Below are 144,179 nucleotides of genomic sequence, written 5' to 3'. Positions count from 1 at the left end.
ACATTCTTAGCCAACGAGACTGTTTTTTCCCCAATTAAAAACATATATACTTTATTTATTTAAAACATTCTAATGCTGCCTTTCCACCTGATTAGGGTCTCCAAGGTGATGAACATGAAAAGATTTTAACATTAAAAGCAGCGTTTATAATTATAAAATAATCCAGTAAAAGTGCATAAACATACAATACCAACACCAGGGAGAAGGGCAAACAGCAGTTTGCGGGGGTATGCCAAATGAAACAATGCAGAAAAATTCTAGAGTCACTTGCACAGGCACAAACTGAGGAGCTCAAATCTCTCAATCCTGTGTGGCAATAAAGCATACTTAAAACCATTGATTTCTGCCCATTTAACTGACTTTAACTTTGGGTTAAACTTCATTGCTTGTATCCTATGAGGTCTGTCAGTAGAGAAGAGCTCACAAAGCAGGACTGTTCTGCCTCCTGCTGCTGCTGAAGCCCCACTAAACCCCCTGACAGTTTGTTCCTGGGAGTGAAGGGCTCCTCATGAACAGTATAAGGGGTGAAATGGGGGTGAGTCTAAAAATGGTGGAAATTCCCTCCATCTTCCCTTGTCAGAAACAGACCAAAGGTTACAAGTCCGTATAAAGTAGAAGAGAAGTCTGGTAGTGTAAGTCAATATCAAACATCTAAATAATGGTGGTGAGGCACAATGGTGTCTAACCTTCTCCCATCTGATGACTCTTCCATGCACTCCTTCAAGTTGCCTTTCCCATGTGGAGTGCCCAGATACAAGGTGGGGCTGGGAAATACAATGGATTCAGTGAGGAGATTGTGGAGGTGGGGGGAAAGTACCAGTTGGGAGAAAAGGACCCTGCCTACCACTAGTGCCCTCCAAGTCTCATTCCATCACTTTTCATATTTTGGCATACCTCTTAGGGTATATTTTGGCATACCTCTTGTGGCTGCTGACACCATTTTAGAAGCAGTTGTAGTTTTAAAAATATTGTTGCAAGGCCCTGATCTGGATTGGGCACATGGCACAGCAGGACCCAGGAGCTTTTGTTCCCCCCTGCACTTTTTGAAGTGCAGAAACAGCCATTTGGGGGGGGGGGCTGCAACTGAAAGAATGCAGGGAGGGGAACTAGAACTCCTGGGGCTGCCACGCCACATGCCCAATCCAGACTGGGGCCTTGAGGCAATTTTTAAAGAACTATAACTGCTTCTACAATGGTTTCAGCAGCCATGGGATGGACCCATGAATGCTGCCACTTGTAGTTTGGCTCCGAGTTTCCAGAACCAGTCTTCGTTGGCTGTCTAATTTGATTTTCTGTGTCGGATTGTAGCTGAAGTGTTAATCTGACTTTGACTATTTCTATATTAATTATGTACCCGATCCCAGAGTGCGGATCAAAAAAGCCTGCACACTCAAGCCTAGGACATACAAGGGAGATATTTCTTAGGGTTTTTTTTGTTTTTTTTTAAGGATGGGTTAAAAGTTTTAAAATGCAAAAATCTCATGGGATAACCTCATATGATCTCAGCAGCCATTTTGAGTGGCTAGGTAATGCTAAATGGTTGGTGTCTTTTCACTGTAAAACTGCAGGTGTGTGTTGGTGGAGGAGTGGGTAAGCAAGAAGGACAAGAAAGATGGAGGAATGTAGCTAGAGGGAGGAAAGAAGAGAGGGGGAATGTGGGCTGGAGGGTGGTAAGGAAGTAGGTAAAGGGGAAAATCTGCAACAGGAAGGGAAGGAAGGAGTTGGGAGAACTGAGAAGGATATTTGGGAGAAGGACCCAAATATAGGGGATAGGTTGTTTGGGCTTCCAGAAGAAGGAAAGGGGGAAACCTGAAGCCGGGGGGGGGGGTCAGAGGGGGGAGAGGAGATATTGCCCCTGATTGTTGTGGTTGAATTGTTATATTTCTAAATAAAACTGTCTTTTTATATGTTAATATTTACAATATATTATTCTTAGGGTTTGATTTGGATATAGGAACAAAAATTAAAAGAGATTATGAACTTTTGTGGAAACACATTACAACACTGATAGGAACATGCAGTATTGGAGATTCTTTTCCTCTACGTACAACTCCTAAACATTTTCTTGAAAAGAAGGGTTTAACTAGCAAAGGTAACATCTTTCATAGCTACTTTGCCACATCATTATATCAATTGACTGGATGCTGGGTAGCTTGGGTATTTGATACTACTATGCTGCCATATGCTACTATGCTGACTCTGGAGTTACTTTGAAGCTACTGCATTTTTAATTAATTTAAAAGAATCTCTATGTATATATTATTATGATTGCTCCATTTCAGCACAGTTATTTTGGTTGCATGTTTGTGATGGTTCACCAGTCCCTATAGCATTCACCTAGTCTTTTTTTCTTTAGAGAAAAGAGTGAATTGTAATAAATAACATCAAGTTGCTGTTGCCAGCATAAACGTAACACTGGATGCTAGTCTTACTTTCTATTTATATTTTAACTATAGTTTATATTTTAACTAGCTACATGTGTCATATTTGTACAAGCAATTTTTGCCAATACATTTTTTTTAATTGTTCAATATGTTCAAAAACAATATTTCATTTTTCTTGGTAAAGGCAAGGAATCCAAAAAGACATTTCCCAATCCAGGACTTATACCAGTTAAAAATACCTTAGTGGATAAATTTACTGGAGACATTTTAACTGACCTGCCGTTTTTGAAAAGGTATCTCTTACTTTGATTTTTATTAATATATATAGAATAAGATCATTATGTACAACAGCTTTATTACATCAGAAACATGGACTGCTTGCATCAAGAATGAAAAAGTATGCAAGGTATAAAACATGTAGAAACAGTATCTAAAATATTTAAAATTTGACCTGTAGATCAGATCAAAATAATGTACAATTATGATAATACACATATTTACAGAAAAAGAAGAGTTGGTTTCTATATACAAACTTTCTCTACCACTTAAGGGAGAATCAAGGGACAAGTTGCATCGCCCTCAGTGAGTCCTAATGTTACGTTGAGATAACTCCTCTCTGTAGAGAGCACCAATCACCAGGAATGGCTGGGTATCTGTCAACATAACAGTCCACCATTTCTCAAAATAGTGGCACCTGGGGTTTGGAAGAATACTTCATGGGTTCTGAAAGCCCTTTGTATAGAAACATAATGAGACCTTGCACACACCCATTAAGATAATGTGAAAACAAAGTTCTCTCCATTTTCAAGGAATGGGGGCAAGGTGCCAACCTGGACAGCATAAGTGGCATGGCCAGCAGTGGCCATGCCACTTACACCGGCACCGTCTTTTCCTAGCGTCCAAAGAACTTTCGCCCTTTCAGGTCAGGAATGGGCTGTAAGTAATTTAAATATCATAATATATTAACTATATATTCTTTTTGTTTCATAGTGATGATCCAGTGGTTGTTTCATTAAAAAAACAGAAAGATTTTGATGAACGTCTGCACTGGCATTCAAGAAGACCTCTCAGTGATGATTATGAAAGGACCAAGGGACAGTTAGATGGTAAAAATAAAAATTCTTCCTTCAGTGTAGATCTTGCTTGCATCAGTGTACCTACAGAACTTTTGCATGTGAGGGCTGGACCATTTTTTTCTAGGAAAGCGATCACAATGGGTAGCCGTGTTACTCTGTCAACAGCAGTAGAAAAGAACACGTTTCCAGTAGCACCTTATAGACTAACACAATTTCTGGCAGGGTATGAGTTCTCGTGAGACACAGATAAATTGTGAGTACATCTGTCCTAAGGATTGGCTTCCCCCAGGGCCGGATTTAGGTTTGATGAGGCCTTAAACTATTGAAGGTAATGGGGCCCTTTATATGTCCAGCTGTCCTTTGTCAACAACAAATTGTTGCTGTTTTTTGTGTTGAATATATGGTAATTTATGGACATAATAGGTATCTAAAGCCATTTGCACATAACGAAATACGTATTTTATCAAAGTAATTATTGAACTGAAATACAATTAAGAAGAATTATATTAATAGTGAAATAATTATTAAGTTCTATCTTAAAATGATTTTTTATTCATAACAAACTTAATAATGCAAACACATTGGCATTTGGCAAAAACAAAAGTTCCTTTAGAAACACAATTTACAAAGACTCATAATCTAGTCTCTCGAAACTTGCTATAACATGGAATAATAATAGGTGTACATATATGATGCAAACTACTAATAATTATAAATAGCTTTATTAATATGAAATTAAGTAGTCCACACTGTTCATTAGGATAGCAGACCTTTGTACCCTGTTACACTTAGTGAGTGTAAAATATGGTATTGATGATCTAAATTACAATACTTCTTACCTTAGCCAAAGCAAAGTCACTGATGATAACATCAAATGATAAACTGCGTAGCTTGTCACTTTTTTGCACATGAGGCTGAGGTGACATAATTTATCTTGAGACAGTGTTCTAAATTCATTTTTTATCCTCTTCAGCTGAGAAAAAGATCGTTCTCCATGGCAATTTGCAATCATCATACAAAGGAACATTATCAGAATTGCTTCTACATTAGGAATGCTGATTGGACATGGTCATTAAATATTACTTGGTACAGATCCTGATGTGTCAGATTATCATGTTCATGGCTTTGACTATGTCTAACATATTGATGAAAATGCTTGAGTTCTCCAACAAGGTTCATGTCCACATCTTCAGGATATGTTTGGCTTAAAGCATTAACTTCTCGAATCTCCTCTTCTGTAGCATCTAATTTTGTTAAGAATGAAATTTTTTTTGCAGCGCCATTGTATACTGATGCCCTTTGTGCCAGATTTGATTCTAATGCATCCATCACAGGTATAAATGCTTTGATTCTGAACTTGTCTCTTGGCTCAAGGTTCTCTAAAGCTTCATCTTCATCTTCAGCTATATGCCTCCTTCTGCTTTTCTTGTAATCAACATCAGGCAATTTGTCCTTTGACTGTTCTTCAAAATGATCAAAAAGATCTCTGGAACCTTTAACAAAATTAGAAAGTGAAGCATACAATTTACTACATACATCTAGGCTAATTTTGGAGTCTTGCAGTGACTGACTAGACTTGTGAAATTCATCCAGCAAATAACTCCACAAATATAACATTACCATAAATTCAAGTTCCTCCATTTTATTCAAAATGTTTCTGGCTTGATTTCTTGTTTCACCCTTCTCTGTGGTATCAATATGCAGCTGATGCAATGCAGAAATTATTCCATCATAACTGTCAAGTATTGCACTTGTCAAGTATTGCACAAGGAGCCCCGTGGCGCAGAGTGTTAAGCTGCAGTACTGCAGTCAAAAGCTCTGCTCACGACCTGAGTTCGATCCCGATGGAAGTCGGTTTCAGGTAGCCGGCTCAAGGTTGACTCAGCCTTCCAGCCTTCCGAGGTTGGTGAAATGAGTACACAGCTTGCTGGGGGTAAAGGGAAGATGACTGGGGAAGGCACTGGCAAACCACCCCGTAAACAAAGTCTGCCTTGGAAACGTTGGGATGTGACGTCACCCCATGGGTCAGGAATGACCCGGTGCTTGCACAGGGGACCTTTACCTTTTTATTGCACTTGTGGCCCTTGAATGAGCTTCCCATCTAGTCTTTGACAAAGACTTTGGAACTTTTGAATCTTCTTTGAAGAATGACAACAGCACTGCCCATCTATGTCTAGATGATGAAAAGAAATCATATATTTCTTGAACAATTCCAAAAAAGTTTACTGCATCGAAGCAACAGTTAACTGCTGCTCTACCAACAAGATTCAAGGAATGACCTGCACATGGAATATACATAGCATACTTATTAATCTTCAATATTATTTCTTGCATACCCTTGTATTTGCCAGACATATTGGCAGCATTATCATATGACTGGCCTCAACACTTACTAAAATCTATTTTGCATTCATTTGTAAGGTAGTCATGCACCATCTTAGCCATACTTTCCCCTGTGTGGCTACCCATCTCTAGGAAGGTTAGAAAACGTTCAATAGGGAGCCCATCATCTGGTGAGACATACCTTACAATAACAGTGAGCTGATCAACATGGGACAGGTCTGGAGTGGAATCTACAGATAAACTGAAGTACCCTGCAGTTTTTAAATAATCCAAAATTGATTCTCTTACTTTAAATGCCATCATTTGGATGAATTCATCACATATTTTTTTAGAAAGATAGGATGTGACACCTGATCCTCAATTGTTGAGCCATAGTTTCTTCTTGTAAGATATGCTACTGAAGCTGTTCTATGGTCTGAAGAGTTTTCATGACTTTGAACTAAATAGGTGTTGCGCCAATCAGAAAATCCATCTGATGATAATCGTGTGGAAGAATTTGAAAAGAGTTTGTACACAAAACAGTATACACGACCAGTTTCTGGTGAATATACTAACCATTCTCTGCAGTATTTTTCACCATTAGCCTGTTTGGGATAGAACAAGCTCTTTGAACAATATCTGTCTTGGTTTGTAAAAGACCTCTTTGACTTTTCAAATGAACCATCTGAGTGATGACACTCTGACGGACCTTTTTCTACCCAGTATACAATGTCATCTTTGCTTAAATCACCCCATAGCCCAACATCATTCTGTTTGTATTTTGATGTTGAATCTTCTGTGCTTGTACTACTCTCTGGTTGGTCAATCTGAATATTTCTTGCTTCAGTCATTGAAGCAGATTCTATAGAACTAGATGTACCAGGTTCTGTATCAGGAATGGGACGAATATCACATCACTGACTCACTGTGGTATAGGCTTTGGATTTATCAGGCCCTTATCTGTCTTTGTAAAGAAGCTATCTAATTTTGGTAATTTGCTATGCTCTTCTTCAGCTTTCTGCTTCTCCTTCCTCTTTTGAGCTCCACTTTTGTAACTTCTGGTTGACATTTTGGAAAATGTAAGAAAAATTATATATATTATAATATAATATTTATATATAGCAAGTGGGGGTAATAGGGAACTGAGCTAGTAAATAATAATATAGGCCTACTACTACATAATAAAGATTAATATTTTTCTAAAGTAATTTTATAATGGGATCAAAATAAATGATGTATTACATGAAATCAGTCAGTAGGCATAAGACTCATACCCTTAGTCTATGCTGCCTGATCATCAGTCTACAAGCACTCTTTAATATTAGATAACAGGTACAACAGCTTGACCTACATTCAATTGTGCTGCACTGTAGTCTGTAGCTGCATGCTACATGTTGCCATGCAACCAGTCCTTGCAGAATGTAGGCACCCTATATATAGAAATGAGCAAACTAGTGATATTTTAAGGAGCAGGCTAGCAGGCTGGACCCATTACTTACAGCATAGGAGCCTAAACAACACAAAACACTGTTGTTGTATGTAGGTTTTATGTTATTTGTTTTTTATCTTATATTTTGGAAATGTACATCCAGTTTTTTTTCCTTTAAATTTTTTTGGGGGCCCCAAGAGAGTGGGCCCCTAAGCTATAGGTTGTTTAGCTTATACGTAAATCCGGCACTGGCTTCCCCACATGCCAGTCACTGTCAGCTATATTCCAGGGATTCATTACCACCACCACCTTCTATTAATCCCAGCAGTCTTTATGGTCATTATGAGAATAATGTTCCACAGTAACAGCAAATGCTAAACATGGTGCTCATGCATTCTCCCCAATGAACCTGCTTGGGGACATAAAGTAACTGAGCCAATACTTAAACATGAGTACTAGGAACTTTCATGGAAAATTCTAAATAATATCACCTTGTAAATAATACCCTATTAAGCTTCTGCTAAAGGGGCAGGGCATTTTTTCTCCAGACTGTTGGCAACCTTAACAGCAGTGTTAGAAATATGCTGCACCAACATTTGTTCTCTCTTGGGTGTTTGGGTAAAATGGCCCCTTTGTGTTAAGTGTGCATTCCTTTGGGGTTCAAACCCCAAAATCCTCTCCTACCACCAAAGTCCTCTAAGCTGGCATGAGAATTACACTGACCTGGTGGTGGCATATCTTCAGATAGTCCAGTATAGTTTTGAGGTACACTGCTTAGTATTATCTTGGGGATACACAGTTGTAGAGTTTGGGTGGCATCCTAAACCATTCAGAGAGAGGACCTAAGATTATGCAGTAAAATGTTTAATAGTATCATATCTCACAGTCTACCCATCTGTTTCCAGGCACAATTAAAAGTGCTCATTATTACCTTTAATGGCTTGAGACCAGTATACCTGAATGACTGTGTCCTGACTATTTGTCCATCATGCCTCTCAAGCCCTATTATTTGTGCCCATGCCTTCTGAGGTGAGGTGATTAGGGTGGCAACCAGAGAAAAGGCATTTTTTTTGTGGTGGCACCTTGCCTTTGGAATTCCTTTTTCTTTGAGACTTGCCCACTACCTACTTTACTGTCTTTTAGATGTGAACCCAAAACATACCTTTTCACTCAGGCTTTTAATTAGGGGACTAATCTTTCCAGCTGTTTTATGGTCTACTTGAGGTCCGAGATCTATTGTATGGACAGTTTTATTCTGTTTTTATGTCACTGGGCTTGTTGTTTTCATATTGGTAATTTATTGGTTTAGTTGTAAGTAGGGGTGTTCACCAATTTTTTTTCTGGTATTTTGCAAGATCAGGTTTAATAGACCAGGAATTAAAAAAAAAAAAACTGAAAAAAGCTGAATACTTAATTCGGTTTTTTCCAGTTATTTGAAAAATTCAGGTTAATAAATCCAAACCTGATAAATACGGTGCAGTTCTGCATCCTTCTGCAGCCGATCTCCAGGCAAAATTCAGCAGTGAAGAACTGAAGGAGAATAGTAGGAGATTGGGGAATATGAATTGGAGCCACAAAACAGAGGCATTGGATCTCACAGAAGTCTAGCTGAGAACGCAATCTAGAGATGTAATGTTACAAGGATTGGGGCTACATGTGTATGACTCCCATCAATGTTTCTTGTTTGAGCAGCCAAAGACCCAAGGGCTCTGCGAAACAAACAAAAATTCCAAACATATCAGCGTTTTTATGGGCAATCACTGGAAGGTATCAATTCAAAAACAATTGTTACTCAGCCATATAGCCCAAAGAAGGCTTATGTTGATCCCAGGAAGAGCAAGCAAACACATGTAAGTCTCTCTATGTATGTATTCATTATCAATGGTTTTATGTTGACTTTTCAACTTTTAGCTGTCCTGTTTATTTCCTTAATATATGCGTACTGATAATAACTTAAGTGGATTTTAACTTAAGTACTATATTCCAGCATGAGCTTGTTGAGGCAGTGCTCATGTTTACTAAAAACTAAAATGCATAGAGCTGAAATTTAAGTAAGCTCTGACTCACAAAAGCTCATTTTGAAATAATTTTTTTGTTATTCTTTAAGGCCTATCCCACCTCCTGGGGAATTTTGCTAAAACAGTCTGCCACCCCTCTGATTTTAACTTCTGTCTGTAACTTGACACTCTTTGTGCTCTTTCTCTTTGTAAGCAGATACTGTACCACAGAGCCATGGCCTCTCCCCAGGTACCTGTATATTTAGTAAATAGTAATATTTTGGTTACTATTAGTTCAGGTATTTCTGAGTGCTATAGGTAGTTGTTGTAAGTGAGCTCTGGCCTTTTGGATGTATTGAGCTCTATATACCAATGTCAGTTTGTCTACCAATCTTCTGGCCTTGGTCTACAACCAAGGTTAGATTAGGCTTATAAGGTCCCTCTTTGCCACCGGCAGGAGGTTTTTGGGGTGGAGCCTGAAGAGGGCAGGGTTTGGGGAGGGGAGGGATTTCAATGCCATAGAGTTCAATTGCCAAAGTGGCCATTTTTCTCCAGGTGATCTGATCTCTATCGGCTGGAGATCAGTTGAATTAGCAGGAGATCTCCTTCTACTACCTGGCAGTTGGCAACCCTCGGTTAGATACTTGCTCTGTCATTTTTTAAAAAACAACCCTACCAAAACAGCCTTTTCCTTACAGAGCTAAAATACAGCAAAAGCAGTTGGACTGATGTTATGTTATTCTCTTTGGTCACAGAAGACAAAAGCAGAAATGATAGTTGAGGAAAATCAGAAAAGAAGGCAAGCTGAAGAAAGCAAAAAAGAAGAGCGTCGTTGGGCTACACTTTCAGTGACAGTTGAAGAAAAAATTAAAGAAAATGTGACCTCTGGCATGAAGTATCTACAGGAATTTCTGAAAAACTGTCGAAGTGCATCTGTGAAATGTACCGCTGAGATGGCAGCACTGAATGTTTGTTTTGGCATGTGGATGGAATGCTGTGATAAAGGTATGAGAATGTATAACATGCTGTTGTTTTGAAGAAGACCTTATACACGTAAACAAGTATATTTTGATGGGATCCAGGTGAGACTCTGGCTGGTCTGTGAGTACATATCATGTAGGGTTGCCAACCTTCAGGTAGTAGCTGGAGCTCTCCTGCTGTTACAACCGATCTCCAGCCGATAGAGATTGGTTCACCTGGAGAAAATGGCCACTTTGGCAATTGGACTCTGTGGCATTGAAGTCCCTCCCCTTCCCAAACCCTGGTCTCCTTAGGCTCTGCCCCCAAATCCTCCCACCGGTAGCGAAGAGGGACCTGGCAACCCTAATATCATGGTATGGTCTGTTTATGTCATTTTAGTAGTATAATAGGCATCTTTTTTTGAGCCTCATATAATTGTTCATATATGTATATGGGAGTGTGTGTATAACAAGGTATTGGGCCTGGAGAAATTATGCTTGAGCTTTTGTAGGAAGCTTTGACATTAAAATATTTTTAAAAAATAATTATATAATTGTAATATACAACAATTGTGGACACATTTGGATCATGTGTTACCCGTACTTGAAAAATACATAGATGAAGATACTGATGGAATGAGGGAATAGTGTGGAGATTTGAGTACAGAGCTTAGTTTAACTAAGACTCACCAGAATGCAGTTTTTGGATATGATGCAAATCAAAGAATATGAATAGATCTGGCTTTTTTACCACTGAGTAATTATAGCCAGGGCTTTTCTGCACTTTTGATTTACTCCTGATTTTCTTGGGAGTCAATCCACAAGCATTGGAATCAGTTTTTTCCATTGGTGGCATCACAGCACTCTCCCCCTTTTAAAAATGTCATTAAAATATCAGTATATCACTGGAGCATTGTAACAATAGGCTTAGCAGGTTCTCTAAATTGCCAGTATTCATTAAAAAAAGTAAGTCTCTGATCTTAGAATTTGTAGATCATAAACTGATTTTACGTGAATATCATAATGCAGTAATAATCAAGCCAGATCAAGTAAGAGTAATGAAAGTAAGTCTTTCTGGTATTCTCTTTTAACTGGAGACTAAATAATAATCTCATTTATGCTATTTAAGTAAAAAACAAGATATGAGAGGAGTTGCAAAAATTTTTTTGAGATCAATACAACAGTGAGTATGTTTGATTTAGTAATCTGGAAAACTAGTACGGCTTTTATAAGAAGGCTGTTTCTTAATATGGCTTATTAGAAAAAGAAATGGGAAAAGGAAAGAGCTGCCTGTTCAGAGAGTATTTGGTTACTGGAAAAGAGAAATAACATAGATCTTTGATAACATTATAAGAGTTAAATGCATAAAGAAGGAAATTAAATATGGGGAGAATCCAGAAAAATATGTCATTTGTGCTTCCCCCCCCCCTCTAGGTAAAATCTCCACAAATTTAGACGAAGCAGTTGAAGTTATGAGAATTATCCACTCAATGCTTATAAAGTATGATGATTTATTAAAGGAGACTGATTTCCAACAGATTGGCAAATACCTTAGGGCCCTTGGATTTGACAACTTGGCAGCTACTTTAAAGTACCTCAAGGTAAAATGTATAATTATGGTACTGTTTGCATGTAAATGTATTTCAGTTAGATTTTCTGAAGCAAGCTGCTCCGGTTGAAAAAAACTTTAGCTGTAATATGGCAAATCTGTGATGGTCTCCTTACAAGTTAGCTGCCTGTTTGCATTTCTTAACAATTATGACACAATACGGAAGTACTAAAATGATGATGTGTAGTTTGTGGTCCACTTCTATTAGCATAAAGGTTACTGGAAGGTTTTTTTTGTTTTGTTTTTTAAATTGCAGTTGACTGCTGGGCAGAGAAAACTGCATTGTGTCCAAAGTGCTGTTTCTGCTTGTACACTGCATGGTGCTAGCACTGCACTATTGGTGTAAACTTTTCAATTAAATAAGGTTTATAGAATGGTAGTTCAAAGTGGGAGACAGTAGCAAACATGATTACACATGGATCATGCCATATTGGGTGCTATGCGTTATGGACAGTGGTCCTTGCAACAGTAGTCACAGGAAATGAACTCTGCTAACATTTCTTTGGATAAATGCTGGCATTTATTGTATTATGGGAAAGAAAAATATTAATTTTTAAAGATGCAGCTAGATTGAATTCTCTGCTTCCAGGATTCTGAAGATGAGAGAAAGAAGCTGAAAAAGAAGCTTTCAAAATACGCTGTTGGCATCGGGTCTTCTCGGTTTCAGTTACAGTATATGGGTCACTATCTCATACGGGAAGAGAGAAATGATCCTGATCCCAGAGTGCAACATTTTATTCCAGATACATGGCAGGTAGAAAACACATACCAAACGGAATTATCCTATTTTTATGAAAAAGTTACTTCAAAGAGTTTATATTAAAAACATGGACACAGGTTAGGGTTGACAGTGTAGTTCTAGACCTCTTTTGTTAGTTGGATTTTTCTTTTGTTTGTCCTTGGCATAAAACTCTGAGTTATATGTCATTGCATTGTTTTTAGAAGCTTGGGCTGATGCTTCAGTTTAAGGGGAAAGCTGGTGAGAAGGGGAAAGTCCCATTCCCCTCATCTCCTTTTCACATAGAAAATTTTCCCCTCAAGCTCTTTTACTTCTGATGGGAAGAAGATACAGATATCTACACAAGGGTGAAAGCAGTTTGGTGGGGGCGAATTTGGTAAGAAATTGCCTGATAAGAATGGTTACCCATGACATTGATAACTACTGCTTTTTGTAAGACCTACAAGAATAATGCTTTACATTTATATCCCAGCGTTTCACCAATGATATCAAGGGGACATCCATGTATGGAGTCATCCCATTTTTCTTCACAATAATCCTGTGAGGTAGGAGAGAAAGAAATACTGGCCCGGGTTCACCCATTAAGTATTCACATTAAGTATTCACAGCCAGAGTCTCAATTTGGGCTTCATAGAGGCATCTGGTTGGCCATTTTGAGAACAGACTGCTGGACGTGATGGGCCTTGGTCTGATCCAGCATGGCTTTTCTTATGTTCTTAGTTCTTAAGCCAGGTCTCAGGGACAAACTGTACAATATGGTTTCAAATGAGTTGGGTCTGGAATTTTCAAGAGGCAAATAACTCCCTCACAATGCCATTTCAGTTTAGGAAAATGGTATGGGGGGGGGGGGAGGCAGGAGCCCTTCCTCTCCCCGTGCCAAATTAGGCCCCTGAAGACTTTTAAAATATTGTTCCCTTCAGCTGCTGGGAGGCTTCAGGGTATCATGTAGGTTGGCCCTCAGTGATTATTTCTGATTATCTTATTTGTGAGAAAACGTAATGAATATCCCCATCATAAATATCTATACACTTGTATTTGGTGTGCATAGCAACTAATACTTCCTATTATGGATATTTATGAAAAATTTGTCTGTGTACATTTGTATATAAAAGTGATGATGATAAATTTACAGTAAACTGTGATCGTGTAAATAAGAGTTTCTTCACATGTTATCATACTATTCTTTATCTGTAGAGAGAGCTACTTGACGTTGTGGATAATAATGAATCTGCAATAATTGTTGCTCCTACATCATCAGGAAAAACATATGCCTCTTACTATTGCATGGAGAAAATCCTGAGAGACAGTGATGATGGTGTGGTTGTGTATGTTGCTCCTACAAAGGTGGGAAACAGCTAATGAATTTATGTCATTTGAAATTCCTCTCAAATTGTATAATTTACATTTGAAATGTGTGGGGAAAGGCATCATTGTATTACTTCTGAACTTCTGAAATCCTGAACTTCTTACTGAAGTTCACAGAAATAACTGATAGTCCTAAACCCCATGCAGAATAATTTGCTTTCTTTTATTATAAAATATTCATTCTGACTAACCTGAATCTGACCAAACCATGTTGGGCTTGTGGGTTTATTATAATTAAAGTAGAGAAATCATATGGTTTTTTTAATATTTTGAATTTAAATAAAGCTAAATGGCATGTTTTAAAATATATATACATATGTGTATTTTCTGGCAGTTTAGTATTCATGTCTTATGTTATTATTATGCTGCTTTCCCTAAATTCAGGCTCTTGTCAATCAAGTATGGGCAACCATATCCAATCGATTTAACAAAGTGCTGCCAGCCGGTATGACAGTGAGTGGTGTTTTCACTCGAGATTATCGCCATGATGCCTTGAATAGTCAGGTAAGTCCTATTGATTTGTTTATCCAATTAACAAATTTAATTAGTGTAGGCCTGGGAAGTACATTTTACAACTGGGCAGTGAAAGCAAGAATATATTTGTGTGCGATGTATTGTCAAAGCCTTTCCTCAAGTATGAAACTCTACCATTAAACTGATAAGTCCAAATTTTATTTTGATGTTAAGCTGTTATTAATAAGATATAATATTTATAAAACGTTGCATTTTGTTTCAGATACTGGTAACAGTTCCTCAGTGTTTAGAAATTTTACTTCTGTCACCTCATCGCCAAGAGTGGGCCAAACGGATAAAATATGTTATATTTGATGAGGTATATATATGCATTCTATTTAATGGAATCATAAGTTATCATTATTGCTGCTATCTGTATCTCTAGTATAACTAATCTCAAGATGGGTTTTGTAGATCTGGAAGTCAAACTGTGTAGATTGGACTTGATTTTCAGCAGTTCACATTGAGTTGTCATAAATTTGCAGTTTTTAGTCAAGAAATGAGTGAGAGGACCATGTGATTTTTAGTTCACTTCACCATGCATGTAATGTTTATTATGGTATAATAAATTATATATGAGAAGAAGGACACATGCACTCAAATCATCTTGCTCACCTACTCATGCTGAAGTTGACCTGATATCTGCATGAGTTCCTAGAAAAAGGTAGTCTGTTCCCAGTAGTCTGTTCCCTTGCACTCTTTGAAGAAAATTGACCTTGGAGAATGCGAGAGTGTTGCCTTGTAGTCTCTGCAGAAAGTTGGTCTGAAGAAAGTATTGTAATTTAAAAAAAAAAAGAATTCGAAGAAAATATTGTGATGTTCAAGATTATTCCATATAAGGCAGAGAGAAAGTCCAAGAAAAATAGACATTGAGTATCTTGCTGGAGCAGGAGACACAGGAGGTAATTGGTGAATCATCTGTGTCAGGTAAATGGGATGCAATCCTTCAAATTACACCATATTCCATGAGCCTTAAGGTTTGTTTGAAGGGAGAACTCCCCCTTTTCAACTGGATTCAACCTGCTCACCATCTCATGTTGGTCCCTGATTTGTTTTAGCTGTGCTCCTGCTTTTAACCTTCAGGTCTGCTCCGTCTTCATAACTTGATAAACATTTCTGCTTTTATTCACTTGGCCTTATCATCTGTCTTATTAATTGGCACATTCTTTCTCTTATCTCTTATTTGCACTATTTGCTCCTCTTGCTGTTTATTCTCACCCCACTCATGATCTTCTAGGGATTTTAGTCTATTTATTGTCACATCATTTGTAATCTCCCAGGAACTTCAGCCTTTTGACCTTTTCTCACTTTTATACTTCACACATACTGCCTGCTGTTCCAACACGTCTTTTAGTTATGTTCCAGTACACTTTTAGTGATGTTCCAGTATATTTTAGTCTGCATATCAAGTGGTAATAACAATTAATGGTAATTAATAAGTGGTTACTAGTTACAGAGTCATCCAAGACAAAGTACGTGGGTTGAAATCTGGGATGCAGTTGAAAAGGGATTAACCCTGCTGCTTGCATGTAGCTAGATCACCAGGAAAAGGGATCTGCACCCCAGTGGTGTCCCCAAGTGCAACCCATAATAGTCTCCCATATAAGTAAGTGGTTGCTATTCACTCTGATGGAGGAAAGTAACGGGCATCTGTTGTGGACACTGGTATGGTGAAGGCAAAATATGCCCCATAGAGCTGATATTCCTCTCCCCAAACAGCAGGTCTCTCACAGGTTGTATAGATAGCAAGTATGAAATGTGTGTCATACCATAATGTAGCATGTATGAAATCTGTGTCATACCATAATATATCAAGACAAGTACCAATGTAGCTATCATACAATATCCACATCTATGGCATTTTATTTTCTTCAGGTCCACTGTCTTGGAGGTGAAATTGGTGCAGAGGTTTGGGAGCATCTCTTGGTTATGATTCGATGTTCATTTTTGGCTCTTTCTGCAACTGTTAGCAACCCAGAACATCTCAAAGAGTAAGAACTGTGCAAAAATTGTGAGGTGAACTCATTTTTAAATTATGCTTTTGGAATTTTATATTGCATAGGTTCGGTCCTTTGTTCTTAACTGCAGCTTGATCTTCAGACATCAGTGAATGAGGACACTCACTTCTGTGAGTGATAAGCATCTTCTGCTGATTCCTGTAGATCAAGTAACAGGCTGTTCATTGGTGTGGCTTCTGTGCAGTCCCACATGGGTACTGCGCATGCGCAGGCCAGCCAAGGAGAACTTATGCTGGAAAGCTCTAGAATGTTCGGGCCACTCGTGCCCCCTCCCCGTCCGAGGCTCTTTGCGCCCAAGCGGTCATGTGATAGGGGAGGGGCGAGCGGCCGTCCCTCCAGTTCTTTCTTCGCCGCCGTGTGAGTAAGAACGATTTTTTGGTAAGCTCTTGATTTTGCGTCATATGGATGATATGATGGCTCTATTTAAAAAGTTTTCTTCGTGTGGCTACAAGATGTTGCAGTTAGATGAGCACGAGGAATGCATTTATTGTTTGGGGGAAGCTCATATCGCGGCGCCTGCAGGCATTGCAGGGTGCTCACTCATCGTTCCCGCCAGGACAGAGACCTTAAGCTCAAGGCTTATTTATATGAGCAATCCCTCGCTCCAGTCCCCGGAGCCCCTTCAAAAAAGTCCCCTTCTTCGTCTAAAAAGAAGGCGAAAAAATTGGATCTTCCAAACAAGCGACGTCCTCTTCGAAGAGTAAGGGGGTGCCTGATACACCTCCTCGTCAAGACGGGGATGCGCCTCACTCTTCACCCTCGACATTGAAGAAGAAGAAGTCAGCGTCGAAGGATGGTTCGACACTGAAGAAGGACTCGGTGCCGAAGAGTGCATCATTGCCTAAGGAGGGGTCGGCAACTAAGGAAGGATTGGTGTCAAAGAATCCCTCGACATCCTTTTCCCAACCGTCCTCGCTAAGGGGCGACTTACAGCTATCTCCCCTCCTGCCGGTGGAACGGAGCCCAGGCGACCGGCACCGCCGCTCTTCTAAGTCGGGTGAGACTTTTCTCCCTTCGCCCGCTTCGTCCAAGGGACGCCGCAGTCGCGCCCCTTCTAGAAGCAAGGATCCCAGGGATCGGGGACTCTCTATCTCCCCTAAGAGAAAACGGTCCCCTCGAGAGGACCTGATGTACTTCTCTCCTTCGGACCACGATGTTATAGTGATTCCAGATCTCCAGTCCGACTCCGAGTTATGCTCCCGACATTCGGCAGAGTCTCACCGTAGTGATTGCTACCGAGCCCGTCGGTACTGGGACCGGAGAGGCAACTGCTCATGCTGCCATTCCCCCCCTCCGCATCAGAGGGATAACCGGCGTCGAGACTCGCTGCAACACCGTGACTCACCCAAAGAGTCATCACGGCGCCGAGAAGCATCGCCACGTCGGAGTACCAAGCGGCACTGGTATTCATATTCCTCCAAAAGGAGCTGTGAGGATCGTCGATGACGAATGAGTCCGTCTCATTCGCGACACCGCGCTTCGACGTCGAGAGGCCGTTCCAGATCTCCAAGAGACAGGGGACCGAAAGCTTCAACGTCGAGTGCCTTGGTACCGAGAGAGACGGGGCGTCAGTCGAGGCAGGTCTTTCCCCCCGATCCTTCGGACTCTGAGGAGGACTCTAAGTTGTCCCATAGGGGTTCTGAGACCTCTTTCTGGCCTTTCCCTGATGATGTCGTCGGAGACCCTTTCCCGGTTTCTCCTTCAGAGGACATTAGGGGTTACAATGAGCAATTGGCCAGAATGGCCAAGGCCCTGGAACTTAAAGTTGATCCAACGCAGTCTAGAGAAGAGGACCCTATAATGGACGTCCTCTACTCCCCTGAGACAGAGCCTGTCGCCATTCCCATGGTGACGGGTATACGAGGTGTTGCCCTTACCAACTGGGCCAAGCCAGCTTCTTACCCCCCCATCCCTCAGAAGGTGGATAATTTCTATAAAGTTCAAGAAGGGGAATTCCCGTGTCTGTATCAACATCCCCCCAGTAGCTCTCTAGTAGCTGACACTCTTCCAGCCAGAGGGAAAGCGGGGTCCCATTCCTCTCCCTCCAATAAGGAGGGCAGGAAACTAGATCTGATGGGTCGGAGACTTTATTCGGCAGGCTCCTTAGGCCTAAGGGTAGCCAACCATAGTGCCTTGATGGGTCGCTACCAAATGTTGCTATGGAAGCATATTACTAATCTCTTCTCTGAAGTTACAGAGGAAAAGATTAAGGTAGCTAAGGCTATGCAGTCAGAAGGCTATAGGCTGGGCTGCCATCAACTTTATGCGGCAAGACAGGCTGCCGATGTTGCCAGCAAAACTTTAGCATTTAGTGTGGCACTCAGACGCTTCTCTTGGCTTCTCTAACTTACCACAAGAAGCCAAGAATAGGTTAGAGGACATGCCATTTGATGAATGGGCTCTTTTTAATCAGGCCTCGGATGAGTACCTGCATAAATACAAAAAGGACCGGGCCGTCGCGAAGTCTTTGGGTATCACAGCACCCACATCTTCAGCCCCAGCATTTCGGCCCAGATACAAGCCCAGACAAAATCCCTCTTTCTATAACAGGGGATACCGATTTACGCCCTACCAGTTTTCGAGCCAAAACCGCCAATCCTTTAATGCATTGGATCAAAGGCGGTTCCCTTCCAAGAAGAGGGGGAAACGGGGTGATAGATCCCCACAGGGCAAACCAAACCCCAAAAAGGGGGCACAATGACTAACCGCCCCACTTTTGGAGTTACCTTCCTTACGGTTCCTGAATAGACTGTTTGCATACTATTCAGAATGGTGCCTTATTTCGGCTGATCAATGGGTGTTGTCCATAATAAAGAAAGGTTATTTCTTGGAATGGCTTCATTGTCCTCCTTCTTTGCTCCCTCTGCCAAGGGATGCACAGGCTCCTCAGGTGTTGAAAGATGAGTTGCTCCAAAAGGGGGCAATCAGCCAAGTGCCAGTGGACCAGTGTGACAGAGGGTTTTACTCCCACTAATTTCTAATAGACAAGAAAGGGGATGGTAAGAGGCCCATTTTGGATCTCAAATGATTGAACAAGTTTATTCGTGTCAGACCCTTCCGAATGGTGTCAGTCCACGAGATTGGGACCCTGTTGAGCCCTGGGGCACTCTTTGCGGTGATGGACCTCAAGGATGCCTATTTTCACATCACCATTCATGAATCATGCAGGAAATTTATCCGCTTTTCCTGTGAAGGTGCCCAGTTTCAATACAATGTTTTGCCCTTCGGGTTGGCTACCGCCCCCGAGTGTTCACTAAATGTGTAGGGGAGGTAATCTGTTACCTGGCTCAGCAAGGAGTTGTTATATTCCCCTATCTGGACGACTGGTTGGTGGTTGGCTCTTCCCCCAGTGAGGTCAGACAGAGTGTCGATATCATCTTACGTCTCGTGGACAAATTGGGGCTAATTGTTAATGTGACTTAAGTCTAGGCTGGAACCCACGCAGACTGTTGAATTCATTGGGGTAGTGCTGGATTCCCAACAGGCCAAATTATTTCCACCCCTTCAGAGAGTAAGGGCAATTCAATCTATGGTAGAAGCCTTTCAAAGGAATCGCTTTCAGCGAGCTATTGGCGTCCAGAAGCTTTTGGGACTTATGGCTTCCACCACGGCAGTGGTACCACTGGCCAGGCTTAAGATGAGGCCTCTGCATTGTGGTTTTTGCAGCATTTCCAGCCAAATATGGATAAACAGGGCAAGATGCTCTCTATCCCTAGGGTGGTAATACGGTCCCTGAATTGGTGGGGTGGGGACTGCAGCCTGCTTACAGGGGTGCAATTCGAAGTGCCATCCCACGATGTTCAGCTGTTCACAGACGCTTCCCTGATGGGTTGGGGGGCGCATTGTGGCCACCTACAAATCAAGGGGAGGTGGTCCATGGAGGATGCCCAGCTGCATATTAACCTTTTGGAGCTCAGGGCTATAAGGTACGCTCTGGTTTCTTTCACAGGGACGCTGCAAGGAAAACGGATCCTGATCACGACAGACATCGTCGCAGAGTACTACATAAACAAACAGGGTGGTACAGGATCAAGACGGCTCTGCGAAGAGGCCATTTTCATTTGGGAGTGGGCGGTTCAACACCACACCTCTCTTACGGCCATTCATATTGCAGGACAGGCTACACGAGTGGTTATTAAACAATCACATTCTGGATCAGGTAGTGGCTCGTTGGGGTGCCCCCTCCGTGGACTTATTTGCAACTGAGGCAAACACAAAGTGCTCCATCTTCTGTTCAAGGGCTTCATGGGATCCACGATCGATAGGGGGTGCGTTTCAGATCCCGTGGACGGGGCAGTTGATGTACCCCTTTCCCTTAATCCCTCTCGTCCACAGAGTGGTAGGCAAACTGGCAACAGAAAAGGCCCGGGTGATCCTGATAGCCCCGTTCTGGTCAAAGAGGCCATGGTTTCCTCTGCTGTGGAAGCTGTTCCAGGGGCGGTTTTGGGAACTCCTGGTAGCCCCAGACATGATATTGATTGGCAACATGTGACATCACGACCCTGCTTTGCTCCACCTCACGGCGTGGCTCATCTAGTAGTGGGGGACATCCCCAGTGCAGTCACTGAGGTACTGGTAGCTGCTAGAAAACTTTCCACCAGACGTTCCTATAGTAGCAAGTGGAAGGGATTTGAGAGGTAGGCAGTGGACAAAGGTCTTAATCCAAGTTCCTGCCCTCTAGCTAGGGTGCTCGAGTATCTTTTATCCCTGAAGGTAAAGGGGCTGGCGAATTCATCAGTGAAAGTTTATTTAGCGGCTATTTTGTCGCTACATGAGGGAGTGGGGGGTTGGTCTCTGTTCTCCCACCCCTTGTGTAAACGGTTCCTAAAAGGTCTTAATAACATTTTCCCTCCGGTTAGGGCACCTCTACTACAGTGGAACCTTACCAGGGTACTGTCTCAACTAATGACCAAGCCGTTTGAGCCGCTATCCTCCTGTGCGTTGTACTACCTCAGCTACAAGGTAGCATTTCTGGTGGCCATTACGTCGGTCAGGAGGGTCAGTGACGTCTGCCCTGCGTCATGACCCGCCCTTTCTTAAGGTGTATACTGATAGGGTGGTCCTCTGTACTAGTGTGGATTTCCTTCCCAAGGTAGTTTCCACGCTCCATACTTCCCAGGACATAGTGCTGCCTACTTTCTTTCTGAACCCTCAAATGAATGAGGAAAGACGCTTGCACACGCTGGATGTAAGGAGGGCACTTTTATTTTATTTACACAGATCCAAGCAGTATCAGAAAGAGGATAATCTGTGTGTTTTTTTGGGCCAAAGAAGGGCCGTAAGGCCTTGTCCCAGACCATCTCCCGGTGGGTGACCAAGGCCATCTCCATAGCATATCAGGTGGTGGGCAAGGACTGCCCTCTGCATCTGAAAGCGCACTCCACCAGGGCAGTGGCGGCCTCGGCAGCATTCTTGGGTTCTGCTAGCCTGGTGGATATATGTCGGGCTGCGACTTGGTCCAGTCCAGCTACCTTTGTTCGCCATTATTCCATGGATGTGGGGGTTCGCTGCGACTCCTCCGTGGCAGTGTTGAATACAGTTCTGTAGGGAGTTAATAAACAAATTGTTAGTTGCAACCTTACTCCCGCCTCCTGTGTTTCATTAGCGTGCTATTCTCCCATGTGGGACTGCACAGAAGCCACGCCGATGAAAAACTGTTGCTTACCTGTAACTGTTGTTAATCTAGTGGTCTTCTGTGCAGGCACACATCCCTCCCACCATCCCCGCTGTGGGTTGCTCCTTTCTTCTAGGTCAATTCAGCGGTGGCGAAGTGGAGAACTGGAGGGACGGCCGCTCGCCCCTCCCCTATCACATGACCGCTTGGGCGCAAAGAGCCTTGGACGGGGAGGGGGCGCGAGCGGCCCGAACATTCTAGAGCTTTCCAGCATAAGTTCTCCTTGGCTGGCCTGCGCATGCGCAGTACCCATGTGTGCCTGCACAGAAGACCACTAGATGAACAACAGTTACAGGTAAGCAACACTGTTTTTCTTTTTGGTATGTTGGTAACTCTGTGTTGGCATCCATAATCTCTGAAGGGCCATTTTTTGTCTTCGTTCAGTGGGAAGGAAGCCCATGCATGCTACATTCAGACAGTGCATTTTACAAGTGGCGCATATAGCCCAGTCTGTCTCTTTCTCTCCTTCCCTCTCTTCTTGAATCTGCCTGTTTTATGTGAAATAGGTTAGAGTGGCTGGAGCCCAAGGTCATCCAGCAAGCTTCATGGCAGAGTGGGTAGTCTGAACCTCTGTCTCCATGGTCTAACACTCTAAATATTAATGGTTATCCTTCCTCTTTCTTCTCCTCTCTTCTTTTAAAGCTGGCTGCAGTCAGTAAAGAGGTACTGGCAACACACTGAAGCTAAACTAGCACAGAACTCCACAGCTGTTACGAAAGTGGCAAAAGGAAAGAAAGGTGTTGGAATGCAAAAGACATCATACAAGGTTAAATTAGGTATGTTCCCCAAACGGTATATATAACAACAAAGAGTCTGTAGTTGTACAATCCCATGAGGGTTTCAAAAGTATGTTAATATGCTAAATTTGTGTCAGGATGCATTTGACATTTTCAATAGACTTAATAATCTAAATATTATCAGATCGCTTATTTCTGATTATTCCGTTTTCAGTGACGTATGGAGAGAGATACAATGATTTAGAAAAATATGTATGTTCCCTGAAGGGTGATGACTTTGCTATTGATCACTATCATCCCTGCGCTGCGCTGACTGTAGACCATGTAAGTTGATAGCACTTAGACAAAAAAGTGACCTATAGCTTTATTAGAAAGTTAAGGTGTAGAAACAGAGTGAACTGAAGAAAAAAATGAATGTTCCTTTGCTTAAAAGGAAATCATGTCCTGTTTGAATTAACGACAGGGCAATGTTCAAGAATTCTTTTTTTTAGTATTAAATTAACAACAAAAGCCTTACTACTTTTCCAGATTGAGAAATATGGCTTCCCCTTGGACCTTTCACTGTCTCCTAGAGAATCTATTCTGTTGTACGACACCATGGTAAAAGTTAGAGCAAATTGGCCAGGGAAACACGTAAGTAAACATTACTTAGATATTGTTGCCTGTATGCAGACCAATTGTTATCTCACCAAAGGGGGAAGAGAGAGACAGAGAGGCTGTTTTGTTTATTTGAGGACATTTCAAATACACAATTGTAGTCAAATCTCTTTTTTTCTTTTCAGGAGCTGGATCCTGAGGAGTTTTTTAAAGACAAGATTATAATCACTAAGACAGAGGCAAGGCAGTATGAGAAACAATTGAAAAAAGAACTAGAGATGTGGATTAAACGTGGCCTCCAAAATAAGGTATTTCTTATTTAATCTACGTGGCTTCTATGCAGTCCCACATTAGGACTGTGCAAGCGCGCCATGGATAAGATTTGTCAGCTTCAGCAAAATCGAAATTGAGAGCGCTCCTCTCCCCCCAGGGCCATGTAGCCTTCCCGCCCAGTCACGTGACCAGGGGGAGGAGCGCTCTCCCCTCCAGTTCTCTTTCTGCCGCCATGGAGAGAGAACGTGTCTTAGCTTCGGCTTTGATAATGGAATAAAAAAAGGCTCCACTTTTCAAAACTTGCCACACTTGCTGTACTAAAATGGCGACTTTAGATGTTCACAAGGATTGCCTTCTCTGCCTGGGGGAAGGGCATATCCCTTCCACCTGCAAGAGCTGCTCTTAGCTCACACAAAGGGCACTAAGGCTCCGGACCGATCGCCTCACATCCCACCTCTACGCAGAGTCCCTTTACCTGAGCGCCGGCAAGGGGACCTCCAAAAGACCGGCTGGTCTTGAGACACGATCGTCCACTTCAGTGGAACCCGCGGAGAAAATTCCTCGTCGGGGAGCACAGAAAGAGAGTGGAGGTACGTCAAAAAAAACAGGATAAGTCCTCCACTGAATCTTCTAAGGCGACTAAGAGCTTCATTAAGCTGGCCAAATTCCTTGCCCCCGTCATGGAATACAGTCCCCAAAAATCTCCATCGGGATCTCCTCGACACAGATCACCATCCTGTGGTTCATCTCGGCGCCAATCGCATCCGGAATCGTCTCGGTACCGGTCCCTTCAACACCGAGCATCATTCAGATCTTCCCGGTACTGGTCGCGGTCGAAGCCTCCAGTGCGCATGCAGTCCTCCGTCATAGACGCCTCCTCACATCAGCCAGCATCAACGATTGTTTTGGAGGATATACCTCCGCATCAGTCCCTGGCTACCCCCTCTGCTTCTATTCAGAGCGGGCCCCAGGATGTTGAACAGCTCCCGACTCAGTTCCTTATGGGGTTGTATAAGGATGTGGTCCCCCCATCTCCAGACAAGCCATCGCCGTATACTGAAGTCAGCAAGGAGCCCAAGGCTGGAGCTCTGTCAGCAACCCTCCTGCCCTGACTGGCGGAGAAATTGGCACTGCTGCTTTTGCCCAAGTCGCGCTTGGGTCCAGCTCATCAGGGATCGGGCTCGCATAGCCATTCTGGGTCCCAATGAGTTGTTCGGAGTTGCTCCAAATCCCGGAACCGTTCCCCCTCTAGGCACCATTCGCCCTCTCATAAGTCGGGATCCTCTCGGCGCCGTTCATGGTCTCACCGTCGACACCGGTCAAGATCCCACCACCTGTCCTTCCACTGACGTCGGTCTAAATCCTACCGCTCCACATCTTGGAGCCGGTCCAACTCACGGTGCCGTCGTTACCGGCACCAACACTCTCGCCATCGGTCCAGCTTGAGTGCATCATCGAAATCCTATTCTGGATCTCGTCTCCATGGACAGAACCGCTACAACTGCTCATCCTCACATTCCCGGGGCCACAGGAGTCATTCGCCCTGTTATAGGCACAGACGCCGAGATGATTCCCTGTACCGACCATCAGCATCGAGAAGCCTCTCGAGACAGCATGCTGCCAGGGCAAGAGCCCCCTCTGGAGATTCCTTGAAGGTCTCCATCGGTTTTAAAGTTACTGGTCCACTTCGAGTCCGAAGCCATGGCAACGCAGGACTCTGATTTGGAATCCCGTACCTCGCAACCATCGCCTGAGGAATTTGTGGGGGATACTAAGGCAGCTTCCTTTCAGGGGGATGTGCATTTGTATGTGGAGCAGTAAATTCGCATGGCTAAGGCCCTGCACATAGATTTCTGCCCAGATGACTCTGAACCCATTGATTCCATTATGGACATCTTTCATTCCCCTGAGGCAGGTCCTGTTGCCCTCCCTATGGTGAAAAGTATCTTAGAGTTGGCCAATTCTAATTGGACCAAACCGGCTTTGGTTCCTTCCTCCTCTAAGAAAGTTGAGAACCTATATAAAATCCGCCGTGAAGGCAGTGAATTTTTATATCACCATCCTCCCCCGAATTCCATGGTAGTGGAAGCCCTCCCGGGCAAATACAGATCGGGGTCTCACTCCTCGCCCCAAGACAGGGAGGATCAGAAGCTAGACGCCTTGGCCAGGAAGGTCTACACTTCCAGTGCCCTCGCCCTGCGCATCTCTAATTTTACAGCCATTATGGCTAGGTACCAGTATGCCCTCTGGGAACGTAACACACACCAGATTAGTGCCCTGCCAGAGGATCAACGTCCATCGGCCAAAGCTGTCCAAAGTGAAGGCATGACCCTGGCTAGGCAACAACTGGCTGCATCACGGCATGTAGCCAACTCATCCAGCAAAGCCATGGCATCCTCTATAGTGTTGCTCAGGCATGCATGGCTCAGACAGTCTGTCCTTCCTTATGATATGCGGGCACGTATCGAGGACCTTCCCTTTGAGGGCACGTTGCTCTTTAGTGACCAGATGGATCCTTTCCTTGACCGCCTTAAAAAGAATAAAAATAATTCTAAATCTTTGGGCATAGCCCTGGCAGCAATGGCTTATAAGCCTTGATATTTTGGCAGACAAGCCAACCAGCCATCTCGCCCCTATGGATACTCTGGGGCCTTCCAACAGCAGTCACAGTTCGGTTCCTCCTTCCAAAATCCTCAACAGGATAGGAAGTTCTCGGGCTGACCCAGGTTCAGGAAGGGTCCCAGGCAGTTGCCTAATCGCTCTACCAAACCTAAGCAAGCGTGACTACATGTTTCCGTGTCCTTTACGGACCGTCTGTCTGGTTATTACCACAGTTGGTCTTCAATTACTAATGATGGTTGGGTTCTTAAAATAATAAAACATGGTTATTTTATTGAGTTTGAAACACTGCCTCCCTACCTCCTTCCGGCTTCCTCTACATCGCTGGCTCCCGCCCAACTCCTACAGGAGGTCTGGGAGCTCCTAGAAAAAGTAGCCATCCAGGAGGTACCCCCTGAGGATTGGGGACAAGGATATTACTCTCGTTTCTTCCTGGTCGACAAAAAAAAAGGGGGGAATGCCCTATTCTGAACCTGAGGGGAGTTAATGATTTCGTTAAATAAAGAAATTTCGTATGCTATCATTACCTGAGGTTCTGACACTGCTAGATGAGCACATGTGGTTTGTTGTTTTGGACTTAATGGGACACATACTTTCACATTACAATCCACAATGATTGCAGGTGTTACCTGCGGTTTCTCTGTAATGGGAAACACTATGAATATACGGTTTTACCCTTTGGTCTCTCTACAGCTCCCCGCACCTTTACCAAGTGCTTAGCTGTGGTAGTGGCACACCTGGCTCTGCGAGGCTGAGCAATTTTCCCGTATTTAGATGACTGGCTGATAGTCGGTAATTCAGATTATGCTCTTGCCAGTCATGTCGAGCTAGTACTTTCCGTATTAACTGACCTGGGGCTCATGGTCAACTATGAAATGTCTCAGTTGATGCCTTCTAAGGCCATAGACTTAATGGTGCCCGCCTGGATTGGTCTCTGCCAGAGCTTATCTCCCAGTTCAGAGAATACGCTCCATCCACAAGCTGGTTACCCGGTTTTCTAAGAAAAGGTTCCAGACAGCCCACACAATACAGAAGCTTTCGAGCCTTATGGCCTCCACGACTGCTGTAGTGGCCTTTGCTCACTTGCGGATGCGTCCCTTGCAAACCTGGTTCCTCTGAGCCTTTCACCTGAACGTTGACCCTCAACATAAGAGACTGTCTATCCCTAGATCAGTCATTGCCTCCCTAAAATGGTGGTCCTCACAGGCTAACCTTTTGGCTGGGGTTCCCTTTCAGACTCCCACTCCTCAGGTCCACGTATTCACGGATGCCTTCCTGTCAGGATGGGGTGCTCACTGTATGGATCTTAGGGCCCATGGTGTATGATCTCCCTATGAGTCTACCTTGCACATTAATCTCTTAGAGCCCGTGCTATCAGGCTTGCTCTCTGTTCCTTTGCAGGAGTCCTCAAGAGCCGACGCATTCAGGTCACTACAGACAGCTCCACCGCCCAACACTACATCAACAAACAGGGCGGCACAGGGTCCGTTTCGCTCTACAAAGAGGCCGTCATGGTCTGGGAATGGGCCATAGCTCATGGCACCGATATCACTGCGATTCATATTGCAGGGACGAGCAACACGCTCGCAGACATGCTGAGCCGTCGTCCAGACAACATCCACGAGCTCGCACTAGGCCCACAGTGTCTACGTTACCTCTTCCTCAAATAGGGCACTCCCCTAATAGACCTGTTCATGACCCAGCACAACTCAGTGTGCCCTCAGTTTTGCTCCTGAGTGGGAGCATGCCCAGGTTCCATGGGGGACGCATTCCAAATGACCTGGTCGAATGCTCTCTTCTAAATATTCCCTCCCTTCCCCTTACTGGGCAGGGTTCTAGCCAAGGTCAAGATGGACAGGACAAATTGCATCCTGGTGGCGCCATTTTGGCCCAGGAGGCCCTAGTTCGCCACACTCATGTCCCTGGCTCGGGGGGAGTACTTGTTCCTCCAAGAAGTGTCCCCCCACATTCCCCCAGAGTCAAGCTGGCTGCATGGAGGATCCAGTTGTGAGTCACTGGTCAGAAAGGGTGGCTCAGGTGCTCTTGCACTCCCTCAAGCCGTCCACTAGGCACTCCTATGATGCTGAATGGAGACGTTTTCCCCTGTGGGCTGCTGACAAGGGTTTGTCCCCAGTTAAATGCCCCGTCGTCGGTCTTCGACTACCTCATTTGTTTAAAAGATGTTGGACTATCTAATTCCTCCATTAAAGTACACTTGGCCGCTATCTCGGCCTTTCATGTTGAGTTGGACTCTTTTTCTGTGTTCTCACATCCACACTCGAAGAAGTTTTTACAGGGCCTTATCAATCTATACCCTCCGGTGTCCCCACCTGTTCCGCAGTGGAGCTTATCCTTGGTGTTGTCCCAGTTGATGAAACACCCTTTTGAACCCTTGGCTACTTGTGACATTTCCCTTTTGTCCTATAAGGCAGCCTTTTTGGTCGCCATTACCTTGGCCAGGAGAGTAAGTGATCTGGCGGCCCTTTCCCATTCTCCACCTTTTACCAAGTTTCACACTGACAGGGTAGTGTTGAAACCCAAGCTTTCATTTTTGCCCAAGGTGGTGTCCTTGTTCCACCTCTCACAGGACATTGTTTTGCCCATATTCTTTCCAAACCCTTCCTCTGAGGCGGAAAGGGCACTACACTGTTTGGATGTGCGGAGGGCCCTCCTTTTTTATTTTCAAAGAACTGCAGGCTTCAGAGTGGATAACCTGTATTTGCTTTAGCGGCCTCCACAAGGGTCACCGGGCTTCCCCGCAGACCTTATCTGGGTGGATTACCTCAGCCATTAGGTTGTCATATGAACGAGCACATGTGGAATGCCCGGACATGATCAAGGCGCACTCCATCAGAGCTTATGCTGCCTCCATTGCCTTCTTGTCTAAGCTCGATCTCTGGGACATCTGTCGTGCGGCGACGTGGTCAACCCCTTCTACATTCATGAAACACTATGCGGTTGATGTAGACTCGTCTCGAGAGGCAGCAGTGGGACAAGCCGTCTTGCAGTCTTTATTTCGGTGATGGTCCCACACCCACCATCCTGGTAAGCGAGCTTGCTATTCTCCCAATGTGGGACTGCATAGAAGCCACGCAGATGAAAAACAGAGTTTCACTTACCTGTAACTGTTGTTCATCTGGTGGTCTTCTATGCAGGCACACATCCCTCCCTCCTTCCTCGCTGCAGGACCTTCCTCTAAACATGTGAGTGGGTTCCGTGGCGGCGGTTGGAGAACTGGAGGGGAGAGCGCTCCTCCCCCTGGTCATGTGACTGGGCGGGAAGGCTACATGACCCTGGGGGGAGGGGAGCGCTCTCACTTTCTGTGGTTGGCCTGCACCTGCGCAGTCCCAATGTGTGCCTACATAGAAGACCACCAGATGAACAACAGTTACAGGTAAGTGAAACTGTTTTTCTCACCTACTGATTGGTATATTTAGTTAATTGCTAAACCGTTGCTGTTTTTGGCTAGGTGAGAGAAGTGTTGGGGCTGCTCAAACCTCAGCCTGCTTGCTCTGCTGAAGAAGAGATGAGAACCAATTTTCCTTGTTTTGTGGAAAAACTTCACCAAATGAATAAATTGCCTGCGCTGTTTTTCCTGTAAGGAATTCAAATGGGGAAGAGATGGTCTAATTTGCACAGCTGTGTTATGCATAATCAGTGAGATAGCAATTTGTATCTGAAAGCTAAAATGTATCTGTATGTATCTGTCATGCTGTTCAAAATGTTGATTCCTTCTACAAAAATCTATACTATATATAAATCATGTATACTGTGCTATAGGGATCAAGTCTGAGCAGGTCTACTCTGAATAGGGTTGCCAACCTTCAGGTACTAGCTGGAGATTTCCTGCTATTGCAACTGATCTCCAGCTGTGTCAGGACTGGTATCAGACCCTGATAGAGATCAGCTGATAGAGATCAGTTCACCTGGAGAAAATGGCTGCTTTGGTAATTGGACTCTATGGCATTGAAGTCCCTCCCCAAACCCTGCCCTCTTCAGGCTCCGCCCCAAAAACCTCCCACCGGTGGCGAAGAGGGACCTGATAACCCTAACTCTGAAGCAAGTGTTAGCAGAGTGAATTTTTGTTCACCCTGTCAGGTGTAGCCTATTGTACAGAACTATGTTATTTATTTGAAGAAGTTACACTACTAGATAAACAGAGTGGTTTCTTAGCTGCATGGCTAGCAGGAAAAGATGTGATGAAGTAGGACACAAGTCTGAAAGTTGCATTCTGGGGACAATGAAGAAACAACATTCAGCAGAAGGAAGAAGAGTAGTGTCCATTTCCCTATCTGACTAGTTTTTGCATTTTCTGCCCCCTACAGGAGCTGTTGCTTTGTGTACCCTTGACAGTGTATATTCCAACAGTCAGTCCCATTTTATTCAGTGAGGTTTACCCCCAGGTAGAGATGTAAAAATTTCTGGAACTTTTGGGGAAAAGTAGAGTTACTTCTGCATGGAGGCAATTCTTTGTGTAGTTCATTATTTCTACTGCTAAAAAAGTAAGTCTCCAGCTCATTTAGCTGATCAGTTAAAAGGGGAACTATGCAGCCTGTTCCTTTCCTCTTATAACTCCATAACAAAAGGCCTAGAGACTTACTTTCTTCTAAATAAATGAATATTGGGAACAAGTAGACAGTCGCAAAGGATCATTATATTGATATGATCTGGTACATGTGTATGTCGGGGGAATGGCAACCATTGGGGCTGAGGCAAGGAAAATGGCATCAGCGAGAGCAGGACCTATACAAATGTCCCCCTTCCCATCCACATGGTGTCCAAAGGCACTATGACCATGATGTTTCCCCAAAGATCATACTGAACAATGTTTGGGGGAGATTGTGGTAAAATGGGAAGAAACGCAGAAACAGCACAAATAGAGGATGACCTCTTTGTGGATGTTCCTAAAACAGTGCTGCTTTAAGAAAGCCAAATTGGAACAAAACATCTATATGGAAACAGCCTAGGGGTTCGGGGTGGGGTCAGACATAACAGTGGGATGTGTGTGTGTGTGTGTTAAGTGCCGTCAAGTCGCTTCCGATTCATGGCGACCCTGTGAATGAAAGTCCTCCAAAATGTCCTATCTTTGACAGCCTTGCTCAGGTCTTGCAGACTGAGGGCTGTGGCTTCCTTTATTGAGTCAGTCCATCTCTTGTTGGGTCTTCCTCTTCAACTTTTCCTAGCATGACTGTCTTTTTCAGTGACTTGTCGTCTCATGATGTGACCAAAATACAAAAAAAACAACAACAAAAAAAAAACAGTGGGATAGAGGAGATGAAATAAGAAAGCAGAGTAGAAAGGGAAAGAATTGGGTCTTCACTATTTAAGATCTAATCATAGCTTGAAATTTCATTTTAAAGATTCAGGATTAATGCAGTGGAAAATTGGGCTAATGAAGTTTACAAGGCCTTAGAGAAGAAGCAAAAGAACAAGCAGATCCCAGGTTCTGAAAAAGAGCAATTGTTAACAAAAAAACGTAAAAAGATTGAAAAGTCTTTGGCAGGTCAGAAAGAGTAAGTATTATAAACCCTTTTTGGAACATGCTTTAATTTCATAGCATTTTTAGATGTATCAAATCAAATGTGAATAAACGAAGGAGTAAATTATCTGAAGTAAAACATTGTCCTCTATTAAACACCTATGTTTTTTTAATTATAAAAACAAATATAAAACGAAAAATTACTAGTTGTAAATGGTTTGCTAAATTGTTTAATGCTTGCCTCCATATTTCTTTATCTAAGCTTCAAAATTATGCCAAATGCCACCAACCTGTTTTTAAACAAGGGAAAATTCTTACCTTTTCAGTTGCAGCTTGAAATTTATTTCTAGTTGGATTACCATTTTCATTATTTGGATCCCTCTTCACACAAAAAGGCACTTTTGTTCATGTTTGGGGGTGGGGGGTTGGAGCCATCTTGAACAGGTCTAATCAGAAGTACCATTGTATTTAATGGGGCTTACTCTGAAGAAACTGTTCTTAGGATTGTGTGTATGAGCCTCCCCGTATATTGTATGAGCCTCCCTGTATATTTGTAAATAGCAGGTGTGTGGGACTCAAATTTGAACTGGCAGTACAAAGCATAAGGAGGGGGATTTAAACCTTCCCCTGGGCTTCTTTCCTTTACTATTAGATCTCTTAAGACAAAGTCCTGTGTCAGGACTGGTATCAGACCCTGCTATGTTTACTTCAGTGGTGCAAATGGCAGCTCTGCACGGGCTCTCAGACTAAGAAAATGGCATAGTGAGGGGAAAGCTTAAAATCTTCTCCCTGATGCTGTCGTCCAGATCTGAATTGGAATTCTATGAGCTTGCTGTGTAAAAGGGGAGGAGGAAACAGTTTCAGGGGGGCTCCATATGTGGATCCTTGGCCATTTCATTCCTCTTTTCGGCTCTTGGTTATTCGCTTTCAATCTTGTTGGACTTTGATTCCCAAGTTCGCCTTCTCTTATTCCTTTTTACCTGCAGTCTTTCAGGAGGAGCAGATTGCTTAAGGAACACTTGACAGCAGAGTTCCTCACCAGCTTTATGACCTGAAAATGTACATTCCCAAATGTTTAGAAAACAGTGGCACCAAATGCAAATTATACTTGCACGTATGTCAGCAGAGCGTAAAGGGAAGTTGTACTAGGGCCTCGACAAATTATTTCAAAGTAAGACAAATTATTTCAATGTACAGTTTAAGAACTGTAAATCAGGTGGTATTTTTGTAGTTTCCATTGTGTCGTGTATAAAACTTTCAAGTCTCTGTCTCACACACACACTTGAAAGAATACACACATGACGCTGTCCATTCTTAAGAACAATTTTCGTGTGTAAAACATATAATAAAGTATAAGAACTGATGAGCTTCAAATAAAAGGAAATAACAGCATTTACAATCAATGCATACATTTTTCAGTGATAAAAAAGTCAGCCGTACAGATGACAGAATAACTAAGATGGCTGAACTTCAAAGCATAATGGATCGCCTTGAAAAAATTGCTGAAACCCCTTCTGACTGCACGTATGCAAATGATCAAGCTGTTGACAAGGAGGTGAGCAGAAAAACTTTCCTAATACTTAAAAAGCCCCTAATGACCTGCTTATTTGTTTGATTTGTACCCTGCCTTTCAATCAAGACTGGTTCTTAAAACAATTTTCAACAATTTAAATCCTTCACAAAGATGCAGTTACCAATACACAAAAACAGAGAAATAAACGGAGAGAAGAAAATTATGAAATAGATGTAACCATCTAGTTCACAAAGTAAGCAGAAAGTAATGCAAATAAAGGAGATTTATGTGTTCAAAAACCAGAACTTGGAGTAAATGCAGCTTTCCTTGGAGTCAGCCCATATCCTTCACTTAACTGGACATGAAACTCCTAAATCTCTCCTCTCACCAGGAGGTTACAGGCCTCCCAATGAAAGGCAGGAAGCACAGAGCACTCGCCCTGGATCAACAAAAAGGGACAGCAGCCCTCCTTCCATCGCATCCATTAAAGATATATCTTCCCATGCTGGCATGATCAGCCAGTACGTTGTAGTTGTTAGAGAGTTAGACTAGGATCTGGGAAACCCAGGTTCAGTACTTTCTCTTTCATGGAATCTTGCTGGGTGACCATGGGCCAGTCACACACACTTATTTTAACCTACTTCACATGGTTGTTGTGATAAAATGGAGAAGAGAACTATGTAACCTGCTTTGGTCCTTGCTGGGGAGAAAGGTGGGTTGTAAATGAAGTAAATTAATAAATAAGCTTTCTTTCTTTCTTTTCGATGTATCTATTTATTTATTTATTTATTGGATTTCTAACCCACCCTCCCTGGGTTAAACTATTCTCACTTACAATGGTAGCTAGTAAGTACAATAATGTCTTCTACAGAAGTAGTTTGGTAAAGAGATGTGTGCTAAAAACATGCAAGAATCCAAGAAGTTACACATAAACAAGATTATTCATTTTTGGCATGGACTAAAATAATTTACTGGGAATTCATACTATGTAAACCATAACTTTTTATTGTCTTAGGTTTTTTACAAGATATTTCACCGAACAAGATTCATGAAAAAGCACAAAGAGCTGCAAAAGCTGACACTTAGAGGCATTGGGTACCATCACGCCTCTGTGGAGTATAAAGGGAGGCAAATGGTGGAGATGCTGTTCAGGATGGGATTTATTCAGGTTTGCCAGTTCCTTCCAATTTCCTCCCCTCCTTCCCTGTATGTTTGTGAGTTTGTGCACTCCAGGGGCACTATTGCCTGTGTGAACATATGTTCTTGCTTGAACAGACAGGAGACATTGACATGGATCCTACGGCCCCATTCTGTGGGAGCATCAGCAGTGCTGCTGATAGAACAACTTCTCTATCTGCAACTTTTGTCTTTTGCTCCTCCTGTGGATTCCCAATTTGTCTGACATGCTGATCCTTCATCTTCAGTGTGATGGAGGGGGGGTGTTCAGAAGAAGGCGGCAGTGAAAGTGGGAAGGTTGGGAACCTGCCTTCCTCTAGCCCAACTCTGCTTACACAACTTAGGATCCAAGCCAATCACTTAATTTTAAGGTGACAGCAGCCATGTTGCAGAAACCCTGCATGGAAAAGCTTAACTTTCATGACCAATGTCACACTGGGAATCAGGCAGCATCTGACAAATACACTCCTTCTCCCAGCACATGCAAATTCATGGATAGAGCTACTATAACCTACATAAAAGGGTTTGAGTTGCTGGTTGTGCCCATGAAAGGTTGTGCCCAGCAAAGGCAAATGCGATCTTGGGCTGTATCAACAGAAGTATTGTGTCCAGATCACGCGAAGTGATGGTATCGCTTTACTCTGTTCTGGTTAGACCTCACCGTCCTAGAGTATTGTGTTCAGTTTTGGGCACTACAATTTAAGAAGGATGTAAACGAGCTGGAATGTGTCCAGAGGAGGGCAACAAAGATGGTGAGGGATCTGGAGACCAAGTCCTATGAGGAAAGGTTGAAGGAGCTGGGTATATTTAGCCTGAAGAGGAGAAGACTGAGAGGGGATATGATAACCATCTTCAAGTGTTTGAAGGGCTGTCATATAGAGGATGGTGCCGAGCTGTTTTCTGTTGCCCCAGAAGGTCAGACCAGAACCAATGGGTTGAAATCAAATCAAAAGAGTTCTGTATTGAAATTAGGAAGAATTTTCTAATAGTTAGAGCGGTTCCTCAGTGGAACAGGCTTCCTCGGGAGGTGGTAAGCTCTCCTTCCCTGGAGGTTTTTAAGCAGAGGCTAGATGGCCATCTGTCAGCTATTCTGATTCTATGACCTTGGCAGACCATGAGAGGGAGGGCATCTTGGCCATCTTCTGGGCATGGAGTAGGGGTCACTGGGGTGGGTAGAGGGGAGGTAGTTGTGAATTTCCTGCATTGTACAGGAAATTTTAATACTATTTTAAAATTGTGGTTAAAAACTGGAGTATTAGGTAGAGGCGTAAAAGAAAATTGAAATAAAATATCAACAAGTTCCGGTGACAGGGTTTCATTAAGTTTGTCCCAGTATTAGCTAATTTGTTTCTTATTAGCCTAATGTGACTTTCTCCCCATGTGGTTCCCAACAGTGTATCTCTTGACTGTTATCTGCTCTCTTTTTAAAAAGTAGCATTATTGGATTTTGTTTTAGGTGGTGACAGCCACAGGAACCTTGGCTTTGGGAATCAACATGCCATGCAAATCTGTCGTTTTTCTACAGAATTCTGTGTATTTGGATGCTCTGAACTATAGACAGGTACAAAAATATGCAGGCTAAGTAGATTCATTTTTATAAATATTCAGAAACTTGTACGTTTGAGGGAGGATTGGGTACAATACATACAAATTGCCCAAGTATGAAATTATAGGCACAGTTTCTATATATACGGATGGGCAAGGGACTCAGTGTATTTATTTATTATTACATATATGACCCATCTTTCTTCCATTATGAAACTCAAATGGCATATACAGTGTTCCCCATAAGTCTCCCATCCAGGGACTATCCAGGCACAGATACAGGCCTATTTAACTTTCAAAAATTGTTGGAACCTTTGCCCTTCAAACACATCCTTGGAACAATGTAAGCTTCCCATTCTTCAGCCTGCCCTCAGCCTATATGCAGCTCAGGACATCACACATTACAGGTGTATGATGCGCACTTCCGATATGCTGATTCAAGGACTGGTATTTGGATTGCTGAAGATGGAAGGAAGCAGATCTGGCCTCTGACACATCTTACTTTCCTTTGGATTTGGAGATCCCTCCCTTTCTTTCTCCCTCTGCACTCTGTGGCCTCCTCCCTTACAATCTTAAAGCGGCAGTTGACCTTTTTTTTTAGGACTGCATTTGACTAGTTTAGTTTTTATTTATTGGTAGTACTAATTGAGAGTTTAAATTGTGGTCTTTTAGGGGGGTATAATTGTTGTTTTATTTACATTGTAAATAAATGTACATTTACATTGAGTTCTGCAAGGTAGAAAAGTAGCTAGTTTTAATTAAATACTATTATGTTTGCATTGAAATGTTCTTCAAATTTACCTTTTCTGTAGTGATCTTAGGTAGCTTTTCTTCTTTTTCACTGTTTAGTCTTTACCATTTCTTAATTTCACACTTTGGTTATCCTTAGGGTTGCCAGGTTGGTTTGGCCAGCTCAGGAGTGGGGATTGCGCATGCACGCAGCTGTGCATGACGCAATCACGTCAATTCTGGTTTATACCTGGAATCGTCACATTGTGACTGGCTGGTTTACCGCTCAAACTAATTGTGATGCAGTGCTTCCGGGTGTAAACTAGAAGTGATGTAATTGTGCACGCATGCAGCCTCCACCCCAGCTCCGCCCAAAAAACCTCCCGCCAGAGGAGAGAGGGGACCTGGCAACCCTATTTATCCTCCATTTTGTTCATCATTCAGTTTTCTCTCAGTATTTCCATACTTTTCTAACCCTGGTATCTTCTTCCCATACACTTTTCTCCATTACCAATCTTTCCTTTCTCATGATGTTGGTATTTATTAATTCGTAATTTTATAAGGTCTTCCTTTTACGCCGCTTTTGTTCTTGTTGTTAATGCAAGTACCTCTTTGCCTTCTATTATTCCACTTAATATTCTTACTAGTTTCTTCCTCAGAAGGTTTGCTTTTTATAAAATGCTGAGAATGTGGCAGAGGGGCTTTATAACCAGGCTACATTTTCCCACTGAAAACTATACACCCAACTGCTTTTAACCCAATATGGGAAATTATGGGTGTCAATAAGTTTTTCTAGGAAAATGCCCCTTCCTGGTATTTGTTTCTTTTCAGTGTGTATTCCAAGCATCTGTATTTTGTAAAAAGAAAACTGAATTAAAATAGCAGGTTTACATGAAGTTGCCTTATACTGAATCAGACCCTTGTTCCATCAAAGTCAGTATTGTCTACTCAGACCTGCAGCAGCTCTGCAGGGTCTCAGGCAGAGGTCTTTCACATCACCTACTTGCCTGGTCCTTTTAACTGGAGATGCCAGGGATTGAACCTGGGACCTTCTGCATGCCAAGCAGATGCTCTACCACTGAGCCTCAGCCCCTCCCTAAAACAGTTTGTTTGGCCTTGTTCTTTCAGCGTTATCCTCAGGTTTATAAGTTGTGAGAACGTAATATCTTGTATCCTGCTTAATTTCAGATGGAATCCAGAAAGTTGTTCCTATGTACTTCCTATTTAAAAATCTTTTTGCAATAAGACTCAAAGGGTAATTGATTAAAAAATCAATGCTGCCCTTCAGAATGTGTTGTATTGTTTGTTTTTCTGTTTTATATTTTGTAAGCCACTTTGAATCTCCATTAGGGAGGCAAATGGAGATAAAAATACTTTAAAAATTCATTAAAATAAACTAACTAAATATTTTCTTTCCTGACGTTTCGCCAGCAGCTGTGGCCGGCACAGCTGCTGGCAAAACGTCAGGAAAGAAAATACCAAGACCATGGTTACACAGTCCGGATAACCCACAAGAACCAATGAACTCTGACCGTGAAAGCCTTCGACAATAACTAACTAAAATTAAACAAATTAAACAAATACTTGAATTATATTAAATTAATTAATTGAGGAATTAAATAAGTTCCTCAAAAATCACCTACTAGTTTAAAAGACTGTATAGTGCAACCCTAAACAGAGTTACACCTTTCTAAGACCATTGTCTCATCATAGGGTTTTCAAGGTAAAGGTTGGTCAGAAGTGGTTTACCAGTGCCTTCTTCTGCGCAGTACTAACCAGGGTTAGCTGTAGTGGCAATGCCGTTGTCTACAAAAGCTCCTCCACCAATGTCACCTTCCACTACTGCTGCTGTCCAGTAGCTAGCCTTCAAGGATTCCTCTGCCCTCATCACCATTGGAACTGCCTGTTCTCTTCTGCTGATGTGGCCATTGATCCCTGAAGTGGGTGGATGTATCTTCGTCTGGTGTCTCAGCTGTGACCATTCCGTCTTGAGTGACTCTGCTGGGAGTCTAGTCTCTTGTCAGAGTCTAGACCCCATACGGTATTGCTCCCAGCTTCGCTGACACACACAAACTCCCTCACCACGTTAAGGTGTGCATCCAAAATGGAAAAGAGGAAGACCCAACAAGAGATGGATTGACTATAAAGGAAGCCATGGCCCTCAATTTGCAAGATCTGAGCAAGGCTCACCATGAGTCAGAAACGACTTGATGGCACTTAACACACACACACACACACACACACACACACACACACAAAAGACCATTGTGGTCAATGGGCTTAGAAACTGTGACTTTGCTTAGGGATTCTACTTTTGCTTGGTTTCTTGCTCTGATTTCTGATGCGTGGAGTGCTTCTTTTCAGATGTCTGGACGTGCTGGCCGGCGTGGTCAAGATCTGTTGGGAAATGTCTTTTTCTATGGCATTCCATTGCCCAAAATACAGACGCTCATGAAATCAAATGTACCTGAACTTCGAGGACAGTTTCCTCTGAGTGTTTCTTTCATCTTAAGAGTCATGCTGTTGGCTTCCAAAGCAGATGACAAAGAAGATGCACATGCAAAGGTGATCTGAGCTTATATATTTAATGAGAATAGTTTTCATGCAAATTATTTATGAAGCATTCTTAGCTTAAATAAATAAATCTCTTATTATATTCTTATTATATATATTTAAAATGTTTCTGCATTCTCACTACTGACAGTGCATTCCTAAGGAGAGTTACTCTGTTCTAAACCCATTCATTTCAATGGGCTTAGACTGGAGTAACTCTCCTTAGGAATCCATGGTTAGTATACAACTTACAAATCCATACTAACTGCTGGTGTCATCAGCCATTGGATCCAAGTGGTATGACGGGGAGGGACATGATTCTGTACCCCTCTCCGTGTGCTGTGCAGCATACTGCTCTGGAAGGTCGGCATGTTCCCAGCACTAGGATGGGGAAGACTTAGGATGCTGCAGGAAAAAGAAGGTGACAAACAGTTCCTTGCTCTGTTCATGTCAGCATGGGATCCAATTTGATAACTTTATGAATGTATTTACATAATATCCCACCTTTTTGTTTCCTTCACCCTCTGCTTAGATAGTATATGACTCATTCCATGTTTGTTGATACTACATACTCAGTTAGTTATGTATATAGTAGGAGAACAGAGGGTTGACTCCTGCAGTAAGTTTCCACCAACAGAAGAGGGTCAATTACTGTGGATTCCTCCCTTCCACTGCAGACCTTCATACTGTTTCCAGGGGTCCCCTCTTTCTCATTCAGGGATGATTTTGGCAGGATGGGGAAAGCAAGGAGCTCCTGTTCAGCTGACAAAAATACCTTCTGTTGGTAGAGATTTACCACTGAAACCAACCCAGCATTCCATATTTTTTCTAGTAACCTTTAAATTAGATATGCTGACAATGTATTAATGCATGTGTTTTTCCCCTTCTTTAAGGCTTTATCATTATTGAAGCATTCACTTCTGTCCTTCAAGCAGCCTAGGACCCTGGAAATGTTAAAGCTTTATTTTTTGTTTTCTTTACAGTTTCTTGTGAAGGAGGTAAGAGTTCAAGTAATCTTTGTTTGGTCTTGCATTTTAGATATGATCACCCCCTGGGGGCCAGAGTTCCATGTGCACCCAAGGCTGCTATGACCAGTTAAATTAGAAGATTAGAACTTGCTGTATCAACAAAAAAATATGCCCCAGTAGCATTTTCTGTCGGTTGTAGACTAGCATCATCTTTCTTCTGATTGAGACTGATGTTGCTCACATGTTCTAATGAAATTTGCTTCCACTTGTGGCCAACAAAAGTTCAGGCTCCTTTAATTGCGGCTACCGAGTATGATCTATTGTGACACATTCCGTAGTATAGTATTTAGCAGCAAACTCTGACAATTGCAAGTTTTGGTTGATACATTTGCCTTTCAGACCTAAAACAGCAGCAGAAAGAGGTATGAGAATAACAGCCTTAATAAAACTTTTCTTACCACAATAAATCTCTTAAAATATGAAACCAGTTAGTCCTGTGTGCTGTGTACCCATATACTGTATATGACCTTGACAGTATTTTTTTCTGATCACAGGTTAAAGTGAGTAAAAGACAGCTTTCATCTTGAAACAGCCTTCTTGAAAAATCTAAACATGTCCAATGTTCTAATATTTTAGGGATATTTGGATCGGGACGGTAATACCACAGGGTTTGCTGGACTTGTTACCCACTTGCATTATCACGAGCCTTCCAATATTGTCCTAGTTGAATTTCTTGTGCAGGGCTTGTTCCACAAGCTGTGTCAGCGGAGCACAAAAGGTAGGTTTAGACAGAGAAGGAGGGAAATTTTTTCCTTCTTTGCTTCTCCTCTGTTGGTATTGTTTTTAAAGGGAAGGGTGAGGAATGCACAATGCACTTCACAAGCTTGCTTTGGAACCCACCTTTAGACTGTGCGTATGTTATCATGGGTAACAGGCTGATTGCACAGGAAATTCAACGTGACCACCTAATGGAAATGCTGAAACGTCAACATAAAATGGCAGACAACGTATCTTTTCTTTCTCAGTACAGAAAAATACATTGATTGTAAATTGCAAGTTTTAACTGAAAATTAAACAATGGACAGCCCAGTCCTCGGGAGGGGGGCAGGGCAGAATGACCCCTACGTAAGGGCAGTTTATGCCGCTGCAGAGCCGCAGCACAGCTGTGCCATTTTTGCTTGCTAGTGCATCTTTGGTGCAGGGCCCTGTGCCCGCAGGAAAAGGGGCATTCTTGGAGGCTGGATTGATGCTAGTCATTTCTCAGTGCCCTTTCGGCCTGGGAACACCTCCTTTTTCGGGCATGTGGCATGGGACACTGTCTGACAGCTACCTGACTGGTGAGGGTGGAGGCGGGGGGTAATCCCTGGGCCAGAGGCCTGGTGACACTGATGCCTGGGCACATCTGAGGATGCTGCCTCCTTGACAACGTGGTCACCCTTGGCAATGTGGGCAGCCTGCTGCACTGTGAGGTCACCAGTGTGCAGTCGCCAAACCCTGATGCTCTTGTTGGCGACCACGTTCACCCCCACTCCCTTCCTTTTCCAGTCTTTGTTCATCCTTTGCACCATGTGGGCACTATGTCACCTTGAGGTGGGCAATGCGCAAAGGATGCTGCTGGCCATGGCACAACTGTCTTTTGTCCTAGCATTTTGGCCTGTCCTTGGTCCCTTTCAGCTGGAGGATGGTTGCCCAATGGAAGGGGGTGGTGGGGATGCCCTATTGACATTTGGGAGAGCCCTATACATGTGGTAATGGAGCCAGGGGAAGGAGGGGGACCTGAGTGGGTTTGGGTCATCATGGAGTCCACCCTCCAAAACAGCCGTGGTCTCCAGCGTGACTGGTCTCATGGGTATGGGGACTGTCTACAATTTCAGGGCATCTCCAAGCCCCACAGAGAGACTTCTCTCCCTCTCCAGGTCCCTTTAAGGGGGTTGGACCCTGAGTGGCAGCTCATCTTTCTGTTCCCACTCCTCTTCCCTAGGCTTGTTCTGCCTGTTTGCTTTTATAGGTAATGATTTTTGTAAAGCTATCTGTTACTAATCCTGACTTGAGAGCTATTTTTGTTAGTATTTTGCACTGGTGTTCTAGTTGTCACATTTTTTTAAAGAGTTGAACCCACATGGAACAACCAAAAAGGGGGAATAACTCCCCCCTCCCAAGGCCATTTGGAGATGTGGAAACGGCATGGAGAAGAAGGCACGAGCCCCTCTTCTGCCCATGTCACAGTTGTCAGCTCAATCTCGCTCTCCTTTAATTTTAAACAGACAATTCCCAGAGGCTGCTATGTGGCTCTAGGGAGAGGAAGTCAAATCCGGGGAACCCAAATGCAACTCTTTTCTTTTTTTAAAAAAAGTAATGTCTAGTTTGGCCCAGTTAACCTCTCATCCAGGAAAATTGCCAAACAACCTACCCACCTTCAGATAGTGAACTAGATCAGGCACCATAAAACCATTCTCTGAGCATGTACGTGGAGGAATGAATACATTGTAATCGAATGACATACTAATTCTTTAAGCTGAGAATAGATGTGGGCACCATACTGCTCATCAATGAGTTCCCTGCTGACCATTTATTTCTTTTCCAAAGCATCTCTTCCTCAAAGCAAATAGCCAATTCTGGCTTTCCTTCAGCTCATTAAAGCAGCAGATGCTTCAGAAGAACCCCAGAGGCATTACCTTTGTGTATGCAAGGAACATGCATTAAGAAACAGCTGCCTCCACTGTAAGTGGATACTTGGCTTGCAGCCTGCCAACCTTCTGTGACTGGCCCTAGTACCCCATGGCAGCCATTTTGTGATTAGCTCCAGTGCCCAGTTCCAGCCATTTTGTGTTAGCACCCACTCACCATTCTCAATATTCCAGAAATGTCTACAGGCTGGACAACATTACGGAACTCTAGATAAACAACCTTTAGCTAAACTACCTGTATTTTAGTACAACCTAGGAACTGCTAACAATTTGACACAAGCTCTTCGAGACGTTCTTTACATGACAATTTCGAGTTCAAAATATTGTTTCCCCGTAATGTAGTTCACTGTTCTTATACTAGACATAAGAATCCAAATTCATTTTCTTTAATATATAAACGGATGAAGCTACAACTGAGCTTACATCTTTAATAACAAATATACACAGGGAAATTGTGAGGGAGTGTCATTTTGTGACAAGTTTTCATTCTGTAGAAACAGCTTACTGTAGTAAGTCTGCTGTCTGCAAACATAGTACCTTATGACTTCCAAGTAGCCATAATGGTCCAAAGCAGAATCCAAATCTTTATTAAGACCAAGTAAAATGACACACAACATTGTAAGCTTTCAAGTTCTCCAGAACTCTTCATCAGGCTAATGATACCACTCCCACCCAAAAAGAAATAGATGTTTCAGGCCATTTGTTTACTCCTCCAAAAACAATTGTTCAGGCCTAGGGAGGCATGAGGTGCAGGGCAGAGTTGGTATCCTAGACTATAATTTTTTTAAAGAAAATGTAGTACTGTCAATAAGTCTGATGTGGAATTTCTGTATTAAACAGCATCAAGGCTTTTTTCTGAAGAAGTGATGGAAAGGTTAGTGCTAGTATTGGCACATCTTTTTGGAAGAAAACACATACCAGCTGCTGTTGTGAATTCTAAAAGGAAATTTTACCAATCAAAGGTAAGGTCAAAGCCTTATTTGCTAAACAAATGTAGGAAAGCAGGAAGAATAGTGCAGAAGAGCAGCTACTGCAAAGGAAGAATGGAGAGGGTCATGAACCTGTAGTTATATACTAAAATTGGAACAATTCAGGGAGGAAATAAGAAGAGTTTAATTTTGAGGTTTCTTCCCTTGCAATATGTGTCATCTTGGGGTTGTGCACTTCTTCGAGGCACTACGAACTACCATTTAGTCAAGAAGGTATAATGGTTTGGCTATGTACTCGATTACAGTCAGTCAACTTTAATATAATATGTGTGTTATACTTAGCATCTGATTGTGGTCTGTAGGTAAGATTGGAAGTAAGCAGGGTAGGTTCAGGATTTTGGTCTCCTTCTGCCATGGGAGGTTTACTATTTGTCCTGTAAGCATTGCACCTGATCTGATTGTAGCACACTGTGGTCAGGAGTGGTGGAATCTTATGGGATCAAGCACACACTGGCCGCTTCTGAAGGAGCATGGGAAGACAGTACTGGTAGGCAAGGGCTGCCTGGACTGCAATTGGTGCACTGTGTAGGCACGCAGCTGAGTGGCTAGTAGAACCCAGCACCAGTAACTGACCTTGCCTATGCTGGGTTCCACTGGCCGCTTCCTAGCTTAAGTGCCTGTGTGGTGTATAGAGTTGCCAGCTCTGGCTGGGGAAATACCTGGAGATTTTGGGAGTGGAGCCTGGAGAGAGTGGGGTTTGGGGAGGGGAGGAACTTCAGCATGGTATAATGCCATAGAGTCCACCCTCCAAAGTAGCCATTTTCTCCAAGGGAACTGATCTTGATTGCCTGGAGATCAATTGTAATAGTGGGAGATCTCCAGGTGCCACCTGGAAGTTGGCAGCCCTAATAGTGTAGCAGCCATGGTACCAGCAGCTCTCTCACCACCTCTCATCAACTGACAGTAATTTTCTCCCAGCAATAATTCTGTTGTCTTTAGGTGTTCCTTGAAGATCTCCCTGACGATTTTGCTGCTGCTTTGCATGACTACAACTGCAGAATACAAGAAAACTTCGGGCAGTTTCTACAGATCGTTTCTACGACGGTAGATATGAAACAAGAATATCGGCTTCCCCTTTCAGAACTCAGTATGTTTATATGTCATTGACCTGAAAGAGATTTGCATGTTTTCCAGTGGTTTGGTGTTTAGCAAGTTGGTAGGGAACTCCGCAATCTGTGTTAAGGCACTCAGATTTATTGCCCCTGTTCATAAAATCAAACTAGGCCTTTTGTCCTTGACTTGACCTGTCTTATAAAGTTACATGTATTTATTATTTACTTACAAGATTTTAACTCCCACCTTTCTGCCCCAAGGAGCCACCAAGGCAACTAACAAATTAAAATATACAAATTAAAATATTATCTTAGAAGCCATTAAAATAAGTTAAAACCAAAGTACAAATGATAAAAACAACAGTTAAAACATTGGGAATGAAGGGGGGATCACTGAGGGAATGCCAAGTGAAACCCAAAAGTCTTCATATGCTGGTGGAAGATGGCAGCAGAAGGAGACAGATGCATATATGCAGGTATTGGATTTGCAAGTAAGCATTATACATAATTTGTTCGTACTCAACCGAAATCTGCCAAGTATCTTTTTCCTCAATAGGGAGAACACTAAAACCATATTACTGTATCAAAATATATAAAACAATGCCAGCAGCATCAGGCAGCCAATTAAAATATGTGCAGAAGACACACAACATCCCATTGCTGAACTAGCCAGCTAACAGGGCCATACTTATACCCTTCTAAACCAGTGGCTTCAAGGGACTTAGAAGGGTGTGACTCGGGTTTGTCAATCACATCACAACACTAAATGTAACCTTATTAACTAATTTATTAAAAAGATTTCTATGTTTTCTTTCCATCTAAATAGGGTCCCCAAGGCAGTGGACATAAAAACATAGACATTAAAACAGCATTTAAAATATAAGTGTATATAAAATATTTAAGCAATTCAGTGACACATATAAATAAAAGAAATGCATAATACAATTAGGGAGGACGGCCAATAATAGAGGGGGAATGCCAAAGAAAACAATGATACATTGGAAAGCAATGATACAGTGAGATAGACTAGTTTCTCTTGGGAGGGAGCTCCAAAGTTTTGGTGCTTTGACCAAGGCCTTTTAGCCAGTTGCCACACATCTAGCCTCAGCTGGCCGGGGCACCCAAAGCAGGGCCCCCAAAGGTGACCAGAATGGTTGGGTAGGTTCATAAGGGAATAGGCAGTCCTTTAGGTATGTGGTACAGGATGTTAGAGGTCAACACCAGTACCTTGAGTTGGGAAGCAAATTGAGAACTAGCATAAATGGAACAAGACTAGAGTGACATGGTCTGTATGATCCGCTCCAGTTAGCATTCGGGCTGCATTTTGTATCAACTGTAGCTTCTGGAGGGGTCCTCAAGGATAGCCCCATTTACAGCAAATTGCAGCAATCTTATCTACGTGTTACCAGGGCATGCACCACAGTGGCAAGATCTTTTCCACTCAGGAAAGGCTGTAGCTGGTGTACCTGCTGAAGCTGGTGAACGACACCACTGCCACTGTTTATCCAACAGAAAGCCTGGATCTAGCAGCATCCCCAAGCTACAAATTTTCTTCTTTAGGGGGAGTGCAACCCCATCCAGAACAGGAGCTATCACAATTCCTGGGTCAAACCAACCTCCTCAGTAGCACCTCCACTTTGTCAGGATTAAGATTCAGTCCGTTAGCTCTCATCCTTTTTATTATATTAGTGAGTTTATATGCAAGGTCTTTTGTCCTCAGCATCTCTTTGGTTCACTTGCTTCACTTAGCTGGAGTTAACTGGCCTTTGGGCACCTAGCTCAGCATTACCTGGAAAAAACTCTCCAACATCTCAAGCAGGACTTCCGCATACTAGCCATGCCAGATGTTTTAATTGGATATGGCCAGGGATCAAACCAAGCATGGCTCTTCCCACATTTCCAGGTTTCATGGCCAAGACCTCTTCTCCTCCCTCCTATTTTGAACATGATAGTTATACATAGGCTTCAAATTCCAAGAAGAGCCACACAAAATCAGGCACAGTCACCTACTATTGAAAACATGCAGATTTCTGACAAAAAACACCTGTTGTACATTCTGTTTCCCTGTCGTCAGAGTACAGCAGTGTTGGGTCCTCATTCATAAATCGTTTGCCTTCGTTTTATAGATTTTTCAGATACAGAACAGCTTGAATCTCAGTTTGCATCTCACCTCATGAGCTGCAGTGAAGGAAGGGCAGCTGTTTCACCCTTTGTGTGCCTTTCAGGAAATACAGAACTTGATTTACTGAATGCAGTGACTGTCAACAGTGTGAGTCAAATTTATTAGAATGTATTTATTTAAATATTAATACCACCTTTTAGAACATGCTTGAGATAAAACTATTTTTTTAAAATTAATAGCCAGCCATCCTGAGAAGCAAAAGGAACAAGTAATTGATGAAGTGAAGATCATGTTGTACTTGTGCGTTACTGTACCTTTTGTCACAGATATTTCTCAAATCTCATTCTTTCCATGTAAAGTAGGCACCAAGTATTGATAAGAGAGAATAAAAGCATTTTGTGAATAGTTCAAGGAGCCTACTATTTCTTAATAAATAACTTAGGGTAAATTCATGAGAGAATGTATATAAAAACATAACCACATTAGGAGAACATGAAGATTCTGTGTATAATATTCTTTTTTTTAGAATTATGAATATGCATAGCTACAAGTGGTGGTTTAAGTGAAGCACCTATGGGCATAATAGCTTGAGCTTTTGCTCACTGTATGGTAGTAAATAAAGCCTACAAGTATTATAATATCTAATTTTTTAATTTAAAGAATTTCTTTCTTAAATCTTTCCCTTTTTACTTTCTCATCTGAGCCTCCTGCCATTTACGTGTAAAAGACATTCCATTCCCCCCCCCCCACCACGGAAATTCCAGTCTTGGTCTGTTATGTATATAGGATGTTAAAATTGCCATGACACCATATTCTGCCAATTTGTTTTTCCATTCTTCCACAGTTGGCATTTGTCAGCTTTCCACTTTGCTGCAAATATTACTCTTGCTGCTGTTACCTTATATTTGAATAATTCACTATGAATTTTGGCATAGTGCTTGGTAATACATTTAATAACATACTTTTAGGGTCCTAATTGTTGATAAACCCCTTCTGCCCAATCCCAAAGCTTGGAACCAAATATTGACCCTAGGCATGCCCAAACAGCAGTCATCCATGCCATGTCAAACTGCTCTGCAAAGCCTCACTGCTTTGAAAAGTTACTTAGACAGAGGCCTGGTATCAACCCAGCTCCTCACCCTTATACTCACATCACTAGTTGGCAGTTTTCTTTGGTTCCAACTAGAATTGTTTGTAGGTTCAGGACAGATTGATTGCAATATAACAAAGGAACTTGCACAGTAATTGCTAAGTAAGAAGCAAGACATTGCTTATGTTGTTTCTGGTAGGTCATATTGCGCACAATAGGTATTACAGCTGCAAACATTCCAGTCCTCTCTTCAAAGATGTATGATAATCAAGGAAGAATTATGCCACTTAATGCATATGTGCTTGATTTCTACAAACATGGATCTTTGACAGCAATGAAACAGGATAACAGGTAGGTGTTTGGCTTCCAGATTTCGATATCACTATTCATAATCAAAAGGCTACGAACGCATACAGCAAATGTCACCTTTACCCATGTTCAATAACAGCCCTGTTTCAGTAAGATATTAGTGTCCTTACGGCCACAACCGTTATATGTCCAAGATCCAGAGGCTCATGGGAGCTGCAATTAATGCACAGAAGTCCTGAAGAGATGGTACATTGATTTCCTTCCTCCATTTTTACTCACACAATTCGAAATTCAGTTAAATGGACTGTTTCTAACAAAACGTAGTTCAAGATATTTTTTGTTTGACAGTAATGTTACTGTTAGTTACTGCTACATACTGCTATATGTAGTAACTGTTTGAATAATAAAAGTATACTAAGCTTAACTTTGCATCTTTTTTTAAAGCCTGCATGAAGGAGAGGCTTACTATATGCTGAGAGACTTTGCCCTTTCTATTAAAGCAATCAGGTATGTAAACTACAGCAAATATTGGGCTTGCCATTAAGTCTTACTGATTTCCTCTAGACCAGTGGTTCCCAACCTGTTTTTGACCAGGGACCACTAGGACTTTTTTGTTCGGTGCAGGGACCCCAAGGTTCAAAATAAAATTCCGAGAATTTGAAAATAAACTTTAATCATAACTGTTAGTTAAACATTAAACTTAGAATAATATTTGAATATATATTTTTATAATAGAGAACTTTTAATTGAAAATATTAATTTATTATGGGTTTATAACTTTGTTTCGCGGACCTTAATTTAGTTCTCGCGGACCCCTGGGGGTACACGGACCCCCGGTTGGGAACCAGTGCTCTAGACCAAGCTAAAATGTTAGCAGCTTGATTTTGCCATACTTCTAGAAATGACTGTGTTATCTATGCCTATTGTTCAAAACTTGTCAATTTTCATAATGAAAATCAGCTCTGCCAACCCCTCTCCCCATCCTTTACATGCAGAAATATAGGTATTCACAGTGATACACAGTGAGGAATCCAGGTGCCGTAGGTCTGTGAAAACTGCTCTTACTAATTCAGGTGGCTCACCTTTCTCCATATTACCAAACATAACAGTTCAAGCACATGATCAAGACTGTGTGATTCACCAAGAGTTAGAGGCCAGATCAACAAAATTATCAAACCAGAATATATAATTTGGAAAACAAAGCCTAAATTCTAGAATGTCAAAAAAGAAACATGAGATAGCATTATAGTTATTGACTTCACGGCCTGTTGCCATAAAAGTGCCACATTTCCAACCCAATCAAAAACCAGGAGGCAGATCTCACATGGAGAAGGAAATAGAAATTATCTTTAAGTGTAAGGAAGTGTTGCTGGAGATCAAGATAATGCATACTATTGTACTCCCTGTTGCTATGTATAGATGGTAAAGTTGGGCAGTGAAAAAAGCTGGAAGAAAATAGATTTGAAATATGGGGTTGGAGGAGTTTTACAGATACCATGGACTACCAAAAGGACAAATAAGTATATTCTAGATCAAATCAAGCCTGAACTCTCTCGACATTAAAATGACTAAACTGAGGCTATCGTTTGGTCACATCATGAGAAGACAAGACTCACTTGAAAAGTCAGTAATGCTGGAAGTTGAAGGCAGTTAGGAAAAAAGGAAGACCCAACATGAGATGGTTTGTCTCAGTAAAGGAAGCTTGATCATGGCTATTAATGAGCAAATGTTTTGAAGGTCATTAATTCATAGGGTGCCCTGATCTGGATGGCCCAGGCTAGCCTGATCTCAGGAGCCATGTTGGGTCAGCCCTGGTTAGTACTTGGATGGGAGGCCACCAAAGAATACTGGGTTCGCTATGCAGAAGAAGGAAATAGCAAACCATCTCTGTTAGTCTCTTGCCTTAAACCCTACTAGGTTGCTGTAAGTCAGAAGTGAATTGATGACACATAACACACAGTCAGAAGGAAACTAAAAGGGAAACTCAAGTAAGTCAATGATCCAGTATTGGGACCAGAGCTTTTTAATTTATTCATAAATGGTTTGGGCAACAGGATGGCGGATGTGTAAAACAGTATGCTGAACTAGATGGCCTCTGATCTGATCCAACAGGCTCTAATTGTGTTCATTCCTAAACATGCTTATTCAGCAGCAATTGCCCCTGAGTTGAGTGTGATTTACTCTCAGTGAAGTACACTTATGAATTAATCTACATCCTTAGAATTATCCCCCCAAGCAATTTACCTGTATCAATCTTAGGAAGCAAAGTCTCATGCTTTATGAATCTGGATGCACATACATACTCATATTATCATTGGTGTTTTTCCACAGGGGGATGGGCTTATGAGGTCTTCCAGCATTTTTCCTGCCTCAGCCTCTTGGCAGCAGCCATCTCATGCCACTGGGAACTTTTTGATGAAAGGGTTCTGTTTCAAAAACAGGCTTCAGAAACAAACTAAAAAGTTTATGCTAAAATACACTATGCTAAAAGTTGTCTTATAAGTGGGAGTTGGGATGATCCCTTAAGAGAATACTGCTGGACCAAGCTTTTCTCCTAGAAATCCAGCTGTGTACTAGAATGTTTTAAATAGTTTTGTTAAATTGACTATATTCCTTGCAAAGGACAGTCTTTTCCAGTCACTGAAGCTATATCATCATCATAAATCCCTACAACCCACATAAGGTGGATCACAGTTGTCTGCCATTTGACTGGAGCAAAATGTCAGGTATGTCAGGTATTATTTTAGACCATACAGCACTTAAGCAAAGGTGGAAAATTTTGGCCTGCATATTACAACCACATTTCAATCTTTTCATTAGGATAAGAGTACAAGTATCTGTCCTATCAAACTGTTTAATACTTGCTGTTTCTCCTGTCTTCCAGTGTTTCTTTGTGCGAACTCTGTGACAATAAGGATGATAATGTTGTACAAGCATTTGAACAACTAAGTCAAGAATACTGGGAGAAACTGGAAAAGGTGTAAAGAACAAAGCAGCAAAAGCATTGCTCCGTTGAACATGCCGATACTGAAACCCCAAGGGGCTGCTAAATTATCAACTGTTATTAGATTAGAACTATATATGTACAGATTATAACTTTGCATGGGCCACAAAGTTGATTACTACTGCCTAAAGGGAAAATTGAACTTTGCCTAGGACCAGTGGCTGCCCTTTCTCATAAGTGGGTATAGATCAAAGCACCACAAGTAATCACTGCCTTTTCCAACCTGTCCTGCACCGCTTGTATCCACAGGACTCTTTCCAACCCTGATGCCCTCCCATTTGCCCTGTAAAATATTTAGGAAATAAAACGGGTGAATCCAACCAGATTTTCTGCTGTGAAAAAGGAATGAATTATCACATTTGATAAAATAAAAGGCATGGACAAAAATTACTTGGAATCGGAAAAAAAACAGAAAAACCCCTTGTTGGATCAAACTCTCAAAATGGTTCTTTTCTAGATATGGTGAAATGATTGACGTTTGTCTGTATAGAAAGCATACTTAATTGTACACTTGAATGAATCCAGCGTAACATTCTTAAGAAATTTGTCAGATTAAAAAAAATTCTATGGTTAGTTCATAAATATAATAAATGATACCTTTGTTTAAGTCTTGTCCCCTCTCAATATTTCTGGACTAGTATTATAGAAGGCGTCAAATTTACACACATAATTTGCAAAAACATTGCTTTTGATTCCACCTGCCGGCTTTAGCATTCACTTGAAACCAACACCTGCCTTTATAAATGAATCTTTTCAATCTGCCATGTTTGTCCCACACCTCTCAAATAGACATGCCCTCAAATGGACTTTCTCCCAAATGCAGGAAAGATGTTTCAGGCAATAGAAGAGACAGCCACAAGGTTCCATGTAAGTCAAAATCTTGCACTATTTTGCGGTGTTCGCTTTGGACTAATATGGCTACCTGCAACTTCTGGAAACGTAAGGGTTAATCTTTCTGCCTGGTCCAAGTTGTAAGCGTTAGAACAGCTGATTTTGTCATCCTTGAGGGGGCCCTGGAGTAGAACCCCTTTGCCAACATTTTTGGAAAATACGGGAACATCTTAGGTAGAGAGAGGACTAGATTTCCTCTAATGTTGAGAGCAATGGGGTGAAGCTTCAAGGAATCATTGTAATTTTCCCATTGAAAACCGGAGGATGGCTGGGAGCACCTTCAAGGGCCTATAAAATTTATTTCTCCAGCTTTCATGAAACCTGGGGGCAGGAGGCTTTTAGTAAAAAGGGAAGATTAGGTTTCCTGAAATCGCGGCACCATTTGGTTAAAAAATAGCTGCTGCAGAAAGAATTTATTTACTCAAAAGAAATAATGCAGCCAGTATTCCCAAATTCAAAACCTTTTCCCGAAATGAAATCAATACTCCCCAAATGTCACGAAAATGTTAATCATATCCTACGAAACAAAATGAGAACAATTTTTGCAGTGCATACTCCTAATACCTATCCCAAACAAGTAACAAACAGGAAAAAGTTTAGTTCATTTATACCCCCCTTTTCTCCTTCAACCTCCCCCAGATATCACAACTGGAACTGTTAATTCTGCTTGCAATAGGTAGGTAAAGTTTTATTGTATAGGGCCAAAGCCCATAACATTATAACAAATAACAACTGGCCAGGCAGCAATAAACATAACAATAAAAGAAAACATAAGGTTAAAAACAGTTTTAAACTTGCCAGGACCAGAGCGTAACATAGATTGCATCAGAGTGAGAATTTAGCACAAACCTTGGCTGCCAATGCACACAGTGACATCAATATAGTTGACATTGTGATCCTCACCAGATAGAAGATAAAGATTTTGTCTGCCACTGAATGCAGGGTTAGCCTAGCTAAAATGGCTGCCAAGAAACTTGGCCCTGGGAATTGAATAAAAGTCACAAGACAGGACATAATGAGGAAGATCCTACAATTCCAAGGCTCCACAGATACATACTCGTTGAGCAACTGGTGTATGCTGATAATGGCCCGCTAACATGGCAGTTGTCATTGTTTGAAATCTGAGGGCTGTAAAGGCTTCTCTAAGTTAGTGGAAGGTGATACTAGGCAAATAAGCTCTATTGCAATTCCATTTTAGCTGTTGAACCATGGGGAAAATCTGGAGCTAGTAATGATTCTCCTACCTAAGGCAGCATCTATATTAAATATCTGATCCTGAGTTTTAAACCCATCCAGAGGAAAGCCCTGGCAATCAACAGGTATTGGGTAATGGTAGAAAAGCCTATGATAACTAGCAATCCAGAAGGTGACGTTCTGGAGCTGGATAGATGACTAAGAGGGAGAATTCTTCAACCTTCCTTAGTAGTTAATTAAGGCAATGTGGTCACACGCCCTAAAGGAAGGCAGGGCAGTTTTGGCTCGCAGCTGGGGTGCCCTGAGGCAAGATCAAAATTCCCCTTAAAAGTGAATTTTCTATTATCTTCAGACTTGATAGAGTGGTTGTCCCAACCCATCTCAGCCCCATACAAAAGTTGGGCAATGACTTTACTGTGGAGCAGCTTCAAGGTGGGAACAATCAAGAAGCCACCTTTTGAATGGTAGAACTTAAAGATGGTCCCAGTTGATCTTACTCCTGAGCCTTCTAGGAAAGATTTTCAGATAATGTTACCCCAAGTCTTTTAAAGCTGTGGCACTGATCTACTGGAGAGTTGTCTATATGCCACTGAACGTTGTGGGACTTCTTCTGAAAACCCTCATAGAATCATAGAGTTGGAAGGGACCACCCTTCCAACTCTATGAAGGGAGGTGGATGTGGAAACAGGTAGAGCAGCCAACCTTGTGCGTGTGTGTGTGTGTGTGGGGAGCTAGACAAGCATCATTATTGCCTACCTTCATTATTGCCTATGCAGGCAGGGCACATATGATTTACAATATCAATACTACAGGAATGCCTGCAATCTTCCCAGAAAACACACACTGGTTTATCAAGGAAGCAAACGTATTTCTATTAGCTTCATAAAAAGCACACAATTCAAACTAACACTTTAGAATTTATTTAGGGAAATAAAGACTATTGCTGCCATGGGCTGTCCAGGTATACAAAATACATTATAAGGCATACTGGTGTTAATTTAAAAGCTGTTTATTTCAGCATTGCATCTTCTAGGTTCACTGAGCTTGTTCTTGGTGTATTGGCAGCACCATTCCTCCTATAGTTATTACTATAATTCAGAAGCTTTGAGAAGCATTCCCTAACATTTATCCAAACTCAATGAATTTTGCAGGCTAGCAGCTGCTGAGAAAATTCTGGTATTTTTTGGTATTTGTTCAAGATGAACAAAATAAGGATTTGTCTATTGACAGAATGTATGCAAACCACCAGCCATATTATGTTCATGCAGAACTGAATCCTCCATTTCAAGAGTTGGGCACGTCACAAAAAACATCATTCTTAATGGCTTTACTAAGAAGAAAAAGCAGCATTACCTATTTGAGAAGTAAACAGGAGAAACACCTTGAACATTTTACAGGATACTATAAAAATGTTTTAGGGTAGGAGGCAAATTTGATTATATTACTTCCAAGGAAAACTAATAAATCCAACATTTATAACTCATCTTAGATGTATTCTGTTGCTATGGGGCCAGTTTTATCTGGGAAGTATTTTGTCTTCAGCAACAGAAACATATGCTGATGGAGTGTAAGATTCACTTGAGTTAGATCCTTGACTTAGACATTCTTCATCAGACTCTGCATTCACCATGCAACTTGCCCCATTCCTTAATGAATGAGACTGCATATGGTCTTCCTTAGTCTTTTCATTTCTTGGAGGGTTTTCTGACTGATTGTTCTGTTCAGTGAGGTTACCTGAAATAGAAGTTTTGTTTGCAGCACTATTGTGGACAATGTCTTCCTGAGGAACAAGAATATTTTCCATTTCAGACTTTAACTTTTCCATGGAGAAAAAGGAAGAGCTATGCAATAGAGTTCTGAGATCTTTAGAATTGTTCGAAGGTGAAGATTTTTTTACAGTTGAATTTTTTGATTCCATTTTTGATTTGTCACTTGGATTTTTAGTTTTATCAGCAGATGTCATGGAGGAGGTCTGAGCATCCAAATTACTTTTGACCCTACCTGGGAAAGAAAATACAGGTGCAGTGTTGGTCAACCAAAAGTAATTTGCAGAGACCTTACCATGTACAGGCTGATTTTCTGAAGCACCAGCTTCCCCAGGAACACCGAAAGATGTTTTGTAGGGCAAGCTATCAGTTAAATTGCAGTTACCCATTAACTTCTTACCAGAGGAATTCCCAAGATTATTCTCTCTGTGCTCACCGCATAACTGATTCTCTTGGTTTTTGTTCTGAATGGGAGGAGAAAGTGAAAATGAGCTCTGCTGTTCATTTGGCTGACTAAGCCCCCTTTCAGAAGTGGTAGGAAAAGCTGAGAAAAAAGGTTTTCTGCTGTCTGCTGAGTCAGGTTTAGGACTGGTGGTGCTACTAAAGGAAACTACAGTTGAAGCCGAACGGTTATATCCATTTATGTTGTTTACATTGTTATTTTGGCTTTCAAGTTTTTCTAGCAAAACCGTGGAAAAAAATGAATTCTCATTTTTGAGGGAGGGGGTTGACCCCTTTCCATCTGAACTGGAAAAAACAGCCGGAGCTGCATGCTCTGTAACAGCACTTGATGAGTGTGGATTCAAAACAGATACCGATGGTGATGCCACCTGAAACAAATCTGGTGATCCAGCTAGTGAGGTCTGCACCCCAAAAGAAAGTGTTGCTGCATCAGCCTGAGAAATCTGTGCTGCTGTAAGCAAGGGATCAGTATTTTCTGACAGAGATGTTTTTTGGCTGTCTTTCTGAGATCCTTTCACATTAAATAGATTGAAACTATTGTTTGAACCAGAGAAATTCAAGTTCACAGTTGGAGTGTTGAACAGATAACCAAGTGGCTTTGAAAAACTAGTTTCATTGACACCTTGTCTTTGCGGCACTGGTGGTTTTGGTTTAAGATTACTTGCTTTAGCACTAAAAGAAAAAAGGGAAGCTTCTGGTGGTCGGTTACTTGAACAGGGAGATTCTGGAAATATGCATTTTCCATTTACAGGCAAGGCATGTGTTTGTTTCTCCAAGTCCTCTGAATGCACTTGATGGGCCGTGTAATAATTATAACGCACTTCCTAGAATAAAAGAAGACACCGAGTTTAGTTCTTCAAAGTCACATTTGCACAAATACTACCTTGAATAAGCATACTGCATATTTATCTAGCATTTACCATGCATGATCCACCCTAGTATAAACTACCCACATACATCAGGCAAGATGGAGGCAATGGGGAATTTACTGGGTCCTGTTATCTACCTTTCCACATGATAGCATTGCATCTGTGCTAAGGTGTCAAGATGAAACAAGGAGATGTACACACAGCTCCTGAGAATCATCATTTGCCATACACTTTACAATGACAAGTTGTTTCCAAAACATCATCACTACCGAGATATATATGAAAGTACAAATATAATTTTGAATGGGTGGATTTGGAATGATCTCAGCTGCAAACTGATCAAAATTATCAAATTATAGTAACACAACGTGCATAACTTTACCTCGTGGCTTATTTCTCCAAATTCGGAACTTTCTGATATAGACATAATTTGAGTATGGATCATCCTCCCATCAGGCAATACATCGGTTCCTAGCACAGGCTTAAAAAAAATAATTAGATTCAGTAGGTACAGTGAGGGAAAAAAGTATTTGATCCCCTGCTAAATTTGCCCGTTTGCCCTCTGACGAAGAAATGACCAGTCCATAATTTTAATGGTAGGTTTATTGTAGCTGTGAGAGACAGAACAACAACAGGAAAACCCCCAGAAACTCAGAAGACAAAAGTCAGAGATTGATGTGCATTATAATGAGTGAAATAAGTATTTGATCCCCTATCAACCAGCCAGGTTAGGGTTAGGGTTCAGCTTTCGACAGAAGCAATCAATCCATTAGATTCCAAACTAGCCACCATGACCAAGACCAAAGAGCTGTCCAAGGATGTCAGGGATAAGATTGTAGACCTGCACAAGGCTGGACTGGGCTACAAGACTATTGCCAAGCAGCTTGGTGAGAAGGTGACAACCCTAACCCTAACTGTCAACCTCCCTCGGTCTGGGGCTCCATGCAAGATCTCATCTCGTGGAGTTGCAATGATCATGAGAACGGTGATGAAGCAGCCCAGAACTACACGGGGGGGGGGGGGGAACTTGTCAATGATCTCAGGGCAGCTGGGACCACAGTCACCATGAAAACAGTTGGTAACACACTACGCCGTGAAGGACTGAGATCTTGCAGAGCCCGCAAGGTCCCCTTGCTCAAGACAGCACATGTACATGCCCGTCTGCAGTTTGCCAGTGCACATCTGAATGACCCAGAGGAGAACTGGGTGAAAGTGTTGTGGTCAGATGAGACCAAAATCAAGCTCTTTGGCATAAACTCAACTCACCGTGTTTAGAGGAGGAGGAATGCTGCCTACGACCCCAAGAACACCTTCCCCACCGTCAAACATGGAGGGGGACATATGCTTTGGGGGTGTTTTTCTGCTAAGGGGACAGGACACCTTCACCGCATCGAAGGGACGATGGACGGGACCATGTATCGTCAAATCTTGGGTGAGCACCTCCTTCCCTCAGCCAGGGCATTGAAAATGGGTCGAGGATGGGTATTCCAGCATGACAATGACCCAAAACACACGGCCAAGGCAACAAAGGAGTGGCTCAAGAAGAAGCACATTAAGGTCCTGGAGTGGCCTAGCCAGTCTCCAGACCTTAATCCCATCGAAAATCTGGGGAGGGAGCTGAAGGTTCGAGTAGCTACACATCAGCCTCGAAATCTTACTGACTTGGAGAGGATCTGCAAAGAGGAGTGGGACAAAATACCTCCTGAGATGTGTGCAAACCTGGTGGCCACCTACAAGAAACATCTGACCTCTGCCAACAAGGGTTTTGTCACCAAGTACTAAGTCATCTTTTGAAAAGGGATCAAATACCTATTTCACTCATTATAATGCACATCAATCTCTGACTTTTGTCTTCTGGGTTTCTGGGGTTTTTCCTGTTGTTATTCTGTCTCTCACAGCTATAATAGACCTACCATTAAAATTATGGACTGGTCATTTCTTCGTCAGAGGGCAAACGGGCGAATTCAGCAGGGGATCAAATACTTTTCCCCCTCACTGTAGATTTATCTCAACAAACAGCAAATAAAACAAATGTTTTAGTATTTTTCCTCCCTGGGGTAAGGACATTTTATTTATTTATTGGTACAGTCAGTCAGACCAGTAAAAACTATACAACAATAAACCTCACATGAACAATATTAAAAAAGCATTAAAAATGGAACTTATTTATATAAATTTTAAGAACACTTTACATAAAAGTGGATGGAGTAGAAAAAAGTGCAATAAGTGCCAATAACATAATTCTAGCAGAAGTCTACAAAGCTTCATAGAGACAGCACAAAATTTGGCAACCTGAGTTGTAACCTGAGGGTTCTCGCTGCATAACAGTTTCGCGACCCTATCCACTGAGTCCCGGCCTGGGAATCTTCCCAACAACGGAGAAATCATTTCAGCACAAGCATTTTCATGAAGAGGGCAGAATAGTAGAATGTGTTCTGTGGTATCAACTTGCCCACTGCCACACTGACAAAATCTTGGAGCCCTGGGGATTTTTTTTTTAACGACCCTCTAGTAAGGCTGAGGGCAATGCTGAGCATCTGGCAAGTGTGAATGCTCTTCTAGGTCTAGTATTTGTTTTAGTATTTGTTAAACGAAGAAGCTTACCTTAAAGGCATTCTGCGTGTTCTTCTGTTCTTCCGATTTTTTGTCAGTGTTTCCAAACACAACACATTCTCCATCTCTAGACGGAACGCCTGCTTTAAAGAAAAAACAAAACACAAAACAAAACTAAGTTTTATATGGAAAGTCAAAAGTGTTCCTTACATCTAATTCATTTTTACAGTGAATGTTAAACAATCAGCTTCGGCCAAATGCTCATTAACACAAATTAGTGGAGCAATCTAAACTCTGCTTTAGTAAATGACAGTCATCTATACTCATTTTAAGACTTTACAATTACATCAACAACTTTTTTTAATTCATGAAAAAAACTTAACAATTTCAAAAGGCATTTGTTTAATTATACAGAAATTTTAAGGGCCATCATGCCTGACTGTAGTTTAATTGCCCTACCTTTAAAAGCATCTAAATTAGCCGGAGTGAGGTGCAAAGCAAAGATGCTATGAACAACAGATGTGGTATCCATGTGCATTTGTTTGTACCCTGGTAAATTTTCATACTGAGATGAGAACTGTATCAGGTCAATCTGGGTCTTCATCCTGTACAGAAAGTTAGAGACCTAGTGAAAATACCATTACAGTATCAGTATTCATGCCAACTACCTCCACTAGGAACTATCTGCTTGGTTCAGCAATTCTATATTAGCAAGGTAAAAGTGTTATAAAACTTTACAAGCTTTCATGAAGCACGAGACCAATGGCAGAAAACGGCAAGGCAACTCCGCATCATCCCTAGACACAGTCCTCATAGAGAACACTATCCCTGAGCACCGTTTTTTAATGACATTGTATTAAAATTAGCATTGAAATACAATTTTAAATATTATATCAGCACCTAGGTACAGTGGTATTTTAATCTGAATTTCATGGTGACGGAGAACTTTATTTCTTCCAGAGTGAGCAGTCTTCAGGATTGTATGATCTGTTTTGTTTTTAACTAGATCTTCAGGATCAACTGGTGGCTCACAGGTGGAGCCACGATTACGTTCCACATTTCACAAGTCATACACTAGGGCTGATCTACATATATATTGCATTTATTTTTAGAAAATGTATATGCTGCCTCTCCAGAGACACGCTCAAGGTAGCTATGTAAGAACAGCCGGCTTGCCAGGAATGAAGGCGAGCTATAAATACGAATAAATAAATAAAGCCAGACCTGACAGTGCCATGAACGGAGCTTCTAGTGGTTTTTCTTTTTAGAGTGTAGGCACATACAGTCCCAGTTTAGCTTAGGACCACAGAATGAAGAAAAGGTGTGCATACATGTGCACATATGCACACACTAAGCCTTTCCCCTGCATTGTGTTCCTGACTTCAGGCAGCTTTATGGGGCTGTTATTTGATCTGGGGCTTAAAGCCCCCCTTCCCCAATACTGCTTCGGTCTTGATGTACATTTGGCCTGAATTTGCCTGCTATTTCAAGAAAAAATGCTCAGAACTCCCACCATCATGTGTGCCTCTCCACACCCATGCCAGAGTTACTACAAATTCAGAGATGTTAACATCAACCCTTAAAAACGCAGCTGGAGAACAGCTCAAAGACCTGGAGGAACTTAGCCAGTTAAGAAGATAATTTCACAGTACTGAGAAATAATGATGGATAAGTGATTCATCCCAGACCACTCTCTGAATCCATGGTTGAGGGTTTCACTTACATTTTTAAACAACCTATGATTAAATACACACATGTGCACATGTCAGACTTACAGCCCCATCTTACCTACATTTAGTCAGAGAAAGTCTTGCATATTTCAGTGGGGCTCATTCCCAATTGTATATAAGATTGCAGCCAATACACTAAAATTCTCAGCCCTATCACTACAATGGGAAAACCATTCCAAGGCTACAATCCTAAACATGCTTGGAAGACACATTTAAATCAATGTGATGTTACATTATGTCTGAGCGAACATGCTTAGGATCTTAGTACAATTCCAATAAAACAGACAATTTATTAATTTGTAAGTCTTTTTCCAAAATGTGAACTTGGGAAAGAAAAATGTTCTTAGAAAAGCACTTTCCATAATTCATGTATAACTCATAAAATCTAAATGTCCATTCAAACCAGGACATTTCTAGTCTTCCAATCAGAAATGTATAAAGCCAATAGGCAATTTTCCCCATCTATGCACAGATCGATCACTGTAAAGTGTTCAAGTGTTTATAGTAAACAATTTAAGGTACTAGTTAAATCTGATCGAGTTTTACCTATCTTAACATATAGCAGACATAAAAGTTTGTGGAATGGCAACATTAATTTTGTATGACTACAGCAGCATAAGTTATACAGTTTAAAATGGGACAGTAGTCACAGATTGAATTCAGCACAATTAATTGAAACACACTATTTTGTCAATCCTTTTATAATTTATGCATGAAACACTTTCCATGGCTGCATCAACTCTTGATAATTACTTTATCAAATAGTAATGTTAACAAGTTAAATGAACTTTAGCAATATAACATGCTTACCTATGATTCAAGTTGCACGCAACCTATAAATGAAACAAAATAGAAATGAATATGTTTTCTACCAGAGTGTTTCTCCCATGGTCCTTTACTAGCAGGCCAATGTAATGAGGCTACCCATATGCAAGGTAGGGTATTCTACACCTTCCTTGTAAAAACAATAGTTTGTAAAAGCAAAAGGCAAATAAAAACTTGGCATGAAGAACTGAACATGAGTATTGCTATCTACCCTCAACACTTCATGGCCCCTAACTGATCATCTGGGGGCGAGAAGGACTTAACCCTACTTGAGCCCTAATGTTTACAGTACTTTGAAGGAAAAAAGAATCAGGGTAGGCATATTTGTGCCTCTCCACACCCATGCTTTTGTAGGCTCCAAATCTTTGAACTAGAAGAGACAAGGCTTCATTAGACTTGGAAGAAAAAAAAATCTAATCCCATTTAAATGCCCCCCTGAAACTGTTAGTTGTAAAGGCAGCAGAGTCCCAAACAAAGATCTCTTGGAACAGGTGGGAAAACAGAATCAGAGATAGGCAGTGTGAACCACATGTACCTTCTGTTTCTCAGCTGTTTCCCACCAAAAAGCTCCCCATACAACATGAATGGGAGGAAACATACACCTTCCACGTTCTGAGTCTCTCAAATTTGGGGCTAGCTTCCTGCTCATATTTTTCCAAACTTTACTAGTCAGTGCTATAAGGCAATTTTGCCAATGTACTAGATTGCAAAGGCTCAGAATTACCTGGTCAGGAGATAAATATAGCCACTGCCTTAATTAGAGTCACACTGTCATGTTGGGGGAGGGGGATTTCCTAGTTGTTTATTCACCAAGTTTTTTATTTCTTAACTTGTTACACAAGATACTTCTTAGCGTGTCAAAGCTTAATAACAGACTGCAAAAATATCAGCATACAACTCACAACACCAAGTAAGAAGAACTAGAGCTCCGAGAAAAAAATACATTGTCAGTATTCTATTTGAAAGGAAAGAACTTTCAACGTCATGTGTTCATCAACATAAAAATCCAAGTTAGACATCCAACTTCATTCAGTTCACTGACAACAGTGAACATACACCCTTCCCATTCAAGGGAGTAAAGTAGAGATTGATCTCTTGTCCCACTGAGAATTCATGGGGCATCACTCTGAAGGGAAGCTGATCCATTTTAACTTTGATCTTGCCATTTTGCTCAGAAGGATGGATCTACATGTGATGGTTCATATCTTAGAGAGACAGCATTTAAATATAACTTGTCCCCCAACAAATTGCCACATGCTAGAATCATTTTGTTTATATGCTCTATCACTTCAAATTCTTTATTCCAAGGTCAGTAAGATACCACATTCCAATGCAAATAGGACTTCCTGATAAAGCTGTTGCCTCTACATTTCAAGCTAGAAGAAGAGTTGTTTTTTTATAACTCACTTTAAGGAGTCTCAAAGCAGCTTACAATCGCCTTCCCTTTCCCTCCCCACAAGTCACCTTGTAGGTGGGACTGAGCGAGCCCTGAGAGAACTGTGACTAGCCCAAGGTCACTCAGCAGGCTTTCTGTGGAGGAGTGAGGAAACAAACCCAGTTCTTCAGATTAGAGTCCACCACTCTTAACCACTACGCCATCCTGGCTAGAAAAAAAAAATGGCAATCTGCTACCCACTTCTGATTTAATGATGGATGTTTTCTTGGGGAATGGGAGAAAAAGAACAGCTGCACAGCATCATAGGCTAACATACTCTGAACTAGTCAATATCACACTTGGATGGTCCTTTGTATATTCAAAACAGCATGCTGTGAAATACCATGATGCAAGGGCCAGAAGGGCAGCTTATAAATCCAATAAACAACAACCACAACACCCAGCTACCCCAAATTTATTTTTTTATGCTTAATTTCCAACGGTTCTGCAGGACAGTAAACCAGACTGCAGAATCACCCTTGATTTGTACCATGTACAGACACCCCTGGGACCGAAACTGGGGGGAGGAAAAAGGGGGGGAAGAAGGGTCTCTTGACAGTACTCTGATAACACAATAGTTGTGTTGAGGTACTAGACCCCAACCACTAGAAAGGAATAAAGAGAACCAAGTGGCCTGACAAATAATTGCAAAAGCAGCTAGAACAGGAAATAGTAGCCTGAGAAAACATTATGCTCCCAACTTTAACCATAATGCAGGATATGAAAGAATGTACTAGTTTCTAATACTTCAGAACATGGTTTAAAGATTTTTCTACTCCAGTACTTTTGTGCCTAAAAGTCACAAACATTAAAATAGCTCACCTCTAGGAAATGCTGGGGATCACACTCATTTACAATCTTTTCACTCTCATTCAGATACTTCTCAATTGTTTTCCTGCAAGCGTCCTTCATTTTCTTCCATATTTCATATTCCTTCGCTCTCTTTTCTTTCTGACTTTCAAGATTATCGAGCAACTGTTTTTTCTTCATTTCCAAGGTCTTATAGATATATTCAAATTCTCTTTTAATTATCTCCTCTTCTTTAAGCTTTTGTGCCTAAAAAGAGTCACAAATACAAACAAGTATTTATGATACAAATGTAGACTCCGTTGGTATTTTCTTTGATGGATGCATACACATTTTAAGTCTGATTTGTGGGACCCAAGAAGAGATGGTGGAGAAAATAGACATGGAAACAAACATTTCAGTATTAGAGACACTAATAAGAGACAACAGGGAAATGCAGAGACCCACCCTGGAAGCACACAAGAATACTTTCCCCATTACATTCCAATATGTATGTTTTATTCATGCTTCATTGCCTTTATTCACCTACAACCAAGTCTAAATTTCAGTGACACAGTTCCCCAATTTTTGATGGAAATATGCATATTAAAAAAGTGAGAAGTGATAAGGACAAAGCTATGTTTATGTAGAAATCTTTTCATATTGCTCTTGAAAGACTCTTGCAATTGACTGAAAAATAAATGAGAGGATTTTTTTGAGGGGAGGTGTAGAAGCACCATGATTACCAAAAGAGAAGCCAAGAATAAACAAACTTGTATTATACTATTGGTGCATCCAGTAGTCCAAAGATGGTGTACAAGGTTTTATGCATCGAAGAAACCTTCACGCACAATGTAGCTTGAGCCTAAGTGACATCTATGGCAAAGAACAGGTGGATATATAGCCTATAGCCAGTGGTGGATATTTTTCAGGTTACAGAGCCTCCCTCTGTGCAAGCACCAGGTCATTCCTAGTGTTCATTAAAATGTTGCATGTGCCTAAAGCTAGTCCAATAAAATAGGCATGACACAAATTTTCTCTTTGAAACTCTTAAAAGCTTAAACTACAAAAAAAAAATAATGAAATAGTATCCTCATTAGTTTGTTTTGGTGCTTCAACTCTTCAGAGTACATTTCAGTAATGTTTTGAAGATGGTATGTGCAACTATAGAAGCCACATTTTTTAAAAAACGCACTATGAAGATTCATGACGCAGACAAAGTAAACTGGAAGTAGGGGAAATGTCAAGGTAGTCCCCTGTTCAAGCACCGGGTCATTACTGACCTATGGAGTGACATCACACCCAGACGTTTACTAGGCAGACTATGTTTATGGGGTGGTTTGCCATTGCCTTCCCCAGTTATCTACACTTGACTTCCAGCAAGATGGATACTCATTTCATCGACCTCGGAAGGATGGAAGGCTGAGTCAACCTTGAGTTGGCTACCTGAAACTGACTTCCATCGGGCTCGAACTCAGGTTGTGAGCAGAGCTTTTGACTGCAGCTTACAACTCTGCGCCATGGAGCTCTCTTAAACTGGAAGTACCAACTCATTATTATTTCTGTCTGAAAATGGACTCTTCTTGTTCTGCAATATCATTAAGTTAAAATTCAAACACAGCAGAGCAACTGGAGCTTTTACTTTTTGCAAATGAAGAGTAACCCACATTTTTCAATAATCAGGTCATTTCCCACAGCATCTCCAGTTAAAGGATTAGGTAGCAGGTAACGTGAAAGACACCAGCCTGAGACTCTGAAGGGCTGCTGCCAGTCAGACTAGACAATACTGACCTTGACACATCAAACACCTCAATCAGTACAAGGCAGCTTCATCTAGGCATATATGTGTGTGCGCGCATGTGTGTGTGCGCTAATGGAAATGCCAGAGTAGGTTTTCAGCTACACTGCTATATAAAGACAAACATTGCTCCCTTAATTACAGAGTAAACTTTCCGAACCTTGCTCACATTTAATTTTTCATACAAAAGATGAGGAATGTTGGTTAAGATGACAGAAGAATGGAAAGGGGGGCAATGCAGGGATAAGATTTTGTGCAGATGTATATACTGGGAACCTTGAGAAAGACTCAAACATGGAATTGGAAATCAATGTCTTGTAGGTATATGTACAATAAAAAAGACTGCAGACAAATGCACAGAAAATACTTATTTAAATACATTCCAGTATAAGTTTAGTTTCTTACCTCTATGCCACTTTGAAAAGCTGATACTTCCTTTACTAGCTGCTCATCTATTTTTCTTATTTCCTTCAGGTAGCTGAAGAAATTTAGCTGTGTAACAGTTGTGTATTTAAAAAAAAGATTAATATTCTGAAAAGTACAACTGTATTTAACATCATACTACATACTACATTTAGCTTAAGGGTTAAAACTTATATGGAAGAGTCAGGCTTCACTGGAATTATAAGCTTTAGCATACTATTTAGAATGCTAGGTAACAGCATTTTCAAACTGGATGATCAGACATGACATACACCGCAATACCTTGGAAAATCAAGAACATTTTCTTTACTGTTACTTCCAAAATATTAGGTTTCCCCCCCTTTTTTTTGAAGGGGACTTTTTCAGTGATGGCTCCCTGCCTCTGGAATGTCTTCCTCCATGAAGTTCCCTTGGGACCCACTTTAATGTTCTTTAGATGCTACGATGGAACTCCTCAGGTTTTATTTATTTATTTCTCTCTCCCAGCCACCACTACCAATCTTGAGACATATGATTCGTCTCTTGTTGTTTTTCTGTCCCACATTTAAGATGGTTGGGGGATCCGCCAAAAACTCTTTCTTTACATAAAAGTCAGAAATGTGGCACAAGCGAGGCTTATTGAAATACAAACTTAAAATTGTTTTATTTGGAAATGGAAAAGTCAGGTTTGCAAGGAGGTTTCAGAAAATAAACAGCTGGTAACAGCAAGAATGAGGACACTTATGTTTATAAACAAAAGACGTTTTGTAATCAAGATGTATCTAATATAGTTCACAGGCAGATGTTGATATTTTGGATAAGTGCTGATTTCACGTGGCAGTCACAACTTAGTTGAATAAACATAAGCTTCTTGAATCAATATTTCTTTACTTGGAGGACAACCACACAATTTCCTCCCAGTTTCCTTCATTAAAACTGGTTACGGACCATTCTGTTCACTTAAGAGCTATTTCCCACAGAACTGGTTAAGGATCACTCCTCTCACTTAGGAGCTATTTCTCATAGGGAAGGACTCTCAAATCTCTTCCCTCACACACAGGATCCTTCTTGATCCAAAACAATTGTGTTCCTCTCCACCTGCCAGCCTCAATTCTCAGCTTCAACTGTCAGTTATTAACTCTGTTTATTAACACACACAAGAGGAACCCTGCTGGATCAGACCAGTGGTCCATTTTTTCCGTCATCTTATCTCACACAGCACCTCTGAATGTGGGCATTCCCTCTCTGAAAAGAATAAGCTTAATAATAAATCCAGAAGTTATGTTCTAGAATAGCAGAGTCTTCAAAGTGCCTTTAAAATAAATAACTATAACCATTAGAATGGCAGAATCCCCTGGAAGATCAAAATATTCCACCACTGGTTTCTAAATACTACAATTCACAATGCCAGGTTTCTGTCCAGCAATGCCCTTCAGTTCTCTATACTGGACAAATAAATCAGGATGCTAGGCTAAAGGGAGGGCCTGGGGCTCAGTGGCCAAGCATGTGTTTGGCATGCAGAAGTTTCCAGGTTCAATCTCTGGCACCTCCAGGTAAAAGCAACAGGTTGGAGGTGATGTGAAAGACCTCAACCTGAGACCATGGAGAACCACTGCAAGTATGAGTAGGCAACACTTGCCTTGATGGTCCACTGGTAGGATTCAGTGCAAGGCAGCTTCCTTTGTATGTGTTCACAACTGAACCTACAGGGTATGTCGAAAGGAAGAGATCCCGGATACTGCACTATTGTTATAGAAATCATTTGTCACTGGACTGCCTAGCCTTCACAGGAAAATCCAATGATTAGCTACTGTGATTACAGTAATGACACGTGATGAGGATACCGTTCTCTAGAACAAAGCTTCTTAAATTGTGGGTCGCGATCCCATATGGGGTCACGTAACTGAACGTGGGGGAGGTCGCAAAAGATTTGGCAACAGTATGAAAATTAGCATGCAAATTTGCTTTCATCTTTAATAAATGGCAAAATTATACATCTACCAAATTGTTTTAAAATGAACTTCTTTATGATTTATCATCAGTAAATGTTTGATTTATATACCTATTTTATATTCCTGGGGTAGCATACAAATTTCTTGGGCGAAAAGGGGTCTATAAAATTATAGGTCTATAAAAGTATGCATGGTCTGGAGAGAGTGGACAGGGAGTTTTTCTCCCTCTCCCATAATACTAGAACGTCTCCCATAACACTAGAACGTGGGGTCATCTGCTGAAGCTGGAGGGTGAGAGATTCAAAACAGATAAAAAGGAAGTACTTCTTCACACAACGCATAGCTAAACTGTGGAACTCCCTGCCCCAGGATGTGGTGATGGCTGCCAACTTGGAAGGCTTTAAGAGGGGAGTGGACGTGTTCATGGAGGAGAGGGGTATTCATGGCTACTAGTTAAAATGGATACTAGCCATGATGCATAACTCTTCTCTGAAGGATCAGAGGAGCATGCCGAATATATTAGGTGCTGTGGAACACAGGCAGGATGGTGTTGCTGCCGTCGTCTTGTTTGTGGCTTCCTAGAGGCACCTGGTTGGCCACTGTGTGAACAGACTGCTGGACTTGATGGGCCTGGGTCTGATCCAGCAGAGCTTTTTCTTACGTTCTTAAGGGGTCGCGAGCGGGAAAGGTTTACGAAGCCCTGTTCGAGAAGGCCTCGGCCGCGCACTTACTTTCTCCTCCTGGTAAAGGGCGCCGATGAGGTTGACGGCGTGGAAGACCCCCTGGTGCTCCTCCGACACGCACTGCCCGCAGGCCGGGCGGCAGCACATCCGGCAGAAGAGCTGGAGGAGCCTGCCCGGGTGCTTCTCGCACGGGGCCTCCCGCGCGGCCGGCCGGGGCCTCGCCTCCCCGCCGGCCTTGAACAGCTTCACCACCTCGGCCAGGGTGGTGTTGAGCGGCAGGGCGGCGACGCCGTCTCGGCCGGGCAGCGCGCTGGCCTTGCGGCAGAGCGGGCAGCACACGGAGGCGACGTCGTCGGCGTCGGCGTCGTCACTGGCCGCGGAGCCCCGCTCGGCCTCCTGGCGACGGGGCCGCTCATGGCTGGGAGGCAGGGGCTGCTCGACGGGCCTGCGGCCTTGGGCGAGGCAGGCGACCACGCAGGCGCGGCAGAAGTTGTGCGAGCAGACCGGGAGCGTCACGGGCTCCTCGAAGAGCGACAGGCAGACGGCGCAAGTCAGGGTCTCCTCCATTTGCGCATGCGCCCGCAGAAAGGCTCCCCTCCCCCTCCCCGAAAACGAGTCAACGGCAGAAATTCCTGGGGCTCTCCGGCGCCGTCATGGGGAGGGGTGCCGGTGGCTTCGCTCTCAACCAAACACACTTGGCCTAACCGTCTCCCTCCCGGCCATGTTGTCCCTCGGACTTGTCACGCCCTAGCCCGCAAACCGCCTTCCTCGCCGAACTCGCAACCGCCGGTTAACCGCCAAACTCCCGCGGCCGACGGGCCGCCCCGGCCGAACAGGAAAATGGAACGGGTAACTTCCATCCCTTTCCATTGGCAGACTGTTCCGGATTGGCAGCACTTGCTGCCAATGAAAGGGCAGCTTCGCCTCTGAATGAAAGGGGAAGGCGGAAAGCAACAGGAGGCCGCCTCTGTGGGGCTGGGCTGGAATGTGACGTGGATGTGTTCATTTGACGCCATTGGCAGAGGATGAGCCCGTCTTAGTGTTCGGTAAATAGGACACGCCCTGACCTGGATGGCCCAGGCTAGCCTGATCTCGTCAGATCTCAGAAGCTAAGCAGGGTCAGCCCTGGTTAGTATTTGGATGGGGGACCACCAAGGAATACCAGGGTTGCTGTGCAGAGGAAGGCACTGGCAAACCACCTCTGTTCGTCTCTGGCCATCAAAACCCCAAAAAAGGGGTCGCCATAAGTCAGCGTGACTTGACGGCACTTTACGCACACACAAATAGGACACAACGCCCTGTAACAGCAACCGGGAAATGTCAGATGGGACCCACGCATCACATCCTGATGTTGCGGTTTGGGCCATTAAGTGCCTACACTCTTAGAAAGGACCCCTTCCTGACAAGGAATATGTTATCTTATTCAGCGAGACACTACTAGACCGGAATCAACGGTTCCCAGAAACTTATTAAGGTCTCTAGGACAGCTTTTGAACAAGCCAATAAATTTATAATATTGGACAAGAGTATAATTATTAAAACATTTATTACACATAAAATATATGCATGTGAATATTTACACATTATTAAACCATGTCACAAAGTGCAAACATTTATGATTCTCTTACATGTTCATTTATGTTAATATATGCAAGCAGTTTCAAGCAATCATAAGCAATTTCTCTATGTAAGGTTTTCTAACCTTAAACCTGTAATGCATTTCATTCAGGAATAAATCAGTTTACAGAAAGCCTGTCAAAATATGATTAGTATAAGGAGAGAAATTCATAGTTAAAAACATCTTAATGCAAAATACAACCTTATATTATTTCTAAACTTCTAGCTTATATTCAGGACATTGCAAACCTTTCCTGTAAGAACATAGTCTTTTCTCATGTTTCTATGTCTTTACCATATCTTTGATTCTCTGGTTTTTAGTTTATTTGAGAGCTATAGTCTAAAATACTTAATGAGCTTTTGGTTCATTGGAATACTGTTCTGTATCAGAGACAGCTGATTCTTGTAAAGCTGAAGTCAGTAATTTACAAGACTATGTGTAGCTTTAAATTCAATATGTAGAGAGAACCTGTATGAACCTTAGTTCCAGGTAAGAGCTCTATAGCTCTCTCTATATAATGTAATCTGTGTATGCATACTGTATATGCCTCTCATTGTCAGTGTAGAAGTGTTGCTGAGGAAACCTCTGACTCTTTACCCTGAGAGATATCTCTGGTTGCTTAGAGGAATCTCTAAGAGTATCTAAGAATCCTGGTTCTGGTTCTGAGAACTGAAGAGACCAGTTCTGTAACTTGGGTTCTCTCTCAAGGAGAGTCTTTCCCATTCTCACAAAGAACTTGTGAAATTGTAGAGTTCCATATCACGCAAGATATGAAATAATAGAATGAGCAAATGGCCAGACAACAGTGTTGCCCTCCACTCACACTTCTACAACTTTGAATGTTACGTCTTACGTAAAAAACGGAGAAAGCCAATGGCCAAACAACCAGTGTTGTTCTCCATTCGCATCTCTGGGTTTTACATCTTTGAAGATGTTGAGAGAGTGAGGTCAGGCAGCCTAAGCCATCTTCCGTCAACTTCCCTTTCCAAGTTTTACATCTTTGGAGATGTGGGGAGAGTGAGGCCAGACGACCAGTGTCATCCTCCACCAACCCTCTGCTTTCTGCCTGTTGGGCTAGTCCTTATATTCTCTCCAGATCAGTGTTATCTGATATGTGGGTGCTCCTGCATCCCTGGAGCATGGGATAAAGCACCCGCAGCTTTGTAGTGCTTGTCTTCTGCACCTATGAAATGAAAGTTGTACAGCTGGACAAGGTGTCAATACTGTACTCTTGTAAGACCATATTTGGACATCCATATCCTCTGGATCTGTTTTACTAAGTCATAATCTATTAGTTTTGAGCTTCAGGAGTAGTTTATATATTCAATTTCATAACCATTCTCACCTCCTGAACAAGACGCATTTAATACATTCATTTGTGAATCAATAGTATAAAAGTTAACACATTTAAATCATAAAACACAATTATATGCTTACATGGCATTACATAGCCTTGACTGGCCTTATGGCTTGGAGGATAATAAAACAGTACTTGTGATATTCTTGGTACAGTAGCTGTAAGAAGGGCTAACTATCATACAGCATCTGCCTGTTTCACAGTCAGCAGTTTCATAAGGCATATTACGCCTTCCCCTCTTCTTATCTGTCCTTGCTCCAAAGGGGATAAAGACCCTTAGTTAGAGAACCATATTCTAAGACAGTAAGATAGCAGATAAGTAGTGGCTAGCAACTATACACCGGTCATGGCCTTACAGCTGTTCGCTTATCCTAGAGGGCTGCTGAAAACCCTTCCCTCTGAGGACAAGTATTGCATAACCATTACAGCATTACATTACAGAAGCTGCACGGTACATTTATTCATATACATGAGCTCCATATTAATGACTGATAGGTAAACATTGTATTTAATTCACAAAGGACGGCAACACTGAATTGTTGTGTTCCCATCCTTTCCCTGTTGCTCTGTTCCTACCAAGGTCGATGTAATTTTGTAAAGGACATTGCCTGATTGAAGAAAGTCTTCAATTAGTTAATCATCTGGGTTTTTAGTCGACTGATATCTGCTCTGCAAACGCAGATAAAAAAGTTATTCAGTATAATATGATGAATGTGTGTTATGCAGGATCTTTTTACTATAGGATTTCTTTTTACTATAGGATTTTTACTATACAATTTCTTTTTACTATTTTTTTAAAAATGACTGGATCATAGAATCATAGAGTTGGAAGGGACCACTAGGATCATCTAGTAGTCCAACCGCCTTCACAATTCAGGAAATTCATAACGACCTCCCTGTAGTGGCAATATGTGGAAGAATATTGTACGAGGAGTTTTAGGTTGACATGTCACATATTCCTCCATATTCCCTATATGAAAGTATAGTTTTCTGTAATGAATGTTAGTTTAGTTTGTTTCTGTAGTGTTAAAAAGGGGTGTGTTGGGTTGCCAGATGCGTTTACTAGTTGATTAGGCAGTCTATGCTGGCTCATGCAGCAGCTGTTGTGCATGATCAGGAAGGCAGGGCTTTGGGCCAGGTGCCCTGAATCAACCCAAAGTACCTGGCCTAAGTGAAAAACCCAAGGAAGGAGACAAACAGTGGGCTTCTACACAGATCAGGCTGGATGCTGTGGGACAGGACTGGTGATTCTGGGAACTCTCTGGATTCTGCACATGGAGCCCCCTGCACCCAAGAAGGAGAGAGAGAGAGAGACACTCATGTACAGTGGTATTGCTCTGAGTTACTTTGTATTGTTTTGCCTGCTGAATGTGTAGTTTGGTAATTAAACTTGATTTTCCTTCAATTACCAGTGTGCTCATTGCCTCCAAATCTTAAAGAACCCCTGCTTTGGTGGGACACTGTCTCCCCCCCCCCCCAGTGACGTCCACTCTATGCCCAGAAGATGGCCAAGATGCCCTCCCTCTCATGATCTGCCTAAGGTCATAGACTCAGCATTGCTGACAGATGGCTATCTAGCCTCTTCTTAAAAACCTTCAGGGAAGGAGAGCCTGACACCTCCCGAGGAAGCCTGTTCCACTGAGGAACCACTCTAACTGTTAGGAAATTCTTCCTAATAACTAGACGGAAACTCTTTTGATTTAATTTCAACCCGTTGTAGTTCTTTTAGATTTTAAATTTGGCCTTATTGTAGTGATGTTGCCTAGTCTGGACTGGAGGAGTGATCCATTCTATTAAAACAGTCTTCCACTTTTCAACACTGGTCATTTATGCATGGGTACTTTCACTCACATTCATCCCCGGTCTGTCACGATTGTTCCTTGGAGTTATGCATGAGTTTTCTGTCCTTCTCACAGCTCCTTAAAAAAGTGAAGGTTGCACTTTGTTTTTTCTGCCTCATTGTCAGTTTCAAAAGTAGGGGAAGGATTTTGTTAATTTCATCGCTGGATGCCCTTAGAGCTCTAGGTCTGCCTTACTCTTTTACCTCATCTGTGCATGGGAGCTATTTCATAAGCAGTTGCAGCTGAACGGGGGTAGCACTAGGATACATCTTTTTCACATTGCCTTTTGGGCTGTCCTTTGAAAACACTCTTCTACAGTGATGGTTGCATATCCTTCTTTCAGCCAGAAAGCCTGCTACCTTAATTTGGTGCTGGATTTAGTAACTCGTCTGGCAAAAATGGCCAGTCCTTTCCAAATGATAGCAAATTCTGGAATTATAGCTGTATTTGTTGCAGCTGAGGCAAAACTGTAATGCCCAGATATAAGGGCTGGCATAGAACACTATGTATTCATACGCACACACATGGAAGCTTTGGGAACGTTGGCATCCACAACTATAAGATGCCAATAGATTACATTGCTTGCCTGGTACGGCCTTTCACCAGTAGAGAGTTCTGAATTACCTCAAACCTCAGGAATGTGTTTTCTACTTCCTAGATCACAAGACCTAGCACTTGCTTAGAGGTGCCTGCGGGCAATATCTATAGGCTATGCTAATTAATGCGATGTAGACACCTAATGTGTATTGGTGCATTTGTGTATCAATCTGCTTGTCAGCAGATTGGGCCTGCCCCATCCGAGTGCATAAATGATACTGAGCTTCCTTTGTTCTCTGGTGAATAACCCTGCATCTTATCTTTGGTTATTTCACCCCAGGTCTGTGTTTAGCTAAATAAAAAACTGTTGCTTTTACCCTCCTCCTTGTTGTCTATCATTGGACTATATAAGACAACCAGGCACTTCAAAACCTGCTATTCTCTGCTTGAAATAAAAATAGACTCTCTGCCAACTCTCATTTTATATGTGAACAAATGAACATATGAATAAATACATGTGGATCACTCAAATTCCACTAACATTGAGATTAACAACCTGCAAATGTAGTCAATAGAATCCTGATGGCTTAAAAAAAAGTATTGGGAGTAGGGATTTTGGAGGATAACAGTATTTCCTCCTGCCTTTCCTCTTAGCCATCAAGTTGCAACTGACGTATGGCTACCCCAGCAAGGGGCTTTCAAGGCAAGTGAAAAGCAGAGGGGGTTTGCCATTGCCTTCTTCTGCAGAGCCATCCTTGGTGGTCTCACTTCCAAGTACCGACCCTGCTTAGCTGCTGAGATCTGATGAGATCAGGCTAAGGCTATACCATGCTGCCTTCCCTCCCAGGTTAGAGTGGTACGTATCATTGTGGCCAGGTTGACTGAATAGCTAGGGAGTCGGTTTGAGAACCAGGTGTATGAAACAAGGCACTTTAGGCAATGACACCAATCTGTTTCTCCATTAACAGAGTTTCCCTACCCAGCAGAATGACTTCCCTGGCTATCAGCCTTCCATCTGGCATCACCTCTATCTTGTCTGGATTCAGCTTCAACTCATTCCCTTTAGCCACTTGACCATAGCATCCAGGCAACAGCCCAGGGCAAAGATGGCACCCTCTGGTTGCTTAGTTAATGAAACATACAGCTGGGTGTTATCAGCGTATTGACAATATCCTCCCCAAGTTCTGGACAATCTTGTTCAAAGGTTTAACACACATCACATAGCACCGGTGAAAGGATAAGCCCATGGTGTACCACACATGTCTACTAGAGAGCCTACTCAACTTCTACAATAGCCCTTCTCTGAGTATGATGCCACAAAAAGGATTGAAACCACTGGAGTACTATACCCCTCAGTCTGATCTCATGCTCTAAACAGACCAACAAAATTAAATGCTTCATCATTTCAAGAGCTGCTGCCAAATTGAGTAGAATCAACAAATAGATAAATCCCCATCCATCTCTGTATAGAGATAATCCAGCAGGGCTATTAATGCCATCTCTCTTCCAAAACTGGGTCTGAAACAAGATCAGATTGGGTCAAGGGCAGCTATATTATCCAGGAATGTTTAGAGTTTCTCTGTAGCCACCTGTTCAGCTGCCTTGCCAAGCAATGGTAGGTTAGACACAGGTCTTCAATTGTTGGGATCACCCTTGGGTGAAGAAGACTTTTTGAGCAGAGGTCAGATAACTGCTTTCTTCATTGCATTAGCAAAAACAGATTTGAGTCCAGTAGCACCTTAGAGACCAACAAGATTTTTTGGGCTATAAGCATTCGAGTGTCAAAGCTCCCTTCTTGTTGGACGCTGAGATGCTACTGGACTCAAATCTATTGTAATCAAAGGAGCCCAGATTTCTCTGAGCAAGATTTTACAGTACCTCCTAAAGCCTGCTTCCACTCTTCCTTGCTGAAAGTAAGATCAAGTTCGTGTAACTGGAGTTAATGGATTTTCTCCTGTTTATCCCCTTCTTCATCTCCCTCCCTCCATCTTTTGTTTGTTTGTTTATTTATTTATAAGACTTATAACCCGTCCTCCCAGCAAGCCGGCTCAGGGCGGGTAACATGATTTTTTGTTGTCATCTTTATGTCAGATTTCGGATTGTAAAATCTCAAGGAGCTCAGAGCAGACACCATTTTGTACTCTGTATGCAGCGTTGATGGCAGTACATAAATAATAACATAGGTAATTGCTGCAGGATTATTGTTGATTTATTTAGTGTCAAGCCAATTGCTTTGCAAAACTGTGGCATAAGGAAATATTTCTGAAATTGAAACTAGGCTTTGTGGTCCTGGTTTTTCTTGTTTAATAAAGGGCTTGGAAAAGTTTGCTGCTTATAATTTTTTGTGTGTTTCCAAAACTGTTTTCTTCTTTTCAGTAATCTTCAGCATCTCCAGCAGTGATGGCAAGCAAAGCACTTTCATAATGTCCAGAGGCAAAATGCTGTAAGGTAAATAAATATTTGTCAATTATGTTTATATTTGTAATGGTTATTTCACAGAGAAATTGACTTTTTTTGAAACCGAGGGCAGACATCCTGACAGGATTTTCTGAGCTTCGTATTGGGGTGGGGGTTGACAAGCAGAGTCACCAAGATGAATAAAAGATCAGGATTTCCCTGTGTCTTACTGAAACCACTGATGGAAACAGTTTTTAGTTGCTCCTGCAGATGTGACTTTTCAGCCTGTCTCTCACTTGGCTGGGGGAATATGTATAGGCAGGGTGATCACCTGCAGCAGCCATAGCCAGGTGGACTCGGTAGTTCCTCATCTGCATCTCCCAGCCAATTCAGAGGTAGACTGAGAAGGAATCGGAGCTGCAGAAGTAACCAGAGAGCATTCATATTCCTCCACTTACAGAAGATTCTGGTCTTGTGGCATGAATTGAGAATGAAAGCAAGAATTTACTCCTGAAAGCTCTATAACAACACTCAAGATTATAGCACACATTCTTAAGGCCTCTTTCCTATGCTCTGGGCCTGATACATTGGGTCCACTGTATACGACTCTGGGAAGGCATTGAATGAAACAAAATTGTTTAAGGGTATGGACAAAAGCCACATGCAGCAGAACCATCCTCGTTTTTGCCAAATATTTTTTTTCTAGTTTTCAATTTCAAATCTGTTTTATTTCGGTCAGAACTGCTGTGTTATAATGCATTGACTGCGCATGTAGTTGTAGCATGCATGTGAATATAGTGTTTAGGGGTATTGATGTAATTTGGAGATTTTGGAACAGCAGTACTCTACACATGATCACACATTGACTGAATTCATGGAGAATGGGAACAGACAGAAGCACACTGACCCTGCCGCTGTGTGGTTGCTGGCTTGTGAACACAGGATTTGTATCCAGAGGAAGCATCCGTGCATACTCTCTCTCCCCATGAATAGGGGCACAGCTTTCTGAATTTCCCTGATTGTGAGGAGGGAGTGTGCATGTAGGTGGGGGGTGGAGCCAATGCAATTGTCCCATTTTCCTCAGACTCAGTGAATGTGCAGAGGCTATGTGTAGAGACCTAGTATTTCCTGTTATTCAGCAGAGACTATTAAGCATGCTACTCACATAACTTGCCATGTAGAAAATAACTAATTGCATATATTTAATACTGTATACTTAAAAAATACTGCTTGTTCCTTTCTGGAGCCTCCAATAACAATTTGAGAACTAGCTACTTGGCTTCAGAACCTGTAGTCCTTAATGTTTTGATGTGTTCTTGGATTTTTGTTGGTGGTTATGAGTAACACTAAAACAAAATGTTAATTTTTTGACTTAATTTGTAAAGTTGGAATAGCATTTTATGAATATATTAGTGGACTTCCTCTCTTCTGAAGTAACATGATTGACTTCATAGTATTGGTTCCCGCCCCTCCCACAGGGCATTGACACCAAATGTAATAAGGGCTTAAGTCTTGCAGACATCGAGCTTGCATTGTCTTCCAGGGAGTACAGACCAAAAATTATAGTTGACGTTCAGTAAAAGTAAAAAGAGTGTCTTTGTTGTAATGAATATTTCCAGTTGTGTGTGTAGGAAATGGCAAATAGAAGGATGGACAGGTGGACTGAATATGCGTTAGGATGCAAACAGTCTATTATTATTCGGAAGCAATTATTTACTTTCTGTCCTCATGTCATGGTTCTGCATGAGAGTAGCTGAAGATTGCTGACTGCTTCTCAATGATAAATGATTCCAATCCACAAATCATGCCAAGGCAAGCAGTGAGTTAGAGACTTACTTTGATATCATGAAGCAGTGATTTCCCATATCTCTCCTTATAGCGTTGTCTTATATTCATCAGATCTATTTCGCTTCTGGCAATCAGAATCCTTATAACTGTTTTGTTATGGAATCCTAATTCCTGAAAGAGATTACAGAAATGTAACTGTTATATTTATTAATGTGGCATGATTGAAGGATGTTACATTGGGATGGCTGCAACCAGCTTTTCCACTAGTGAAGAAGGGATTCCTTTTGACCACCAAAAAGGCTTTATTGGGGATCATGGGACCTTCATGGATAGGGCTATGTGGGGCTGGACTGTGGTAAGAAAGGGAATTGAGCAAGATTGAAAAAAAGCTCACTGGATCCATCCAACCCATTGCGTCTCCCAAAGTAAATTAGAACAAGCAGACACAAAATATACCACTGAGAATGGTTGTCGAAGGTGTTTACTACTCAGAATGGTCTTTAGTTTTTTCTAAATATTGCCCTGTGCACGCTAAGGGGCCGAATAAGAGGAAAAATATTGTGAAGTGGCAGATAACTGGGCAATTTCTTCTCACAGTTCCACTTGTTGCTTTGGGGAAATCATTTATTCCCATTGCCTTTAGAAATTTTCATGAAGAATATTTGATATAATGGTGTGTATGATGTATATTCAAATCACTGAGTGATTTAAACTTTTCTTCAGTGTTGTCTACATAATCTTTTAGCCAGTATCTGATACTTGTTGTCTAAACCCAAGCAGATTGTGCATAATGTACTTGGAAGTTCCCTTGCACAGCCCAGCCAAATTAAATGAGGCACGCACAAGATCACTGCCGTGATTGTGAGTAGCTTGGATTTATTTTAGTGGGGCTTTCATTGGAAAACGTCCTGATAGATTGTGGCCATTACTACCAAAAATGCCCATTGATGTGATATGTGTGTGGAGGGCTGACATATTTGCAAGGATGCCTTGCAGTAGTAGAATGCTCTGTACATCTAGACATGTTGCACATGGAATCTCTGATATGAGATTCAGCATTAAGGCAATGCAATCCAGCATTAAGGCAATGCAATCCAGCATTAAGGCAATGCACAGATTTAGTCTTTATTCAGAGTTTCCAAGTGCTGTGCCCCCCTTTTGAAGGGGTGAAGGTAAAGGAATGTACTTGGACATTGTTGGAGTGGGGACTAAATATGTGCTCTGTTCCCCATAATTCTAGAATAGGGGTCTCTAATCTGGGGACACTTCTGTAATTTTGGGAGAGGACAGTGGGTGCCAGTTGGTGCCATCACAAAGTGCCCGCTGTGAAGGCAGTGCCAATCAAAAAGTGATTGCTTTGGTGGGCAAGGCTAATCACAAAATGTTGCGGAAGTCAGCATAATGTTACAAGGCTCCAAGCCAAGCAGTCTGCTGTAATGGAGGCAGGTGCTTCTAACTTTGCATTTCCTGCAGATGTAAAAGCGAGATGCCTCCTGGTGTTTTCTAAAGAACCTCCTGCACTGGGGAGGTGGAAGAATGATGGGATCTCAAAGAGATCTTTCTTTTGGTTTCTGAAAAGGGGGAGATTTTCTTCCTGTGCAGTCACAGATTGAGGTTTTGTAATCCTAGGGACATAAAATAATTTGGGTCTGTGCCCAAGCCAAGCATGTGTGGCTGTGATGCACCTGCCTGAGAAGTTCGGTGCTTTGTTAGCTGGTAAGAAGTAACCTGAAGCTCCTTGTCCCCCCCCCCCCATTCTGTTCTAGTCCCTCAGGCGTTATTCCAGTGATCACAGGTTTGAGCCAACTTTCCTTCTCTTCCATTGTATTCAGCTGTGTGGTACAGTTGGAATTACTTTTTTTTTACATATTGTTTTTTACACATTTGCTTATCTAAAGGAAAACTATTTCCTTGTATCATGACATATAATTAAGGAAAGGAACATGGCATTAGAAACTTAGTCCTTTATTGTCTAATACCTGGATACCCAACTTGTTTCTGGATGAGATGAGTTTGACTTTTTATGGAACAACGATGACATCTAATGGACAAAGTAGTCCAAGCGGTACACCATTAGCCTGTAGGAGTATGTTATTTCCTTGATCCTTTTTAGAAAAAGCTTATTTGCAGGATGGCAGGATGCATTTGTCATTTATGCTGGGGCCCCTCTATAGGTGAAAGCAACAAATTGGGGGCGGGGGATAAAGACCTGTTTCCAGGATTTTCTAAAGGTTTGTTTTTACAGGGAAACCCCTTCTGAATACATGGACCTGTGATTGTATGTGTAAATGTATAACTAGTGTATGCTTTCAAAAGTTTTAACGTGCAGTGTTTATTTGGTACAATGCGGAGCACGTGCACGCAGAACATCAGCACTAATTGTGATAATTATGCAACTGGTGTTTGGATGGAATTGTATTTGAGCCCTGGGAATAGTCTGTGAAGTCTGTGTAGCTGGTCACAGTCTCACCTGTCCTTAAAGGAACTCTGCTATGGGGGGGGAGGAGACTATCTGCTGCAATTCACTTTATTTTGTAACAGATTTTGATGTACAGGCAAAGCACAGAGACACAAATCTGCAGTGCAGTCCTAAGCAGAGTCACAAATCTGCAGTGCAGTCCTTAGCAGAGTTATAGGGAGGGGTCATGGTTCAGTAGTAGTGCATCTGCTGGAACATTCCCAGGTTCAATCCCTGGCTTAAAGGATCTGGCAGTAAATGATGTTAAAGAATTCTGCCTGAGACCATTGCCAGTCTGAGTAGACAATACTGACCTTGATAGACCACTGCTCTAATTCAGTATAAGGCAGCTTCATGTATTAACGTTTACACCATTCTAAGTCCATTGAAGTTAGTGGACTTAGAAGGGTGTATTCAGGATTGCAGTTAATGGATTATTCAAATTTACTATGTATGCCTTTATGGTTAATGAGGCTGTTTTAATGATGCTATATTTTGATGGTTTTTAAGATGTGATTTCATCCTATATGAGGGCAGAAAGATGTGGTATACATTTTGTAAAATAAATAAAAACAAATAAAATAAATACTTCAGGTATCAATAAAAGGTATTGCACTACTGCTGCTTTGGACTATATCAGTGCAGCCTGCTTTTACAAGAGTCGTTCTGCACTTCCTTGTCACGGTGGGATCTCATACAAACTCATGTGGATGTGCATATGTTGCTTTTAACATGCTCTTTAAAAATCTCATTTAATCAGGGAAATGGGGAAGCATCACATCTGAATGATGAAGATATTGAAATACACGCAAGTAGCCATTTTAGTTTACTTGAATATGTATATCTGTAGTGCTAGTACAATATAAATCTGGAAAACCCTACCTAGTCCAGCTATCGGGGAGCTTTAGGAAATCACCATGTCCCAGAAGAACCTTCATCACTGAGTATTTGTAAGGATAAGCATGTCATGGATATGTATAACTCATCCTGTTGCTCATGTGAACAAAACCCTTTAAGGGCTGAGTTGCACATTACACTTTCTTCTGTATTCATTTCAATCAACTTTTTTTTGCCAATTACATTGCTAGTAGTCCTTTATCAAGGAAAAGAATAGTGTAGGAGAATGAGAAATGTTAACTCTTGTCTCTCCTGCTGTTTTACACTAGAAAAGATTATTCCTACACTGCTTTTACCCTACCCCCAACCTAGTGGGGAAAAATATGGGTTCATTTCTATGCAGACATTGCAATGAACATTGTGTGGTGGTAAGAACTTTTTCTTTATGGAAAAAAAAATAGAGCAATTGAATGAATTGGACAAATTCTTCCTGGAACATACTCCGGGAAAAATACTATATAAATGCACCCTAAATTTATTTATTTTACTTTGTTTAAAACATTTCTACGCTGCCAATCCACCCAACTCAGGATCACCAAGGCAACAAAACTAACTTGACAAAAAAAACTTTGCAAGTTGCAGGCTTGTTATTTGGACTTCTCCGATTCTAAAAATATTTTCTGAAACATAAATCTAACAGTCTTTGATAGGCAGTATTGCTTTGGGACATAGATGTCTATGGATATGACCTGAAGGTGAAATTTGGCCATTAAACATGTCTAAATGCAAATAAAATGTTAAGAAAATGAAATACACATAGATCTGTAGTATTTTTTAGATAAAACAGACGATTTAATGGTACACAATTTGTAATTTCACATTTCCACACCAGAGGGCGAAAGAGGCCGTGCAGAATGAAGTCTTTTCAATAGTATATAAAAACACATTGTCCTATTAAGACATAGATCTACTTGCAGATGTCTATGATAGGTTAGCTGGGATTTACAGTAGAGGAACCTCAGTTTATCTAAATGGAGTACATGTGACCACACGCAGCAGCCTTATCCTGAATCAGACCATTAGTTCATGAACATTAATATTGTCATTAATATTAATATTGACTGGCAGGGGCTCTTCAGGGTCTCAAGTCTTTGTCAAGATTACAAGTTTGTCAGATAGTTTGACAGGTGCAGGATAGATCAGTGAGACCAGTGAGATGATGTAATCAGCCTGGAAAGTACCTGGGGAGCTAGAGAAAGCTGGCCTGATCCAGCTGTAGCCAGGTGGCTGATGCAATGCAGTAGCAATGCCAGGATAATTGGATATCTACTGTGATTGGTGGCTGCGTCCACCAGGTGTATATAATGAAGTGAAACCGCAGTTCTATGCGGGATGTTATGAGCGGAGAGTGTGAAAGGAGTATCTGTATATATTTCTGCACTGTAAAATAAACTACACTTTTTCTATGTGGCCGTGGACTTTCTGATGGGTATCCTGGACAAGACTGCTAATCCGCTTGGCTTCCGCGTCAGTCTTTCACATCACCTCCTACTTGATCTTTGTAACTGGAGACTCCAGTGATTGAACCTGGGATTTTTTTTGCATGCAACGGAGTTGCTCTAGCTCTGAGCCATGCCCCTTCCCAATACCGTCGCTAAGATTACACAGAATTTTTAGTACTTCAGTTCTTTCACACTCCATCTCTATTTCTACCAAGTTGCTTGTGTAAATAGATCCACTTCTAAGACCCACAGTCCTAAGGCTGCAATCCTTAAGGCACCTTTCTGGGGGGCAAGCCCCATTTAATAACATGATTTAATTCTGAGTAGAGCTGCTTAGGATTGTTCCCAAAGTCCCAATTAATTCAAATTGGGGATGGGGCTGTGGCTCATTTGTCGAATATCTGTGTGGCATGCAGAAGGTCTCATATTCAATCCCCATCATCTCCAGGAAAAAGGATCAAACAGTAGGTGATGTGAATGATCTCTACCTAAGACCATAGGGATCGGCTGGCTGACAGGCAATTATCACTATATAAATATATGCAGCTTCATGTGTCTTTGTGTGTTTCGCGGAATTTACTTCTGAATAAGTAGATGCTGTGTCTCAAAGCCATTCTAAAAATGAGGTTGCATTGCATCTTCACACGAAAGGGGTTGTTTGGGATTTGTAGTTGACATGATTATCATAAACTAGGGAGTGTGCATTCAGATATGCTGAATCCTCCCCCAAAAAACCACAGCTATCTAGATGAAGCCGAATTCCAAAATGCTGAAACATTTTTTTTTCCCAGCTTTTCGGGGGAAATGTTTTTTTAAAAAATTAAAGCCCATTCACGAGGGCTTTAAATTTTAACCCCCCTTTAAACTTACCTTGGCTGGTGCTCTGCTGGGCTTCCAGGTGGGTTCTCCTGGGCTGGCAAATCTTTGCTGGATTGCTCTGGAAGGAGCAATCTCCTGTTGCTGTTTTCCTGCCCTTGGGCAGGTTTCCAGGGCAACAGGAGGTAGGGAGAGAGGCATCTTGAAGGGATGCCATTGGAAACAATTGAAAACTCCATTGGATAGATGAGGGCACCCCATAGAATTGGACCCCCTACCCAAACTTGGGGATTCTTCTAAGGATGTCACCTGCAGCTATGCTGCAATTTTGGCACGTTGACCTTGAAAACCAGCCCCCCCCCCCCAGAGCTCCCCAAAATTCTCCATAGACTTTATGGAGCAGAAAATGTTCGGATATCTGAAAAGAAGGTGGAAAATCCCATTTACTGGTGAAAGTACTTGGCTTTTTTCCCCTTTTTTTCTTTTCTGAAATTTTTTTGGGTTCAGTAAACCTGATTCTGAAAAATACTGAAAAAAATGATGCACAGCTCCATCATAAACCCATAAAGCAAGCAAGCAGCATTTTAAACATGAGGATTATAACACTTTTCAATAAGTGCTGGCTAAGTAACAAACAAGAGACTAGTAAAGCCATTATTTTAAATTATGTACATACTTACATGAATTGCATTGTAAAGTCTATAAGCAAAATAGGAAGCTTTGTCTCTCATACACAGAACTGAGGGCAAAATAAGTGAAAGAAGTGTTACAATCTTCAAAACCTCTCTATTACAGTCAGACAAAAGTAATCATTATTTATGCCTATAGTAGTATATTCCTTCCCATGTCTTTGTAGCCTTTGTGGGACATGTACTTATGATAGGTGGGTTGAAATTGAGGTGGGGTGAAGAATAATGGCTGAACAGTTCTCAAATGCAGTATTTTATAATATAGAACAAGATTCTCAAATTTCTCTGCTAGTATTGGTTGAGAAATATTGCTTTCCAGCTCTCTAATGGAGTTATCAAAAGAATTTCTTCCTAGAACTAGCAGTTCCAAAGGCTGCTGGCAATGTGTCTTCTATTTCATTAAGTGCTTTAGAAGTCACATGCAACCAGGCCCTTAGAACAGAAAGATTTGTCTAGGTCAAACACACATCTGATAGATGTTACTTGACAGAGAGAATCTGAGGTACAGAAAGATAAAAGGCTTAACTCTATACTGTTAAAACATTGGAGTCTAAAAACCATTGCCACTAGTTTTCAAGATCTAGACTTCCACAAGATGACATAGCAAATCTGTAGGAGCAACAGCAATAAAACAATGAGTTCTATTAACTGCTCCCTCAGAGGGAGTAGCAATTTACTCCCTACTCAGTAGGTGCTACTACTCCTGGTTGGAAAGTTTATTGTAGTGCTTTTGCAGATGCACAGGCTACTTTTCTCAGCTTGAATCTCAATTTTCCACTTTTGTAGATGTGGTAATATATGTATTTGAAATGTGTTACTTTTATGAAATGAAAACAGGAAGGGGGAAATATACCAACACTTAGTACAGTTGATCAATATAATAGTAAGATTATTACATACTGCAATTATACAGATTTAGTTACCTATTGCTATCAGTAGTTCCTGAAAATATCCATCATAGCATTCAGTAATGGCATCTACTATGTCCTGTCCAGAGATATTCTGAAACTCCTGAAAAACTTAAAGAAGACATGTATATTTATGACTGATAAGCAGTTATGCCTTTGTCAGTTAAACACTGGTGCCTTAATCTATTGCTGGTTTGCAGATTTTTTCAACAAAGGTTAAGAGTTTGCATTGAGTTAACATCATGTTTGGTCATGGGAAAAATATTCATTCTGTGGTTAAGAAACATGGAGTTTTTGCTGCTCAGCTTCTTATCTGTATCTGTTCTTTCCCTTTCACACATTACTACTTGCCAGTCATTGGTCCCCTGTTTTTTCTTCAAGTTTCCCCCTTCCCCAAACCTCAACCCCTTCCTTCAAATCAGAACAACAACTGGCAAATGATACTGTATGCAGGTGAGGGGGAAAACTGATGGTGTTAAGAAACCGAGTCGTAGCAAAAACTCAGTATGGGAAGGCGTGTAGTTAAACAATCTCTACTGATCAAACAAATCAAAAATCAATTAGATTATGATTCTAGTTATGCTTATGTTCTGTTCTGCAATAACAATAACTACACTGGAGAAATGATTTGGCTAAATCAAGTTTGTCAAAAGATCAGGTTTAGTCCATTATCTTGCTGTTTTATATTAAATGGACAGATGATGACTTCCTTATGCCGTTGACATACCAGATTACTATAGCAAAATCATGTGTTCTCATGTGTGCTGGATGGCACACAAGTCTATTGAGGTTCTTCAATATGAACTCATACACCAAATGATATATGAAAAGGGGGAAAGAAGCAACTTGTTTGTATGTGTGTGATGCCAGTTTAGATCTCATGGCTTCTGAAACCTTCAATGATTGCAGAGGTAGCTTCTCACTTTTAGCCAAGGTCTGTACTGCTTTACTCTATTACTTATCCACATAGTTAAGCTGTGTGGTGATTGAAGAAGTGATGAAAATATTTACCCATCCACAACTGTTGATAACTCCTGTTGCATAGAATCGTTTGCAGCATGGTTTTGTGTTCCCCACTTTTTTGCTGGCATGCTTCCCAGAGGACCTAGACCATTAAAAGATGAATGATGTGCAAAAGGCCACCACATCAAATCACATTTCAGAAAGGTTTTAAAACTGCAAATATGTGTCGATACCATAGCATCCTGTGCAGCCATAGCAGGGTCTGCATATCCCTCTTGCCTGGTTCCCTGGAAAAATCAACAGAGATAATTTTGTAAAATAGGAAAAGCTTGTGATTGTATGCCAAATGTATCATACTGTTTTGCCCTAGAAGCCCTTGTATTACCTAGTAGTATTAGGAGCCAGTCGTATTACTCATTTGAGGGAAAGGTGCTCTACACATGCTCAGAGGTGGCTTCTTTGCATATTGTTGAATAATTTAGATCACGCACCTTCACAATGTCATTTACATGCATATATATGCCCACATTCCTTAATCACACACAGCATTTCATTAATATTTTTCACTTCTTCTGGGTACACATGTACACATCCCATTGCACACACATCCCATTGAACACACAGCTGCCTCTCCAGGATCAGAGGAGCATGCCTATTATTTTGGGTGCTGTGGAACACAGGCAGGATGGTGCTGCTGCAGTTGTCTTGGGCTTCCTAGAGGCACCTGGTTGGCCACTGTGTGAGCAGACTGCTGGACTTGAAGGGCCTTGGTCTGATCCAGCAGGGCTTTTCTTATGTTCTTATAAGAACGTAAAATGTAAAAAGATACATTTTAAATACATGTCCCGCTCGTAAATCACATTTTACTGTACATGACTGGGCAAAGAGCGGGAGTAAAGATGCTTTCTTGGGAGTTTTTGTTTTTAAAAACCATGGAACTTGCAGGAATAAAAAGTACTTGAAAGTGGAAATACACTTTGGAAAGAAGGTGGAAGTTACCAGTTTCAGCAGTTTACCGTTGGGCAAGATATTATAGATGAAAACTTTTAAAAATTACTATTTCATCTTCCAAAATTTATTTCTAACAATAGTGAACTTAAAATTCAAAAGATCCTCGAACAATGTGAAGCTGTTTTACTCCCCCCCACCTTTTTACTTTTAGTAAAAGAGAACTTGTTTGCACAATACCTGAGCAAGATTCATTAGTGTATCTCTGAAGTGGCCAGAGGTCTCAGAATAAATGTCTTGAAGAAGGTCGCTGTCATATTCTGCAAAGAAAACAATAAATGAATTAACATATAGTGGATCAGTGTAACTTCTTGAGCCAATATGAGTAAAGGAATGTCTACTATCCAAAGGGTTTCTTTCATGAATAGAAGGCATATCTACTTATACAACTTTCACCGATTTCCCTCTAGCATCCACTCATACCACAATGCAAACGCCTCTGACCATTATGGTCCATAGAAAGGAAATCTAAGACTGTTCCAGGAAAGGCACTTAAATGTTTACATGCCATTTTGATAACTTCCTGAAATGTTAGAGCATCCCTCTGCCAGTTAGACCAGTGTTTAAATCCGTGTTCCAGGGGATTTAGGGGTTCTGTAATGAGAACTGTTCACTTCTTCCCTTGAAAGTCCCCTAACTACAAGTTGTGAACAGCACAGCAGCAGGAGTATTGGCTGTGCTCTAACATGCACATCCCGTTCATGTAGTGATGCTCTGGTCTCAAAAGCTATGACATCACAGGAAGCTAAATTAAATCAAGATGTAAAACCATGGTTTAAAATTGGTTTATTAACCACAGTTAGTCTTAACTATGGTTTTGTATGGTATACAAATGCAGACATCCTGGTTTATTCGATGATGTTGCTCTTCCTACAATGTAGATTGGGTTATGAACTTGGTCTTTGTTGGGGAAATGGGGACAAGCGCAATGAAACCATTTTCTCCAGGTGAATTGATTTCTGTTGCCTGGAGATCAGTTATAATCCCTGGTGATCGCCAGCTACCACCTCGATGTCTGGCAATCCTGGGGGGAAGCAGAGCTTTCTATTTGCTATGGTGGGTTAGAGTAGAGTGGGGGAAGTAAAGGTGCTAATTACAAAGGGACAAAGTTGGAAGGAGGATGAAGGGGGGCTGCGTAGAAGCTCACTATGTTGCTTGTTGAAAAAGTACAAGGACCTGGGCAGTGCATTGCAGACTCAGCAGTGATGAAAGACCTGACATAGGAGAACAGATCTCTTTCGCTGGCTCCTGTGCATAAAGGAAAACCTGGCTTGAAAACTTTGAAAAGAATGAAAAAAAGCAGAGGTAAGTTTGTAGTATGTAGTCTGAAATGAATTTAGCGTGAAGTGCTGTGGAAACAGATGAAATGCAGAGCAAAATCTTTGGTGAGAAGTGCCCGTTGTGTCTCCTAGGGGGATCTTGAAATTGTATTGGGGGTGGGGGAGACTAGGGATCTCTCAAATAATCAGGCCTCTCATTAAACTGCAATTCCCAATATCCTGCGAGGAAAATTATTACAGTATTGAATAAAACAAGTTCATAAGATAAATATCCTCTTGGATAAGGCCTACTATGTATATTCTATACTATGCTTTGCAGAGGGAGGAAAAAACAGTTACGCATTAGGTAGGCTTCTTTCGTCTGGAAGATTTCTTCATTTGATCTTGAGGCTAATATATCAATTAGACAGTTTTCCTCTGTCCCAGCTCCCTGCATTTTGGTGGGGGAAAAAACACATTACTGGTGTAAACAATGGCTTCAAATACAATTGATAGATTTAGAATAAGCACAGCATGCTGGTTTCTGTAAGAGCACTTTCTAGTAGTATCTTTTCAAGTTAATGTTTCCTGGGAAGTGGTGATTTTATCTCATTTGCTTTAGGATAGAATTGATCAGACCACCTAAGCCTATGATAGTTTATCAGTATGTTTTTACATTTAAGTGCACGAGTAGTTCTTTTGATGAAACAAGATGGAAAGTGAGATAATCTCTTAGCACAGAGTGAATTGTGCTAATATTAATTACATCCTTGAGGAGCAGTAAAGAACTGTTGTATACATAGCACTTAATATTGCGGCATGTGTCTGTTAAAACTGAAATCCTATGCACGTTTTCTTGGGAGTATGTAATCCCTAACTAAATGGGCATAAATATTGAAATATTTATTTTTGTGATTAATAAATATGTTTATATCCCACCTGTCCATCTAGGGCAGATCCTCAAGGTGGTTTAGAACCATTATAAATCAAATAAAGCAATCTTTACAACAACAAAACCATTTAGTTGGTCCAGAATTAATTTTGCCACTAGCTTTTGGTCTGACCTGATATTTTTATGTTGAGCTAATTGCACAGACTTCCATATACATGCATCATCACTGATACATTGTGCACAACAAATCAGTAACCCTTCTGCTTCGATCACAGTTTGTTCACGAGCTGTGAACAGGACTCTCAGACCTCAAAATAATCTTTCATTCAAATGTTCAAAATTAGAGAGAAAATGTGCGTGTGAGTTCTTACCCTTTCCCCCATTCCTGTCCCACACCTATCCTTGTATATTTTCAATTATTTCTTTTTCTAAGAGCTTTTTCAGACCTGCTGGGGAGGAGCGCTGCTGCATGCTTATCTCTCTTGTCTCGCCTGGCCCATTTTGTGTGGCTAATCCAATGTCTGGATTGCAGATATTTTGCCCTGCCTATCACCTTCCTCCATCTGTTTATTCAGTGCACCCAAAAGGAAAGAACTGTCTCAAGCTTGCTGGTGTGGCAACCTGGGAAACTGCATGCCTTGTTCTCTCTAGTTTTCCTAGGGTTGCCAACCTCCAAGTTGTAGCTGGAGATCTCCTGCTATTACAACTGATCTCCAGCCAATAGAGATCAGTTCCCCTGGAGAAAATGGCCGCTTTGGCAATTGGACTCTACGGCATTGAAGTCCCTCCTCTCCCCAAACCCCGCCCTCCTAGGCTCCATTCCAAAACCCTCCCGCTGGTAGTAAAGAGGGACCTGGCAACCCTAAGTGTCCAAGCCTTGGCCATTTTGTCTTCTTGCCTGACTCCCAACTCTGAGCATGTTCAGTGCTGCCATTGCATCACCACAATGAGTTCCACTGGCTGATTAATTGCCAACTGTACAGATGCAAAAGCAATGCACAGTCTACACAGTTGACTTCAAATGGTGCATGACTTGCCGATGGTAACCCTAGGGAGTATGTAAGGAGATTGTGAATACGCATCTGTAGTAGTTATCCATATAAATGCTACACTGAATGCCCTCACGGCTCAGATGCAGAATTACTCAGAACGCTGTTCTTTTTGATTTGCAGTCAAATTGCTGAACTGATTGTATGTGGTGTTTGACTTGACACAAAACCATAGATGCTAAGAACTTAAAAATGCAATCAACATTTGAACTCACCTCATTTGTAGTGTATATTTTGTGACACAGATCACCTCAATTATTTGTTCCTATTTCAAATTTACCAGCACTCAAATCTATTCAGGCAAAATGGCCAAGGTGAGAACAGACAAGCCAGACAACTCAACGTCCTGTTTCTCATGCCTTGCTTCAACCTATTGCAAGATTATCAGTTAAGAATCCTTATGTGTATACCTTCATGGCATGCCAGAGCTCATGGGCATCAAAGGATGCAGGTGGATACATCAGGCCAACCATAGCTTCCTTGAAGTGATGTGAGAGAGTTTCTTTCAGATCCGTAATCAAATCCTTGAAGGGGAAAAGTTAGAATTATGGCTCTAATCATTCTGTGCAAAATACTATGGAGTCTTGAAAACAAATAAAGTAAACTGGATTTACCATTGCAAATTCACTGGTTTGGTTTAAGAGCAACAGAACAGGCAATAGACATGGTCATTCTTATCTGTAGTAGAAGTACTGAAGTTCTCGCTCATTGAACATATGTAAGACCTTTTCCGCATGCTGGAGTTACTCCTGATTTTTTTGGTAATTGCTCCACAAGCATTGGAATCGGTTTGGGCAGGGTTCTTTCGCACATCTGCCCTCCCTGTGCATTTTTCCAGTTGTGAAGTCAGTTTATTTTCTTCCACACATGGCTTAAATAATGAGGATTTTCAAGGGAGGGCACTATCGTCATGAGTGTCATTATTGGTGGCATCACAGCACCCCCCTTATTTTTTTTAATGGCCTTAAAATGTCAATATAATGCTGTAGTGTAGTAATGATAATTTAAGCAGGTTCTCTGAATTCCCTGCTTTTTTTTTTTTGCTTTTTTTTCTAAAGTAAGTCCTTATCACTTTTCCTCGCAGACATTTTAGGGCCTTAAAAAAATTAAAATAAAATTGAAATCACTGTCTTGGGTGTGTGGGGGGAGTGGTTTAACAACGATGACAGCGCAATAATTGAAAAGGGCTGGAGGTGGGAGGGAGTGGGTGAGATAAAGAAAGCCAATAGAGACATTATGCATGAGGGAAAGCCAACGCAAAATCAGCTTCCAGAAAAAAGATCAGGGTAAAAGTAGTCTCAAAAGAGCCGGACAAAAATTAGGGGAAAAACAAATAAAAAAAGAAGTGAAAACTAAAGGCACAAAAATATGTGTAGAAAGCAGGGGATAAACTGAAGCAGCGTGGGACCAGAACGGATTTTTTAAAAACTATGTGGAAAAGCCCTAGGCTGAAAAATGCCTTCCCGCATGTTTTTATGAGGATGTACCATAGCCATTTTAACCCTTATCCTCATCTTTGGACTAAAGAAAGCCAGTGTGGTTTAGTGGTTAGAGTGTCAGACTAGGACCTGGAAGACCCAGGTTTGAATTCTCACTCTGCTATGGAAGCTTGTTGGGTGACCTTGGGCCAGTCATGTACACTCAGCCCAACCTACTTCACAGGGTTGTTGTGAGGATAAAATGCATAAGAAGAGAATGTTGTAAGCCACTTTAGGTCCCCACTTGGGAGAAAAGTGGGGTATAAATGAAATAAATAAATGATAAATAAGCAAATCAAAATATAAAATGGAAAAATCAAAGCCCCCATGGGATCAGAGAATACTTTTAAGTTCCCGAGGAAAACACTGGTAAACAAGTTTCTATTTTGGTTCATATTTCTCTTTCCCACTCCTTCCATCTTGATCATCATTAGGCCATAAAGCAGGATTTCTGGTCATTTCCAAGACTAAGGTACAATACACCTTGCTTAATTCCACCATGCTAACTGGAGAGAGGCTTGGCTTGCCTAGCATCAGGCCATCAGATCATTAATCCAATAATTAATCAAGGCTTCTCTGTGATTGATTCGTGTGCCTTTGACTATGTGAAGAATGTATCACATTAATTTTCCCCAAAGAACAGGCTTCTCACCAGGGCCAGCCTTAACCGTATAGGTAACCAACCTTGTAGAAGCATCTTGCTGCTATATCAAGAAATCTGTAATTGCTGTTGTGTAGTGACTGAGTACAGAACTTAAGCCAACAGCACTTAGTAGGGTTGCCAGGTCTGGGTTGGGAAATACCTAGAGATTTTGGGGTAGAGCGGGTGGGGTTCGCGGGGTGGGGGGATTTAATGGGATATAATGCCATAGACGTAACCTTCCGAAGTGGCCATTTTCTCCAGGTGAACTGATCGCTGTCATCTGGAGATCTGTTGTGATAGCGGGGGCATATACTAAAGGAGTGGTGGAAGTAGATCTTTATTCAGAAGAACATTTCCATATATGAATTGACCTTGTCGGATAGGAACTTCTGCCTTCCTCTCAAACCAGCATTTATATTGCATTGATCCTCAACTTCAGGTCTGGTTTTTGATTGACTGAATTGAACCGCAAGGGGACGTGTCCTCCAGCACAGCTTGCCTTGAAGTACTTCATTGTGAATTGTATATGATTATTTTCAGTAGCAGGGGATATAGCAATAAAGAGGTAGTATAAACTATAAATGAAATATAACACTGTTAATGCAAAAGCTGCTCTCAGAAGGCGAATAATTAAAGGTAACCATGGGCCCCGTGCATATAATTAACATAGCAGACACAGCAGCAATGAGGAAAGAGACATACAAATTAAAAATGAATTTATGATGAAGAAACAATATGTAATCTTTGCTGAATGCACATTAGATACATTTGACAGCCACTAAATCACGCGTGGAATAGAAATTAATTCATTAAGACATTCACTGCTGACAGCGTGCCTGTAGGAGAACTGATTAATAGTACAAATGGAGACTAATTAAAAATTACCCCCTGCAATTGGAACTAGGGTAAATGGAGAAGAGCAGTGACAAATAAGACAAGACAACCCTGAGTTGTCATTATTAACATTTTCTAATTATCTTGGCTATGAGAAATCAAGGAAGGGTAATTGGAAGGAAGCATCTCAGAGAGGTTTGTGCATATTTCTAAACGGCAGGATGAGTTTGGATGGTGCTTTAATAGAGACATGTGATTTAACTTGTATCCTTTCTCCTCCCTTTCTTCATGTCATCCTTTTCGCAGTTTGGAATTCATGCTAATGCCACAATTATCAACTTCCTTATGATTAATTTCTCCCATTTCAAAAATGAAAGTGGCAAGACTGGGCTTATTGTTTTACAATGAGCTATGTAAAGCATAGACTGGAAGAAATAAAAGCAAAACTGCATCTGAGCTCAAAATATACACGAGGCAGCGCTAAAGAACATATTGTATGCCATTTTCAATGCATTTAGGCCGACATGCTTACATTTACATTGTTAGTTCCAGTTAATTCAGTGGGAATGAGCTACTTTATAGGCCAGTATTTTGTTTTGAATGTTCTATGGATTGCAACCATTTAGCTCAGTCATAAATCCTGCTTATCTCTCTTCGGCATTGCTGTTTTGTCTGCCAGCCATCTCAGCCTTAAAACTTTCCTATCTATGACCTGTTTTAGGTAGGGTTGCCAACCTCCAGGTACTAGCTGGAGATCTCCTGCTATTACAACTGATCTCCAGCTGAGATCAGTTCACCTGGAGAAAATGGCTGCTTTGGCAATTGGACTCTATGGCATTGAAGTCCCTCCCCTCCCCAAACCCCGCCCTCCTCAGACTCTGCCCTATAAACCTCCCGCCGGTGGTGAAAAGGGACCTGACACCCTAGTTTTAGGGTGTGTAATCCTCAGGTACCTCAAGTGTGAATGCCTTCTGTATCCCCATGAACATCAGTCAGCAGATGGAACTGATTGTGATTTCTGGCTGCAGATGTAAGTACACAGTAGTTCATGGTGATAGCAACTTGTGTCTGCCCCATGTAAAAACCATGACGTTGGTCTCATCTAGAAGGTCTCATCTAGAAGGATCTTTTCAGCCCACCCCCCTACTGAACCACCTGGCTGGCCAGAGCTTGCCATCAACCCCAGCCACTGACTAGTTATGATGAGTTTATCCAACAGAGAGTGCACTAAGTATTGAAATGGACTATACATTTTCATGTACTAACCTAGTAAGCTTAGAGTCTGCCTAGAAGGTTCTAATTTTGCCAGCCTGTCCTTTCACAAAGTCCTCACCTGGGACATGTGAATATGACCCAGATCTAAAGAATTGCTCAATTAGAGCTACATCCCTAAAGGTGTTGTGGACTTGAGCTTCTTGAATAGCCGTTTTCCATGCCACATGGAAAACAATTTTTGTAGATAAAGGAAATTGCAGAAGCACTTTATGATATACCATGGAAGTGTGTATCTGTGTGCAAGGGGCTGCTGTTCAGAGAAAAATAAAACATATTTTACTAGATGAATGCAGGATGCTCCCTCCTGTATTACCTGACACGGGTCTTGAAGACAAGCCTAGGGCAATACAAAAGTAATATTAAAATGGGATAAGTGTCTCCTGAGCTTACAGACCTGAAGTTTACTACCACTGATCTCACAACATATAGAAATACTGTGGTTATGAAACAAATACTTGCACATCCATGCACAGCTAACCAATCAGGACAGAACACTTGGGTACTCCAGAAATAATGTATAAAACCTGCATCAGTGATTGGAATGGGAGACTGAAAAGTAGAGAGAAAAGAGCAAAATTAACATAACCTACCCTGCCATACATGTTCCTGTAAGCCTCAGCAATCATGAGTCTCTGTGCATTGCAGCGCTGTGTTAGAACATCAATCAGCACATCTTTATTGCAGTCTTCGAGGGGAAGAAGAAATAATTATTAGATTTGGAACAGTGATTTTTATTTATTGTGCTAGTGTCATTGGCACCAGCCAGTGATTGCTGCACTTTATTCCCCCGTGTTGGGTGGATGTCCTGCAGAACAATATCTACAGATGACTATCCTACTGGCATTTACAAACACCAGTTGTATTTAGAGCACTAACCTGCCTTTGATGCACTGGTGTACTACTGACAAATAGTTAGCATTATCAGATGCACTGCCATATTTCTCAAGGGCGCATCAAGAGAATGGATAATGGCTTTCACTGAGCTGGAGCCTAGGCATCGTGTATAGATTTATATCTGCCTCTTGTTTGTTGTGCTTATACATCCTATAAATACTGATTAAATCTGATTTCCAAGTTTTATGGTTATTTACCATTGAATTCTGGGGTTGGAATTGCATATACGTGTGCGCAGAGAGATTGTAGAAGAACTACAGGAACTTTTCTTTTTAGTTTACTGTTTTCTTTACACTAGCTTCTGAGTAATGTTCTAAATTTCAGCAGCCTATTTTTTTTTTTAATGACAGCATGTGGTCACTAGTTTATGACTGGCAATTATAACTGCTTCCTAAAAGCATAAACAGTGTCCGTGCTTTAAAGCAACCATTTTCGAACTGTGTTGTGGCTAAATTGGGATTTCAGAAGCTTATTAGGGGTTCCTTGGTAAGGAGATCATTAAGGGCTGACCGTTTATCTGTAAGACAGCTTGTCCACCACTATTGATCTTTTTCCTCCTCTTTTTTGCTGTGTGCAGCAAGTGCAGCATAAGTGTATATGTGTTCTAGGACTCTGACCCAACAGTTCCAGCCAATACACCATGTAAAGTAAGAGTTGGGAACATTGTAGGGTCCAGTGTCTTCAAAGAGGATGGTGTGTAGCGATTCTTCCACCAATAAGTTTATGGATGTTTGGAAACTACTGCTTTTAAAAGAAAAATAATTGTGATGTACAGATTTCCAAAGAAGCCAGACATTTCCTATGCTTACATTTAATGATCTTAGGGCGAAAACACATGTTCACTTTAGCCTCCTTTTATTCCCTGTTTCAGCCAGGATTCAGCCAGGATTGAACACACGTTTGGCGAAACGCATGCTTTCGCTCCTGGCTGAATCCTGGTTGAAATAGGGAATAAAGGAGGCTAAAGAGACCATGCGTTTTCGCCCTTACTTAACAAACAGACAACAAAACTGAATCGCTCCAGTTAAAGCAGAGATTAATAAACTCCGTTACCTGACATTCAAAAGAGAATCAACCTTAGTGAAAATTAGCATCCTCATCTTTAGGATGAGTTTTTGCAAACTCCTAGGAATGAAGGTTCCAACTATTTTCTCATGTACAGTCACAGGTATTCTTGCTTGGTGGCCAAGATACCTAACAGTGCTTATGGAATGTGGCAGTACTTTTTGCAAGAAATCGAAATGCACAAAATGATGCATATGGTTAAATATATAGGACCTGGTAAAGGAAAGAGGAGATGCTTGCCCAATGCAGTGTGTTGGTACATTGGAGGCTCAGCATAATCTGGGATGTCTCTGGCTGTGATAGATTGGTGCGGGAATATGTGATTTGCGTCTGTCTTGATGATGGTATCAATCCAGTGAAGTGCCAGATGACTCTGAGTGTATCGGATGAGGTTTACTGCAGTCTGGGGACATCCCTAAGTCATGCTAGGGTGTTACAACACAAATGTAGAAGCTGATGCTTAGTAGACTATCCAGGCTCCATTATGGAGCCCAGACCTAAGTCCAGAATCGGCACAGACATTTGGGGCAACTGCTGTATTGTACATCTGCCTGCCAAGCCCTTTCCTCAAGAGCTTTCTTTCCATTCCTATTTTCACATTTTAAAAAGTCTAATGATACATTCCTAAACTACATTTAAGATTTGAGGAGTCTGAAAAACATTTGGGGAGCTATTGTGTGACATCTTTTGAGATGAAAGCTTTTAGGGAAAGTTGTGGTATCCTCTTAGATTGCAGTCTTGCAGTATAATCCTAAAAAGAGTTATGCCATTCTAGGCCCAATGACTTCCATAGACTTAGAAGGGTGTAACTCTGTTTAGAACTGCTCTGTGGGTTTGCGTATTCTAGCAATGAGTAGCACTTTAAGTGGAACATTAGCTTTTAAAAAAATGCATCAATTTTTAGAAGATATAATTAAGTTTCTAATTTTTTTTCTGTAGAGGAGTGGTAGAAAAAAATACTGTCTTTGATTTGCTAGAAAAGTTGCCATAGGATTTTGTGTCTGCTTCAAACACTATAATTCCCCAAACTACAGTGCTTGGTTTCTTTGATTGTAAACAATTATTTTCATCTTGTCTTTTTTTTTAAATTACATAATTAAGAGGGGAGAAAAGTGCATCTCTTCTTTTTAAAGTAAGATTGGTGATAAATGTCCAGCGGAATTTAAGAGAATGCCACACTAAAGGTTATAGCTTTCAAACATACAAACCTATTCCTTGTAGAGCACCTCCTAGCATCTGGGCATCCATAACAGGATCAAAAGTTTGAGCTGGGAAGATTGTTCCCTGAATCTGTTGAGAAGAAAAGAATGACGTCAGACTTTTCACACATCAAGATTATAGAAAATGGCCTAAGAAAGTAGGAGAAAATTTAACAGGACTTGGTTTGTTTGAATGCAAGTTGGGTAAAAACACATGTAACAGCTTAACAGTACAATCCTAAGCAGCATTCTAAGTCCATTTAAATCAATGGGCTTACAAGGGTGTAACTCTCCTTAGGATGCCACTGTAAGGGTGGTGTATGTGATTTGTGTCTCTGCATGCAATGCATGTGCATTCATATTACTTCTACTACACTTAAAATGTGGCCTATACCTTTGCTTAAGGATTAATGTACAGAAATGCTTTTAGTGAAAGGATGCTCAACTATTAGATGGTCTTTTTTTGTGGCGGAGGGGTTGCCATGCATCTGTCTACCACATTTTTTCCCATACTTCCTCCAAGGATAGGGTTGGCAAGTCTCTCTTCATAACTGGTGGGAGGTTTTTGGGGCAGAGCCTGAGGAAGGCGGGGTTTGGGGAGGAGAAGGACTTCAATGCCATAGAGTCGAATTGCCAAAGCGGCCATTTTCTCCAGGTGAACTGATCTCTATCTGCTGGAGACCATTTGTAATAGTAGGAGACCTCCAGCTAGTACCTGGAGGTTAGCAACCCTATCCAAGGAGCTCAGGCTCGTGTACACAGTTCTGACTTTCCTTTTATTCTCGCAACAGCCCTATGAAGTAGGTTAGGCTGAGAAGGCCCATTCCACTGTTGATGGATTTTATCTTTTATTTTATCTTTTGTTGTGGTGAAATTACGCTTTCCCTGCATTCAGATCACGTGTAGAGCTCCCACCTCCAGAGCTGGCTCTTTCATTGTGAACCTGAGGGTTCTGTGAGCTGTATGTATCATATTGCTTAACCACTGGGGCACCATTAATGATGAGTGACACACTTCTTCCCCACATGGAGATTATTTTGTGACATTCACTCCCCCTCCCCCCAGCAGCAGCGACCCAACTTTTTTTAGGGATCTTTTTCTTTAATTGCTTTTGAGCACTCCTTTTGTTGTGCAGCTAATAACTTAAAAAAAAAAACCCAAAAACCCAGCCTTGCCAGTTGCGCACTCCATGAAATTGTCAAAGCTCTGAAAGTGTTAAAGCTCTGTTTCTTTGGTGCTAGGTGGGTTGTTGGAGGGACTCGCAGGAGTACAGGCACAGATTGGCAATTCATCCACTAGGAAAGTCTCCTTGGGCTGACAGCCTGGGATAACACTGCTCTGCATCTGGGGCTGCCCTGTGCAAAGTGGGCAGGATCTGCTGCTGCTCTGAGCTGGCAACTCCAACAGGGGTGGTGGGAGATACTATCATTGCAAGCCAGCAGCCCACACCTTGCAGGGCGGGTGAAGTGGGTAGAAACTGCTGCTTGCTGGAGGCCCCCACACTACACAATGTGGCCAAGTACGAGCCTAATGCAAGATATGGTAAGCCTGCTCCTTCCTTCCTAGCCCTCTGTCAGTGGGGTGGGGCCAAGCCTTGGCCCTTTTCTTCATTTCCTCCCATAGTCTGTCAGGGGGCTGGGGCTTGGCCCCTTTCCAGACTTCTTTTGCCAGTCTGGCCCGGCAGGAATGTGTGTGGGTAAAGTGCCCTCAAGTCGCAGCCAACTTATAGCAACCCCTGGTGGGCAAGTGATTAAGCAGAGGTGGTTTGCTACTGCCTTCCTCTGCCGAGTCTTCCTTGGAGGTCTCCCTTCCAAGTACAGACTCTGCTTGGCTTCCAAGATCTGACATGATTAGGCTATACCATGCTGTCTTCCCGTCCCCCTGCAAGAATAGCAAAGGATTAAAAAAAATTGTAGGCTCTGTGCACTTTTGAGGATCAAATAGGTAAGTTCTCGGAGCTCAGCTGTTATGTGGTAACTCTGATTGTCTTGCCACGGCAATTTTAATTAAACACCTTTTGAGGTGGAAAGTCACTATCAGATATTCAGTAAAGATGCTGCGTGGTGGTAACCTCACGAGGTGTAAGGCAGGAGTGCACACATTAGTCACATGGTCCTTGGTTTTGACTGGAACTAAACAGGCCATTCTGTTGTGTGAACTGGCTTTACTATGTGATCTCGCTTGACTTCATTGTGGCCCATCTAACTGTTTGAGTTGAGAAGTTTTCCATTCAGTGGTGTGTGTGTGTGTGTGTATGAGGGGGCTATTAGAACCCTGCCTCTCTGACCTTCCCCTCCCAGGACAGGAAATTTCTCCATTGCTTCCCAGAGACTTGTGTTTCAATTGCCTGAGGATCCAACTGAGAAATTTTCTATCACAGGAGAGGGAAAGGTAGGAGAGGTGACATTCTGACCTCGACTTGCCCTTGCCCACTGGAGAAGGGGAAAATAGGGAGCCTATAGAGGGAGACTCCATGTAGAGAGAGCAGTCTCAGAGTCCACTTCATGAAGAGCCCACTTGGTTAGTTCTTGTTTGGAGAAATTCATCATGACTGGTCAGGGGTTGGCGGTGGCAGTAAAGTCCTGTTACACCTTAAAGTGGAGAGCTAGGGCTAAAGCCTGGACCAGGCAGGGGTGTACATGCCTGGAGATTTGAGGCCTTCTTTACTTTAGCTGAACACAAGAGGAAGACATTTTTTTAAAAAAATTATTTACAAAACTTATACCCAACCTTTCTTCACCCATCAGGGCCACCAAGGCAGCTAACAGGTTAAAAATATGCATAAGAAAGCACATATTAAAATCCATTAATATTAAAAACCATTAATAAAGAAAACCGTTAACAAAGAAACATCATTAAAGCAATTAAAAGCAAAGCTAAAATACATATACTACAAGATAAAAACGACAATTAAGACAGGGCAGGAAGAAGGGAACACCAGACCAACTCGCCAGCAGAAGACAGTGACAGAAAAGGACAGATGACTTTCCCTGGGGGGAGAGTTCCAGAGTTTTGGTGCCATGACTGAGAAGGCCATCTCCAGGGTTAAAGGTAAAGGTCCCCTGTGCAAGCACCGGGTCAATCCTGACCCATGGGGTGACGTCACATCCCGACGTTTCCTAGGCAGACTTTGTTTACGGGGTGGTTTGCCAGTGCCTTCCCCAGTCATCTTCCCTTTCCCCCAGCAAGCTGGGAACTCATTTTACCAACCTCAGAAGGATGGAAGGCTGAGTCAACCTTGAGCCGGCTACCTGAAACCAACTTCCATCGGGATCGAACTCAGGTCGTGAGCAGAGCTTGGACTGCAGTACTACAGATTACCACTGTGCCACGGGGCCGTCTGCCTAATCTCAGAAGGCGGGAGCACCCAAAGTAGAGCCTTGGAAGATGACCGTAGTGGTCAGGTGCCACTCCTTAAGTCCTGGAAGGCTAATGGACCTAATTCTTTTTGTAGGATGGGGTGGGACCAATGACTCTCTTATAACTCTTCATTTGAGTCTGAGCTATCAGTGGTTCAACATCTCTCCAACCTAGTTTGTGCTATTCCTGGACTACTTGCTGCAACAAAGGTCCTGCAGCCCTCCAGCTCCTGCACTGAGGGTCAACTGCAGCTTGGCCTGATCTTGGCCATTTAGAGACCCCACACCCTTTCCCCTGGCTGGACATTCTGAGATGCAACAGAGAACTTAGGTAGGGTGGGGGTCAGACCCTGGCATTCTGACTCTCTCTTGGATATGGTGTTTTCTTGGGGATCTCATCTGTCTCTTCCCATAAGTTTTTGTAGGGACACAATGAGCGCTTTTCAAAGGAAGTGAGGGAGCTCTCCTTTCCCATGGGAATAGCTTGGTACATTCCTGCTGGGACCCAGTGAGAAGCTGGGGGTGGGGGATTCACAGGTGAGGTCCACATTATGATCACTCTCCTTCCCCCGGCAAGCTTCTTTCTGCATCCCAGCAGGGACATAGCAAGCAGTTTCCCCAGGAAGGGAAGAATCAGGTGTGGTGAGAAGGAAGCCCATACTAACACAAAGAACCCTGTGTAGACATTAGTTTACATAAGCCTGATCATATGTGTGCTGCTGTCATGTTTTTTTAGTTCAGCCAGATTTTGCTTTTGCCACAGCTTCCCAAATGTATTGGTATTTTTTCTTCTTCTTTGAGCTCTCAGATCATGTGTACTTTATGGTTTATGGAGTAGCTTTCCTAACTTGACTTCGGGGGAATACCTTTTAAATGCCTTGTGTAATTCTGTCATTTCAAAACAAGTGATAGAGTGAAGCATATCTAAACGAGATAATTTTTCCTCATTTTGTACAGGACATTTATACCATATGTCATGTCCTTTGTGGCTTCATTTTCACAAATTTACTTCATGACTAGATACTGATGGTCCTGATGATCACTTTAGGTGAACATTCCATACGTTTATCATTCACAATTCCACCAAGATGCAGTATTATTTCACGGAAAAGGCCTCTTTGTTGCTAGCAACTAGAGCATGGTTTAGATTGCAGGGTTGGAAAATAAATTGTGCTGCTTGCTTACTGACACCTCGGTCCTTTTACAGTTTAATAGCAGGCATCTCTATTACTTGCATTTCTGCCTTCCATCTTGAACCACATTTGCAAACTGTAATGTTTATAATAGTGTTACGTCTTTGGGGATATAACACATAGTAAATTTTGATGCATCTGTTTGCTGTATTCTTAATACTATGTAGGCTGAAATCTACATGAGCAAAACTGGAACAACTTCAGAGGTGATGGGGATATTTATTTTGCTTACATCTAATTTGCATGTAATCCAAATATCCTAAATTCAACAGTAGTCAGTGTTAGTCAATATGTTTTGGCAGTGTGCAGTGATTCGAAAGAGTGGATTATATTTAGATTTTGCTGTCAATCAACATATATATAGCTCTGTTGTAAAATCTGCCACATAGTTAATGGAATGATGATTTACATCTGATTTAGCCTCCTTAATTTTGCACCATAGGCATTTATGGAGAACCGTTTTACTACCCTATAAATGCACAATTATTAGTTGCTGTGGTGTATCCAAATGTCTTCCCTAAGCTAGGAAGAATAAAACTGCCCTTATGTTAATGACAGGCCATTAGTACTTGGGGAGAGACCATAGCTCTGTTACAGAGTATGTGCTGCACATGTGGGAGGTCCAAATTGCATTTTCTGATATCTCCAGCTAAGGGAAATGAGGTTAGCAGAACTGAGGAAGATCTCTTCTAATGAGATCTTGGAGAGCCACTACAAGTCAGACTTGGCAATATGGTTAAGTTGGACCAACAGCTGACTGGATTGAAAATCCACCACGGCTACGACTAGCTAAAATATAATTGTGGGACTTGATGACTAATTTTCAATCATGACCATTTTTATAGCACTCTCAGTATTTAAAGTGCTTTGCATAAATTAGCTAAGCGATATTTACAACAGCCCTTTGAGATGAGTCCATATTATTATACCCTGATCTGGATAACTCAGGCTAGCATGATCTTCTCAGATCTCAGAAGCAGACCAGGGGGTCAGCCCTGGTTAATATTTGGATGGGAGACCACCAAGGAACCCCAGGGTCACTACACAGAGGCAGGCAATGGCAAACCAACTCTGAACATCTCTTGATTTGAAAACACAACAGGGTCACTATTAATTGGCTGTGACTTGATGGCAAAAACAAATAAACAAAAAAAATGAGGGTGTTAGGGCTGGCTTGTTTAAGGCCACTATTAATTTCATAGCAGAGGCAAGATTTGAACTTCGAATTCCATGAATCACAGCCATTATACTACTCCAGCTTTTGATCACAAGAGACCCTTAGGTCCAAACTAGATGTGTCATCTACCATGTGGTCACCACATGGACTGGCAGTCTCACTGCCTTTGCAAGTTCTCTCTGGCCATTGGAGCCCAATTTAGATCAGGATGGCAGTGCAGGAGAGGATGGGTTTCAGTCGTCTCCCCCCACAGTATTGCTCAGCTAGAATAGCCCTGGAGGGGTGTGGCTTGCCCTGCTGGGGGCTGCACATTCAATATTCAGTGCACATGCGACTCACCCCCAACAGGGCAAATAACTCCTCAGAAGCTATTTCAGCTCTGGAAAATGGCATTGGATGGAAGCCAAAACACCTCTTTCCCTCCATGCCACAGTCCTGGTCGGATTCAGACCACAGCAGTGCTTTGGAATGAAGTTCCCAGAGGAAACATGCAGAGCCAGCATGACATCCAGTCCCCATGGCGATCATGTGGGATACATTGTGTGTAGTTAAACTAGGATTGCCAACCTGCAGGTACTAGCTGGAGATCTTCCGGTATTACAATTGATCTCCAGCCGATAGAGCTCAGTTCCCCTGGAGAAAATGTCTGCTTTGGCAATCGGTCTATGACATTGAAGTCCCTCCCCTCCCCAAACCCCACCCTCCTCAGGTTCCATCCCAAAAAGCCTCCTGCCGGTGGCGAAGAGGGACCTGGCAACCCTAAGTTAAACCCTAACAGCTGCAGCAGTGAGAGACAATCTACCTCACAGTAATATGGTCTTTATTGGTATCATTGTTTTTTTTTTTTTATCATCATGTTGCAAATCTCCAGGGCAGTTAGGCTTTGATATTTATGTGAGTAGCTGAGGCAGCAATCCTATGAAGTTGGGTTACTCCCTGGTAAATGTGTATAGGATTGCAACATTAGTATTACTAATAACGAATATTTGAAATTAGGTACATTTTTCTGTTTCTCCATAGTGGGTTTCCAATCTATTTGCTTTTTCTAATCTCAGCAAGGAAGCTTAGAAGAAGGCAATTTCAGTAACGACAGACAAGCTTTTCACTGATTGGGAGTGGGGCTCTATGCCTCAAGTGTGTGCAAAGCATTGGAGGATTGACTCACAGGTAGGGTTACCAGGTCCCTCTTCGCTACCGGTGGGAGGTTTTTGTGGCAGAGCCTAAGGAGGTGAGGTGAGGGACTTCAATGCCATAGAGTCCAATTGCCAAAGCAGCCATTTTCTCCAGGTGAACTTATCTCTATTGGCTGGAGTTCCATTGTAATAGCAGGAGATCTCCAGCTACTACCTGGAGGTGCCCAACCCTACTCACGGGGTGGAGAGGGGCAAAGATTGGGTTGTGCTATGGTATGAGAAAAAAGAGAAGAAAAGAGAGAGCTTCTGCAGGGAGAGTGTGTTTTGCTGAATCTGCCTGAGTGAAAAATGAAGCCTTTGCACTGTCGAATGATCTCCTCTCCTCCTGCTACTCTTTTCAGCATGCTTGCTGAATGTAGCAACTTTTTATACATTTGCAGGTCCTTCCAGAAAGCGGCTTATGGCACTAGCAAATGACTTGAAGATGGCTGTTCTAGAACACGTTCTTAGTTGGTGATGGTGAGGCCCAAATGAATGTGCACAGTACAAAGGTGCAGTATGCTAGGGGTTCTGTGGCAGATGTCCTTGGCAATCTATTCAGCTGGTGGAAATGTTCCCTGAATGTAAAAAGCCTGAAAATCGTAATGATGTATCAACATGGATCTGCTGTTAAAATCTGCAAACTCTAAACACCATTGTAGGTGATTGTCAAACAGTATCAAATACTGGCTGTCATAGGCCAGTACACTGACTCCTCATCAGATGAAACCAAAGACAGAGAAGAGGCAGCTGGGCACGTAACACCATTGCAGTAGGAGGAAGTTGGGACACCTCAAGGAGCCCTTTTGATGTACAGAAGTGTCTGAATCAGGCTGTTCACTCTGGGAAGCAGTCCTCCCTTCTGTCTCAGACTTGGGCCCTGAAACCTTCACCCCAAAACCTGCTGCCACACCAGAGGTCTTTCCCCAACTAACCCCTTATGCCTTTCAGAGCCCTGAACCACCTTAACTCCATCACCATGTTCGCTGTTGTAACCAGGCAGAGACCTTTAACTGCTGGCAATCAGCTGCTTGATGGGAGAGACCTGTATCTCCACCTTCTTGTAGTGGTAGGCCTCAGTTCACCCACAGCCATTGCTGCAACAAAATCTATTATACAGTCCAGCCGCTGTGCCCTGATTCTTGCCTTGCCTCCTGACCCCAGCTTGAGCAGGCCACTCTCAGATACCAAATGCTGAAATAATTAAGTATCAAACTAGGGTTGCCAGGTCCCTCTTCACAACTGGCAGGAGGTTTTTGGGGCAGAGCCTGAGGAGGGCAGGGTTTGGGGAGGGGAGGGACTTCAATGCCACAGAGTCCAATTGCCAAAGTGGCCATTTTCTCCAGGTGAACTGATCTCTATCGGCTGGAGATCAGTTGTAATAGCAGGAGATCTCCAACTACTACCTGGAGGTTGGCAACCCTATAACACACACATATCAAATGTGGCAATTATGCAAGTATGGAGAGACCACATTTGTCATCATGGTTCTTGTTTAGGTTTGATGGAGTTCATGCAGTTCAGATGGCCAGTGCGCTGATAAAATCAGACACAGAGTTGGTATACAACAGTTAGACCAAAGAAGCAAAATTAAACATCATGCCAGGAGATCCATGCAAGGATCTATTGTTTGTTTTTGATGGTAGTAGATGATGTGGAGAGCCTGATTCAGACAAGGGATACATCATCTGTGTATAGAGGCTAACACTTTGTACTTACTTCATTTTCTGGAAGCAGATTGTTCCATGGTGCTGCTATTCTAAGGGGAAAATGTAGGTACTGTTCATGGATTTCCCACAGTTACAACTAGTTAGAGTCTCTGCAGTGCAATTAAATCCTGGAGAATATATAGCTTTTGAACTTTGACGTTAAGTTGCTTTCTTTTTCTAGATACAGAAATTGCTTGTGTAGCTATTTGAATATTAAAAATGTGAATAAAAAATGCCATAGTTAACCATTTATCTGTATTTCAGTTTCTAATTTGAAGAGCTTCTAAAGATCATTAGCCCAAGACAGTGTATTGTATTTCCTTCTGTTGCTTTCCCAGTTGATAATCAATATTAAACAGAATTTATTCTTCTGATGTACCACTTTAAAAAAAAATCTTGATACTACAAGTACAAATCCTCTGCAAGGACAAACATCTTCTAAAGTTCAGAAACAAGAATTTAAAACCCTCTGGTGAAACACGATATCTTGCTGGGCGAAATATTCAAGCAACACCTCCCCATTGATCAGAGTAAATTATTAGAGAAAGCATTATACCAGGGCCATTGCTGGATTCCAACAGCTTTGACACAGCAATCACATCACAATAACTCCTTCTATAGATTAGTCTAAAATATTTTTCAGGACGGGAAAGCACATCGTAAATCAAAGTGAATGGGGAACCTACAGAGTCACTAGTTTTCCTCTCCAAAATAGAAAACACGTGCTTGCAACTGCTGTGAGACAGATAAAAAGTACTGTGGATGATTCTCTACAAAGCCATCCTAAATACAATCTATGAAATGTAAAGAAATACAAAAACTACCAATAATCATCCTCCCTCACACATACAAACTGAACTTGAACAAACTACCCTAATGTAAATCAAAAGAGCCCCGTGGCGCAGAGTAGTAAGCTGCAGTACTGCAATCCAAGCTCTGCTCACAACCTGAGTTCAATCCCGATGGAAGTTGGATTCAGGTAACCGGCTCAAGGTTGATTCAGCCTTCCATCCTTCCCCTTTAAATGCCGGGGAGCCGGACCCGAGTGAAAAACTCAGGTCCGGCTGCCCGGAGGCCAGCCCTCCCCATTGGGATCTTGAGCCTGATTGGCTCGTTTAAACTGGCTCCCTCCGATGATGGGCGGGCAGGCACGTGGCTGCAAAAGCGGCGCCAGGTCCGATGCCACTTTCCCCCATCCAGCTGCCTGAGGAGCTGGATGAGTGAGAACCCAGCCATACCCCAGCAGAACGACCCAAAGATGACATGCAACCAGCTTGGAGGAATGGCACAACTTTATTGTTTGCAGCAGCAAGGCATTGGCATGGCATGGGAGCGTTATCCTACCATCGGCCTGCCACCATTGCAGGCTGATGCAAAATACCCAGCCATGCTGGGCCACTTTTGAGATGGCTTCGTGTGATGTCTGACTGCATCCCTCACGTAGTAGCTGGTGCCCCGTAGTGACTCAGAGAGGCTCTTCCCTCTGACTTGCGCATTCTCCACAGAAATGTCGGAGTGGTATATGACACATTTTGAATTGCAGACAATGTCATAAATTGCACATTGATTTCAAGAAGCGAGCTGAGGCGCTTATTTACAGCAGGTAGCTTTGCAGCAACTGTCAAAGGCAACATTATTGGATAATGGAAAAAAGTGAATGTACTTATGCTATTTTCTTCAGGTCAAAATAATGAGACTGTAGCATGTGCGAGAGTCCAGCTGACAAAGAGGCTGAAGTACTACAGTACTACCCAAAAGTGACTGTGAAAAAACGGTGAAGTGTAGTGATGCTGGTTTTGTAATTGGAATGTATGTTACATTGTAAAAAAAATGCATTTTAGAGTGATGCTAACTGTTACAGCAGGCATAAAACTGTATGGTGTAGTGGTTAAGAGCAGTGGTTTGGAGCTGTGGACTGTAATCTAGTGAACTGGGTTGGTTTCTCCACATGAAGCCAGCTGGGTGAGCTTGGGCAAGTCACACTCTCTCAGCCTCACCTACCTCACAGGGTGTCTGTTGGGAGGGGAAGGGTAGGTGATTGTAAGCCGGTTTGATTCTTAAAAACCAACTCCTACTCCTCCTACTCCTCCTGCTTCTCCTTCTCCTTATTGTACATCTTGGATTTGTTGTGCTGAATCTTATTTCTTTTCTTATTATGACCACTGCCTTTAGTAAATAAAGCATTGACAGTTTATGTTTGAGAATGGAAGCGTGGGGAAAAATCCCTTTCCTGTATCACATGCCTAGGGTTGCCAACTGCCAGGTACTAGCTGGAGATCTCCTGATATTACAACTGATCTCCATCCGATAGAGATCAGTTCCCCTGGAGAAAAGGGCAGCTTTGGCAATTGGACTCTATGGCATTGAAGTCCCTTTCCTCCTCAAATCCCGCCTTCCTCAGGCTCTGCCCCCAAAAACCTCCCGCCGGTGGCGAAGAGGGACCTGGCAACCCTATGTGTCAATTAACCAAACTGAACCTCCACCAGGCCACACAAAGGGTGCTTTAGAAGGAAATGTATCAACTTCACCCAGCACTTTGTTTCTTGCTATGCCCTTGTTTTTACAAGCCCAACTATGGGACCCAGCCCTGGCAGCCAACCCTATGGTTGCTGGGCTTACTTTCCCAGTAGCTGAACAGCCCAAGGACAGTGAGATGGCAGGAGGAGGTGTGGCTGAGCAGACTGAGAGAGGGGCAGGCGTTGCGTTAGGGTTGTCAGCTATGGGTTGGGAAATATCATGATACTTTGGGGGTGGAGCCTGGAGAGGGTGGGGTTTGGGGAGGTTAGGGACTTCAATTGGGTACAATAGAGTCGACCTTCCAAAGCGGCCATTTTCTTCATGGGAACTGATCTCTGTCACCTGGAGATCAGTTGTAATAGGAGTGGTATGATGTATCCCTACCCCCACACCAATATGTACAACCATCATGACCAGCAGATTGCCAAAACAGACCTGAGAAAGAAGTCATTCAATCTATGACTTGATATTGATCATGCTCTCATATAACTACATGTTCATGTAGTCATCAAGACACAGGATATGTGGGAATTCTGTGATGTACTGCTGGCTCCTACAACAAATAGCTATCAATGGGAAAAGTGGGAATGGTGATAAATATTTTATAAGAATCCACATTTACTTTAATCAAGCCATGTGCATTAATAATGTTTAGAGATGTGTATGTAAATGAATGGTCCCAGAATAAAGTGGGCTAGTGAAGCTTAGGAGCCCTGTGGCACAGAGTGGTAAGCTGCAGTATTGCAGTCCAAGCTCTGCTCACGACCCGAGTTCGATCCCAACGGAAGTTGGTTTCAGGTTGCCGGCTCAAGGTTGACTCAGCCTTTCATCCTTCCGAGGTCAGTAAAATGAGGACCCAGCTTGCTGGAGGTAAAGGGAAGATGACTGGGGAAGGCACTGGCAAACCACCCCGTAAACAAAGTCTGCCTAGTAAACGTCGGGATGTGACGTCACCCCATGGGTGAGGAATTACCTGGTGCTTGCACAGGGGACCTTTACCTTTAGTGAAGCTTACTAGGGGGAGGGGGGAGGAGAGTCAGATTTTACAATGTACTTCCTTCAGTAGCCAAAGTGGCTTCACACCCCTCCCCACACCTCAAAACACCTGCAGCTGCACCAGCTATTTGTTTCTTAAGAGCACAGGGGTAAATTCAGACGGCACTCTCGAGGAAAAGGATGAAGGGTCTTACTGAAACAGGAATTTTCCATCTGACCATACTTTCTGTGCATGTCTGTGCATGTAGCTCTGCGTAAGATTTCTCCATTAGTCTCACTTCTGCAAATCAGTTACCGACAGAACAATTCTAACACAGCTGGGTAGAGTGCATACTAGGCAATGTTCTCAACAGTCCTGTCAGAAAGAAAAACATCTTTTATTTTGAGAGCCTAATGCAGCCTAATAGGAGCTCAACAAACCTGTTTATGCTTTTGCTCTAGAACCTGACAGTGCTTAATGCTCGGCAGGTGCGCTGAATTTAGTGAGGTATGCTGAAAACTTGAAGCCAGTGTCAGAACACAGAAACCCAAGCAGAATGTCGTTGGTACAAAACTCAGTTCAAGACATGGATTCACTGGATGGTTTTAAGTATGCCACTATCTTTCAAACCTCTTCACCCAAGCCTCACCTGACCATTCTGTAATATGGGGTTAGTAATGCCCTACCTTACAGGGCTGCTCTGTGTGGATTACTTAAACAAGATTATAACAAGTGTTTTGAATATTTATTGAACTATATAGCATTCTGATTACCAGTAATTACATCCAGAAAATGATTTATTTTACTACACAGATTTTTTTAAAAATTGCCCTTTCTAAACTATTTATTTTAGGAATACATACAATATTTCGTTTCTAAGCTTATATGCTTTAAGAAACAGGTAGTCTATTATTGCAAGCCATAGGAAGACATACATCAAATATAATGAATTCAGACCATAAAACCCAGCTCCCCTTGGCTATTTTTTGTACTAGCAATAAAGCAGCATCACAAAGGACCTCTTTGCAGAAGCAGATCTAATTCGTAAGTATGAAACGTAGCCTGTTTTAAAACCAGAATTCCCAGCTGAAAAACATTGTCTAAGGAAATCTAACTTCCATTGTTATCAGAAGAGTGGCTTACAAAGCAAACAATATTAGAAGATTGTTTGTACTTCAGATTGCTTTTGCAGTCACAGGATCGTTTAATATTCTATACTTTATGAACCATAACATTATTCAGAACCTGTAAATTTTGTGTTATTTGAGGACATAGCAGCACTAGGGCAATCCAAGAAAGGGCCTTCTTTGTCATGGCACCAAAATTATGAAATTCCCTCTCAAGGGAAATTTGGCTGTCCCCTCCTATCACTGTCTTCCACTGGCAAGTAAAGACTTTTCTGTTTTATATGGGACTCCCTCATTGATTCTTATGGCTCCTTCTTCCCATTCCTGTCCTTATGTGTTTTAATTGCATAGATGCTTGCATGCGCATGCATATGTGTAATCTTTTTTTAAAAAAAATTGTTCACCATCTTGGAGACCCCAAGTTGGGTGGAACGGTGACTTAGAAACCTTTGGAGTGAAAATATATTTTAAAAAACCAGATTAATTAATGTCTGAATCAGGCCAAGGTGAAGATGTGACCTGTGTTTTCTGACTGAATGTCAGACTGGTTGTCATAATCATGAACCAGTTAGCTAACAAACAATCTAGTGTGTAATAGATCTAGTGTTGCCAACCTCCAGGTACTAGCTGGAGATCTCCTGCTATTACAACTAATCTCCAGCCGACAGAGATCAGTTCACCTGGAGAAAATGGCCGCTTTGGCAACTGGACTCTATGGCATTGTAGTCCCTCTCCTCCACAAACCCCGCCCTCCTCAGGCTGTGCCCCAAAACCCCCCGCCGGTGGCGAAGAGGAAACTGGCAACCCTATTGCAGCATCATGGTTATGGAGATTTGAACCCTGGTCTCTCAAGTCCTAATTTGACACACCTAACCACTAAATCACACAGGTTCACACTGGTATACACATGTGATGTTTGCTGCAGTTGGACAGACTGTTAGTTCCCAGTTTATATGCTGTGCTATTAACATTATTAGATCACAAATGGAACCTGATTTGAGAAAATAACTAGTGGATTGTATTTATTCACTTATTTATTTAGAATGTTTCTATGCCACCTTTTCTGAGTCCGGCTCAAGGTGGCTTACAATTAAAAGTCACAGTATTAAAAAAACCATTTTTAAAAGTAATTATGCATAAGTAGAATAAAAAAAAACTGTTTAAAAATACAGCAGACTATTTAAAAGCTGATAAGATAAACCCCTAATGACAAATCTGGGTTAAAAGACATATTTTAGCAGGGCGCCTAACAGAAATTAAAGTTGGCGCCAGATGAGCTTTGAGGAGGAGGGCATTCTTAAAGGTGTGGTGTCACCACCAAAAATGTCCTGTCTCTAATCGCCAGCTGCATCAGCTCTGAAGGCAGGGGCACAGAGAGCAGGGCTTGAGAGGCAGATCTTAACGGGCAGGCTGGATAGTATGGGAGAAGACAATCCTTCACTTTTAACAAGTGAATCAGCCCTTCCAGATTTACCAGCAGAGATAGCAGAAAATCTGATCAATTTAAGTCTAAAAACAAAACAGGCTAATTATTCAAATAGTGTTGAAGTTGCTTGAACGCAAATGAAAGAAACAAAAATTGATTGATACCATGCCAGAAAAATAACCAGGACTCGTGGAAATCAGTTGTGAATGCAGCTCAAATAATTAGTGCAAGTATTTTTCTTCCAATGTATATTAAGAGAGAAATCATTGTTCATGCCTTGGAAATTCCTCTATTGATTTTTTTCAAAGACATTTGTGAGGCATGTTCTACAAATATTCGGCAAGAATAAAATATTGCCAGTGATATTAATAATGAACTCTTTAAGTGGTGCAATTGCCCACACACTTGCATATTAAGGAATTTATTGTGAGACTCAGTTAACTTTATTCAGCATGGCACAACTTTATGAGTTGGTTTCTTTGACAAACACTGTATGATTAATTCACTGTCAGGGAGTGTTATGTATAATTTGGATTTTCTAAATAATCAAATGCAGTGAGTTTACTAATCTCTTGAGAGGCCATGTTTTCATAAACGTCTGATGTATTCTAGTAAGAATGTACACTTTTGCTTAAGTAAAAAAAGGAAATGTAAATTGGGGGTGGTTCTGATGAAATAAAATGGGATGAAGGCTGCTATCCTGTGCACACGTTCTTGAGAGTAACAGTGCAACCCTAAGAACATTTTATTGAGAGTAAGCCTTATCAGTTGACCAGTTTAGGATTGCTTTCTAAGTCCTGTTGAACTTGGGTGTTAGTTTAGTTAATATAAATAGAACTGAGCTGCATCTAACTCTGTTACTTAGAATTAAACAAAATTGTTAAGGTCATTTCCATTTGTTAATTCTATCTTTACTTAAGAACATAGAAGAGCCCTGCTCGATCAGACCGGTGGTCCATCTAGTCCAGCATCCTGTCTGTGAACATGTGTTATTGACATATACGTTTTGGTTGTGATACTTTTTGATGTATACATACATTGCACCTTTTTGGCTTATGATGTTTATTTGTAGTTCACACAATAGCCAGCCAGTTCCTTTGGAGGTCCAAGAACAGGGCACAGAGTTTAGAAGAGGATGAGGCCTTGCTCTCATGTTGCCTCCTGGCACTTGTATTCAGATGCTTATTGCCTCTGAACATGAAGGTTCCCTTTAGTCACCTTGGCTAGTAGCCATTGATAGATCTATCCTCCATGAATCGATCTAATCTCCTTTTAAAGATGTCTATGTCTGTGGCCATCACTATATCCTCTGGCAGTTAGTGCCACATTTTAACAAGTAGTCCATATTTCAGTTCTTTCCAGAATTTGAAATATTTTGGAATTTTTCCTATACATATTGATATATCTTGGCGCTGCGACCCACATTCATTTATATTTTATATATGTATTATATACACTTTATTCACATAGCCAGAATGTAATTTTAAACACTATTTTAAATAATTTTGTGCCCATTGAACCATCAGAAGGCAAAGGTTGTAACTATCTCATCAGACTTTGGAGAGGCTGGGCAGGGTAAATGTGAATCAGATCTGCACTGCCGGGCCTCTCGGAAGTCAGAAGAAGCTGGGCGGAGCAAATCTGCCTGCATGCTGGCTCAAAAGGTCCAGTTTTCAGATCTGTCTGGATATCGGATGTCCAGATAAGGGGTACTCAACATCATGTGTGTGTGTGTGCAGTGAAAAAACATGGAACCCAATGTTTATAATTCAATACTAACATGCTGCTTTTCCTGTCAACTACTATGAGTGGATGATTAGGCTATAAAATAACATGACGAGAAATCAGATGCCACTGAAAATTACTGCTTTTCAATCACTATTCATTCCAGTAGGATGTGTACAGTGAATGATGAATGCAAAGCACTCGTGCTTGATGGATTGTGTTCACACAGTCTGACTTCCATTGCTGGACAACAGCATATAGCCAACAGATAAGCATCGGCAACCCCAGGCATGAATGTTGAACAGTGGCTTGTCAGATGCCCAGTGGACAAAGGCCAGCTCCTGAGGCAGTGGCAGTGCCACAGGGACTCAGTTTGCTTCCAGTGCATCGGGCCAAATACAGCTATCATCTCTTTCCAGCGTGGTGTAGGGGTTAAGAGCAGTGGTTTGGAGCGGTGGACTCTAATCTGGTGAACCAAGTTGGTTTCCCCACTCCTACACATGAAGCCAGCTGGGTGACCTTGGGCTAGTCACAGCTCCCCTAGAGCTCTCTCAGCCTCACCTACCTCACAGGGTGTCTGTTGTGGGGAGGGGAAGGAAAGGCGATTGTAAGCCTTCCTTAAGAGGCAGAGAAAGTCTGCATATAAAAACCAACTCTTCTTCTTCTTCTTCTTCTTCTTCTTCTTCTTCTTCTTCTTCTTCTTCTACTACTACTACTACTACTACTACTACTACTACTACTACATACAGAAAGATGATATGGGTCTTTCTGGCACTGGGGCCAAAAAGAATACCTACCCCTGTTGTAGACAGAGGAAGGTAATGCCAACTGATGGCTGATTGGCTTCAGTCTGTCCAAACTGGATTCCTGTTAATACTTGCAACAAAGCAGTAAATAAAAACTTCAAAATTATGGGTATTTTGTACTCACGTAATTCCCGCTATACATTTTGGCCGCAGGTCTTCAAGCAAAAGCCAAGTAGAAAGCTTGGTTCAGAAGAGAGATTGAAAACCTCAAGTACTGCCTTGATATGTTGAGGGAGGGTGAATACATATCAAACTGATAATTTTCTCCAATCACTTCATGTTCCAAGGTTACCAGGAAGGGGAAGTAGAAACTATATGTTCCTTGCTTTTTCAGATTCACTGTGTGTACTTAATCATTACTCAGACATGAATAAATAGAGCTGTTTCATTAAACAAACAGATATTAGCGCCACAACCTATTACTGTTACACTGAAATAAATGCAGAACTTAACAAATGACAGAATGAAATGGTAATCTATAGAAATACTGGTGTTAATGATTTACTTTCAGGTTGAAACAGGACCTTGCTCACATTTTCCTTTTACTGACTCAATATCTTGATAATGAAAAAAATCCAGTGTTTTTGGCAGATAAAGACTAAAGTGGATTTTGTCAACAGGTTTCATAAAGTCCAAGGGAAAACTGTAGCATCTCCGGTGAGATTTTTTTTTAATTATGTAGATTTTCATGCTACTGAGAAATAGTGAGTGAGGCTGTGGCTTCATGGGAGAGCATTTTCTCTGCTTGCAGAAGCACACAAGTTCAATCCCTGCCATTTCCATTCAAAAAGATCAGGTTGCAGGTGATGTGAAAGATCTCTGCCTGGTTCTCTGGAGACCTCCACTGCCAGGCAGAGTAGACAGTACTGACCTTGAGAGAGCAATTATATGACTCAGTAGAAGGCAGCTTGCTGGGTGTTGAATACACCTTTATTTAACAATTTTTTAAAATCTGTTATGAGTGAGATTCACTTTAACACCACCTTCTCTTCAGTGGGCTTAGACTGGAGTACTTCTGCATAGAATTGCAGTGTAATAGTACTACTCTTTTCAGAAAACCAAGGTATTTTTCTCAGTTGGTAATAAATGTTTTTGACAAATTTAGGTGCACTGTTGTATATACATTTTAGTTTCCCATTCCTGGAACCACTTTTAGGAAATCAATCGCTATATGCAAGGGTAGATCTCAATTAGAGATTACAGTTTATGGCTTTCATTTAAAAAGGAACCTGAATATGTTTTATTGCATCATTTGTGCAGAACAGTATTGTTTCACATTTCATGATATCAGACTATCACAGCAGAGTTGAAGAATAGTGGTGCTGAAATGTGCGGTTGCTAGCCTTGTGTTGCAGCTTTTGACAACGAAGCAATGCACGGCTAGAGAACGGACTCCCCTCCTCAGCCAGGTAACAGTCATAGAAACACATGGCTGAGAGATTTCGTGAGGGTCTTGTTGGAGGGACCCAAATCATTCTCCTTGGAGCCTTCTGAAGGAGGCTCATCTCAAGAGGCAGGGTGAATTGGCATATCCTGGCCTTCCTGTAATTATTTGCATTTATTTATTTTTATGTACCACAATTAGATCCTGAATTTCTGGCCCATCAGTGCCACCAAGGTGGCTAACACTTAATAAAAATACATCATAAAACCAATTAAAAATAAGAGCTAAAATATATAAATATATGTTTACACACACACACATGTACACAACCACAGCAGATTAATGCATAAGGAAGAAGGAGGGGATCTTTACCTGCTAGTAGAAGACAATGATAGAAGGGGACAGACGAATGTCCCTGGGGAGTGTGTGCCATAATTTTGGTGCCTTGGCTGAGAAGGCTCTGAACACAAGTATTAGCTCATCCCTATGATCATCTTTCAGTATTTTCCTTTGCTGATGAATTGTTAAAAATCACTGACATTCCTCGTTGGTACAATACAAATTGGATTATATTTACAAGAATACAATGACCAACCTAACAATGCTGACTACTTTTAGTGATTAGGCAGTGAGGCAGTTTGTATAACAGCTGAATTCTACTGAATGTTAAATATAGCACATAAGGGTATCTTCTGAAACAATGTTTTCAAATATTAAGTGCAAGTATGAGGTACTGCATGAGGGGTTTAATTTGGGTTGCCAAGTCCCTCTTCGCCACCGGCAGGAGGTTTTTGGGGTGGAGCCTGAGGAGGGCAGGGTTTGGGGAGGGGAGGGACTTCAATGCCATAGAGTCCAATTGAGAAAGCGGCCATTTTAGCCAGGTGAATTGATCTCTATCAGCTGGAGATTAGTTAAGAACATAAGAAAGGCCCAGCTGGATCAGACCAAGGCCCATCAAGTCCAGTTGTAATAACAGGAGATCTCCAGCCACTACCTGGAGGTTGGCAACTCTCGGTTTGATACTGAAGTCACATGCATACTAAACCAGAATGTGCACCCAATTTCCTGATGGTGAATTAATGACAAAGACCAACATTGCAATCCTAGACAGACCATTCACTGCTAATGTGCCAACCATGCCTATGCTTTAGCGAATCACTCTTTTCCTGATACACTCACCATTCTTTTATTACCTATAGTATAGGCTACTTTAACAAATTATTAATTTTTATTGAATTTACCATTTTTCCTGTTATAAGAAATAACTTTTGGGTTCAGGGTACACCTGAGAAAATTAATTATTAATCTAAAAGACAGAGGCAGATTTTGAACATACCCACTCATCCTCTGCAGCAGCTATAAACGCCCTTGGTATTCCATTGTGGTTGCTCAAAGCAATATTGCCAAAAGACATGCTTTCAAAACAGAAAAAGGTCTGCAGACGGTTGTGGCAGTATATTTTAGTTTCTTCATCTCCAGTTTTTAAAAACTACAGGATAGCCGAAAGAAGCGCTGTAAGATAAACATTACATCTGAAATGACTGCTATGCAGTAATGTGCTGTCTCTGTCTCTCTCTGACAATACAATTATTATAGCATACAGGCCATGTTTGCCTGAGGAAGGCAGTTAGCCAAAAGGTATTTAGTTTGGTTGCTTTATCATATTCTTGGACCAGCTGCACATGTGACGCTTGTTGATTGCTCTGTATGAATTATTTATCTGCCATATTGGTAAAGGGTTTTATGTATAGTAGAACAATTTTTATGGAATGTGTGGTCTATTGATTATTATTGTATTGTAATTTAAGGGTAATTAAAACTCATTTTAATTTTTTTTTAATTGTATCTATTTTGTGGGTTAGGCAATTAACCCTTTTTGGCTATTTGATTTGTTTTCAGGTTTGATTCCTCCCCTTTTAGTTTTTTTCCTGCCTTTTGTTTTTACACAGGCCATAATAACAACTCTGGATTGGGAAATTCATGGAAATTTGAGAGTGGTGCCTGGGGAGAGGGAGCTCTGCAGGGATCTGATGCCATAGAGCTTTCCATTTCTTCCAAGGGAACTGATCTCTGAAGTCTGGGGATCACTTATAATTTTGGGAGACCTCTGTTATGACTGTGAAATGGTTTTAAGTTCCAATGACCATAACACAGGAAGAGGTTGATAATTTAGAACAGTTTGTTTATTAAGCTTAATAATACATACCGGGTGGGAGCTTCCCAAAAGCGGAGGACAGCTCGCACCCCAGAACAAAGGATTGCCACAACATATATAACCTCTGGTCAGGGGTGTTACAAAATACGTAGACTTACTAGACATTGGTTATCTATTTTACTTTAATTAACATAGTGTATAGAGATTGGTAGAAGCTGTCTCTAAGCAAACACTTGGTCTTGTGATTCACATTCCTAACAGTGAAGGTAAGACACTGTTTGTCTCTACAGGGGAAAGCCTGTACCAGGCAACATGTTCTATTGGCCTCTTATAGTTATGGATGCCAACGTTCCCAAAGTTTCCATGTGTGCGGTATGAATACACAGTATTCCAAACCTGCTTTTATACTTTAGGCCTAGCTTTTCCAGAAGAGCAATTATGCAAACTGAACACATAAGCATACAATTACAGACATTACATTCCCCTCTTTTACTTGTTACCTTTAAATTCTTTTAAAGCGCGGGAGTGTGAGGGGGCTAGGGCGCACAAGCTCCTTTGGGACAGCAGGTTAAACTGAACAATTTGTGCTGAGAGCAACTGTAGGCATGAGAGTTTGAGCTAGAGTGTTAGTCTATGTAGAACCTGAGGGCAGGTGATGTAGGTAGTAGCAGACAATAAAACAAAAAGGATTAACAAGCAACCTGTTATACAGACATATTAAGAACTTTTCATAAATTTTTAGCTTGTACTTGGCATACATTATGACAGACTTGCATCTGTAATATTATTTATTGTCCCTTTAGAGTATTAACTGAATGTCACGGGCAAAATGTCTTTAAGTCCACATTTGTCCTGGTTACGATGAGTAGAGAACTTCATGCTGTTGATATTTCCACAATTTCTTTAGTGCATCTGTGTTGATGGGTTTAAGTCAATAGTTAGTTTTTGTTAACACAGGGTTGACCGGCATAGGACTTTGTCATGTATATAGGTAATGTCTTGATGTATAGTCTGAAAGATGGAGATGTTAGGCGAATAATCATATTAAAAGCAAACACGATTGTTGTTGTGGTTTCACAAACCTGTTGAACATTAAAACTGGATCCCTTTGTAACTGTTGGGGTCAGTGTCGATTGATTTTTGCAGGACACAATGATGGTTTTAGGGCCTGAGATGATTATTGTTGATTCCACATCAGGCATTTAGGGTACTTTTTCCAGTGATTAGCATGTGTTTACGCCATCTTTTCTGCGACTTTTGACCGCTGTAAAAGGTAATTGAGCAGTACTAGAGACATGTGCTTTACCTCCATTGCTGGCCATTAGCTCCACAGAATTTTGGATAAGTATCCATCTGCCTGGAAGGACATCACATCTGGCAAAGGCCCTCAAGTGTTTGTTTAGGCGTTGTAATTACTTGACCTATATTAAGAGAGATAGTCCAAAGAAACATTTTTGTTCAACAGTAAGAAATTTCAAGCCTTACTTTGAAAGGGAGTCCATCCCTGTGAATGCTGGACAAAAGTCAGAGCAATAATGAAGAGGCTGGAGAGAGAGAGTCAGGGCTGGAAACCACGTTTTCTGACTTAGGAAAAACATCTTTTCACAGGGGCTATTGTCTTTGATGGAGATCCTGCAATAAACTTAAAAGTACCTGGATGTCATACTTCTGGCATTCAAGGTTAGATGAAGGTTATTTTAAGCCGGTGTTATTTAGTCCACTTGTGGGGGTTAATGTCCAAAAACAAACTTGCTTTGCTGTCTTCTGTCCACGAGTTATTCTTCTTCCTAGAAATAAAAATCTTCCAACAACTTAAAAAGTGTAGCAGTGAGTAATTGTCTAATTGCTCACGTGTTAAACCCAGACAGAGATTGTAACGAAATAATGAGCTTAATGCCGGTATTTGTGACTTATTGCAGTTAGAGAAATGTGTGGTGCTTTATGCAGACTTAAGTGAATAGAATTAAATAGAAAGGGAGAAGGAGAGGATGTTTTTGACACACATTTATGTACATGGGTGTCGCATTTAAAAAAGGATTTTTTTTGGCCTCTGCTTATATACACAGAGCCAGTGTATGGTGCCACAGGTAAAGGACCTTTCTTCCCCCCCCCCCTTTTTTTTGTTAATTGACATTCTTGTCAAGGTTAGGGTGATTTTTGGTGATTTTTGGAGATTCCAGGAGATTCCTGGAGATTCCAGGAGATTCCCTAAAACTGCTTTATTAAGAGTCCAAAAGGTGGACAAACTGAGGAGAGACAGTTGGAAGAAGCACAGACTAAACAGGCAATGCAGATAAACAAGAAACATTAATAAAATAACATATTCAGGTCATAAGACATGATAGCACAAACAACAATTTAGAAATTACAGATGCTAAAAAAAGAACTTGTTGCACATTGCCTTGTTAAACACTGTATTATATTAAAAAAACAAAAACAAAACAAAACTGAGAATAAAAAAACCATAGTGCTAACTGGGAATAGGAATATGTAAAACTACATTGTTTAAAGTATTAACTTGTAAACCATAATTGCAGAAATAAAAAGAAGGATGTGCCTTGCTCCCCCCCCCTTCGTGCGGAAGAAAGGGAGAGGCAAGTACAGTTTTGTTTTGAGGGAGTTTGAGTTAAAATAGTGTGTTTAAAGAAAATGGAAAACAAATACACACCAAAAATTAAGACTTTGAACAAACACATATAAAAATAACAATATAACACGGTTTATAAAGTGCTGGAGTTACAATACCATGTGCAAAACTTTGAGGCATTTGAAGTGCTTAACTTTAAGAAATAAAACACAGTATAGAATATATTACCAAAGAAAGAAGTGTGGATTGCAGCTTTAAAGGACACAGGACATAATTGGTGCCATTATTATAATATTCGAAATAACACACCTATTAAAACAGAGTGTTGAGTTATTAAAAAAATGAAGAGGTCATTTTACATATGGTAACCCTACAAAATTAAAAGAGGGAAACAAAGAATGATGAGAACATAAAATAACAATGTCAATGACTGTTGGTTGAAAACAGCAAAAGGTTAGGGAATAGGAGAGCTGTAACATTATTTTAAACATTTGAGAATAGACAACAAAATGCAGAAGGAATACAGAGCAGCAATTATTTAAAAAAAAAACATACATGGAAGTTTGGAGAAATTAAAAAATAGCCAAGATTACCAGTTGTATACAATGTTGGAATGAAGATGCCCTTTAAATCCTGTAGGCAGTTTGATTTCCAACTTAAATAATATTGTGGGTACCTGTTTGAAAGACTGAAGACACCCATTTTAGTAGCACTGTTAACATGAACATGACTATGAGAACAATGAGAATATTTTGGCGTCACTATATATAAAAACATTGAAATAAGTTTAACACTAACATTGCATTTTGCCAGGCTGAGTCTTGCGTACCGCAAACAAACATTTGGCCAAAACTTTCTTTTGACAGTTTATATACAATATACAACTTGCCTGTTAACTTTTTGATTTCCTTTGTTATTATATTTATATTGCTACACTTTTTGAATATTATTTTCAATAAATATATTTTTCATATTGTCTTGTTGTACCCCAAAACACCTTCATTTAGCAACCAGCCTATTTCTTTTCGTCATCACATACAGAATTCCTTCATGAGCTTCACATCACTGCACCAAGGCAATCAATTACTTACACCACCCTTTTTAAACACTTATCAAACCAAGATCCATCAATTACAACAGTCTGTCATGAATACAGCCTTAACTCGTCACACATACAGCCACCTTTTAAAAACTTTACTTGTAACATTCTTGTATTTCATCTTTTTTTTTCCTTTCACTGCACACATTTTAAACATAAATAGGCTTTTTCTGTTTAGCATCAGAATAGAAGCACTTCGAAGCATCTTAAAGCTGACACCTTTGAAAACGTCAGCTTGTTATTAGAAGCCTGCGTTCTTTTATTTATTTATTGAAGCAGTTACTTAATTGAAGCTCCCCTGTGAAGGCGAACTGTTAGCAAAAGACAATAACAAGACACACACATACACACACAACAATTAACGAAAAAGGACAGGACAACACTAAACATTTTTATTTACCCCAAAGCAGAAAGATTATCAGGTTTCCGGACAAAGAAGAAAGGGGAAGGGGGGGGGGAGAGAAAGATGGAGGCTGTGTAATACGATTTTTGGAGAAACAGAACTTTATTTGAAAACACACAGCCATGTACGGGGAGGGAAAGAGGTTTAAGTGGCAAGTAGATAAGAAGGAAAAATTTATGAGGAGGGAAGTTTTTTTTTCTTCAGGAGTTTACAATGGGCTTAATTGGCCCTGCAATAAACATTACACACACACACACACACACAAAAACAAAACCCTTAGGTGCTTGTAAAAACTCCTTTGCAACCGTAGAGACTCTTTTAAAGTGGTACATATACATTTCAACTTGCTTTAACTAAAGGGGCTCGTCAGCCTACATGATTTATCTCTCTTCTATCTCTTGAAAGAGCAGAACATGCTTGCCTTATTCTTGTTAAAGCTTCCTCTTACGGGGGGGGGGATTGGAGGCAGCGCACTCACACAAAACAGAAGGGGGAAAAAAAGGAATGAGAAGTGGGCTTTTTATCCCAATCAAAGGGGAGTTTTAAACAGCACTTTGTTTTTCACAAACACACACTGCCTTTCCCATACAACATGCACACATGCTCACACCCATGCAGAGGTGCTTTTCTCTGGTAGCCAGCGCATTTCAACCTCTTTTACGAGCGTTCGTGATAGGCTTTTCAGAGTCTCCCGTCCCCAGGGAAGCAAGCTGAACCTCCTCCCACCACAATGGGGGGGGGTGCGCACTAAGGATGTTCAGACGCTCCAGGGGAAAGTTTTCTCTGTGCCCACTGCCGAAGGCCAGGATATGCTAAATGCGCATTTCCTTTTACACCTGTTGGTGTTTTAAAAAATATAGCCTTTCGGCTCCGCCCCACGTGTCGGGACGCCAAATGTTATGACTGTGAAATGGTTTTAAGTTCCAATGACCATAACACAGGAAGAGGTTGATAATTTAGAACAGTTTGTTTATTAAGCTTAATAATACATACCGGGTGGGAGCTTCCCAAAAGCGGAGGACAGCTCGCACCCCAGAACAAAGGATTGCCACACCATATATAACCTCTGGTCAGGGGTGTTACAAAATACGTAGACTTACTAGACATTGGTTATCTATTTTACTTTAATTAACATAGTGTATAGAGATTGGTAGAAGCTGTCTCTAAGCAAACACTTGGTCTTGTGATTCACATTCCTAACAGTGAAGGTAAGACACTGTTTGTCTCTACAGGGGAAAGCCTGTACCAGGCAACTTGTTCTATTTGCCTCTTATAGTTATGGATGCCAACGTTCCCAAAGTTTCCATGTGTGCGGTATGAATACACAGTATTCCAAACCTGCTTTTATACTTTAGGCCTAGCTTTTCCAGAAGAGCAATTATGCAAACTGAACACATAAGCATACAATTACAGATATTACACCTCTAGGCCCCATGTAGAGGTGGTAACCCTAACAGAGAGAGACACACAGAGACTGCAATAGAGAGATAGGCTTTGCTTGTATAAACTCCTATGCAGGCAGGCAGTTAATTCTGTAATATGGGTAGGAGGATGGAAGCAAATCAGGCCCAGATCTAGGGGGGGCAAAGGGGAGCAGCTGCCCCAGGCGGTGGGCAGAGAGAGGGTGGCAGCAGCTTGCCTGGTTGCTACATGTGCCACACCCTCCTGAACATGTGATCCCTCTCAGCTTGCCTACCCCAGCCCAACAGGGCATAGAGTGGGGCGCTCTCGCCAGGCTGAGGTATGCAGCATAACCATCTGGTGCAGCTGGATGTGTAGATGCTGTATGGTTTGCCTGCTGCCCTGGCGCTGCAGCCCTTCTGACCGCAGGGCACCTTGTGGCTCCCAGCATCAGGGGGAGTTGCAGCCAGCCAGAGAAAGGCAGCTGCAGTCCGTGAGCGGCGAATTTGATAGTTATCCAGGGCTACCTGTGGCGAGGAAAGAGCTGCCCAGAGTTCCTCAATACCATTCTGCTCAGGGAAGAGGTGTATGATTCGTTTGCAGCTGCATTGCTTTGCATTAGCATGCTTGCTTTTTGCCAATGGAAGCAAGGAAGGTGGGACCAGGCAAGACCCCCTTCCACGGGGCCTGGAGGTGGAGATCCACGTGGAAGTGGTCTAAAAGGAAAAAGAAAAGCCAGCAATTCCGCTTTCAGGGTGCCAAGATTCCTGGAGCTCCACGTCCAGCACTCCTCACCACACACACACACACACACATTTTCCCCCTCACTTATTGTTGTTTTTTCTCCTGCAGTCACGACTCCTCTCCTTTTCTTAAGTTGCTGCAGTGAGTTGCAGTCTGCAAAGCTCAAGCCTCTGGCTAGCCTTCCCCATCTCTTCCTAGTTCTGTTTTTCTCATTTTTATTTTCTTTTATCTCTTTGCAGTCTTCTGGGAATTTTACTTGAGTCCTCGCTGCTCGCTTTGGCTTGGAGTGTTCCAGAGTCTGAAAAGGTAAGCGCACTATTGATTTAAATTCCTCCTCTGATTTCTTCTGCACAATCACGCCCGGGGCTATGAATCTGAGCAGGTGCTCCTGGGAAGGTGCACGGCAGCCTCATTTGGCAGGGTGGCTGCTGTGCTGCCGCTCAGGGGGTAGGGTGGAGGGAAATCCTTGCTTGGCTGCAAAATGAAATAAAATGCATAGTGCCAATTGTGAAAATAGTCTGTAAAAGGATAGAGACATAATTTTTCCAGCTTTTAGAATCCCACACGGAAACACATTTGCTTAAAACCGCAGGGGGAAAAAATTAATTGAAAAACGTAATGCATCTATGTTTTAACCAGTACCTGCACATTGGATTGTGTGTGGAGGGAAGAGGGGGTAGGTTAACATGATATTCTTCTTATCACTTCTTCCCCTTTGAATCACAATTTTATGAAAACTAAGTTTCTCAACCCAACGAAAGAAAGCAATTTTAAATACCAAATTTCTGTTTAATTTTATTTTTAAAAAGACATTGACCAACAGTCAGCAAAACTTAAAAATAAAAATACAATAATGACACAATTGCTAATGTCATAAGAAAACCAGTCGCGATGGACTGGTGCTTCCATTGTAACAAAACTACATATTCTCTCAGCAATGACATACAAATCCAATGAAAAGGTCAAAAGTATTTATTACAGTCCATGACCAGCAAATACAGCAAAAATGCAAAAAAATGGAAACATAAATGGAAGCTACACAAGTGCATTAAGAGGATAATGTACTCTCTTGTTGGTGACAAACTTTCAGAGCAACTATGGCTTTCCATAGGCAGTGAAGGGGTCTTCTATTTTATGTTAGAAAAGAGCTAGCTTGCTATGCAATTGTGTAGTGCTAAGTTTTCAAAGTGACTTCATCCTGTCACTATGTTGTCAAAGTCAAGTGAGAGTGTTCTGATAGTTTTAGTATATTTCATTCAATGCATTTGGGGGAAAAGATCTTTTAAGTATCTAAAGTGCGCTGGAAATAGGGTTTAAGGAAATACACTTTTGTGAAAATTACAGAAGAACATGATCACTTCAGGGCCTCATGGCTACTCTCTGCTATGAGTTGTCCTTAAAGTAACAGTACCAATATACCGCACTGTCCATCGTTGATAAGTGTCAAAAGTGTAATTATTCATAGATAATAGATAAAGATAATGTAAAAGTGAATAGAGGGCAACACAATTTATTCTATCATTTTAAGAAGTTGTTGATTATATATGTATATTATATACATTGATTATATCTATATATAAATACCGGTATGTATAATATGGGAGGCATCATTTTGTACATTTGCCCCCCTTCAAAAAAAATGTTCATCCGGCCCTAAAGCAAATTTCACACTTGCCCAACTTTCCATGATATGTAGCATCTTCCATGCCATCTTAACATTGGTATACCGCAATCAGTAAGAGACAGCAAGAGAGAGGGTGAAACCAGACAGGGCATGAGATATCAGTGAGGAGGATGAACATGACAGCTAAAGGATGGCATGTGTGATATGGGGGGAGGCCTCTGTTTTAATTCTTGCTTTCTGGATAATTTCCCCAATACAAATTGCCCTTCCCACAACTGCTAATATTGCTAGCAATAAGGAAAAAAAACAGCACGCGGGCTCACTATGTTGTAACACACTGTGTTATAATAAATATTACAATGAACAATTCTCGTTTTCTTTCTCTCTCTCTCTCTCTCTCTCTCTCTCTCTCTCTCTCTCTCTCTCTCTCTCTCTCTCTCTCTCTCACACACACACACACACACACACACACACACACACACACACACACACACACATACACATTAATCAAGAACTATATGCAAACAAAGTGCATCATACATATAAAAGGCTCTTGTATAACTGAAAGCGAAAGAGACCAAGATATTTGAAGCTCCCAAAGAATGGTAAAAATTCATGCTGTGATGAGACGCCAAAGCAAGAGCAAGAATGTCACTGTGTGATCAATGGGAAGCGTCCTGTATCACAGCAATAGCCCGAGAGCTGATAGAAATCTTCATCCCGTGAAACAGGGCGGTAGCCGGGAGGCTCCCAGCGCCACAGGGAGGGGAACGCTTTATCTGGAAACGTTTTCGCCAAAAAGCTTCGTCAGCCAACTTCTCTATAATAACAACAAAAGTATCCTAATGCACAGCCTTACATAAATTTATAAACAAACACAAATCTTAATTTCTACATACATACCAAAGAGTGTGGTTTTTTACTGGCCTGGACCTTGCCCACCATTCCTCACCACCACAACAGACTAGTGGGGGCGCAATGGGGGTAGCGATTGGGCATTGCGCCAATGTGAAGCATCATTTCCAGCGCAAAATCGGAAGTGACACCATCATGTTGTGACAGCGCTGTTGGATTAACTCAAAATCTATTATTTAACAAGCCATTAGACAACTTCATAAAATCCATAAAACAAAGCAGACTATTAAACCTTTAATTAAAAGCTTGGGTAAAAAGATGAGTTTTACCCTGGTGTCTAAACAAAAATAAAGTAGGTCCCAGATGAGCCTCAAGGGCGAGGTCATTCCAAACACTAGGTCCCACCCCAGAAAATGACCTGTCTCTAGTAGCAACCTGCCTCACCTCTGAATGCAGGGGCACAGAGAGCAGGGCTTGACAGGCAGATATTAACTAATGGGCTAGCTAATATGGGAGGAGCATGCACAGAAGACCACTCGATGAACCATAGTTACAGGTAAGTGCAACTCTGTTTTTCCAATTCATGAACACACATGAAGATGCCTTATACTGAATCAGATCAGTGGTCCATGAAAGTCAGTATTGTCTACTTTGACTGGCAGTGGCTCTCTAGAGTCTCAAATAGAGATCTTTCTCATCTGATCCTTTTTTAGCTGGAGATGCTAGGAATTGAACCTGGGACCTTCTTCATGCTAAGCAGATGCTTTACCACTGAGCCATGATCCCTCCCCAAAAGGAACTCTCACCCAAACAGGGACATGAATCCTGGACCCTCAGATTAAAGTCTGATGTTCTACCAACTAAGTTGTGCAGGCTATTCATATTTCTGGTGAAGTGGGCTGTAGCCCATAAAACATTTGCTGCAATAAATCTGTTAGAATTTAAGGCTCTTTTGTTTTTTCTGCAACAGACTAGCACACCAGGATTTAGGTTCTTAATTGTATTTCCATATTATTTATTTATCTGTTGGCTAATCAAATATTCACCATATCTCTAATGACTATGTTGATCATAATGTCCAAAAGAAATACAGTTTGCCCGTGTGCAAATGTGACAGGATTAAAAAAGAACCATCAATAAAAAAGGTGGTACTACTGGTCATTTTATTTCCTTTATGCTCATCTGTTTGTTGTGTACTTCTTATATCTCTTCATTTTTATCTGTTTGTATTCACTGCCTAAGCATTCAGGAATTCCACCTCCCTTTACCTTACAACAGTAATCCTTCTGTTTCTGTGATTTTGACTTCTTAGCCTTTGGGTGATGATTCATTTTCAAGGAGACAATTCATGTTTTTGCATTCCACACATACTTTACTTCACTTTCAGAACATCTTATTTTCTTTCTCCCTTTCCCCTTCCTGCCTTTCTTCTTTGCTGTTTGCATCTAAGTTCCAGTAATGATGCTAGAGGGACTTCTGTGTAACTATTTCTCTCTTGCTTCCAGAAACTGCAAGAGCATGACGGCAGGGTTTATTAGAATTCTGACTGACCTTGCCTTTGTTGGTGAAAATCCTGACTATAAACAATTCAGTGTAATTAATTTCTAATTAGATAGCCCTATACTTATAAAAGAATACTTTAATTAAAATGAGGAGTAAAAATACGCAAGTATCAAATTATCATATTCATTTCCCTGGAAATGAGATTCTAGCACATCAATCATGCATGTTAATTAAAACAAAGTTCACTTTGTTGATGTAAAATAAGCTTCAGGTATTGCTGTAGAGATTCTTCTGAGAATTGAAGTATGTGGTCAAAAAAATACACTTGATAGCATAGTTAGGTCTCCAAGTGCTAATGACGAACATTAAAACATGTTCCACAACTATCCAACTTTTCTTTTATTCTATGTCTAAGCCAACATACTGCAGTAAAATTAAATGATCCTACTGCAACTGGTCTACTAATACTATTGGGTTGGATCCAGATAGGTTTTTTTTCCCCATTCAGTATCACCCAATTCCCCTTTTTACTACAGCTCCTATTCCACATGGTTTTTGTCTAGCATTGCCAGGAATGGACTGGCAACTGGCTGCTTACATGCGGATGTCACTTCCTGTGTACCTGGAAGTGACATCAGCACATTGTTGGTGATGCTCTAGAATGCTCTATGGTTTTAACATAGTTTTTGTGAAATGCTAGAGCATTGTCAGTGAGGGCACCCAGTCGGACCTGCAATCAATTCTACTGTGTGTTCTCTATATAGTTAGCCTGTATCCTTCCCATCGGCATTCTAACTTTAAGTTTGTATAGAGCTGCTGACCCATTTGCTTTCTTAATAAAACTTTTAAAAACTCTCTGCAATGTCTGGAGTGGAGTTTACTATTGCTGTAATGCAACGTGGTACTGAACTCTGACAAGCATCTGGTGTGATTACAGTTTAACCCAGAAATAACATGGGTGTGCTGGGGTGCCACTGAGATAAGAGGCCTTTCCTCCCCCTATTCTCCAAGCATGAGGCTTGATGACCTAATTTTGTCTACACAGGTCCCATATAGGGGTGTGAAATTTCCCCCCCCAGTAAGTTACAGGTTTGGGCTTATAGGCCCCATTTTTTTACAGGTAAACCAAAATGAGCTGAATAACCATACCAGTAAATGAATATTTGGCTTTATTTCCTGAAAAAATTATTTCCCGAAAAATCCTGAAAAATTTCGGGTCTATTATGGTCTATGGAATTTATTTTTAAGGCTCCAGTGGGGCCCTTTTTCGAGGTAGAGTCACCAAATTTGCAGCATAGTTGCAATGGACTCTCCTTAGATGGATACTGAGGTTTGGGGAAGTTTGGGACAGGGGACCCAATTTTATGGGGCTGCAAAGGGGTCACCCCCATCTCAGTGGGCATTTAGAAGGGAGGTAGGCTTGTGGTAAGCTATGTTGAATCATTCTTGTAAAATTTAAAGACAGCATAGAATATACTTCTCTTACATTGTTTACACTGAAGAAAAAAACAGAAGGCACTGAAAACTGTTAATATACTAATTTTAACACATCCAGTAAGCTGCTTATGATATGTCATGGGCATGATTGTCCACTCATTTATTTCAACAGAGTTGAACTCATTTCCATGGAGGTCACTGGGGCACCTTAGTTCCAGTACCACTCTCCGCAGCATTGCCTGCATTATTTGTTAGTTCCATATCAAACTGAGGCAAATCTGATGTAGGACTACTTGAACCACATCCTTGTTTGCTGGCCTCTGGCTTGCTGTCTGGAAAATTGCCTCCCTCTTGCAATGTCACTTCCTTCTGTTTACTGGATGGGAACTTGGGAGAGAGGAGGAAGGTTTCTTTAAAAAAATAATAATTTAAAGCCATCTCATGCTTTAAAAAAAAAAACAAAAAAAAAACTCTGATGTCTAACTCTTTGCTGTGATTCATGAAGCTATGCCACTTTTCCTTGTCAGATGTAGCAAAAGGGGCAGGGAGAAATACTTTTAGGAAGGGTGCACACTATTCTTGCCTCCCTGATGGACAGCGCATTAAACCAGTCAAATCTGCACAGCTTAAGCCACTAACCTGAAGGTAACCCCAGAGCCATGCATGGCAGTATGTCAGGGTTTATTTCACTGCCTATATCTGCTGGCTGGCTGGGACTGCCAAAAAGGAGCAGTTTACCAGCCAGAATACACAGCTGATGGACAATGGTCCATGGGAGTGAATTGTAAGTTGTGCAGGCCTGCTTTAATAGCCCCATACAAATACCAGTAGGGTAGCTTTTGGGGATTGTCTTAATGAAAAGATTTAAGGTTCCTTAAAGTACCCCCACCTGATAAGATGACTGCAAAATCCCAATAAACAAAACACAATCACTTAGTGCACAGCTGTTGCTATGGCAACAGATAAATGGTATTAAAAATCATTGCATTGGCAAATAGAATGTTTTCCCCCTGCTGAAAATGTTGTTTATGGGGGTTACAATTAAAAATGTCTAGTGGTGTATAACACAGTGAGAAAGGTAATACAGATGTCTGGGAATCTCTCTCTAATAATTGTATTACTTTAAGTACCATACACACTGTCAGACAAATACATAGCATTTAAAACATCCTCGAAGACTAAGAATAGGATAAAAAAAGTAGCACTTTGTCAGTCTTGTTCTTCTATAGTGTTGGCAATGCAATTGACAATCCTACTTCAGCAGTGTGTTTCTGAGGCATTTACCTTTGAAAATTGGAATAAAAATTAAGAAACGGTGAAGGGTACTAGACAAGCCAGATAGTCAAAGAAGCCAATTAAGGACAAAATTGTCTTGAGCTGCTATTTACTGTTTATGATCCTGAAGTATTGAATTGTATTCTTTGCATTTTCCGATCCATTTAGGAATTAGGTTGAAGGCAACAAAATGTCTAGAAAGGTTTACTGTATGTCTCCACCTGCAGCAGCACAGACGTTAACTGTGGAACATTGCAAATAGAAATCTGTATGGATTTTCTCCTAATGAGAATAGCAAAGAGAAGATGCCGATTCCTCTATTCCACCCCCAAGCTGAGGGCACGTGGAGAATTTATATTTCCTTACTGTCTGTTAGTATTTCTTCTCATCAACAGTAGGCTGGCCAAGTGTCATGTGTGAAGTTCATCTCATATTCGCAGATTCTCAGTGAAAGATTGGGGGGGAGGTGTTTATTTGTTTGTTTATTTATTAAAACGTTTCCTCGTGGTACAAGGTGGCTTAAAATAAAACTTTAAAAACATTTCCAGTTAAAACCAGAATAAAATAACAAACCCCAAATCTCTCCCTTCCTCCCGCCATTAAAGATACTGCCATTCAACCCCCCTTAAGTACATGTTCCCCATGCTGCTTAAAGGTAAAGGTCCCCTGTGCAAGCACAGGGTCATTCCTGACCCATGGGGTGACGTCACATCCCGACGTTTACTAGGCAGACTTTGTTTACGGGGTGGTTTGCCAATGCCTTCCCCAGTCATCTTCCCTTTACCCCCAGCAAGCTGGGTACTCATTTGACCGACCTTGGAAGGATGGAAGGCTGAGTCGACCTTGAGCCGGCTACCTGAAACCAACTTCCGTTGGGATCGAACTCAGGTCATGAGCAGAGCTTGGACTGCAGTACTGCAGCTTACCACTCTGCGCCACGGGGCTCCTCCATGCTGCTTACTCAGTACTTATGATACTCTCTTTGACTTTTTGTCATCAGATTTGTGGCACTGAAACATTTTAATTTTGAAAATGGAAGGTGTTTGGGCTTAGGGTTACTAGGTCTCAGAGTTTGATCTGATGATATAGAAAATCTTGACTCACATAAAGCCCTGTGAGTCATGAGCTGCCTTTTGGCTCTGTCCCCACCCCAGTCAGAGCAACAGAATGTAGCTAGGCCTTGTAAAGGAATTCCATAATCAGGGCATCACCACCAAGACAGCCCTGTCTCTACTAACTGCCTTACCTCTAAAGTTAGGGGCGCATATAGGGTTGCCAACTCCAGGTTGGGAAGTACCTGGACATTTTTGAGGTGGAGCCTGAGGAGTGCGGGATTTGGAGAGGGGAGGAACTTCAATGCCATAGAGTCCAATTGCCAAGTAGCCATTTTCTCCAGGTGAACTGATCCCTGTTGGCAGGAGACCAGTTGTAATAGCGGGAGATCTCCAGCTACTGCTAGGAGGTTGGCAACCCTAGGTGCATAAAGCAGGGCCCCTGCAGATCTTAAGTGCAGGCCAGGCTCATATGATCCTTTAAATACACTGGTCTTAGACTGTACTTTTGTTTTTACTACATAAATCCTTGGAATACAGCTTTTATGTATTAGACTAAGGTAGGAGCTATGCATTACGCGTGATCATGTGATTTTTAAAAAACGAAATACAGATGCTGTGGTTGTGGTTTAAAGGGGAACTCTTGTGTGGGTGAAGGATGCTTTAATTGTTTTTCCTCAGGATTCTGAAAATCACTACTCCAAGGCTGTTGTTAGTGTTACCCGAGCTGGTGAGTGGGGGTGAAAGTAGGTGGTGGAGAGTGGCAGCTTTGATCAGTGGAACAGTGGTCTGAGGAGAAAGGGTTAAACATTTCTCTCTTCAACTCGCTCTGCAAATGGCAGCCCTGGTAGCTCAGTCTTCTTTTTAAAAAGAAACATCCTAAGAAGAATGGTGGAACTGCTCTAGAACTGACACTAAACATGTAGATTGGATCTCATGAACCAACAGTGCTGCACATAGAAGCCAATCTTCCCTTTTCCCCAGCAGAAACCTGTGAGCCCTGGAAAAGAACTGCTGCGGGGGTGTGTGTGTGTGTGTGTCACAGATTCTCACAAGCAAAAAGCTTCAGAAAGGGTTGCAGTGAAGAGTGGGAATTGGTTGAGTCAGCCCTTTGCTTCCCTCATCTGCCACCAGAACCTCTTTCACCAGTAGGGTTGCCAGGTCCCTCTTTGCCACCGGCAGGAGATTTTTGGGGTGGAGCCTGAGGAGGACAGGGTTTGGGGAGGAGAGGGACTTCAATGCCATAGATTTCAGTTGCCAAAGTGGCCATTTTTCTCCAGGTGATCTGATCTCTATCGGCTGGAGATCAATTGTATTAGCAGGTGATCTCCTGCTACTACCTGGCAGTTGGCAACCCTATTCACCAGTGGACAGGAGGGGTGAGAATGGTTTTGCTTAATTGTCCTCCCATATTGCATCGCCATGTGGCTTTTTGCCCACGAGGATCCTCTGACCACTAGCAAGATCTCTTTGGTAGTCTGTTCTGCATGAAGAGTAAGGAGGAGGTAAGATCCACTTTCACAGGGTTTGTCAGATTGAACCCATAATGGAAGGGCTCAACAGCCCATACTGAAATCCGGGGAAAGGAGAAAAAAATGATTTAGAAAAAGAGTTGGTTGCTTGAGCTCTACCCTTTGCTGAGCCTTTTGTACCGCTTTGTTGGCCTTTCACTCTGGCGGTAATTGGTACCTGGTTTTTAATAGTGGCTTTTAGCAGATACCATTTATAATTAAAGTGTAAAAAAACAACAGAGAAAAGACAGTTTGTAACTGGAAGGACTCCGAAACAAAGATTATAAAAGACTGGGGTGCCTGGGACATTTTCCTGCTTTGAAATTAGTTGTATTATATACAATTAAGTTTCCCAGGCATTTATTAAATCTAAATACAGCTCTCATTTTGCGTCACTCCCCTTGCATTGTTCATTCTTCTCACAACATATAAAATATTAACTTTTTGCCTGATTTGGTTTTTGCCTAAGACCAAGGAATTCTCTGGAACTGGAGTTAACCACTCATTTTGCAGCTGTGACTGTCAGTATTAACAATGTTCAAATCTTTTTTTTCTTCTTTACCCTATGGCTTGCATGTTATTATCTCTTCTCTCTTCTAATTGGCAATCAAGTTTGGAGCAAGGGAGATAAGAGGCCACATGCTGTGCTTCCAGGGAGCTAAACAAACTGTGCAATATTAACTTATTAACTTACAAAATTGACGTGGACCATCATATTAATGCACTGGAAATATGTGAACCAAAATGGCATATAGTTTAATTGTATTTATTTTTTATTCATATACTCCATTTGGCTCACCTGCCAGTGGAGAATTATAACACTGCTTTCTTTTTGTCAGTCCAAGTATAAGAAACGGCTGGGTCACACTTGAATGTATGAACTAGTCCCAAGGCATTAAGGAAATAAACCATGAGATGGCAAGAAACAAGGAAAACCCAGTCAGCCAAATGGCAGTGGTCACAATCACTGATTTCTTAGGAAGGTGCTATTTCTTATAGGTTTTGTATAGTTCCAATAAAAACAACACTTGCTTTGCAAATGTTGAAAATTCTGTGTAGATTTTATATTTGTTACTCACTTTTCTTTTAGCTCAACAGAACACAGCTAACAATTCAAAACTGCACAAAAAAAAACAATTTTACAAAATTTCTGTATGGAATATTATTCTTAATAGGGGCTGTCTATTTTTAGAACTTGGGAGGTCTTTCACTAGCGACATCAGTGATGGAAGATGGAGGGCTATTTTTTTAAATATAGAACTGAATCAACAGATGTTAATATCAAGAATTTCCATGGTACAGAGGCCATGGAAATGATCCTGTTTGTAGGTTCTGTTTCATTTTATCAGATAGTAACGATGCGTTAATCCTTTGTCTTTAAACAGCTTTTACACAGAATTGTTGTTTATTTATGATGATGCAAAGATGTTGCATAGGGGCACAACAATTGTTTTGTGCTGGCCCGGCCGGCTGCTGGGGAGCGTCCAGTTACAGAGAGGCTGCAACTTGGCAGAGGCTGGATCTAATCACTAGAAACTTCACCGAAGCAGAACAGAAGCAGGGCAGGAGCCTGCTGGACATAAGCCGAAGTCTTCAAGCTGGGTCAAGGCCAGTCAGGCCAGTCCAAGGGGCCAGAAATCCATAGAGTTGTTGCAGAAAAGCGTCAGCGGCAAACGTCTCAGGTCCTTTGGCAAAGTTGCATCCGCAAGGCCGGCCTACCCAGGCCAGCCTTTTATGCTGCCTCCATTTTCCTTAGTCTTCATCTCCCGAAGACTCACAGTTCTCTATGCGACGCCTTTGAGCCTCTAATCTGGCACTGCGCCTTTTACTGTGTAATTCTACTCTGCCACACTGACTGCGTTGCCGAACTAATTCAGGTGAGCTGGGTGGGCAGTTAATCTGAGGAGTTGCAGCTGGGGCTGAGCCCAAGGAGTGAGGTGTTTCCGCCACCGTTCTGGAATCCCCAGCAGGGCTGGTCTGTGGTTCAGATTCCTTCTGCTGCACCGTGTTCTCTCCCTGCTGCAAGTCGGAATGAAGTGGACTCTCAGCCAGCTGAGGTTCGGGGTCCGGGGAAGACTGGTTCCTCCTGACACGGCTCTTGCCCTGAAGATTCCTCACTTGCTGGGGTCTGAGCCACAACATGTTTCTTTAAAACATGGTGCCTGTCAAGAATAAATAATCCAAAAAATCAGAGGGCATTGCCCAATGATGCCATCTGTTCTCATAGTACTCTCTGAGGCGCCAGTCCTCCAACCACTCCTGTAAAGGCTACAGTCATTTCAGCGGGCTTCTGCCACAGTGGAGCTCTTTGGGCTGTACTCTAAGGATGTCCAATAAATCTGCATGAATACACAAGTATTCAAATGAATAATGTATCGGGTAGAGCTTTCATTTGTTGTTTCCAATTTGTGCAGTTCTGCCTATTTTCCCTTTTTTGCTCTCAAGGTTGCTTCCCATTTTGTTTTCAATTTTCTGTCCACCCTCTGTAATTGTGCACTCTCAGTCATATGATATTATTTCTGCTTAATGTTTGCAGAACTGAAACCTTTTATAAACAGTGGGAGTGTTTGAATAATGTATAGCAAGCATGAAGAGCTGTGCCGATGCATAATCACAACACTATTTGTAGGACCTCTGCTTTCCTAGCATAGTTTTGTGAACTGGAAAGTCATTAATATGAATGTTTGCCAAGGTAGGTGAAAGGGAATAAGCTCTTGAGCCAGTCCGCAAGGTCACTTCCTGGAAAGAACAGTGTAGCAACTGGGACAGTAGACCCAGGGCGTGGTTTGAAAATAAGGCAGGGCAGGAATGAGCTCTTAAGAAGTCTATCTGATTTCCCTCTTGGTTTGATGGGTCTTGGCTTGACCACTATGCAGACTATTTGCCTCCTACTCTTCCTTTGCCATGAACTCCATTGCTCCAGGCTCTGGTGGCATGTTGGAAGTCTTCCAGCCAAATCCTGAAGGGGGGTTGCTTACAAGGCAGCCAGGGATGGCACAGGTGCACCATCTCCTGAGCGGCTTGCAGCGGTGTACAGGGGGAGAGTGATCCCTCCCCCAAGCCTTGTGAAACTCGCCCATAGAGTTTAATAGGGCTACGCCACCTTTTTTGCTGGTGTACCTCGACACCTGCAAAAAGGGGTGTTTCCAGACCGAAAGTGCACTTATGCCAGACTAGGGGTCACACCTCTTCCTCAGCAGCTCTGTCCCCCCTTCAGGATTGCTCCGTTAGTGTGCTTTTTATTCCTCTAATGGAGATTTTTTTGTAAAAAAACACACCAAACAAAACAGTAATCATTTAAATAAACCATTGGGGTGGGGAAATGACTTCATGTAACAAGATACTTCATACCAAAGATTCAACCGTCATCTTAAATTGCTAGCATAAATAACATAGGTTTATTTATTTTTATTTCATATTCCCACTCTATATCACTTCACAATCCATTTATTGATTGACATAATAACAGGAAATGCCACACAAGAGGAGAGTCCTTGTACTGCTCAACGTCTACCATTCTAAATCAGATTCAAGGCTGTTAATGGCTGTTTTTCTGAGTTCTGTTTCTGTGTAACATCTGTTCTCTTGACTCTGGCACCTGAAATGCATACATCATGTCAGTGTGCCTCAATTCTAATGTACTAGGGGAAAGAATTGTTGCTATCACCTCATTTTTAAAAATGAGAACAGAGTGTGGAGTTCACATTTTCTTCCCTTCCTCTTCACACCTCATAGGATTTTCAAATAATCTCTCTGGCAGACATCATAATTTCGGAAATTTGTACAAGGAAGCAACTTATTGAAAAAACACCTGGAATAGCTTTAATGAGATGTATTTTCTGCAGAAAATTTATCTGCCTTGCCTTGCGTCCAGGCGCCATTAATAAGAATCTGAAGCACATAATTCCATCTGTCTAGTGCATAAATGTGTTGGTCTTCTAGGGTGTAGAGAGTCCCCCCCCCCCAATATTTGATTATGTTTCCAGGTAATGCCAACATTAAAAATGCATAATTATCAGATGTAGCTCAGGAAATGTGGGGAACCTGATGCAGAAAATCCAAATGCCACTTACCCAATAATAGAAAATTAGGTTTACATGATTAAAATCAGTGAGGCCATCACAGGTAGTACAGGAAACAGCCATGTATCGTTGCACTATTTCTGAATTCAGCTCGAAACATATTAAACATTGTCATTTATATTAGATTTTTATTCCTGTGAGCTGCTTTAGGAACCAATGATGGCTGGAAAGTATAATAAAAAATAATACATTAATGATAATATGCTGGAAAATGGATGATTATATGGTACCACTGAATCTGTTCTCGGTGGCGAACTGCCCCACCTTGCCTTAATGGTAAAGCCAGCTCTGTTAGTTACAGAAGATTGGATCCTTAGCACCATGAGTCGAAGGGAAAAAGCTGCTAATCCACAAAGAGCTTGTGAAAGAGTCTGTGTAGCATTATAATAGGTAGGTATTATAGTTGGTCTCATGCTCCTGTTAAAGCAAGAGCTTACACATGAGTAGAGGAAGAGCATCCTAGCATTTAATTTTTTTTCATGCAATAAATAAAAGGATCCAGCCTCAAAGCGATTACTTTTACACTGCCATTGCTGTTATTACAGTGAAAAAATAAATTGCATGGCACAGAGCATGCAGAGTAGCTATCTCCAAATAGGTATTAGTATTCCGGTAATTATAATTGATGGGAATCCACATCGGAATCATGAACCAGTAGTAAAAACAGTGGGTTAGGCCCTATCAACTCATTCCTGAGGTGGGAAGCTGAAAGTGCTCTGGAGGCGGCATAGCATTGCCATCCTCCAGGTACTAGCAGGAGATCTCTTGCTATTACAACTGATCTCCAGCCAATAGAGATCAGTTTACCTGGAGAAAATGGCCGCTTTGGCCATTGGACTCTATGGCATTGAAGCCCCTCCCCACACCCCGCCCTCCTCAGGCTCCGCCCCCTAAAGCTCCCGCCAGTGGCGAAGAGGGAAGAGGCAACCCTAAGGCAGCGTGACCTTGCCGCTAGTGTAAGCGGCCTCTTGTCACGGAATAAGAGGCACTTATCTGGCAGCGGGAGCAGTTCCATCAGTGCCTGCATGCTGCTCCTCTGACACCATGGTCTCTCTAGGACCTAAATCCTAGTGATATGTGGCGCTGGCATGGGGGGGGGGATATTCCCGGGGCATTCCCGGGGGCGCAGCTTCCAAAGTCCCTCCAGCTTAGGAATGCCCCCTTGCATCACTGTTTTCTATGGGGGGAAAGGCCCATTTTCTTTATAATCCTTTTTAAAAGGCTTTTTAAAGCCATGCGGCAGCAGTGGTTACTCTTTAGAGGCACCGCTGCAGCGCCTCAGCTACATCATCCCTGGCCACTGCAAGACTCAGGAATGAGCTGTATGGCTCCTTTCCACTGGGGAACTGATTATTTAGGATTTCCACTGAGGAAGTGATTATTAAGGATTTTTTTGAGGGTTGAATGTACTTTTTTCCAAAAATTTTGGACTTTTTTGCAGGTCCACCAGCAATGGTAAAATGTACCTCTAACTTTATGGCATTTCCAACACAAACCTGATGGCTTTTTGTTTATATGCTGAATATCATTAGGAGTTATGTACCACCAGAAAAACATTTTGTGCCGATTTTCTTTGATGCTTTGGCAGGCTGTAAATTTTAGTCCTTTCTGCCAAAGATGTTCCCAGTCTTTGATAGCTATATTTTCTCCGAGATTTTGCATCTACTTAATTGCACAAGTTTTAACGTGTTCCTCTTCTGTATCATATTTAAGGAGCAATTTATAAATTTTCCCTAAAAGATGTTCGTTTGAGCCTTTATCATTTTTCGAATTCCGTTTCTTCTCTCATTTTACCAGCAACCATACAATAATTTTGAAGTCTGGATACTAGTTGGTAATGTGCAAGCCAGCTTAATTTGGGATTCTCTTCTGCCATCTCTTGCCATGTTTTGATTTTTTCCTTCCTTATTCAGTAGGTCACGGTATCTGATATGACCGTTTTCCTTGTTTTCATTCTTGCTTCCATATGCATTAAAAGGTGCCATCCATAATGAGGGATTAGGGCATAGTCTCTGCTTGTTCTTCTGCCACACTTTCATTAAACTGTCTGAGGAATCTTGTTCCAGCAGTCAGAGATTTGCATTGATGGGAGAAGCTCCCTATGTTGGAAAAAGACTCTTTCCTTTGGAGTAAGAGTAATCTCTCAGCCAAGCTTGAGTGTTGTAGCATCCTATCCAATGAATTGACTTCAGTTTTATGAAGTAAAAAAAAAAGAGCTAAAGTTATTTTTTGTCAGCCTCTTCAAGTGGCAAATTCTTTTAATTGCAACCAACCTCCTGAAGTAACTAGTTTTTACATGGTTATCTATGCTTCTTTTTATGATGCTTTAAAAAAGTCATTCAGCCTGAAGTACAGGCCTATGAAATTAAAAAAAGTTTATTTTTATAAATAATTATCTATCATGTGTGATCTCATGAAATATGCTGCCTTTTTACTTTGTCCTTCAAACAGGCAGATAGGGAGATGGATGCAATGTTTGTATTTTCTAGGGGCAGAAATACTAGTAAAAATACTTGCAAATACTTTTACTGAATAAACAGCAAATAGCAAAGTCATGAGAGTTTAGAAAATTAGTATTTTTGAGGTCTGTATGTATATGGCTGCAACCAATATTACTATAATGGTTTTCAGTTTTTTACAGATTTTCTTTAATACAAGCAGAATTATACACTAAATTGTTTTTTGTTTTTTTTAGAAAACCTTCCATTTGAGGGCCTCATTTATAGAACATGAAAGTCAGGTGTAGAACACACAGTGTCATACTCTTTTTTCTCCCTTCTTTTCTATTTCCAGGCCAGCAGAGCCACAAATCAATAAGACATGCATTACGAATACTTATGGTACATTGGATTTGTCCTCCATTTTACGCTGGAGGCTTATCTCTTCAGTGACTGAAAATGTTGTGGATTATGAACTCCTCCTTTTCAACCATAGCTTTGTTAAATTTAAAAATATCCAATAGTACTGTCAACAAATGTTGTCTCACTCCAATATGATAAAGCTGAGTTCTTAATGCTGGCCTTGGCAAATTATCCTTGGCTTTAAGAGCCATATAAAAAAAGGTTTGTGAGTAAACATGCAATGACAAGAACTTCATGTACATTTATTTTTCTGTCATACAACAAAACATTGTTGTGAAATGATAAATAAGTTTTGGGTTGGATCCAGGCAACCTTTTATGCTCAATCTCGGCCCATTTCCATCTTTTTTACAGCCCTCGTTCCATGTGGCTTTTTCCCATGCAGGTTTCATGATCTCAAACATAGCCTTTTTGATGGTAAAAGGGGGCCCCTTCCTCCTTTTCTCACCAATGGAAAACTGGTTGGATCATTGCACTTCCATCAAGAACTGCTGAAAGATGCTACTGTGACAGATACGCCACAACTAGAATTTTCCCTTGTGACCCTTGACAGATTTTCTCTGCTCTGTGACCCAGACTGCATATCATCATTAAGCAAAATACTTCTAGTAGAGTTGGGATATTTGTGTACAATTCAAGGTGTGGATGTCTGCCCAGGACTCAACTCCTGCTAATCAGAACTGCATTTTTACTGGAACAATTAAAAAACATAAAAATGTTGCTGTTTTATGAAAAGTTCTTCCCCCCTACAAAAGGGAAACACACTGATTGCAATGAACACTTGCTTTTCTATCACCAAACTATGACATGGTGACTAAAGGGAACCTCCATATTCAGAGGCAATCAACCTCTAAATACCAGTGCCAGGAGGCAACATCAGGGGAAGGCCTCGGTCTCTATGCCCTGTTGTTGGACCTCTAGAGGCGTTGTGTGAGACTGGATACTGGACCAGATGGAACACTGGTCTAATCCAGCAGGGCTCTTCTTATGTCTGTAAACCCCCCCCCTTTCTGCTGCATTCAGTAAACTTAAATAATGTTTAGAAAAGTTACACACAGCCTGGGCCTTTATTATTTCTTCTGTCAGAGAATGTGTTCCAATTGAGCTTCTCTCTTTTGGGTGAAAAAAAAAAGCGTTCAACAGGCAGAGGTTAACCCAGTTGCCCATATTCCTAACTGTTGGGCCTCCATCGAATAGGGCCGTGTCTGCAATAAAATAATTGCTGAAAATGCTAGGCACCACCATGAAATTTCCAGTCACCATGGCAACCTGGTGCCTGGGATCTGTTGTGTTCTGCCTTATATATATAAGTTACAGCTTAGAAGAACCAAACTCTTTATTAATAACTTGCCCCTTAATTTCATGGTCTCATTTAATAACTATTGTGTGGAATGCCTCATTTGAAGAACGACTACCCAGTATTCACTTCGGTGTATACCAAGTTTCCCTTCTGCCCTAGTCCTGATAACTCTTAGAGAGTAACTAAACACTCTCTTTCAATATAGCCTCCAAACACTTGTTTCTTGATTTGATAAAGTCTGATATCAGCATAGTCTTCATTCCACTCTTAATTGAAAGTATATCCCTGGTGTCTGAATTTGTCACTTTGTCAGAAGATGCTTCCACTATAAATCAGCAAGGTAGAGCAGCCATAGCATTGAAATTTTTGAAAAAACTGCCTGTAATCACAATCTACTACCATAAAGTATTGGAAATGTTCCTTGGGAGAAAGCTAAACTCAGTTAACTATTGCATTTGCATGTTGTCATAATGATTTTTATGTTCATGCATTTTGATGTGTTGTCTGAACTGACCTTCTTTATGAAGCCCATTAAATCCATTGTAATTAGTGGTAGCTTTTGAGTTCTCTAACTCTTTACTGAAGTATTTTAGCTTGCCTGTTCCTGGAGGGTCTTAACACATCATGCTATCATGCAGGTTAATTCTCAGAAACGTATCATCTCATGTGGTGTACTAAATCAATTTGCTGTTGAAAGTTAGTAGAAGAATTATGAAAGCCAATGAGCAATTGTAAATATATATGATGTCAGGTCTCATAAGCAAAATTCTGCTGGATATATCTGCATAATGGCACTTGCCAGTAGTAACTCTTTGTTAAATCACTAATGGTACTGCTGTGCTCTGCCCAGTTTATTATTTATCCTGGAAATTATTCCGTATTGCTTTTTCAGCAAGTGACAATCATTGGCTTTTTTTTTTTTTAATCATGAGGATTAGCCTTACAGCAAAAGGCGGGTGAAGACGATAGCATATGTATCAGTCCCCCTTCAAATGTCCAGTTTCCTTGTTGTCCTATTGGGTGTCAAAATCATATGACTATGAGTGCTAACGGGAGGGAAGGCAGTAGAAAAGAGCAAGAGTCCAGTAGCACCTTAAAGACTAACAACATTTCTGGCAGGCTATGAGGTTTCGTTAATCACAGCTCATTTTTTCAGAGTAAGGGAGGGAAGGCAGCATGGTATAGCCCTATCTCATTAGATCTTGGAAGCTAAGCAGAGTTGGTACTTGGAAGGGAGACCACTAAGGTCAGCTCTGGCAGAGGAAGGCAATAGCAAACCATCTCTGCTTAATCACTTGCCTTGAAAGCCCCTTGTTGGGGTTGCCATGAGATGACTGTGACTTGACGGTACTGTACACACATGAATGCTAACAATTATGTGTGTTTACCATTGACCATCTAGCACTTGATTTCATCGATGCTTTTCACAGTATACAAGGGTTGCAAGAACACAGGAAGAGAGTGTGTTCGTGGGTTAATTTCACAGTATCAGTAAATCATTTTTTCTGTTCTGGGAAAATCTGGTTTCTTTCCCCTACTG

General features: G+C 41.6%; 3 protein-coding genes across 3 annotated transcripts in view; 1 reads left to right on the top strand and 2 right to left on the bottom strand.

Annotated features, from left to right (window-relative positions):
- Positions 1-51,507, top strand: part of DDX60 (DExD/H-box helicase 60) — a 63,642-nt gene extending 12,135 nt beyond the window's left edge. The window contains exons 9-37 of the mRNA XM_056855060.1: positions 1,937-2,092; positions 2,569-2,677; positions 3,375-3,490; positions 8,901-9,061; positions 9,964-10,213; positions 11,602-11,768; positions 12,366-12,530; positions 13,710-13,859; positions 14,265-14,384; positions 14,617-14,712; positions 16,269-16,384; positions 22,728-22,861; positions 23,037-23,146; positions 23,351-23,455; positions 23,605-23,727; positions 29,781-29,908; positions 31,672-31,824; positions 33,210-33,345; positions 34,319-34,471; positions 35,936-36,040; positions 39,118-39,318; positions 40,200-40,304; positions 40,911-41,052; positions 43,802-43,923; positions 44,890-45,037; positions 47,129-47,271; positions 48,414-48,565; positions 48,968-49,030; positions 51,408-51,507. Coding sequence (XP_056711038.1) covers positions 1,937-2,092; positions 2,569-2,677; positions 3,375-3,490; positions 8,901-9,061; positions 9,964-10,213; positions 11,602-11,768; positions 12,366-12,530; positions 13,710-13,859; positions 14,265-14,384; positions 14,617-14,712; positions 16,269-16,384; positions 22,728-22,861; positions 23,037-23,146; positions 23,351-23,455; positions 23,605-23,727; positions 29,781-29,908; positions 31,672-31,824; positions 33,210-33,345; positions 34,319-34,471; positions 35,936-36,040; positions 39,118-39,318; positions 40,200-40,304; positions 40,911-41,052; positions 43,802-43,923; positions 44,890-45,037; positions 47,129-47,271; positions 48,414-48,565; positions 48,968-49,030; positions 51,408-51,507 — 3,929 coding nt within the window. The remainder of the gene's footprint in view (positions 1-1,936; positions 2,093-2,568; positions 2,678-3,374; positions 3,491-8,900; positions 9,062-9,963; positions 10,214-11,601; positions 11,769-12,365; positions 12,531-13,709; positions 13,860-14,264; positions 14,385-14,616; positions 14,713-16,268; positions 16,385-22,727; positions 22,862-23,036; positions 23,147-23,350; positions 23,456-23,604; positions 23,728-29,780; positions 29,909-31,671; positions 31,825-33,209; positions 33,346-34,318; positions 34,472-35,935; positions 36,041-39,117; positions 39,319-40,199; positions 40,305-40,910; positions 41,053-43,801; positions 43,924-44,889; positions 45,038-47,128; positions 47,272-48,413; positions 48,566-48,967; positions 49,031-51,407) is intronic.
- A 7,788-nt stretch (positions 51,508-59,295) lies between these two features.
- Positions 59,296-69,440, bottom strand: LOC130482348 (tripartite motif-containing 13-like). Its single transcript, XM_056855059.1, has 7 exons — positions 68,922-69,440; positions 66,263-66,328; positions 65,585-65,617; positions 64,075-64,287; positions 61,803-61,825; positions 59,722-59,867; positions 59,296-59,405 (listed from the first exon to the last, which is right to left on the bottom strand). The coding sequence occupies exons 1-7, from the start codon at positions 69,438-69,440 to the stop codon at positions 59,296-59,298; spliced, it is 1,110 nt and encodes a 369-aa protein (XP_056711037.1).
- A 7,158-nt stretch (positions 69,441-76,598) lies between these two features.
- On the bottom strand, positions 76,599-115,649 carry ANXA10 (annexin A10). Its single transcript, XM_056855762.1, has 12 exons — positions 115,492-115,649; positions 98,190-98,271; positions 95,613-95,707; positions 91,203-91,316; positions 89,212-89,302; positions 87,773-87,852; positions 86,818-86,871; positions 86,633-86,726; positions 85,637-85,732; positions 84,705-84,763; positions 78,460-78,582; positions 76,599-76,667 (listed from the first exon to the last, which is right to left on the bottom strand). The coding sequence occupies exons 1-12, from the start codon at positions 115,507-115,509 to the stop codon at positions 76,599-76,601; spliced, it is 975 nt and encodes a 324-aa protein (XP_056711740.1). The 5' UTR covers positions 115,510-115,649.
- Between the last annotated feature and the right edge of the window lie 28,530 nt (positions 115,650-144,179).

This window comes from Euleptes europaea, chromosome 9 (assembly GCF_029931775.1).
Source record: "Euleptes europaea isolate rEulEur1 chromosome 9, rEulEur1.hap1, whole genome shotgun sequence".
Classification (NCBI taxonomy): domain Eukaryota; kingdom Metazoa; phylum Chordata; class Lepidosauria; order Squamata; family Sphaerodactylidae; genus Euleptes; species Euleptes europaea.
Note: the sequence above shows the minus strand (reverse complement) of the source record. Positions and strands in the feature narration are given on the sequence as shown.

Bases quoted from the DNA above. Each gene is read 5' to 3' on its own strand.
- LOC130482348 (XM_056855059.1), bottom strand. From the start codon at position 69,440: ATGGAGGAGACCCTGACTTGCGCCGTCTGCCTGTCGCTCTTCGAGGAG. The intron at 66,329-68,921 runs GTAAGTGCGCGG...ACTGTTACACAG, and splicing joins CCCTTTACCAGGAGGAGAAA to CTAAATTTCTTCAGCTACCT. The intron at 59,868-61,802 runs GTAAGCATGTTA...CTTTCTGTACAG, and splicing joins GCGTGCAACTTGAATCATAG to GATGAAGACCCAGATTGACC.
- ANXA10 (XM_056855762.1), bottom strand. The intron at 78,583-84,704 runs GTAAGTATGTAC...AATCTCTTTCAG, and splicing joins GACTTTACAATGCAATTCAT to GAATTAGGATTCCATAACAA. The intron at 76,668-78,459 runs GTAAGTCTCTAA...TTTACCTTACAG, and splicing joins CACTGCTTCATGATATCAAA to CATTTTGCCTCTGGACATTA.